Source organism: Sceloporus occidentalis, unplaced genomic scaffold, assembly GCF_023333645.1.
Source record: "Sceloporus occidentalis isolate IW3139 unplaced genomic scaffold, rSceOcc1.0.p SCAF_76, whole genome shotgun sequence".
Taxonomy (NCBI): Eukaryota; Metazoa; Chordata; class Lepidosauria; order Squamata; family Phrynosomatidae; genus Sceloporus; species Sceloporus occidentalis.
The window spans coordinates 3506291-3648289 of NW_028317056.1; the positions used below are offsets into that span (position 1 = coordinate 3506291).

Consider the following 141999-nt stretch of genomic DNA (forward strand, 5'->3'; position numbering starts at 1 on the left):
TTTAACATGTTCCCCATTGAAAAAGTATATCAATTATTTTATATAAACGGTCTTGTCTATGTAATGAATAAGCCATTACACAAAGCATGAAGACAAGGGCCTAAAAGATCTAAGGATTGGGTTTTAAGGGAATATGATTAAATAACTAGGCTCCATAAAATGGCTGAAATATGTAAAAGGCGGAAATTATGATTTTTTTCCAGCTACAGCTACATTTTGGAAAATGTAATGACATGTCACAAAAAACTCTTGACCTTTATTGGGCTTAAAGAGACAGCACTTACTGTCCCTGGCATCACTTCTAAAGAAGGAGTACCTTGCAATGCTTTCTTCAAAATAAAAATAACACCCGAGGTAAAAACTGCAGCCCTACAGATGCCCTCTTCCTCCATGGTCCGACAATTCTTGCTACCGAATGGCTTCTTGAAGCAGCCAATCAGTGCTGGAGCTGACCGGATTTGAAAATGACATGCAGGAAGATGTGTTTGGGGAAAAATGAATAATTGCAACCCAAATTAGATTCTGCAAAATTCCCCCATGCGATGGGAGCACCATGAAAAGGGAGCAATTTAAGCGCTAATTCTGCCGTAACATGTTTGCCGCACAGCACATTTGAGGATGAATCAAACCGTACATTTATTCTTTTAAAACCAAGGAGTATTTTAGCTTAACAGCAATCATTCCAGTAGGTTTAGAAAAAGTCCACAAGATAGTCTTAGATGCTCATAAAACAAGTATCTACAGGAAAAGCAAGCACTTTTTTGTGTAAAATTACAGGAAACGGCAACATCTAAACATATAGTTTCATAACAAAAAAGCAAGTTCTACAAAAGCCCTTTGGACAAAAATGGCAGAATCCTTTACGCCAAGTGAACTGCTCTTGCAACAAGCTGGCTAGTGATCAGCTGGCTGACAACATCTTTTAAAAACCTTGTGACTTTTGAAGTATTCCAAAGTCGTTTCTCTAATTATACAGCAAAACTCAAGTGACAGATGTTTTGTGCATCTGAAGTGCAGCAATTGTGCAGATGTTTCACATGTGTAGCGAAAGATGTGAGTGTTATTTATTGTAAGGGAACAACAATCAACCACGGATAGCCGCAGAACAACAAATCAACCCCAGGGCAAAGATGTTATGATGACAATACCTTTGAACTGACAAGAAACTGTAAACAGCAAATAAGAGAGAAAGGGGAAAAAATGGCTTAGCTTTTAATCGTCTACATTTATTTAAAAAAGGACCATAGTCGTGCAAAAATATATACATACAACATGAGAAATGTGTTTTAGAACTGCATTAATCTGATATATATATCACAGGTAAAATGTAACGTATACACATTGAGTTGAATTCTAATTTCTGTTTTATGAGCTAAAAACATTCAGGCATTGAATGCAATGTATATGTATCCTGGGCTATGTCTAAACACTTTTAGGTAAGCTATGGACTAGTATAAAAGAAGAGAAAAACATTTTGTGAGGCAAGGCTAAAATTGCAAATGTACTATATTTAAACAAAATCAATGAGTAAATGTTTTGTTTTTAGGAGTTTTTTACTTATTTGGCAGAAACAAACAGTGGTGATTCTACTCTTTAGGGGAAGTAAGCCCGTCCTCAGCTAAGCGATCTTTTACTAACATATGGCATGTCATATTTACAGTGAGAGGTTATACGTGGTTAGAAAGAACATTGACGTTCAAAAAGGTGGGACTTGCTTTCCACAGGTAACTGTAACCTGATACACAACAGGGTTGCCACCCATCCCGGTTGGTCTGGGACAATCCCGGCATAAAAAGGGTAAGTCCGGGAAGCACAAGCCTGGTGGCAGTTTTCAAATAGCGGTAGTAACACACTAGCTTACACTGTGCCTGTTGCATAGAAGACGGGCTGGAGCTTTGCGCAGGGTGAGATGTGTCTTAGTGTCAATGTCTGTTGGTGTGAGTGTTTGGGTGTATTTGTGAGTGTCAGAGTCTGTGTTTCTCCTTTTCTCAATTCTGTTTTTCTCTCTTTCCTTCTTTCTCATTTTCACCCCTCCCATCCTCCTTTTTCTCTTATTTCCCTTCTCTCCTTTCCTCTTCCTCATTTATTTCTTGTCTCTCTTCCATGTTCTTTTCTCATGTTCCTCTCCTTTTCTATCTGTCTTTATCTCTTTGCTTCTATTGTCTCACTCCTTCTTCTCAAACATCTTTCATTTGTTTCTTTTCTCTCTGATGATCAAAAAAATAAATTATAAAACCACACCCCTGACCACGCCCCCGGGAGCAAGCCTTCAAGGTTGTCAAGGAAATGGCTCAGCAAAAGGTGGCAACCCTATATACAGGGGGGTAATTAATGCTACCTGAGCAGGGAAGGGCCACTGCATATGTGTGTTGCTCATAAATGAATAGTATTTACCATTTTTAGCACTTCTACAAAAAATTCAATTACATATCTATGACTTAGCAATTAACTAATTAACACGCTTACCCCGTTTCACTTCAAATACTTTTTTTGGGGATCCCATGACATAAACTAAGCTGTGTATCTGCATGCGTAACGCATTTGATTTGCAAAAATGATTTCTTTTGGTAAAAAATGGACTATAACATAAAGGTGCCTGGGGTGTCATTTTATGCTTGACTTCACCAGTATTTTATTGCCCGTGCCTGTCGTTTCCTATTGATTTTTTTTTGATAGTTCTTGTCCAGCACCGCTTAGTCGTGTACACATTATCAGCAACACTTTCTCTTGAAGAGTCACCGTATCAATCTATTTATCGCAATCAGGAGTAAGATTAAAGCACATTTAGGAAAAGCAAATCATTGATTCATGCCTTCATAGGCCACGCAAGGCAGAACCGCTATTTCATGAATTATTTTAACCTTAAGCCTTAGAGATCTAATGGGGTATTAGTGGAATTAACTATCCTGTCGACATGATAAGCACAGAAAGCAAAGATAAATCAAGGAGGACCGAAAAGGGAGCTGTCAGCTACACACATATATATATATATATATATATATATATATATATAATGTTTATATATACAAAAGCAAAATAGTACTAGGGCTTTTATCAAGAGAACCTTCAACACATAATGTTAGGACTATTTACAGTCTTTAGCCACACCATAAGAAGTAAGTGCGGCCGACGGCTGGATATGCTGGCTGCATGCTACTTTGTATGCTCATGTAGTACAGTACGTAACCGGGCCTATCCAGCTGTGTCAAATTGGGTTAGGTGTGTGGCGCTGTTGACCATTGGCTCACCGGGTATCTGCCAGGTGGCCAGTCTGGGGCTGCTAGTTGCCACTTAGTTTAGACCCTAGTTTACAAGGACATACAGGGCTGGGTCACCTGGTGGCAGGTAGTGACTTCTTCAAAGGCTAAAAAGTTGGACAAAGTGGTTGTAGCTTCAAACCATCAGTGCATATGAAGAAGGTACCACTAGAAACAGGAGTACATTAACTATAATGAGGTTACACTATTCTTTCATTATTCTATTCAATCTTCCTGCCATTAAATCCAACATAGATGCTTTATTCCAAGTCCAGTCATTAGTGGAAGAACAGATTGGTGCAAATCTTATTAAAAAAAGTAATTCCTGAGTTTTCCCATCTTCTTCTTTTTCAAACAAAATTTGAACTTTCAGTGTGTGCTTGTAAATTCATACCCAGTTCCTCTGAGAACCGTGGTATTTGTAAGCAGTGTGGGACTTGTTTTATTGTTGAGTAATGAATTTGTTTGCTGTTATGTGAAATGGAGAGTTTTTGACCTCTGCCAGACACATATGAATGAAATGATTGAAACAACATGTACACGATGTGGGAATCCATGAGGCTTTTCTACAGAGTATGAATGTAATCATGCAGAAAACCAGACTCTCCTTTTCTTCTTTTATTTTTTTTTTCTTTCAATATCCTGGATAATTTTAGCTACTTCCTAACATACTGTAAAAATAGAACGAATGGGTGGTCTGCATTAGCGTGGAAAAAGCATCTGCTTCACAAATGCAAATCTTTTTTTTTTTTTCAGGATCACAACACAAGCTGAACACCCCTGGCAAAAAAAACCATATACTGAGCAGAACTCCGTAAATATGTGAATTTATTTATTTATTTTTTTAATTGTGCCATGTGTTGCTTTTTTCTGTCTACATTTAAAGCTTTGACACAGTGTTAAATTTGCTGCAAACACCATGGAAATTATCATACAAATATTCTAGAGAAATATTAAGATGGTCCAAATCTTAAATTGCAGGAAAACTAACTTCTTGTCTAAAAAAAAACCAAAAATTGACCAAAATGATGATGAGGATTATCATTGTTAATACATACTATTATTATCCTTTATTTATATTTCGCCAACAATTTCCGTGGAACTTCGTACAGTCCGTACATTCAAAGGGTCTGAAAAAAGTAGAACTGACAGACTAAGACAAACCGATACATTAGGTAAAGAAGGCCCGGCTCAGAGGCTTACAATCTATTTAGAACTCTACATTTTAATAGTCAAGATTTAATTTTCAAAAATAAAAAAAGTACCTGAATACTTCCCATTAAAGGAAGAAGTAACGATTAAGTACAGAATATCTGCTAAAATGAATAGTTTTGATTGAATGTTTATAAATTTGCTAAAACCAATTTGCTGAAACTTCCTGAAACTGTTGTTCAATAGTCATTGACATTTACATTGACCTTTCAAATTCCACATTTCTATCAGGAATGATGGAATTTCTTGTTGTAAATATAGTCTTGGGACGTAAAAATATAAATTACAAGTATAAAACGGTCAGTGGAATGCAATCCTATGCGTCACATACATATTTTTGTTTATTGAATGATGAAACTAGGGATAGTTTAGCTGCATTTAGTCTAATGTTAGTCTTAACTGTGCCATCAACTATTATGTATTCAAATGAATCTAATTGTAAGCTCTTGCGAGCCGGTCCCTCTTTCCCTAACGTATCAAGTTGTCTTAGTTTGTCAGTTCTAGCTTTGTCCCTCTGAATGTATGGACTGTAAAAAGTGCTTGCGGAAACTGTTGGCCCTATGTAAATAAAAGATAATAATAATAATTAAACAGCCAATGTTGTCTTGTTTGATATTATATATATCCTGCGGTGATGTCACCGCTCAATCACTTGCTGTCTAAACAGCCGCCTTGTCATTACAAGACCCATCCGATTTGATCTTGGCTGCTAGTGAATCATTTCTCACGAACATTAAATTGACATTAGTGGAACAGAGTCCCGTACGGTGGCAGGTAGCTCCACAGACCCAACGGACAGTTGTCCCTGGACTAATGCTTCCGAGCATGTGATTGTTGCCCTCTGTCTAAAAGTTTGACAAGGTCACATTTGTAGAAAGGCAGAGACTGGTAATAGGCTGTGAGAATGACGTGACTGGATGACCCTGCCATACACGCTGACTGTAATTGACAAGTCGCAAAACTTACGATGCTTACAGAACCACCCAGAGCTCAGTGCTCACTACGTACTTTTATTATTTAACAAAACAAAACGAGAAGTCCGAGAGGCTGAGTATGAAACGTCACATAGAATGCCCTAATGCACAGCGTTAATAGTAATTCCCTATGATCAATCATTTGTCAACAGAAAATGTGTCACATAATTACATGGTAAAGCATACTTTCTTTATCCGTCCTGTAAAATGCTAGATGAGATTTCTAACGAGCCTAAATAAAACACTCCTTTGGCATAGTGGTCCAAAAAATACATTTATAAGGTTTATATATATATATATATATATATATATAATGTTTATATATTTATATATACATAGAGGTATATATATACATATATATATATATATATATATATATATATATATATATATATATATATATATATATATATATATGACCATTCATTGGGGTTACTTAGCTGTTTTTTTGTAAAACAAGGAAGACAAGAAAATTTCTAGTTGTAACATTTTTCTCATGATCAATTAGCCTTTTAAACTTAAATTTGATTCAACGAACACAAAGTGCCATTGGAACACAGCAGTGATGGGAGTGATAAAGGCCCTCTGTACACTTATAAAGATATTCCATTAAAATACAATAGTCAATTACAACATTAACAAAGTCTGTGCTGTATTTCTGATCTGTGTGTATATATATATATATATATATATATATTTATACAGTATATATATATATATATATATATATATATGTGTGTATGTTACTTGCACAAAAGCTTAGTGATGAAGCAATGGTATCATGGGAGCAACATTTATATTCTTTCTTGTTATTGAGGAATATGGTTGTGGATAATAAAAGAAATACCTCACGTGGGTACAACTTATATCTCATATATCTCTTACGCTCATTTAAAAGAAATACACCATGTCTACTGCAGTATAGAAACACTTCAAGGATAGCTAAAAAGCCACATTAGTGCCCTAATGCCACATTGGGGTAGACAGTACGATGCGAGGCATCATGAGTATTAACGTGATGGGTCCATGTCTGGAATTAAAAATCCTTCCAAAGAGCTTTTTCTCAGAGATGTTTTCTTAAGTTGGCGTCTATCCTGATCTAATAAGCCTCAATATCAGCTCTGAAAACTGAAAAAAAAAATAATGCTAAAGAAGTCAATACTCGATTTCCTCCTTTCACTCGTTTATTTCCTTGTAAGATTTCTTTTCTTTGTCCTGGTTTAATGAAGCAGGCAGCAAAGCCGAACAATCCAATAAGTGATTCCGCTCTAATGCAATGAATACCAATACTTGACCAGCCTGAGCCAAGGGCAGCAATTAGTTTTCAGCGAAGAGTTTGTGTAACACTTCAAAAGTCTTAATCCCTGCTACCGTACTGAGGTCCATTCTGTGCCGGAGCCTATTGAGTCTCTTTAATGAGAGCAAAGAGAGCCTTTCAGTGTTTTTTTTTTGGAGGGGGGGGGGTAGATTCACATGCTTTTAATAGCATAGTCTATATGGTATTGTGCGGCTATAGAAAAGGTCCCTGCTAAGATACTAGTGTAGCTTCCATTCACAAGCTGTTTGGAAGCTGGACCCAGGGATTTTACATATGAATGGCTATGTGTCTGAATGTGGTCACTCAGCTGATAAATAGGATCACTATCTGTATTTCCAGAGTTTTATGGGTACTTGGGAAACCGAGGCAAGAATAATTTGGTCGGATGTCTTTGCCTAGAGACAAAACAGAAAGAGTAACACAGTCCATTACTCAGGGAAGCCAACAAGTGTGACAACACATTGAGACCAACATCCCACACCCGAAGGGTCACCGACCAAAGGGCACCGAGATCCTAAAAAGCCTTTTGTAAAACAGCATGTTTTCACAGTGAACCCCCCAAAAAAGTCTGACCATGTGGGAAAAAAAGGGCTTCTGCGATAGTTTCTTGAGAAAATCATCTCACCTCATTTTCGCTCAACAAACCCACCTGTAACAGGGAATTAATAGCACGGTTGTTACGTTTCCTCTTTCCATATGGGAGCAGCGACACAGATCAGGCCATCGCACATGGGGTCGCGGGACTCCAGTGTGGAGCTGGCTGTATAAACTAACGAGGTCTCCCCAAACTACAGTTCACATACTAATTGTGAAATGTGATCTAAGCCACAGGGCTCCAAATCAAACCAATAAAATACAGAATTTCCCCAACTTTGATTACTTTAATCCAGCAATTACGCTAATTACTTCCCCAACATAAAATCTGACAGCAGAAAAGAACCATTCGCCCCTTCTAATCTACCCATTTTACCCGATGGGAGGTATCTTCATCCTACTAACTACTACTTCATAAAACGAACCTTTCACTGATACCCTCAAAGTGTTAACACGCGAAGCGGACAGTAGGTGTTGCGTTTATTAGTCCGATTGATTTTGTGTCATGCGCGCCCTTTATCTCGCAGTAAACCATCTACTTCTTGTCCAAAAAAGACACGCTCTGCATCTATGAAACATCTACCCTCATCTACCCGGCCTTAACACCACTTTTAACTCATTGCCCTATTTGATTGTAATATTTTTTATATTTAGACAAAAAAAGGGAACTTTTTCCGTCTCATTCACTTCAAAATAGCTGTTTCACGCAGTACTTTTTAACCATTAATTAGCAGTGAAGGGAATTCAATAACAACAGCATTTGTGAGAGCCTTTCCCAGACAGATGATTGGCTAATGGGAACTACGACATAAAGTTCCTAATCAGATCCTAATCTTTAGAAGTTAATGACCTGTCTCCCCTTTCATTACACAAACAGCCTCATTAATACAGATGCCCTCCTACTGTTCGTGTTTCATGAGCCAAAGAAACCATAAGCAGGGGCAGATCATTTGTTTAACCTTTTTTGTAAGGTGTCATTTTTGTTCATCTGACTCTAGCTACATTTTTATAAAACCTATATATCTCACAAAAAATATTTAGATAATTAATTAAGAATTGAATCATTTGGCAGCAAACTTTCCTAACATGGAGGGCAGTAAAACTCTTAATGGTGAAGCTGTCACAAAAATATGACATCAGGGTAGTGAGGTCATATACCCAGTTTTAATTTCATTTTGATGTAGAAACATCTGTTCTGTGACTGTCGAGCAGTGTCTGTGTAATATTATTGTAAATTCTCTGCCAGTTCAATCCCAATTAAGCATAAATTACATTAAAACTTATATTCATATTTAAATGAAGCAAATATTTAACAAAGACCCCTTTTTTAATAATTGAGTTTATTATTCCCCTTGTGCTTGAAATGTTGCGCTCTACTCATTCAGCATACATAATGACCGTGCTCTCTGATATAAATAATTATTACAATAATAAAAAGCTAATAATGTTTTCCCAGAAATCTGAGCTTTACATGTCCACTGACGAAGGTGGTAAGATTACAGAGAATGTATCCTCTTGTTGGGTGCATTTCCAACAAGTAATTATGTACATACATAAAAAAAAAGGCTAAGGCAAGTCTCTATCTATAGGAAGGAATTAAGCATTAAGTTGGGTTCTCGATTCAGTTCCATGACATTGTGTTATTGGCAAGGCAAAAAGATCTAAACATGTAAAAGAACCCTTCAATATGGCCCAGTCCATCCTCCACCTCGCCTCTCAGAATTAGTATCAGTCCCAACCAAAGTTCTGACCGGTCATTTGGTAAAACTTCATGTTGTACGGCCTATAGAATTCTTGAAGACGCTTCAACGCGTTCTTATCGATGTTGGGATGTGGTCGGCCCTTGGATTTGCCCAGGCACCTTGGCCTGCTGCTTCCTTCGGGCTTCTTTAGGCAAGGGAATCCCTTGGTCTCGTTGAAGTGGAAATGTTTATCTGTGACGACCCTCCTGAGTCCCAGGAAAACCTGAACGCGGCTCATCTCTCCTGCTGGGTCACTGACCAGTCTCTCTCCGCTAACAAATAGGAATTTTGAAAGTGGGAAGTATTGGAGCCAATTGTCCAGGTGCTTTGCATAAATCCCAATGCGGATGGCACTCCAGGACGTGTCAATCATTCCCGTGCTGAAATTTTTGAAGGCCAGTGCTTGGAAGCTGGGAAGAGATGGCGTTTTAGACAACGTCTGTGTGTAGTCAGAGATAGCCCTGGTCACTGGGTTTCTAACGACTACTATGAGCTTGGTGTCCCTGGACATGTTATAGATCCTTTTTGGAACCTCCGAAGTAACAAAGTAGCTTGGTGTCTTCTCCATGGTTATCTGCCCCTCGGAAGTCCTAGGCATTAAGTTCCTGAAGAGAAAAAAGAAGAAACGTAAATGGATGCATTTTAAATATAGTTTTACCCCATAATATCCACCCACCATACGTGTATTTTTTCCATGATTTTTTCATGCCTTTGAACCCTGTTTTCATCTCAAGACCGTGCGAAGGATCAGGTCATGTTCTTTAATACTCTGCTGTCACTTGTTCTGTACCGTTACATTCTAAACATATTGCAATCAGCTTACGTTATAATGTTACCCATGGGTGCGCTTAACCACATAAACCTACATCAGTTCATTTTGCTAATATTCGGTTACAAACGGGCTGAATACAAAGAATGTTTCGTTTGGCCCGAAACAGAGGAGACCAATAGCTGCTCTTTGTTTAAAGGTTAAAACGGGAAGCTATATTTTTCACTCTTCGCGACTCCGGGGATTAGAGAGAGAAAGGGGTCGTAATATTTGCTGAAATTAGAACCAACTTTTTTCCAAGACAAGAAGCGCATTGGATGAACTCATAATCGGCGGCGACTCGCTCCGAAACTGCCCTCCGTATCATGTTTATTATAAGCTAATAAAAAATGTCCCCTGTGATGTGATGAGGAAGGAGGATTATTGAGCGATTACCTGCAGTGCTTACCAACCTCTTGTGCCCTGAGAGTTTGTGGGGAAATGCAGTGTTTTTGGGGGGTTTTTGTTGCATTTCTACTCCTTTATCTTTTGGAAACTTAAAAAAAACTTTACCTGTTGGCCAAATGGCTGTAATGCATGCAACCAATAAGAGGGAGGTTCTTTCAGCTGTTTGTCTCTGGTTTTAGTGGGAATGAATACCCTATCAGTTGTCTTCAGCATAAAGCACAGAACCTTTATATATATGTATTGTCACATGGTTATGGCTGACATATTTCCAGGTCGTTTTTTTTTGCATACGAGGAGCATGTCCTATAATTTTGGGGTTCCTGATGTTAATGCAAGGAGGAGAGTGGCCCTGGCAGTCTAAGTGAGGAGAGGGGGAGATCTGTGTTTTTTGGGCAGGCATGGACTGGCTGTGTGTATCCAACAGGTGGCCATACATACTTCATGTAGTAGCCCCTGGCCTTAAAGTGCCGGGGCCAATTCTAATCCCCCGTCTAACCCTATCTGTAGGAACAGATCTTCAGTGGTCCTCAAGTATAGAGACTATACTGGAATATGATGTCATCACCCCACATGCCTTAACAATACATAGAGTCTCGGGGAACAAAAGGGAAGGAATCTGAGCTCAGAGTACCTCCGTTACAGACCCCATCACTGATTCTATTCCTACCTCGCAGAACAGCTACTTCTACTGCCTCGTAACCTTTCCGAGACCAATTTTCATTAACGTCTGCCATGCTTTTCACTAAATTGCATTGCTTAATTATTGATAACGCCCATTTGTATCCGATTTGCACTGGGCACCGAACGCCGAGCATGCATTAGGCTCCACTTTTCTGTGTATTCTCGTAACTTTAATTAAAAATACAGCTAATACCGGGTGACCTTATGGGAATCCTATCTTTGGAATTCTAAACAGAGCCTCGAGGTATTTAAAGCCAATTCAAAGAGCGGTATACGATCTGCAGTAAAGCCAGCAGACATTCAGCCTTATATCACAATTTGTAATGTCTTGTAGACCCTTCAGGTAAACAGACGGGTCAACTGACAAGTAGAGGGAACAACTTGGAAATGTCCATAGTTTGGCAGTGTGTGGGACACATCAATAAGAGAATTGGAAAGGACCCCTGTTAGCCGCAGTTGATGCTCAGATGTTTCATCTAAAGATGGAACATTATAAAAGCTCACATCTCTGTTACGTGACAGCAAAGTCACTTTTAACCTCATTGATACATTAATATGAAATGATTGCTACAGGATGTTCAAGACTCGGGCGCAGAACGTTTTAAGGATCTAACAGGATTGTCGTGATCGACAAGACTTTATGTACTAAACTGCATTGGAGTGAAATTCAAGGCAATTCCGACAAACATTATCAGAAATTAGAAATGAATTCTCCCACAGATCTTTTCATCAGACCCAGGTGATGGTGGTGGCACCTGTTGACAGCGGTGACAAGGCCAGCTCATTGTCATACCTGGGAATTTTTCTAAATAAGCCGCCCCGGCGACACTTGAAATATTAACCCTTTAACAGCCCATCGGGAAGATGCGAACGTAGTGACTCGCCAAATGTGTGTGACCCAAATGGCTCATGGAAACTCGTCACTGTTTAAAGATACACTTCATTGAGTCACCTGCGTTCAAGCAGGGATATCAACCTTAACATACTGGGAGCAAAATGTGTACTAAGGAGTCCGCTCCAGACTGTTTGGTCCTGAGATTTGGCCTCTTCACCCTGAGACCCTGACATTGGAGAACAAATCTGGCATTTCCCAGGTATTATCATTGGACTTCTAGCTCTTCGCTACGCTACAGAGTTTGGTCTCTGCTTATTCCGGAGATTCTTCTAGCCAGCAGCTAAGAAGCATAGCACGATGCCAGCTTTGGCTGCTTGTGGCACTTGGAGTCAAATTTAAAGTTAACTACTCTTAACGAGTTGAGTGCTCACTAAATCCTAAACCAGATACAACACAGAAAAAAAACAGCTGAGTTTACAAAAAAATGTAATTTTATATGTGTAAAAAATTATATTTGGTCAATTGATGCCCAGCCATGAACAGGAAACCAAATTGACGAACATGCAGCTATTAAAACATTGTTAAAAGCTGATTTATGTCTATGTAGCTTTTTTTTTTTGTTGTTTGCAAAAATATAAACTATTAATTATTAAAAATATATCCAATATTGAAAATGCACCTGAATAGATTTTCCAAGACTACATTTTTATCCCATTACACGCAGAAATTGATTTCTCATCACAAAGTCTCATTACTGCTTGAACGCTGGTCTCTGTTCTAATGATTCTTAATGGGCTGATGGCAGCAGAAGCTTTTCTGAATGTAACAATTACTCTACTTTCTACAAGAATAACGGGGGAAAAGATATAAAAAAAAAGGAATCGGAAACCGCCTAAAATAATTCCTCAAAACTAAATAGTATTGGGAAAAAAACGGCTTTTTTAATATATGGGTTTTTTTTGCCAGGCTCCCCAAAATATATATACCTATATGATCTTTAAAACCGGTAATGCGGTTTGATGGGAAAAGGGTTTTATTACCAGCTTACAAGCTAAGACTAAAAGCAATAACGTTTTAACTGATCCAATAACACCAGCGAGCTTCTGCTGCAGGAAGCATTTGGCTGGCCCTGTATAATGTATAGTTAAATCAGGGTCATTTCTCCATTATACAGGGTCAGCTCAGCCCTTCTTGCTGGTGTTGGCCCTTCATAATGTACAGTGAATCAAGGAGTTAAATCTTTCTTGTAGGCTCTGCTGCCAACTCTCCTTTTAGTGAATAAACCCCAGTGTTTTGTCCGATGTAAGGGAGTTCTGCTTTACTGGGAGGGTGGTATATAAGTGGAACAGCCTCCCAGTACAAGAGGTAGAGGTTCATACCTTGAAATTTAAACATGCATGGGATAGACATACAGCTGAATCTAAGACGAGACCAACGACTGATTAAGGTTTGAGTCTTTACAGCAGGAGAAACGGGCAGACTAGACAGGGGCCGAATGGGGCCGAATTCTGTGTTTCTATATTTCTATGTCCGTCGTCTTTAGATCTATTTTTATTGTACCAGTAAAGGTCATTCTGTATAAGCAGCCTTCCAGGAGAAGCTCTGAACTCTCTGTAGGCTGATTGTAGAACCCTTTATTGTTAGATTAGGCGGTAGCTATACATTTATAATGTTTAATACATGTGGGTAACGAGTATGTTTCTTTGCAGCGCATGTGCCTTTGTTTGTTATTAACGACGCATTCTTCTGCACGTAGGATTGACGACCTTCCATGTTGGCAATGTACCCTTTCTTCCACAAAGCCGATGTTTGCGTCTCTGCATGATACATCCAACAGTCGCCCACCGCGCACAAACAAGTGCTAATAACAAAATTAACCTCAGATGGGTTATCCAGGCTTTTGTAGCCACAAAGTCAATTATCTGCACAGAGCCACCCTGATGCCAGCCATAAGGGCTACTCCTGATGGAGCCCGTACTGCCTGCCAGATTCGACGTCTCACCCTGAGAGGTAGGAAGGGGCATCTGTTACATATCTTCTGCCCCCTGTTCGAACAAATGCACCATGTGCCAATGTCTTAACCGGAAAGTACGGCCAAGATCTTTGGAGACTGGCTACAGGAAATCTCCGTCTAAACTTTTAATGGCTTTAATGGGTTTTTTTTAGGGCACTTAAAAACACAGCAGGGGGGCTTCAGAGGTCCTTCTGTAAACGGTACCCCTTTCTCTGTCCGTTTGTGCATTTATTTGGTGTGTATGTGCGGAGGCCGCCAGCCAACTTTCGAGTCTGCCTCCCCGCTCTCACTCCAGCGAGGTTGAAATTTAATTGCCTTTAAGCTCGAGATGCATATGCTAATATCCTCGCTTAATGAGGAAATGATCCGTCTGGGATCAAAATTGTTCCCGCTGACTTCAAGGCAGTTTCACTTAGCATCAGGAGGGGGGCGGGGGCTGGTTTACATAATTTCCATAACATTTGCCCTTTGCCCCAACTGCCTAATTACGGCACTGATGGAGAGGACTGCGCCAGGTAGACTGGAAGCGTTTCAAGTGGCTTTTCTCCCAGGCAAAGACGGATGTTCTATTCTTCACCAAAGGACCATAAAGCTCGTTCTAATCACAGAACATTGTCCTGCGAGAAGACGCTAAGCGGAATTACGCGCCTCTAGCAGGACATATTCTAATAAATGAGCAGCGAGACATATAGTTAATCCACGCTAATGCTTCGCGTTGCCTTTAAAGTTCTAACGCTGCTCAAGGCAGGGTTCCTGGCCACGCATGTGCGAAGCATCTGGGCATTATTACTGCATCCCGGTCTTTAGAAGATGGCTGGGATATTTTTTTTAACCAAGTTCCGGTGCATATTTCACTTATTAACGTATTACTAGTTTTGCTTTGTGGAAACAAAAACAAAAAAAAAAAGTCCAATGATGTAGAAACCTAATTCTCAATATTTTAAGGTGAAGAGTGTAGGAAGATGTTTGGATCAGGTATGGGAACAGAAGTTCTTAAATGTTTCTGATGCGCATAATTTCATGACAGAAGAACGCATGGGAACACCAGGAATCATATGGGCATCTGGGGGTCTTCACCTCTTCACTATAGTGATCGGCAAGCCTAAAGTAGGGTGGGACCTGACCATAGCGGGGGGTCCACCATGGTAAATAGGTGAGCTTGGAGATATGTGACGAGTATACCTGCAAACTTTCCAAATGAGCCGAGGCTAAGACTCTTGAAACATAAACCCTTTAATAGCCCATCACGAAGATTCTACGTAGTGACTCCCCAAATGGTAACCTTGGCTTTTCATTAATTATAGATACACTTAACTGAATCACCTGCATTCAAGCAGGGATATCAACCGTAACACACTGGGAGAAAAAAGTACCAACTAGGAGTCTTATATATGATCAGAGATCAGAGGAGAGGACCCTGAAAATCTGCCCCTTCATGCTGCGATTGGGGCAGATCCTGGTATGGTAACAATATGCAGACTTTACGGGGGAGCAGTCAGCCAGAGTTTTTTCCGTTGTTAGATGGCTTCGTTGACCGGCAGAGTTGGCGCATACTGTCTGTGTGTCGCTGGGGCTGGTGGCCGGGATGGGGCAGAAAGTATTTTTCAAATATGAAAAGGATGTGGCCACAAGTTCTGCATCGTATATGGCTTCATTATTTTTTTTGTTCTTTTACGTTCATAATCTGGATCGTGTAAATTCATTCATCTTGGAGAATAACACCATTCTAAGCATGCCCCCTTTCTTGCGATTATTTGATTCTTTGCACTAAATAACAAACTCAAATGACTTTGCTCAATGTCTGAGAAGTTGTAAAGACGGACGCATTCTCCATCATCCACATGGCCCACGTTTATAGCCTCTCCTGGGACCGAGACAGGCTAATAAATAGCTAAAATAAAATTAGCCGAGGTTGTGAGCCTGCGGCCAGGACTCCCCCACCCCAATCTAAAATCAATTATTCCCACTAGATGCAGGAATGAAATTATCGCATTAAACGGATATCTACTTAAAACGTCATTCCTTGTCGCAGTATTCCAAGCACGCGCGGTACGTCTCTCTGGTACGACCCAGGGTCAGAATTCCTTAAAACTTTTAGTTCATTCTGTTATTTTGTGTTAATTTTGGAATATTTAATGGGGAGGAGGGGTCTCTTTAATTTAATCCGAAATCATTAATAATAACTATAAATTTAGAAATTGCCCTCAAATAATATATAGAGTTACACAATGCACTCGTTATAAAATACAACATTTAAAACTAGAACATTTAGGACAGATATACTGCATGATCAACTATTTATGCGGTCACAGAGCAAAGGATAGGTTCGGATTTTTATTTATTTTTTAAACAAAAATAGATTACCATCGGCCGCAGCGTAATAAAAACCTTAACATGGTATTGCCCCCATCTGATTTATCCGATACCCTACAAACTTTAGATGCAGTCACATTAGGCAAAAACTGAATTTTTTTTTGCGTGCCTTATAAACATAATTTTGGAACATTTTTGGAATTTGCAATTTATTAATATTATTTATTGATTTATATAGCGCCGTCATGTTCCCCAGCGATGTACACTTGGAAAACAGGACATAACAATGTGGATTTACAGGGACAAAAGGTAAGGAGGACCCTGCTCAAAGGATCTTAAGGTCTAGGATGTATATTACTTATTAAGATTTATATAGCGCCATCATAGTCCATAGCGCATTGTATGACAAGCTTTAAAAACTCAGAGCATTTTAAATGTGGATACTATTTCCAACACCTGATTTATTAGTGTTAAGACAAGCAAAATGAGTTAATAAGATCCAGGTACCCCCCCAGACCTAAATGGGAATTGGGTTTGGCAGATGTAATCCAGATTATTAGATCCCCCCCCCCCCAAGTAACGCTGGAGCCTTTCTTTACATGCAGATTTACGCTGGTCCTCCGCAGGTCTCTTGGCTTGGGTAATATGTAATCAAACATGCTGACAGCAGCAATAATTCCTGTCTCTTCCTCAATCGGCAGATGCTATGAAAGCACTGACATAAACCCCCGGAGAGATGAATAATTTTACCACATTTATATATATGTGATCCCAACAGACATGGCTTCCAGAGGGTGGAAAATGAAGCATTGGCGAGGCATCGTCAGTAATACAGGACATGCATTTGGGATGAAAAATCTTTATGGGGAGGAAAAAGGATTTAAATCCCAGCAAGGGTGTTTCGTGCCGACTTGTAGAACCTCTCAACTTTTGAACCAGACGTTCATAGCAATTTTCATTTAATCCCAATAATAAAACTAATGATTTTTATATGTTTGGGAATTACAGACGGTTTAGTCGACGTTCCCTTTCAATCAGAATCTGAATGACTCGATGGCATAAAACAAACAAAAAAAAGGATTTCTGTGTATGGGAAGCATTAATGAGATGAAAAGATACTTTGTTTTCTGTCGAGTCGGAATGTTTCTTTCCAGTTTTGCAGAGCTTACAGTTTGCTCTTTAGAGGAAGGTTGAGGTTTAATGTCTGTTCCGCTCCTTAATCTCGCTTTAAAGTGGCTATATCTGCTAAAAGCCTTCAGTAGCACGGAATCCCTTTTGAGGTTTGCATTCCGACTCTCTTTATGAGAAATGGAACCCTTTTATTCCTCCTGATGGGCAACTGATGTTACAATAATTACAGAACTGTTATGATAAACTGATGCTGCTCCTTATGGAAGTCACATTAGAACAAAGACGTGTCCAGTAGGACCTTATCTTTGCAGGTCAAGCGTCAGGTCGCAGGACCCAATCCTGGACCGGCCATCTCTCACACCGGGCAAACGTCGTATCGTTAAAGTCCCAAGACAAGCACCTTTACTAATTAGTGTAGGGAACTTAATACTCACACCTTTCACAATATCTCAAGATTGTAAGCTTGCAAGCCGAGCCTCTCCACCTAATGTCTTAGTCCGTCGGTTCTAGTCTCGTCATACCCCTCGAGTGTATGTATTGTATGAAGCGCTGCATAAATTGTTAGCGTTATATAAATAAAAGATAATAATAATAACAGTGATAATAAAAATAATAATATTATTACTGTTATTATTTTTATCACTGTTATTATTATTACTACTAACAATGAAAATAATAATAATAATGTGGTGCTATTGAAGAACCCTGCAAACCCCTTATAAAGTATCATAAGTGCCACCTTCAGGGAGGACTATGTTTAGAGGACCGCCTATCATTTTATAAAAGGGCAGACATATATTATACCCTCTATAGTAAGTTGTATCTTGGTACACTGTACAGTATTGGGCAGAAAAGGAAATTCATTAAAAATTAAAATAAAGGAATCTAAATATGTATAATTTGGAGGAGAGAGAGAGGAGATGTGATAGAAACATGTAAAAGTACAGGAGGGAAGTTTATTCCAAAGGAGGAGGAAAGTTAGAACAAGAGACCAGAATCTAAAACTAGAGGATCAGAGGCTGAGAAGGAACAGAAGGAATTTTTACTTTGCTGAGAAGGTTGTACATAAGTGGAACAGCCTCCCAGCATAAGCGTTATGGGTTAATACAGCGAGGGATTTTAAACTTGCATGGAAAACATGCTCTGTACTCTCTGTATAGGGAGGGTTGAATGCAGTACAGAGAGTCAGATCTTTAGACTGTAATTATTGTTCAAACAAACATTCTTTTGTGGGTTCCTACAAATTTGTTTAAAGTCCAATTATCAAAGCCGAAGCTGCAGCAGAAGTAATCACTTGGAGGCACGGAGGTGGTGCAGATATCCCAGGAATGAAGACAAAGGGCCAAAGTATTGTGTCTAGTGCAAAAATTGTCAAAATACGTTAAAGTGCCTGTATTTATTTCTCCCCAGGCCAGACACATGTTAAAATCCCTTTGAACTATTTATAGGCATAAAAAAAGGTTTTGTATCCTCAAAAGCACAATAGCGTTATCATAATTATATAGGGTGCGTACAGTACGTCTAATATCACATTTGTAGATGGCGTATTCGTACGTGGAACGTAAACAACAAAATACGATCTAATTGGTTTTAAAAAACAACGAGGCTTAAAAAATCAAACGGATTCCATTTATTTTCTGAATCCCTGTAAGCGATTTGGATGAAAATGTGTTAATTACGAGCTAAAAACTCCCAGCCACCATGCGCATTAACGTCATGGAGTGTACCTTCCTCCAGTCTTACACATTTATAAACGCATTCATTTTCTGTTTAGGGTGCCGGCTTTCCACCCTAACATTCCAGGGGTCCGAGGCAAGAGACGGGGAGAGGGGCAAGTGGCCGAAGTGGACAGGTGGCGCTCAGCTTCAGAGCGTCTTGAGAACCAGGAGACCTCCGCTGATCAGTGGATCTTCCCAACTGGCTCATGATCCCCACTGCCCACACAAGCAGGACAATACCCTGAAATCGGGACTGTTGGGAGGTATTGGCTGGTTGCTTAAAGCATTATGGGAGTTACTGTTCCACGACATCTGGACTGCTGCCTGTTGGATATCTCTTATAGAATAACACACAATGGGAATGACGTCAAGGCATGCGCTCCATACAGGAATCTCCATCTCAATATCTCAGGAACTTCCTTTTCATCAGCAGATTCACATTCCGGACCAAACTGAAGCCGCCTACGCCAAGACATCTTACACAACCGACAGCAGATACCTGCCTCCCCGCCAGACATGCCTATTGATCGTAAGCTTCCCGGGGCAAACATACCCTTTAACCTTCTGATATGGGCTTCTGGATTCTCTTACACGCCATGTTGCTTTACTAGATTCCAAACCGTAACGTATATTCCCCATGCTGTCTCCGCGTCAAAAAACCTGAACACGGAATGAAAGAAATCCAATGAATTGTGTTTGTTGGTATGTGAACAGTGAACATAACCCTCGGATTCCTGCAAGAGTTCCCAACATGCCAGATGTTGCCTTAAAAGAAGATCAGATAACTTAACCGTTAGCCTAGATGAGAAAGAACTCTGCCTTTCAAGCTCTAATGAAACCCTAGAGCCGGACCTAAGGAAAGAGAGAGGGTCTGTTGTTGGTCTGTAAAAAAAGGACCATGAAACCGATAAAGTTTCCCAGTGAATTCCTGGTCAGGGGAAGCCGCAGGTTTATACAGAACAGTGAAATAAAGTGCCCTCCGGGGGAAAAACAATGTAACAAAAACCCAAGCTGTTTGAACCCCCGCAGTTTACACGTTTCAAGTGCAGCCTAAAAATGTGAGCCGAGCGCACAATAGCCCACTGATACCCTAGAGGGGCTTTGAAATGCTTGTTTGAGGGTGGGGGGGGAACGCATTTGTTGCAGGTGATCTTTGAACTCTCGATGTGTAACTTTCTACAACTGGCTTCTGGAGAACGCATGATTATCCAACCCAGAATCCAGATCTTTGCTCTTACCCCCCTCCCATGCATTTCCCCCACTCCCAGATCCTTGGCTTGGAGCTGCAGCTTCTACTAAAGTAAAAGGTTAATGTATGCATATGAAAGTACTCACAGAGTACATTACAGGGGCACTCCAGCCATCATGTGCACTTTAATGACAGATAAGAAGTCCCTTTAAATGTACAAGCAGTCAGTCTGTGGCAAGAATCATTGGACCACGGAGGAGATGTTCTGCTGCAGATCTGGAACTGCAGCTTCTACCTAGCATAACGTTTATTTTTTTGTTTTACTCGAAACATATGGCCAGACTAGATAGGATGAATGGTTCCTATCTCCTGTCTAATTCTGTTTCTAATTCTTCTTTGGTGAGGCTGTCAGGGACTACAATTGTCCCTTTAATATGCATTCTCTTTTTATGGGGGTTGTATGAGACGAGACTATCCTTTTGCCTTGGGATGCGAGCTAGAAGATTTGCCAGGGACCACAAATGAATTACATCTGCCTGAAAAGAACGGACGCAATTCTCTGTCCTGCCCAAGGGAAAGCATTGCGCTCTTTGGAGTTCAGTAGCAGATTCCGGGGCAGGTGGGAAGCGGGGTCTTCGCTGCCTCGATTTACCAACCTGTTGCTCAGAAACTCAATTCTGCAGAAAATGTTACTCCTGCTCGTGAGACAGCTTGGCTTTTATGGCAGCCGGTTAATAATACAAGTATTTTCTCTTGCAATATATTTGTACTTATCCTGCAATAACTGCCTTCCTGTATTACAAATGTCACCTGAGGGTACGTTCTGTTAGTAACACGTAGGATGTAAAGGTTTGTATAATGAGAGATATACCCGGTGGCTGAAAAATAAGACTTTTCTCTCAATTCTCACATTTCTTCCTCTTCATACAGTGAAAATATCAGGGGGGTACCGGGGATGAGGGGTGCTGTCAACCTGAAATGCATCTCCGATGTGTGGAGGGGGTCTGGTGCCGGCTGGGGGAGCAATGGAAGCCTCTGTGATCCACGGGGGATGCGCAGAAGAGGTCCATGCCCTTAATATGCCAGAAGATGAGACCTAAGTAGTTTGTTTTCCACTTCCGCTGGTGTTAACGGCCTCTGCGGTCGAAACGCTGGGACCCTCATGCCTTGCGTGCTGTAAACATTCCCATGTCCTGGCTTCGGACATCATGGAAAGAAACAAATAGGAAATGCACAAGATGTCTTCAATTAGACAAATTATCCCTGATTGCCTTCATGCCACACAGTATAAAAAGTAAAGTAAAAAGAAAACATGAACTGCCTGCGAGGCTTTCCTCGGCTAGTTATCAGCGTGTTAAACTCGTTACCTTAACTACGGGTAAATATTGATAGAGCAATATGATCATACCTGGCAACTCTCCTGGGTTTCGCCGGAGTTTCCGGGTGAAGCACCGCTTCTCCGGGTCTCCGAGTCACTACAGGGAAACTCCGGGGCGCGGAAGCAGCATTGGGGCACGCCCCACTCCTCGCCCACTTCCCACTGATGGCATCGGGCCGCCCACTGACACCATGGGGTCCGCCCACCAACATCAGCAGGACCGCCTACCCACATCCCGCAACGGGGGGGGGTCGCTCCAGGCATGAATATAGTGCCCGGCTTTTATGGCATAAAAGTGTGTTCCATAAAAATACCCACATTTACCCACAGCCTCCTGAACCCCTCCCTCTCAGGGACCCCAAAACCAACCAGATTCTGCCAAAGAAGCAAATTTATCAAATAAACCAATACGCTTTGCAGTTGTACATTTAAGAAATTTAGCATGGAACAGATAAATCTTTTTGATTTATGTTTATATATTTTTTACATGGATTCAGTTACTTCCTGGTGTGCCTTTCACATCCCTCTGTTCAGGAAGTTTTCTTGCGAAAAGGTGCGAATGAAAATTAGTTCCCCTTTCCTGGAAACAGAGCAGTCTAGAATATCTTAAATTATGTATTTTTTTAGATTAAACATTTTTCAATTACTTAGATTGCATTATTATGTATTATGCAATGGTATTTTATTTAATATTATTATTTTAATAATTATTATTATTGAATAAGATTCAGCCACTACCGCTGTTGGGCTTTAGTATCGTTTGAAATCCACCATTCCAGTGCATTTGTTTGCAAAAGCATGAAGTCGACCAATAAGATATGAATTCAACTTCATATGTCAAGGAGAAACGTGAACTTTAAAGGTGAGCCTTGTTAAAACGTTTCGCCTTGTAGCTCTCGCCATCTGCTTTGATACGGTTACATTGTCAGATACATTCGCCATAACCAACCCTCCATGTAACAAATGTTTCCCCTCTTACAGGCAACTTAATTTGTTCAGCCTCATAAGGAAGAAAAAAAATGTCATCTTCATAGGGTGTTACAGGTCCGCTCCAGCCCTGTTTTCATCTTAAATTGATATTGGATTTGTCCATTTTATTTAACTCCTCCCCCACCTACCTTTACTAAAGCAGGAAGCATACTCCTGTACAGGTCTTGCACACGCTCAGTACACTCATTTTCTATGCTATACACACGTGATGGGTTGTTTCCGCTGATTTATATAAAAATCACACTAAAGTGAGATTGTTGTGGATGGTATTTTTAGAGGGACTTAGTGTGGCTTTGGGAATTTTCTGTTGTTATGAGCCCGATCCGGTCAATTTCCAAGCCATTCCAACAGGAGCATGATAATTCCAGAGCAATCAAGAGTGGTAAGACTGGTAAGTGTACTCTATAACCTGAAATGATACTAGATAAGCGGAACAGCCTCCCAGCAGAAGTGGTAGATACTAATACAGTGAGGGGATTTAAACATGTATGGGATAGACATATACGGCTCCTGAATCTAAGATGAGACCAACGACCACTCTAGCAGCCAGCTGTTACAGTTTACATATTTCGGAACCTGGACTATTAATGCAGCTCATTATTTTTTCAGAATACTTCGTCCAGGAGAGCGAAAGAAATAACGTGAATCTTTGTGGCCGCCTGCTTAATTATCCGAACAAGAATGGATACGGCCAACGTCAAAGGCACACGGCTGACACTACCCAATGTACAAAGAGGCCAGCGCGGACGGGAAGCAGTGACATCTGACAGATACGGTGCGGGGCTGTCCCGGTGCTTCCAATGCCCATATGGTATCATTTAAACCGATCTAAGGAAACCGGATGCGTATCCTCTGCCCGTTCATACAAACCCAGGGCAAGCAAGACACCCCCCGGGGCATGGAGATCTCCGATAGCCCAGCCGGTAGCTAATTTCATGGCCAAGATCGTGACTGATAACAAAGCTAAGGGAAGCTCTACCACAGTGACACAGAATATCTTAATAGACAACACTATGAACACGAACATGGACAGCCACGAGTACAATACACTAGATTGTCAGCTTGCAGGCAGAGCCATCTTTACCTTACGCACTGGGTAGTGTTTTTTAATTTAAGTATTTTATATGCAATCTTTTTGGAGAGCTCTTTAAAAATCGTACCTTCCAGACAACACGTGGGCATCCCCTTAAGACTGGAAGAAGGTTACATTTTGGAAATTTAAGTCGTTTTGGCTCGTTTGACCAATATATGTATATATATATATATAAAAATGTTTGGATGTTTTTCTAGATATGAAATGCATGCGGGGTTAAATAGTAAAATAGATAAGGAAATTCGATCCAGGGTGAGTTTAGGTTGTAAGCCCTCACTGCCAGTAATGTTGTTTGGCAACTCGGCAATTGGGATATGTTGATGCTTTCTCAACAAATCATTTTTGATGAGTCAAAAAAAAGAATAATTTTACCGTGTATTGTGTCAGCAAAGGGTTAAACCCATCTACAAACCCCACAGGGAGCTCCGACGTTGCGTTTAGCATTGTTTAAGTCGATATGGGGAAGTGCATTGACGGGAGCGCCGGTTACTCGAAGGAATTATTGGCAGGTGAAGCCAATGGATGGCAGGAGAGAAACGTGAGCCCCGTCTTATAACTAATTAGTCAAACCTTGTTCACGCGCTTTGACCGCATTCTTTATTATCCTGCGGAGTCGCTTCCCAAACTCGCATCCGTCTATAGTATCCCTTGGCGGTGTTTTGTTTTCTAACGTTTAATGACTTCAGAAAACTTAAACAATAATGATTGCTGACGGCTGCCATCTTTTTTTCTGTAGGAGAGGACTACTCAAATGCAATACATTCAACCAATCAAAGAAGTACTCGTAACCGATCATCACTCACTTGAACTGGAGTAGGAACACTCGGCTAATTAACAGAGAAGGTCTGACTTGGACTCTTTTGTGTTTTCAATGATTTTAATGGCTAGGCTTAGGAGACGCCCCAACCCGAGCTTCAGTGCTGGGGTCCCTGCCTTAAAACCCCCCATTATAATAGCAGCTCCCCTGAGCATGCTCAGACTTTGCCCCTGAATCTCAGGGTTTTTGCCCCAGTCTCAGGGTGAAGGGGCAGATTCTCCTAGTCTCACAGTCTGACTCCTTCCTTTTCTCCCCGCTGTGATCATTTATGAGACTCCCAGTTGGTGCTTTTGTTCCCAGTATGTTATGGTTGATATCCCTGCTTGAATGCAGGTGACCCGATTAAGTGTATCTTTAAATAATGACAAGTCAAGGTCTCCATGACGACCGGTATTAGGGTCACGTGATTAACACAGCTGATGAGTCGCTACATAGAATCTGCACGTCGGGAACTTAAAGGGCTAATTATTTAGAGTCTCAGGGTCGCCTCATTTAGAAGGCTCCCGGATATAGATGATGGTCGCAGGCACCCCATCAAGATGAGTTTTATTTTTAACGAATATTTAGCATTGCTACAGGCAGTTTATAAGGAACTAAGTAAAAACACTTTGGAATATAACCTTTAAATGAAATTGTTCAAATATTATGTGACTTTAAATATACGTAACGTCTGTATTTTGTTTTTGAATATATTTTTAAATATAATTTTTCCATTATGGGGAAACCTTCCAGCTCTAAAAAAAAAAAAAGAATCCCACAAAAGCTGATCGAGTATTCCCTGTCGCTACAATTCAGCCGTCATCCTCGACCGTGCGGATAAATCACAGGATTCCGCGTAATCTGCCTTCTTACGTCACTCAACTTGTTAAAAACAGGGGAAAAAAAGAAGTTTTCATAAATATGAACGGTTTGGTTTCCCGCAGATCCTCCTCTTCTGGTTGCTACATGTTCGTAACTCTCGGGCGATTTCTCTAGAGTTACAGATTAGATTTCAAACGCGGTGACACCCGGGGGTCCTGGGGGTATACGGAGTATCTGGAACTGCCAATATCATTGACCCCCCTCCCCATGTCTGAGATATGAAGATTGAGACAGACAGGAGGAATGAGAGCGCACGCTGTATCAGAGAGGCCTAATTCCCTTTATAGACAGTTTGACACTAAGAACATTATCGGAACCGGCTTCTGGGGCGTGAAGACGCCGGCACCGTTACAAAGAGCCGCTAATCTTCTCAGGATTAGGCAGGGGAGCCTCTCAAAAGCATTAGAAGTGTTTAGAGAGTATCTCACGTATAATAAATACTGTAGATCGCCGTCTAAGAGCGCTGCGGCAACGAGCAACGCGGCGTTTTGTGAACCTGTATCTGGAATTTTATGCAACCATTATTATTAATATTATTATTTATTGTTTTATAACGCCATCCTATTCCGCAGCGCTGTACAAAAGGATTTCCTACAACCTTACTTTGTCCCCAATGCAAAAATGCTGGCATCAAAAAATAAATACATTTAAAAATTAATAAAAAATACATTTTAAAAAAAACTCCAGTTTTTGTGACACTGATCATCAACCCCGAGACTGGAGAACAAGTCCTGGTCTTGGAACGAGAAGAGGCTTCTGAGTAACGTGCAGCTGAGACCTGCAGGGGTTCGACATATTTAGAGACGAACAGGTTATCGCAGACGGCACCCTGCGAGGGTCATGACACCGAGTATTTAGTATCCTACGAGTATCACGTTGCAGAGGCCATGACCCTCTTGTTAGCGCTATTAGTAAGTTTTACCCAAAATAACAACAGCCTGGAGCGTAGGAAACGAGTTAGCAAGATTCCAAACAACTTGGGGTGAAGGATATCATACGGAAACTTATAAGAAGCGACCCCGGACACCCAACTCATCGGCAGAATCATCAACTAATGAATTAAACACCTAAAATAAGAATAATAACCCAGACGGAACCCAACATTTGCGATTCACAAAGTTCCCATTGTTTAAAGCTGCAGTTCCAGCTACTCTTCTGATTTTTACACTTTTAGGACCATATGTAGCATTAAGATCATAATTCATCATTGACACGGACGGTGGCGCTGATAGGATGTTAACATGGAAATTAAAGAAAGTGTTTCTTTAAAGTTGCTTTTATATATATATATATATTTAAAGCTTCATTGGAATATAGAAAATGACAAATCTGCTACTTAGCTGCACCTGAAGCCGTTCATTTATAGGAAAAAGGGCGGTTTGGTAATTTTCTAATAGCATTAGCTTCTAAGGAATGACGACGATGGTAATTTGGAGACATGGGTGGTAGATAAACTGAACAGTCTCCCAGCAGAAGTGGTAGAGGGTAATACAGTGAGGGTATTAAACATGCATGGGATAGGCATACGGCTCCTGAATCTAAGACGAGACCAACGACTGATTAAGGTCTGAGTCGTTACAGCAGGAGAAACAGCTGACTAGACGGGGGCCGAATGGGGCCGATCTGCCGGCAGATTATATGTTTCTTTTTCCCCGACTGCTCCGGTAACAGCCTTGCAATGTGAAAGAGGAAACTGTCTGGATACGAACGATAGCCAGGGGTGATCCAGCCCATGTAATCATACATTAGATGCGTGTTTTATGCTACCATAAAGCTGTGTATTGTTATCACATTTTTGGCAAAGGAGAGCTAGGAAATACGGACAGTATGTGCCCCAGACACAGATCAAAAGCAACGCTCTTTCCATTAAATGCCCAAATAAAATTGCTCACAGAGGATAAAAACCTCCTCTTACAGCTCTTACTAAACACTCGCATTTCTATCTGAATTTTCTCCAAAAAGAAAAGAAGTTGGGTTTTTTTTAAGCCTGTTGGCAGCAAGTTCAAACAATATTAATTATTACAGTACTATGGGAAACATTTGATTTCCCAAACATGTTAAAACCGAGATGTCTTTTCAATACAGGACAGCTGGGAAGTGGAAAAGTAGAAACAGACTGCCTAGTGAATATCTGTGGGGGTGGTAGATAAGTGGAACAATGTCCCAGCAGAGGTGGCAGAAGCTAATACAATGAGAGAACTTAACGTTACATAGGACGCAAATTCTGGAATTCTATGAATGAGGACAAGTGCAAACATATGACATACATACATCACCTACCAAGTACACGTATGGAGGGAATTTAATGATCCCTGGTAACATGTAACATGCAGACCTCTCTGGGAGTCCTTCTCTTTCCAGCCTTAACAATTTAGAGTATTTTATGGGCCCTTCCATCTTATTTCCCACGCTCCTTGACCCCAACGTTCTAAATTTATTAAATGAATTCTCAGTTATATAGAGGATTATATAATGATGTCATCGCCAGATGTCATTATCTATTCTCTACAAATATTTACAAAAAGTAAATGCAAGAACTTAACTTTCCCAAACTAGAGGTCAGATTACTTTATATATTTTATATATATATATATTTTATATATATATATATATATATATATATATATATATATATATATATAAATAAATATATATATATATATATATATATATATATATATATATATATATATATAAAAATGTGTTTAGAGACTATAATGTATTTTTTTAGATAAAAATAAAATCTTGGTATAGACTTCTTGTTCCAAAAATCCACTGAACATTCTAGTGGGGGGAAAAAATATTTCCTCTAAGAATCTCGAAACTTTGGACCATTCAAAAACCCATCAGGTCCTATATATAAAAAAACAAACATGCAATACAGAACCCTGATAAACAGTTTATTCAGAAAACATCAAAACAGGTTATTTACATTAAAAGAAATGATTTTATTTATGTATTTATTTATTTATTAGAAAATCCACTAAAAAAAAGTTTCAGACCCAAAGACAATGTTACAACTTGCCCTCTGGCTACTAACAGTTGCTTTGGCAAGTTTCCTTGGAATCCCAGAGCTTATGGTATTGAAAGTGTTAAAAAAAATTTAGGCTGCTAACGGGACATCCGTTATCTATAAATGACTTAAAATCTGCTTCGATTAACTCAATAACAGAAGAGCGAGCGTTTCCGAGGTCACACGAGGTACTCGGTTACCTTCTAGGTCGTGTTTGCTGTTATTATTATTTAATTATCTATTATTATTATTCATTTATTATGTGCTAACGTATTCCATAGCGTAAATATGGGAGTTAACTGATTAAACAACACAGACCCATTTACAGATACAGCAGGGGTTGAGGACCCTGTCCGTGAGCTGCCATCTAGCCTTATGGCACTTTCATACAAAGGTGGGGTCCTCGTGAGCTTACAATCTAAAATCTGAACAGTAGAAAATTCTAATATCATGTGGAGTTTAGTATTGTGTGTTTATTAATCCTGGATATGAGAGAATCCCAGAACAAAACCGTTACAGCTATCTGCCCAGGCTGGTCTAACCATCTAATATCAGGGTTCAGGCTGAGTGTCTAGAAGTCATCCTGAAGCTACCCATCACCTACTTGATGGACCTGACGCTACTTCTGCTGCTCCATGAAACCCTCTGGCGTTAATGGAATTTTCTCCATAGGTTTCAGCCAGAGGCACATCCAGATAATGTTTTCCTTTTACTGAAAGGGTGGTGGACAAATGGAACAGCCTCTCGGCAGAAGTGGTAGAGGTTAACACAGTGAAGGAATTTAAACATGCATGGGAAAGGAAAATGACTCCTGGATGTAAGATGAGACCAAAGAATGATTTACAGCCTAAAAAAAATGGGTCGGATCTGCTGTCAAATTCTATGTTCTCATATTAATATTCTTACCTGTACCATTCCAGTCCCTTGTCATAGCATCTGTCAAAAAAGTGGGGTTCGGCCCCCAGCGCCCTGACATCTGGGTGAATTCTAAGGAACTCCAGCAATGCCCTGGTTCCACCCTTCTTCACACCTACAATTATAGCCTGGGGGAACTTCTTACTCCCAGCACCGGTGTGAATGGAGACAGCACCGGGGCTTTGAGTGTGTCTGTGCACGGCTTTGGTGGGATGAGATGGTCCAGTCAATCTCCCCGCAGAGCCATTGGATATAGAGTTCCGTGCCTCCTCGGCACCTGCGGAGTTTGTGTGTGCAGGGTACTCCTGTGCGGAACCGAAGCTCCAGGAGTCCTTCGGAGCGGAGCCGGAGTGCAAAGAGCGCTGAAGATAAGAGTTGGACTCTATGAAGTCCTTAAGAACCGTGTCAGGCTGCAACTTCTCCACAGAAACAGCGCTAGAGTGTACTGGGTCTCCGAGAACAGACCTAGAGCGCAAGAGTCCCCCCAAAGCAGAACCGGAGTGCAACGGGTCTTGGGCACCACTGGCCAAGGCCCCCATGGAAGAAGACGACGCATGGGCTGCCGCCAGCCCTGCCCGCGGAGAGGGGTTACCCGGCTGAGACTCACAGCAGGACCCGGTCAGGCAGTAGAAAAAGTAGGTGAAAAGGAAGATCATAGTCAGGAAGAGCGAGACTTTGGGCTGAACCCTCAGTGTTCCCAAGTGGCCGAATCCAATGCGAGGCTTTATGAATCCACATCCCATGAGTGGGGCTGAGGACCAGGGCTCAAGGGGGCAGACATTTCACGGTGTTCTGCCCACAGCTTCTTCTACACCTTGTGCCTTGTCACGGAAGAAGACTCGAAATCCCTAATCCTGGGCAGGACGCAGCCTGCTTCCCCCTCACGAAGCGCGTACTCTTCTTGAAAGCCCCACAAGGCACACTGCGAACACATCGGCATCATTTCTTGAACTCCGATGTCAGTCGAATCCGAGCTGTCAGCAAGTTGTCTCGGTTAAGCAGCGGACTCTGCTGCGGGAGATCCGACCCAGGCTTTCAGAAGGTCCTCCACGCGTGAAGATGCCTGTCCTTCTCTCCATACGGGCGACCAACTTGCAATCCGTTTTATTTCCACGCTAGGAATCAAGCGTGGACTGTGCTGGGCTAGGAGGAGTGTGAGGGGACGGACTGTGTGTCTCAGACTTGTCAATCCCTCCCTCAAGATGCTGGAGAAAGCTCCAAAAAAAAAAAAAAAACCCTCCTCCTCCGCCTCCGAAATACTGTCGCCCGTCATACATACAGCGGTCTATAACTAATTAACTGCTTCGCTGTACAATAATTATTATGATTAATGAGTTACAGAAATACAAAAAATCAGATACAATAAGCCGCATTTCCTTATAAAAAAAAACATGGTAACCCTTTAACAAGCTAACAATCCACACCTGGCGCTCGAAGGGTTAAAAATAACTGCATCTTAGAGGGAAAGGCAATTTGGAAAGGGTAGATTTAAAAAAAAAAAAATAATAATTTACTAATGAGCAACTCTGTAGGAGGTTTTAATATAAGAATACTGTTTTTGTTTTTTTAATTCTTTTCCTTGTTTTTACCTTTTTTTTGCCAATTTTGCAATCCCTCGAAATACGAAAGGTTTCAAAATATAAAATTTCCAGCGATGCTCTCTATTAAAATAATAGTTACAGAAATGACTGGGGTTTTTTTTTTTTTTACATTTTATTTTATTTATTTTGTGTTTTTTAGACTGGTGTTAAGCCAAAGAGTATTACGGAGAAGACGTTTGGAATGTGGAACAAAAACACTTTTTTTCCCAAATAAAAATATAAGGAAATAATTCCATGGAGAGTATCAGGTTTTCACTACTGCAGAAAAGAATGAATATTTATAATACGGCAAAACGGTGCCAATTGTAAATTTTATCATTTACAGTTGGCCGCTGGCTTTAAACGCTGCAAAAAAGACAAATCTAAACCTTCTAACATATATATATATATATATATATATATATATATATACACACACATACCGGTGTATATATATATATATATATATAATATAATATATATATATTCTTTTTCATTATTTCTAACAAATAAATTAATAAATAGATAAATTATTTCCAGCCAGAAAATTCCCTTTATTTAACCAATAATAAATAAAATAAGACCCAGGATTTATTCAGTACAATATTAGATAAAGAAGCAATTACAAGATCAACACATTACGCAGATAAAGTATTGTAGCGAGCATTTGTTCAGCCCTGCATTCACATAATTATCTTGTGCTCCGAGTAATTCAATTACCACAAGCAAAAAATGGAGATTAAAATACTTGGATTTCCACTAATTAATCTCACTAATACATTCCGGCTAATGGGTCGCCTTCTTGTAGAAAGGATGGTATTCGGCTGCAGTCAGGGATTAATATGGAGCGTACCCCGGCGATCAAAGAGTTAAAACGGGAGGCTTGAATGTTAGAATTCTCAAAAGTTGCTAAAAACATCGTAGTGCTTAAAAATGGTGATTCAAGAAGCAAAATCACCATTAAAGGTTGAGTGCCTTAAAAAGTGAAAATGGTTTTATTTGTGGGGGTTTTTTTTAGAATGATCTTTTGTGAGTGAATTCCACAATCCCTTTTTTTTTTTTAATAGGCATTTCCAAGAGCTTCCCGGAAGGGCTTTCCCGGTGGTTTCCTTCAACCGAAGGATGGCTGCTAGCCTGCTACCATTTGGCATTGGGGGCCTTAATGCCTAGTGGTCCCCTGGCCCCTGCATACATATATCCACTTACTCTGTGCGGACCTTCTGCCCTGCTACTACTACTACAGGGTTTGTAATGTCATGTTTCTCTAAGCATGCCAGCCCAACTTGGACCGATTCTGCTTCCCTCTTTCCAAATCCAAATCAGAACTATAGATAGAACCAGAACCATCTGTAACTTTAAATCCAGCAGGAGGCAACAAATGTATTTTATTCAGGGGCAAACAAGTGCCCCTGATGAATCCAAAACCCTGGGGTGGCCCGTCCTGGGGCACAGAACTGTATTTTTGCCCTATGGCACCAAAGGATCACCATGGCTGGTAAGAATCAGATCACAATCAACAAACTTACTGTAAGACGTTGGAAGCTTTTTGTTGAGATACCGCCTTGAGATAGTTTTACTTGATTAGTTTGTTTATCGGAGAGAAATGATTGATTTATCAGCCGTGGCAATTGTTTTCATAAAGTGTGGATTCGGGTAAGCTGTCATCGTACAACCAAAGCCCCGTGCCCAGTTGTGGAACCCACCAAGATTATGGTTGGCACACATAGGCCTTACAACCAAACGCTGTGACGAGTCCTATCCACGGAACTGCTCTGGAACCATGAAGAACATAAAGTATATCGCATAGGAAGAAAACTGTTCTAGCATCATCTTCTCCCCATACGTGACTTCAAAAGCAAAGACAATGATCCCTCAAAGCGATTGTTCTTTGAGTGAACCCTAATACAGCTCAGCCCGGCCGAGTCCGACGAGGTCCGTCAACAACTGCAACAGTCCTACCCACGGTCAATGGCAACCCCACCGACAGTGGACCCAGTTTGATTCTTGGTTTCTACTTGGTTGAGATGCAAGGTTTTTGCGTCTCCATCAAAGCTTTTGTGATCTCGTGTTGGATGAAATCAACATAACTGGGAACTCAACAATCCCAGAGACCTCGGACTCGGGTTCAGTTGGGCCAAATCCAGCCGATTTAACTCAAAAGTGGGAATTAGGAGTTTAGTATTTAGACCTCCACAACCCACCGGCCACAGCTGAGAACGTGTGATGGAGATTGTAGCGTGAAAGCGGCTGCCATTTGTGTCTTGTGTTACGCTTCCGTTACCCACCCACCGAAAAGAGACAATACCTGATAATGACTTAGAAACATGTCGCCATCTCCTCCTGTTCCCAAGGAGCATTTTCCCTTTCTAGCAGCAAGGTATTCATCCAGGGCTTGGTGGGGCAGCCAAAGGTCATGGCTTGATGGCGTCCGTGTCAGTTCTTCTCTTTTTGGAGTAAATTTGTAGGATCTGCACCTGTTGGGGCCGAAGCTGTGAGAAGAATGTGGACTTCGCAACATTTATAGATCTGTTCCCTTCGCAGAGCAGACCGTGCACCCAACTGCTCCGGTGACTGTGGGGTTTGTGTCTCCGGCAGTACATCATAAATTATCATCTTACGGAAATAACTAAATATTATACTTTCTTCGCAAACTTTCAATGCCACTTAGAGATTGTCTTCTTTATAATTATTAAATTGTTAAAGACTAGAGTCTTCAAATCTCAAACCTTTAGGATTTTACCAATAATAGTATTTTTTTAAAGAAAAAAGCGTAAAAGCGAATGTGGTCCAACCACCCAACAACCAATGGAGTGCCGCCACTGACCTTTTCAAATATTTAATAATTATTTTTTTTGTACATAAAACACAGACTTTCATCCCAAAAAAAGCCTAAACATGATTTAAAATAAGGTCCTAAGAGTTAGAATCTTAATATACCGCTGAAAAGACAAACATGCTTTTGTTGTCGCTGCTCTCGTCACCCTCAGCCAGCCATTGCCTGTAGTATATAAATGACAGGAGGGCCACAGGTAGCCCGCAGATATATTAAAAGAGTCTGATTTCTGATTTTTTTTCTGCGCGCCGCATCGTTTTCTGCTGCGTCTGCATGAAATGTATCAGCGCTTTACATTTATCACGTCTCCCGCAGGTCGTTAGCGCCACAGTATTATACGACCTTGGCCGATTCTAATAACTGGGGCGAACAAATCAAAAGTACAAGATAACCGGAAAGGCGTGCATTAACCCTTCCTATGATTTCCAACCGTAATTAGAGGGGCTTATTGAAACACTATATGAGGCTTTAGACAACACTCCTGTCGTGGCTGGGTCCTTACTATGCTCCTTCTACAGTAGAATAATCTGGGAAGTTTCCACATATGTTTATAACTGGTGCAGGACTCAGGAGAGAAAAAAAAGGAGTGTTAGATATGTGATCTAAATCCAGCTTCCATACTGAGATCCATCACGTCAGGTGAGCTGAAGCCGATCCCTCGCTGTTGAATGGCATTTATATCGTAATATGTTTCACATTTTACCTCCGAGCAGCATTAACCCTTTCCTGTCTGTTAATTACAGGATGACAGCTGCAGGGCCATCAAAAAAGGAACAAAACACTGACATTTTAGAAGTCAATTTCCACCATGAAAGAAATAAGGGAAACCTTTCATGAACCTGAACTCGGTTGGGTTGCAGCTGCCCAAACAGACGATCAGGCGGAATAATTGACAGGTAGAGGCATCCATTAGGAAGCGCTGAGATACGAGAAAGACGGAGGGGGGGGGGGGTGAAAGAATAGAGAGATTCGGCTAAACGTACGGGGAAGGAAATGGAAAAAATAATTACCGTAAAACTGGCAAAAAAAAAAAAAATGAATGTAAAAAAGTATTTTATATTAAAATGTTTTTTCAGATCTATTTGTTTTTTGCATGTAGTTCAATTAACGGGATTTTTAGGTCAACTGCATAGCAGAAAAAAGTGATGCCCCCCAAAAAACAAATGTCACAAAGTGGACCTTCTACCGGGGAACTCTTTAGTGAAATGAATTACAGGTCGTTAAGTACTTGGACCAGAGGTCTGTCCGCGATGGCCGCTGATGGAGCTGTCACAACAGGTGCGATGTCCGTTCGGTAATCTGAGAGAATTAAAAAAAATCTGACGATTTGTGTCCATTTCTCCCCGGAATGAACAGAACGCTCGTTACTCACCAGGGCTTACTTTCCTTCAACGTGCAGCAGGGGCAGGCGACAGTCGCGGAGGACAGAACGTGTTCTCGGCAGAGCAGCTGCTTTGAGGGGTCTCTTAGTGATGTATTGAGTTGGCCGAGATGAAGCCGATAAGGGACAAGTCTAACACAGGGTGGGATGTCAGCTCTCGTCGGCCGAGCGGCCATCGGTGGGATTCCATTTCTGGAAGTCGAGATCTTTTCCTGGTGTCAGTTTCCTTCCAGCAGGGGTGGGCACCATCATCGCTCATGGCGGACATTGACTGGGGTCTGACAATGACGTTCTATGGACCTTCACGAACTTTGCCGCGAACGCCAGGGTCCCCGATGGACACTTTCGCCTTCCAGGGGGGGGTTTCTGCCGGATCGTTATATCAAATAACCCTTTTCTCCAAAATCAAGACGCTTCTGACATTAAAAAGTTCAAAACCTCTCGACCCCAAACGCTGTAAGAATTAAAAGGAGCCAAAAACGATAATTTCAATTATTTTTCACACAACGCTGAAAAAGAACAAATTTGGTAAAGATGATACGTTAACAGAGTGCAAGCTTTCCAGACCATCTCTTCTTCAAGGGTATTCTACCAATATACCTGAAGAAGAGACCTAGATGGTCTGGAAAGCTTGCACTCTATTATACTTCCCCGCGCTGTTTTCTTGTATAAGTGTTTGCCCCTGCGCGGTCTGTGTGCTTCATTATTCCGCCCCAGTTTAGTATTCTAGCGGTTTCCAGACATCGCATTTACATTCCACTCAAGAATCTGAAAACTATTTCTCATCTCACGGAAGAGATCGGGAGTTCTGGATGAAAAATATGCATTATTGGCCTGCGTTATAGGTATCATAACGATAAAATACTCATCTTTGTGCCCAATTCCGGCCGCTTTTAGGAAACTGGAAACTCTATCTGATAAAGATTGTTGAAGATTAGATGGCTTGGCTGGGGCAGAATTTAAGATGTAGAAATTCCTGCTGAAAGTGAACCTTGGTACCCCAAGAAATCTAAAGAGACCCCCCATGTGTCCCACACAGCGCCGCCAAAAAAAGACAGCACTTATTAAAGAAGCTGCAGCTCCAGCACTGTAGCCCACCATCCCCACCAATATCTGATTTTCGCTCCAGTTGTTGCTGCTAAGAGCAATCAGTGGCAGCAAAAGGAGCGCTATCTGCGCATGCATGAGAGGGTCTCTTTAGCCCCCCCCCCCTGGAAATCTCACGTAAACCAGCACTGAACCTGTCAGGGAGTATAACGCGCATGCACCGTGGTTAGCTGGATCCATATTTAACAGCAATCATCACAAAGGTCAAAAGAATAAGAATGACCGATATTTCAAGAGGTTCTTCAGAGGCAGCGGTGGAAAGTCATCAAGGGCACTTAATAATATCACTTAACTCTTGCAAGACCAGACAGACTCACACAGGTGTCGCTGAAATCCCGTTCATATTCTTAAAGAGACACTGTCATGAAAAAGGTATTGTGTGTTTAAAAATGTTTTCTTATTTTTTATAAATCCTTCTTTTCTTCTGGCTTAATTGTGTGACATCATCGCCACTTCCAGCTCTCCTACAAACAATTTTATATTATAATAATCTTTAGGGACTTGCATACAAAGCTGTAAGAGTCGGGTTGAATAGGTTTCCTATACTGTGAAACAGGTCACACTTTTACTCTACGGAGAGGGTGGTAGATAAGTGGAACAGCCTTCCAGCAGGAGTGGTAGAGGTCAATACAGTGAGGGGATTTAAACAAGCATGGGATAGACATACGGCTCCTGAATCTAAGACGAGACCAACGACTGATTAAGGTTTCTGTCTGTACAGATGGGCCGAATGGGGCCGATCTGGCGGAACATTCTATGTTTCTATATGACTAATGACTGGGAAAAAGGTATTTTTGCGGCTATGTCCCTTTAAATGATTGTGAAGCCGGTGTCTCTAGGTGCTGCTCAGAGACCACATGCTGAGGGTTAGCGGGACTCATCTGCCGCGCATGTAATAAACGAGCGATTCTCATTAGCGCAGGGCTCGGGGAAGCTGCACATTCGTCGTCTGTTGGCACCCGTCTTAAAGGCGCATGATTTGCTGTTGCAATAAGAGTCGGCCATTTACCTCCATTAAGGCCGGGCAGAGTAAACTTTTGGTGACCTCCATACATCATGCGCACCGAGGGGAGGACGCGGGTTACAGGGGGCAGCTGCTTCCTAGAAATCTTAGGACACATCGGAGAGGTACAAGTGACTATATGGGGACATAAACCAGAAGACGGGCCCTACAAAGTATCTCGGTTAAAGGGGCCACCTCATTTAAACCATTCAAAAATACTAGAAATTGGGGAAATATTTACTTAATTTTTTTTCCTATCAAAACTGAACCGCATTCTTATTTTTAATATTATATTTTTTTAATGTTTTTTTATGGCCCACATTTTTTATGAAAAACAAACTTTTTTAAAACAAAATGAAAAACTTTTTTTTTTTTTACCAAAAACATCGAGTCTCAGGGGATAGATTTTTAAGGTCGCACAGTCTGGAGTTGACTCCTTTCTGTCAGACCAAGTTTCATCCAGAGACTTTGGGTAAAATGCAGCTTCTCTGAGCCTCCGGGTTACAGGAGCGGCCTCATGGCACGCCCCCGCTCCCCGCCCACTTCCCCTCCATCAATCACATGTGCCCCTCAACATCAGCGGGACCGCCCACTGAGCTCAGCAGGACCGCCCCCAAAATAATCAGCAGGACCTCCCACCCGCATTCTGCAAAGGGGGGGCTCCTGGTAGCGGGAGTCAGAAGGTCCCCAGCTATGCTTCCTATTCCCCCCCCCCCGCTGTGATCATATATAATTGGTGCTTTTGCTCCCAGTATGTTATGGCTGATATCCCTGCTTGAATGCAGGTGGCTCAATTCACTTTAGCTTTAAATAATGACAAGTTAAGGTCTTCAAGGACCGTCTATTAGTTACACATTTGGTGAGTGACTGCAAACTTTGACAAAGAGCCTCCACTGTGGGCTATTAAAGAGTTAATACATGGGTCTCATAATGCTATAGGAACAAACTGTCCCAAAGCATACTTTTGGGAGGTGATATTATGCAGTTGTAGTTTTGGCGGCGACTCCGGGCCCCGCGGCCACCTTCTGCCGGATGTCACATTATTTGTACGCCTGCCTTGTAAGACCTCGCAGATCTGCTTGATTTCCTTTGAAATAATTACGATGGCCAGCGGGCACCGGGCGACGAGTCCCTTGTTCATCCTTTTGAATCTCTCTAAGATAATTCGGTCCCCTGGGTGCCCTGACAGCTGCTCTCCTATCCCCTGACCTTCTGCTCCTCTTTCAGCCTGTCCTGATCCCCCTGATTAATACTCAGCGCCAGACACCTGTCTCTTCCAAAAGTTCGAGGTGAGAGAAAATTTGCACCTGACCGGGGGGGGATTTACTCCCAAGGACTCTCCCTCCGTCTGGTATTCCTGTGCGCTTCTTATTCTACGTTTGGCCCTCGTGAACCCCTGAAAAATACTTAAAGGGACACTATGGAAAAAATATTACCGCCTTAAAGGGACGCGATCACCAAAATATTACCGCCTTAATGGGGCACTATCACCAAAATATTACCGCCTTAAAGGGACACGATCATCAAAATATTACCGCCTTAAAGGGACCCTATGGAAAAAATATTACCGCCTTAAAGGGACACGATCACCAAAATATTACCACCTTAAAGGGTCCCTATGGAAAAAATATTACCGCCTTAAAGGGACACGATCACCAAAATATTACCACCTTAAAGGGACACGATCATCAAAATATTACTGCCTTAAAGGGACCCTATGGAAAAAATATTACCACCTTAAAGGGACACGATCATCAAAATATTACCGCCTTAAAGGGATACGATCATCAAAATATTACCGCCTTAAAGGGACAGAATCACCAAAATATTACCATCTTAAAGGGACACGATCATCAAAATATTACCACCTTAAAGGGATACGATCATCAAAATATTACCGCCTTAAAGGGATACGATCATCAAAATATTACCGCCTTAAAGGGACAGAATCACCAAAATATTACCATCTTAAAGGGATACGATCATCAAAATATTACCGCCTTAAAGGGACACGATCATCAAAATATTACCGCCTTAAAGGGTCACGATCATCAAAAAGCTAGTATCATATTCCGGTTTAAACTCAATCCAGACTGATATCTTTTAGGCCAATCTAACCGTGAGCTTTCCTTTCCTCCGCTTGTTTCCCGCGGCTCTTCACATCCAGTCCTCTGAAATGTTATCTGGATATCTGCACCTCGGCCCCGTACGCTGTGTGAGTCCTTCTAGCGATGTAAGGACTGTGACGAGGCCGCTGGACGCACCGGGATCATAAAGCGGGTCTGGGGTGGCGGGTAATTTAGCATTGGAGTCGGTGGATTTAATAACGTCTGCCGAGGTCGGTCTCTGTTGAGTCTGATTTCGTTTTATCGCTTCGCAGAGAAATGATATAAAGTCTTTATTAAAACTGACCCACGTTATAGGGCAATAACCTGGGGTGTTTTACGCCAATGATCTGAGCCCGCATTTCATTGGATGACATTTTATACCTATTGGGATCTCCCGATAAGTGACATAGCTGCCAAAGCTCCTGAATTTTCTGGGACAGTCCTAACAACCAGGCACAAGTCCCGCATGTGGGTTTATGTCCTATTATATGTAGTTGCAGGTCCTGTTTTATCGGACGGCCAGGCAGTTTAGCATTCCCAGTGCTCGGATGTTCCAGTGTGGGGACTTATGAAAGTTGGTTTCTATGATAAGATTACAAGCTCTTCAGGGCAGACAAGCAAGTGTGTGTAACCGTTCCCCATTCTGCTGTCAGCTCTATAACATTTTTAGAGAGGAACTCCCGCCAAACGGTTTTATTAATAATATCAAATTAAAAATGTATCATACGTACTGCAGTAAACATCAGAATGGCTTAATCTCAATCACCAAGTCGGACTCTCTGACTGTATTCAGCGCTGGGGGGTTCTTACTGTATACAGCGCTGGGGGGTTCTTACTGTATATAGCGCTGGGGGTTATATTACTGTATACGGCGCTGGGGGTTATATTACTGTATACAGCGCTGGGGTTATATTACTGTATACGGCGCTGGGGGTTATATTACTGTATACAGCGCTGGGGGTTATATTACTGTATACAGTGCTGGGGGGTTATATTACTGTATATAGCGCTGGGGTTATATTACTGTATACGGCGCTGGGGGTTATATTACTGTATACAGCGCTGGGGGTTATATTACTGTATATAGCGCTGGGGGTTATATTACTGTATACGGCGCTGGGGGTTATATTACTGTATACAGCGCTGGGGGTTATTACTGTATACAGCGCTGGGGGTTATATTACTGTATACACCGCTGGGGGTTATATTACTGTATACAGCGCTGGGGGTTAAATATAAAATGTATTTTTTTCTGCGGGACTCCCCCTTTTATGTTTTTATCACCGATAAAGTGAGTGTAACCTGCACTAATTTATAGGTCAGGGATCAACACCAATCCTGGGCAGCGGGCCATGAGCTTTAAGGACAGCGCTGGCCATCGGCACATTTCCAGGACAGGGCCGGTGCTGTATCGAGCCGTTCAATTACCTTCTTGCGTGTTAGCCTTGGGTGACATATTGATAAGGTATTAGCCGAGCTCTCGCCCTTGTACTGAATTATTGACCATTTCCAATCAATTTTAGCAATTAGGCCGGCGAGGAAAAGAATGCGATCAATTTAAATGAAGAAAAAGGCTGCCGGAATGTACCTCGCGGTCTCAAGATGTCCGTTGTGTCACTACCAGCCATTCTAAGGATGCCTGTGAGGTCCAGACCTTTTCTGATGTCTTTTTAATACAATATTAGTAGAAGCTGCCTTCATTTATACTATACTGTTCCTTTCATATAACTGTCTGTGGCTACCAATCACAGATCACCTACGATGCTGCTTTAAGGACTTTTAGGTGATAAAACCGTTATATACCATTAATAACGGCAATAAATTATTCATGAGCATCCGTGGGAGCTTTCTATGGGTTTGACATGGAGTCTCCTGGTGAAGCGCGGCTCACCTGAGTCTCCGGGTCAGTTTCCTCTTTATCCAGACAGGGGAGTGGCATTTGACCATGCCCACTCACCCTCCTACTCCCTATCTACTCAAGGCTGTCTGGAGCTAGCCCCGCCTCTATGTTCTGCTAGCCCCACCCCATGCACGGCTAGTCCTACCCCCCATGAAGTGACAGCGCCAGGTAGCCTACCCTGGGAAGTTCCTAGGTATGTTTATGAGCCTCCAAAAGCCATAATCAAGTTGATAAAGACCTCATCGTGAGGCTAAGCACCTGAGTTCCTGTAGGGAGTGTGTGCAGATTCCTGATTCTGGTGACTTGATCATATTACTTACAGACATTATCGACGAAGCCGGGACAATCCCAGGGAATCATTCAGAGACGCGGGAGCCACAGACATGGACGGAAAAGAAAAGACGAGCAGCGCCTTGCACACCACTCCAGAATTTAAAGGGTTAACAAACGAAAAAAAAATTAAATCAAATTATATCGTTTTAAGCAACTTCTGCATTTCATATCTAGAAGATGGACAGTTATTATATCCCGCTCCCCGCTGCGATACGCAGAAGGTCCATTCGAGATTAAAAGACTACGAGATCCCGCTTTAAATTGACCCGCTGATACCGCGTTCTAGATTTTATCCTTGCTGGGGTAATAACGGGTGGGTTCTCTTTATATTAACTCTGTATATTATCTGCCCCACCGGTCCCTGCTGTCCTCTGCTGCCGTATGCAGGATACTAACGGACCGACGGGTTATTAGAAAACAAATCTTTTATTCCGGCCTCTATCAGCGGAAGGAGATGAAGGTCCCCCCCTCTGTAATATTTAAGACACATGATCTGTAATCAGCCCACGCCGTTTAGATGATGGATTATGTTGATTGACAGCTAAAGAAAGCCGTTAAATAGATTTTTTGAGTGATATTAATAATAATATACAGTGTGGTTTTATGCTTTAAAGTCCATTTAAATATAAATTCCCACAGATTATCCCCGATCCTAATTCTCGTTGATGATGTTTCTTTCCTCTTTAATTAAAGGGACAGATTAATGTCTCCGACGCCCCCCGAAAATGACAGATGCATTTTAAGGTACTGTGTGAGTAGCCCTCATGATCTGAGCCGGCATTCCATTGGATGACATCTCATACCAATTGGGATCTCCCGATAAGTGACATAGCTGCCGAAAATCCTGAATTCACTGGGACAGTCCTAACCACGTGTGGGTTTATGTCCTATTGGCTGCAAGTGCCCTCCTCCTCTGTGGGCCGACTACTCTTTGAAGCAGCCAATCGGTGGCCAGGAAAGCACATATAGAACCGTCGGCTGCACTAACATCACGAAGCGGCTGCTGGCCTTAAAGTGCCAGGGCCATAGTCATCCCCAGTCCGGCCCTGGGGCCTTATCATGGCGGCATGGCTGATATTTCAGGTCTGTGCCAATAAGTCTGACGCCAGCTCAGCCCAAAATGAGCTCAGCCCTACGGTGACTGTGACATATCAGCCCGAAGCTCACCTGTAGCTTCCATGTAACTGTCACCGTCGGCCGGCGGCGCAAACATCCCGCGTTTTAACCCCCGACCGACTGCGCAAGCGAAACAAAAATCGTTTATTGCCATATCACGACGAAAGCAAGAAAAACCAGCGCGTGACGCCCGTTTAGTGTAATAGAATTAAAATAACGAGATCATTCTGCTATCTGGACGCAGAAGCCCCTCGTGTTCCGAGGAAGGGAGGGTGGATTATTTTGCGTCTTTCGCCCCAGGAAAACATCGTCTGGGCTCGATGAGGTAAAGGTCATCGGTTAAAAGTTCAGATCGAGAAGAAAACAAGCGTTTGGATGAAAAGCCGGATTCTGACCACCAGCGGAGAGAGCTGGATCTACACGGACCGGCCCCCTTTAATGTCCTGCGCTGAGGGTTTTAATCTAGAATCCTAGATCCGGGGTTAAAAATAAATAAATAAGGAAATTGCTTTTTTTTTTTTTTTTTGGCCTCCTGCGTGTTGTAAATTAACCCCAAATATTCCAAAGGGCGTAGAGAAAAAAATCGAAAAAAGTTAACTTTGCTTCTAGAAATGGACTTCCAGAAGTATCATTATAAACCCTAAAAGTTACATTATATTAAATAATATATTATCTGCCGGATAGGCCCCATTCGGCCCCCGTCTAGTCTGCCCGTTTCTCCTGCTGTAAAGACTCAAACCTTAATCAGTCGTTGGTCTCGTCTTAGATTCAGGAGCCGTATGTCTATCCCATGCATGTTTAATACCCTCCCTGTATTACCCTCTACCACTTCTGCTGGGAGGCTGTTCTGTGTATCCACCACCCTCTCAGTAAAGTAAAACTAACGTACTGATGCAGATACTGTCAGCGTTAGATAACTAGTTGGTTTTGGCAGCGATTGTCAGTAGCGGGCGAGTCTTTTGAACGTTGCTCTAACTAATCCTAATGAACACAGACAAGAAACAAAAACCCCAAGCTCTCCAGACTCGATCGCTTCAGGAAATCAGTAACAGTTTAAACTAATCCCAAATTATGCTGCCTCAACCTGTCAGCAATTATATTTTCAGATGAACGCCCCCCCCCCCCGGACCCCCGCGTCTGGCAGGATTTACGGCTCACGATCTCGCAGCCTGTCAGTATGTGACAGAGCAGGAGTGACGCCACATGTCACAGCGCCGGGCTGTTTAACCCTCTTTTGGGGCTTAACGGCAAGAAAATATTCATAGAAACCTAGAATCTGCCGGCAGATCGGCCCCCGTCTAGTCTGCCCGTTTCTCCTGCTGTAACGACTCAAATCTTAATCAGTCGTTGGTCTCGTCTTAGATTCAGGAGCCGTATGTCTATCCCATGCATGTTTAATACCCTCACTGTATTACCCTCTACCACTTCTGCTGGGAGGCTGTCCCACTTATCTACTACCCTCTCAGTAAAGTAAAACTTCCTTCCATTCACTCTAAGCTTCTGACCCTCTAGTTTTAGACTATGGCCTCTTTTTCTAACATTTATTATAGCTCTATCCCTTTAAATATTTAACCATCAGACAGTAGAATGAATCAGAACTCGTGAAGGTCAATACAGGAAAGATTTAGCCGAGACTTTCTGATCTCTGCCGTGAAGAAGCCCAAAACTGACACTCCGGCCCCTGCGGACAGCCTGGCATATCAATCAGCGATTTAGAGGAACGTTAAAACCTTGGCCGAAGTACGGTCCATAATCTGCAAAGATATATAGATAGAAAAACAGGACTTCTACGGCCCGGGACTGGGGACGCTGCTATAGATTTGTAACGATACAAGAGCGCCCCCTAGTGCTGCTTTAGAGCAGATCAAGCGAGAAAAGAAAGCGCCTCAGGAACAAGGGGGTTATACGAGGCTGCAGAATGACCACAGGGTCTCAGGGGCAGATTCTGGGGGTCACACAGTCTGGAGCCGACTCCTTCCAACCCCCCCCCCCCCGTGGCCATATACAAGACAAGAGTGCGTATCCCTGCTTGAATGCAGGTGACTCGATTAAATGTATCTTTAAATGTTACCATGAGCACCACGACCAGCGAGCCACTACATAGAATCTCCACTATGGGCCCATTTCAAGTCACTGCCAAATCCCAGGATGCACTGTACTTTTATCGTGGGAATTGACCTCGGATCTTTGTGACCTTCTCCCACTAACCGATGTCACGGAGCCAATGCATTCACCGAGGTAGGAGGACACATAAGATTCTGATGTTACTTCTTCAGGTGTAACCTGAGAGGTCTTGAAAGCTTTTGGGGCTCTATGAAGGTGAGATGTCCCCTCGACGGCCATTAGAACCGGAGTGCGCTGTAATCATTCTTTTATTTTTACAAATCCATATTTTTCTTGAAAGTTTATATCACTGACCTCTCCGCTGTCGTTTGCATTGCAGGGTATAAAGTCGTCACGAGATGAGGAAGCGGTTTTGATGCAGAAAGTGTCGAGGAATCGATGTAGTAAATTAGAAAGAAACCAACTTCTCTCCTATCAAAGTATTTTTGACACTTCGGTCCACTTACAAAGTGTAAAGGGTTAAAAAGCTGGGAGCCCCAGAGTCTGCTCATTATTTTAAATGCCCAAATATGGACACTTATAATGGTGGGCGTGGTTGGGGGCGGGGTCATCCCAAGACCTTTTGATCTATTAATAGCTACTTATGTATCAGAGTAAGGCATGCAGCTGAAGAATAAAGTTTCCTGCTGTTTCTATACACATTTTCGGGGCTTTTAGGGCTGTAGAACCCCTTGATACCCTTCTCCAGTCTTACAAAATAAAAGTATGCCCCCCCCCAAAAAAAAAACCCCAAACATCTGAATTGTGTTAAAAGAAATGTGACACATTTTAAGCCAAATTTATGATTTATTAAAAATTACAAATTATATTTTGTGCTTACAGAATCACGAATCACACATTGTGGGTTACGAACGATTAACCCATACATTCCCAGACACTTCTGAAAGCGGCAGAACAGGAGGATCTTATTATTTTGTTAAGAATCTGTATTTTGGACAGATCTTGGCAGTCACACTTCCCATCTCTAGATGAACTACAACTCCCACAATCCTTAGCCAGTGGGGATCATGGAAGTTGTAGTTCCAAAAAAAAAAAAACCACGCACTAAAGTATGAAATACAGGGGTACTTTCCGTCTGTTAAAGGGACAGATTAATGTCCCCGACACCCCCACTAGTGAAGAATGCACCTCCTGCATGCCATTTAACTGGGGGGGTGGGGAAAGGGGGCAAATGGCTTTGAGGGGTTCTGTAGATTATTATATACTTCCCAGCATATGTCCCTTCAGCGCTCCCGTATCGTGTGATCTCTTAAAACATTAAAAAGGGACACCCATCATGCGAAGCACTTGTGAGGTAGAGCTGAAATCTGCTGTGTAACCAGGTGATTCGCTTCACAGGGTATTATCTCGGGGGGGCGTTACAGAGACCCTCGCTGCCCGCTCCTGCGGAGTGCGAAGTGTTAATAAGCATGGCGGATTCAGCCTCGGCCGCTCTGGGTACGACGGACTTCTATGCTTTGTAGGGTAATAAGAAAAGCCATCGCTCGTTGGCTGAAGAAACGGCCAAATCGACAACCCAAGAAGAATTATGATCACAACAGCATGTACAAAGAATGGAATCACCTGAGTTCAAGCAGGTCTATAGCCAACATTCATCCATTTAAATTAAAATAAAATAAACTGTGGTCCCGGCGGCCTCGGGTGTGAGATCGCTGCAGCCCCCCGGAGCAGAGGCCGACAGTTCTGACCCTCGAGACCCCAGCGGACCGTGAAACGTAACCATTGAAATTACAAGCGTGCAGCAGCAGAAAGCCCCGGACCCCATCGCTGCCCGACGCGTGATCCTCATCGCCCCAGACGTCCAGAAAAGGCTTTATCTCGGGGCAATTCATCCGGCGTCAGACTACGCAGCGGTCCAAGCGATCTTTACATTCTCCCGGTCTTTACTGTCGCTTCGCGCTCCCGTCGACTTTGTCTGAGCCGGCAGAAGGAGAAAAGATTGCGTTATTATTTCAGACACACCTTTTCTGTGTCATGTGACAATTAAGCGTCCCCGGCAAAATTATTTCTCGGGAGGGTTTTGGGGCATTTAATAGTATTACGGATATTGTTTCAAACGCTACATTTAGTAACAAAAGTGTTACAGTCAGCAGCGCAGGCGGAACAGGGACCTTTGAGTGGCTGCCGACGCTCTTGCCTGGAATTCTACAGTCCAAGACCAAAGTGAACTAAATGAAGGTGCTGACTTAGGATATCCCTGAACCTGCGCGACCCTAGGAGGAAGGGACAAAGGCTGATGGCAGGTGTTTAACCTTTAGCTACTCTAAAGATACGCGCAGAATGAGGTTTTATTGGCTCATTGAACCCAATAATCTCCAAGAGCTAAATAGTTGGAGAGTTCTGTAGTCTTAAGGTCAAGAACATGAACCTTCTCAGAAGGCATCCAAAAGATCTACCCCCCCCCCCTCATACCGGGGCGACAGGATCTGCACCAGCTTGATGGCTCTTGGATCCATTAAGAAGTGGAATGGCACCCATACACCCATGGGTTGAAAGCCATACTTGACCCATACATTGTGTTCCCAGGCGTGCAGATGCCCCTTCACAGCGCACCCGAATGTGTCACATAGGTGTTCCCGCTTGTGCCAGACAGAGGCAAGTTACCTTTGGGAACGAATTTCAGCGAGCTGCTGAATATTCAGAAGCGGGATTGCCCCTTCTTCGGCCCGTCGTTTAGGAATTCATGGCCCAGTCCATTCCCACACTTCCCGCAGGAGACCTAGGGGAGGAAGCAGCACCGAGGTGATCATACATCTAGAACCGGACCTCGATCGAGGCGTGCTTTCCAGGAGACGACAACGTATATAAAAAGCAAGTTCAATCTTTAGTGGGATGACCCCTAACATTTAGACACCCGGGCAGACTACAAGATAATCCAATCTACTGGACATCGAATGCAGAAGACATCATAACCCATACGTACGCCATTGGCTTTTAAGCCGATAAGGCTTTTAAGTTGATACAGTGGGGTAGGTTTGACCTCTCCCGGGACCCGTAGGAGAAAGTGGAGGTATCTCACCTTCAGGGCGTTCGGGCGCTCCACGTATTTTGACAAGCTGTCTTCGTGGACGGGTTCTGAGAAAGCCGGCCACGGAGAAGAATGCTCAAATTTGGTTCGGCTGGAGAAGAGCTCATAGCCGCACTTGGAGCACACATATATTCCTGGAACAGAGAAAGCTTCAATCAACTTCATAGCCACGTTAATCACGTCTTAATGCCAGCAAGGCCACCACTAGCCACCGGCCAGGATCAAGACGCCCAGCTCGGTGGCAGATCTCACAGTATAAAGCTCCGTGTGCAACAAATCAGGGAGTCCTTAATCATAAATACCCATAAAAACACAAATTCAACACAAAAATCCAGAGCCTCGTTGGCTATTTTTCAGCATATAGTCTAGAAAATGCCACCCAGCAGCACAACACTCAACACTACTATCCGCCCCTCCCCCCAGCACTTACTGTCTTAACTGTACCCCCATTTTGATAGCAGGTGGGTGTCTGGGGTCCCCTGTAGGAGATTATGGAACCCCCAATTGATGAGGCAGGAGGAGGAACCTCAGGGGTCACTGATGGTGAAGTGGAGAAGACTGAGGACCTGGTGCCGCCTAAGACCAGAATCCCTTTTTCTTATAATTCTGTAACCCCCAATTCTCTGTAGAACCCCGAGAAAGCGGCGGGGGCTTCCTACGCGAACAAGATCATCGATAATATGGAAGGAAGAAGCGACGATCTCAGGACCTGCGCAGGTTTGGCCAAAAATTATGCAATTGGAATGTTATCGGGAAAAAGTAACCAGGGCTAAAGTGTGTTAATGCGTTACTACGGGTGATATAACCTGAACACGTTCCTTTCATTCTATAACTTTATAATTCTAAAAGGTTGTGTTTGAAATCATATTAGTGGACCCGCATCTTGTTAGTATTCATTTATTAACGTAATGACATCATAACCCGCAGAGCTGTATAATGTATTCCTGTCTGATGTAAGAGCGAACTTCCTGCTCCTAACCGGCTGTTACAAAACAAGCAGCCGCCGGCGGGCGTTACACAACCCTATAAACACGTTACGTAACGGCTTTACAAACTCCGAGAACATCACTGGCACAAACACTTCGCACGTTAACGATAAAAGTGCAGGATTGGGGGACACACCGAGTACAAGCACTGTTCCTGGAAAGCAAGGCAGTTGGCAGGTATGAGCGGCAGCTCTTGCCAAACTCTGGTTGTGAGCTGTTTTGGGAGCACTGATTCCCTGCCACCCCGGGCCAGGGGCCAAAATACTGACAAATATAGCAATTCTGGTGGAAAATGATTAAAAATGTGAAGCCATCACCATGGCAATGGGTCTGACGCTCATGCTGACAGCCCCACGCTCAGAACTTTGATTTCTTTGGCCCGTGGATATATCTCGGTTACCCTCATCACACAAACAAACTCATCCACGCACTAAAGGAACATTTGTGGCACTGATTGCAACACCCATCATGCTCAGACTTCCCATTTGCATGATGGGAGTTGTAGTGTATAACCCTTTCAGTGTCTCCAGCTCACACAGACCATCACACTCTCGGTATTACCGTTCTGGAAGTGATCCTTATAGACCTCCCCGCCAAAGAACGAGCAGAAAGACATGGCGCTGCGACACTGGCTACAACTGACCCTCGCCGGCCACCACTCCGCACCGACTGACCCAGCAGGAGACTTCAGCGAGTTCTAAATATTACGCAGTAAAGCCTGGGGACAACTGGCAGGAGGGGCAAGGAGCTCCAAACACCAAGAGACACAAATACATGTCCATGTCATCTGTCTCCAAATACAGAGAACATTCTGGCGGAGCGTTTGCCGTAAAACCCAACTATTTTTTGTTCCATTGCACGCCATGCAATTGCCAAAAAGCCTTTGTCAAATATTTCAGACTCTTAGCATTTAGAAATTCTAACTCAAATGTTTAGATCTCTAGTGAGTGGTGTGGAATTACAGAATTGCGTCATATGATCCCCGCCCTATTTCTCACGTCCTGTCATAGCAGCCATGTTGGAAGGGGAAAAGAATGTGGAAAAGTAGTTATTAGTTCATATTCGATGCTTTGATATTAATTAAGCCCCTATTGTCAGGTAATTTCAGCTGCTGCATTTAGTTTTATTTATGTGCATTATTATATAACACATTGCATCACCTTCCCTAGGGTTTTTTTACAAAGATATCTGCGCCTCTGAGCCTTCCCGTTAGTTATCACTTAATATAGCGCCTCAATATCTCTCAATCAAATAACGCGTTGCCAGGAATTCCCATTTATATTCATGGCTCGATGGGCCAATCTTGCTTGTATTCTTGCATCACACGCTGAGAATTATGAACAAATAGGTAATTCCACCACAAAGTTTGAAAACCGTCTTATCACCATAGCAACAAGTGGACCGGTCTAATGGACAGAAACATTATACCGGTTGTTATAGTAATAAGATAACTTTTCAAAGTCACCATAAGAGCCGATGAAATGTTCCCCCAAGATGGCGGGAATCATTTTTTAATGACCTATCCCCCATTGAGTTGGCCAATAAATCAGCCACAAGGTGACAAAATATTGTGTTTTGTATATATCAAGATAGATAGGCAACCAATAAAAATAATTAACAAATATAATATCTCATTCTCCTCCACATTTGACAGTTTAATTTATAAAGCCGTTTCCTGCTGTTTCTATACACATTATCGGGGCTTTTAGGGCTGTAGAACCCTGCGATCCCCTCATACCCAGCAAACATTCTGACCTCCTAGAAAAGAGGGGCATCTGGGGGGGTAGAGGGGCATCAGTGGAGAAAAGAGGGAAACAGGGACTTGCACTCTTAAAGTAGGACACTTGGGAGGTATGCTATTGTGTTATTCCAGTCCCCATCAGTGTGTGGTCCGGGGTTATACACATTTTAAGCTATAGATTTTAAGCTATGACTCCATACTTTTATTGCTTTATTCTTCTCCCATCAGCCTTCACCAAAGCCAGAGATCCTGAAAATTCCAATGTAACCCCTGGGCGGGGGGGGGGGGGGGTGTCTGGCGTTATCTCTGGGTCTTTACCTTAAACCTAAAGGCTTAGTTGATGAGTTTGGTCGCCATCTCACGGCTCGGACTGTTTCTGTAAATGCCGCTGTGCATTAAGATCAGAGACCCCGACGACTCCAGCCTCTCAATCCCTTTCAGTCTGTAAATCCGGATTAATCGTTCCAATTTCTAACGTAAGATCCTAAAAAACCTCCTCGGTCTCTCCTCTTACTTATTTTTCACACTTCTTCAACTTACCTTAGTGCGTGTAAATAAAGATGTCTGTGTAACTGTGTTACTGTATGGATGTGTATGTCAGCATATGTGTGTGTAAGTATGTTAGTGCATATAGGTATGTTACTGTATTTTTGTGTAGGTATGTTATTGCATGTGTGTGTGTAAGTATGTTAGTGTGTGTAGGTATGTTTTTGCATGTGTGTGTATGTTAGTATGTTCAGATAAGTATGTTAGTGTGTGTAGGTATGCTACTGTATGTGTGTAAGTATGTTAGTGTGTGTAGGTATGTTACTGTATGGCTGTGTATGTTAGTATGTTCAGATAAGTATGTTAGTGTGTAGGTTTATTACTGTAGGTGTAAGTATGATAGTGTGTGTGCATATCAGTACGTGTGTGTAGGTATATCACCGTATGTGCTGCTATGTGTGTGCAAGTATGTTACTGTGTGTGTTAGTAGGTGTGTGTTTGCATAAATATGTCAGCATGTGTGAAAATATGTTACAGTATGCGTTACTATGTTTGTGTGTGTGTTAGTATGTTAGTGTGTTTAAATACGTTACTGTATGTGTTTATTGGTATGTTGTACTGTATGCGTTAGTATGTGAGTGTGTATATTAGTATGTGTGTATGTTAGTATGTTTATGCGTATAGGTGTGTTACTGTGTGTAGGTATGTTACAGTATGCATTATTATGTTAGTGTGTGTAAATATGTTACTGTACATGTTTGTTAGTATGTTACTGTGTGTGTCTGTGTATAGGAGGAATGTGGGGGCCCCGGCATTTTTACTCGCGCCACTGCATTGGCCCCACCTCTAACCCCCCCCCCCAACCACTCCTCTGTACTGCCCTCCAAATAAAGTGTCCCAATTCAGAGGCCTGAGGACCCTCCTGTGCATTTGTGGGACCGGACACATTAACTTCTTGTTCTCATGATCTGTATGATTATTCCTCCCCATTAAACTAGGCTGAGGTTAAGAGAGAACGGTCCAGAACAGGAAACTGTAATCGTGCCACGTTAAGACGCAGATCTCAGCTTAAATTGGGGCTAACGTTAAAAATAAAAACCCGCAAACCAATTATACTGATTAACAAACAAAAAGCACGTAGTTTTAGTAAATTAATTCCCTTAATAATAATGAATATTATTAGTATTATTAATATTATTGAACGAATGCTAAAAGCTGCGACTGCGACATTTTCCTTTTAAACTAAAGGGAAACTGACATTTGGAATTCTGACACACAGAGCCGCAAACCCATTCTCTCTCTCTCTCTCTCGTCCCTTAACCAAAAATAATGTTTGTATTTTTTAATGTAGAGTATAAAATACACATTTCTGATACATACCATAATGGCCACTTTAATCATAAAACAAACCTCAACCCATTGTACAGCGCCGCAGAATATGATGGTGCTATATCAATCCATAAATAATAATATTAATAACCTTGTACATTTGTAAAATAAATAAAGATTGGACTACGCGCCTCCTTTACAGGGTTAATAAAATCCGGCTACTCAGCGTCCTCCGGCTCTAGGTTTACGTGGAATGCAGGCATGTCCTTACAGAACATTAAAAATTCAAGACTAGATCATCTTGGCTCAGACCCTGAATCCGCTGACCCGCAGAAGCGTCTTCGGCATCCGGAAAGGAAAGATAAACCGTCTGAAACCAGATCACCAAATCTTAGAAGCTGGAAGTCAAAAGAGCGGAGTTGGACAAAAGGACACGGCTTCTCAGGGGCCGGCGGCTGGTGCCAGAGCGGACGCTTCGGACTGGTGGCCGCCGTCAGGAAACGATTCTAATTCTTGGGTCTGAAATGTAACTTATGGCTTTTATCGTCTTAATCGGAAAATGGAGACCTTCTCATCGGATGCCAAAATATTACGGGGCTTGTTATATGCAAAAACATCATGATCTCAGTAATGTGCCCGGACCACGTACTAAAATGATGCATTATATACCTAGTGTCCCTGTTCATGTTGGCTAGTCCCTCTTTGGACCCCGAATCCCTGTTCTTTTTTTGTCCCCTGTTGTCCTTCTTTCCTAACCTTATGCCCCACTTTCCCCCTATTATGTCCCCTCTTTCCTCCCCTGATGCCCCTCTTTCCTCCTCTGATGCCCCTCTTTTCTAGGAACTCAGAATGTTTGCTGGGTATGAGGGGATCGCAGGGTTCTACAGCCCTAAAAGCCCCGATAATGTGTATAGAAACAGCAGGAAATTAATTAAAATGTGAAAATAAAAAGTGTTCTTCACCTAAATGTCCTCTGCCAAGGAACTAAGGAAGGAGCTGTGGAGAGTGCAGCCTCGGAAGGTGAAGAATGGAGATCTGGTCTTCACTGTGGCCCTTCCATTGTTTTTTTTTACCATTTTGTACACAACGAGCGTGCGCGTTTAATTCACTCTGCTGTCTGACATTGAGATTTATCAGCGATGTGGTCAGCTGAGCTAATAATAAGCGCATGTCAAGGATGAGAGATAACGTTGTCAGGACAAGCTGAAGACCAAGCTGAAGACCAAGCTGAAGACCAAGCTGAAGACCAAGCGGGTATAATTACTAAACTGTGGCAAGACGTTTTAATGCATCAATTTACCGACATCACTCGGCAATCTGTAGATCCGGCCCTAACGAGCGTCTCCTGCGAGAAGTCCTCGTCCTGTCTTAATGTCTAGATAAACCAGTAGGACACCGTTCTAGAAACCACCCCATGTTACTCTTCATGGCCTCCTGAGATCTTCCAGAAGGACCTCGGTGGGGTTGTACCTTCACGATACATCCGGAAGACGGGGAAGTAAATGTTCTTCTCACCTGCTAATTTACAGTATGGCAAATATCCCTCGTAGTACCCTCTAAGCTACTGACACCCATGATGGCTGCCCCTGTAGAAAGCCCCCCCAATGAAGCAGCTCTGGACACTGAACCCCAAGTTACGAGTTACAACCAGGACCTAAGACGTCTTCGCTAAGTCCAAGTTTACAGGAATAATAATACGTATCCATATTTAATAAACAAAGAAGAACACTTTACAAGCAATGGAATCGCTTGGTTATCTTGGTAACATTGTATCTCAGGTGGGACCTCTAACCCCTTGAGGTGGCCATCGGGCTTATGCCCTTTGGCCATAAGTCTCATGTTTTATGTTTATATCTCTGCGGGTTTAGATTAGAGATCTGGGAATTTGTTCTCATAAAATAAGATTGTGCAGGGCGATGCGGTATTAATGAAAATGTAATGAAAAATGATAAAGGGGGTCTCCACGGAGCTGCAAAGAGGGGGTTTGAGGGGGTTTGCGATGCAAGTTTTAGGTGGGAGGGTTCAGAACTGCAGAGCATGGAGGTTTCCGTACAGTTCTGCATTAACACAGAGATTACGGAGCGCAGATCGCAGCTCAGGTTTGTACCGTCCTCTCGGGTGCTTGTGTCTCTCGGTCGAAAGGCTTGCTGTGCGTGTAATTTAGTGGCCGGGGGAGCTGGGTGTAGGTTCGGGGAGGCAGTGGGCATGCAGCAGCTGCTGTCAGACGGGGGCCGCTCCAGTCTGATCCCTGCGCTTGCTGCATTCGGCTCAGCCTGTCTGGCTGCTACAGAGAAAATCTGCAGGAACCCAGGAGCCGGCTGCCGGCTGCCAGCCTGGAAAGCACTCACCCCGACTGCAAGGGTCCCAGGGCATCCCGACCGCTTTCTAACCTGGTAAGTACCTTTTTTTTTTTTTTTTTTTTAGGATGCTCATTATAATTTCCACTGGTAATCCTAAAATCTGCGGCGAGAGGGGCCACGCATCCTAAGGACTTGCTAGAGGAAGCTGCGACCTGTCTTAAGGGCACTTACTGTAGTGTAGGGGGCATGGGGGTCATCCTACAAAACATGAAGATCAAACCCCAACCTTTGGCTTCGCAGCAACGCATAGAGCTATAGGATCCGGACAAGTCCTCCAGAACCGAAGGTAAAAGAGGGTACAGGGAGAAAGCCTCTGTGTTAAAGTAGCTTGAGGACCCACCTGGGCATGCAAATGGTTAAATTTCAGGTAGCCCGCTTAGTACGTGACCTCCATGCGGACCTCACGGGGCATTTATTTCAACGTGAGATCGACGGATGTGGTGGGAGGACACCCGAGTCCTGTTTAAACGGAGCCGATCAATCGCTAATTCATTATAATGAAAGAAATTCCGTGCCGCTGATTGCTGTTCGATACACGGGTTAACCCTTTGCATGCTGGGGGGGGGTGGCGGCGGCATTTCAAGGGCACTGCACATTCCTACCTAAAAACACGTAGCCAGAGCGTTGTCATTTTCACTAAAACTGTTAGCCTAGAGAGCTTGCAATTAATTGGAATGTCTGTTACAAAGATATCATTGGCAGTAACCCATTCAGTGCCAGCGGTAAGTAACGATCTGTAGCGTTACTCGCAGAAAGAAGGGTTTAATAAATATTGTGATTAAGTTATTATGGTATAGATTTGTGGTAGTTCTAGATCTGGGCTGCACGGCTCTACAGCGATACAAAGTATTACCAGACTCTGCTTAAAGGTGACCCTACAGTCCATTTTTCTTGTATAATACCCATAAAAAATATTTATTGCTAACTGCCAGGCAGAAAGAGAAGCGCTAGGAAGGATTTTTAGGATAAGACAATTACAGGGAATATTTTCTGTTGAATAATTACAAATTACCAAAGCTATCTACGAAAGCTTCTTTCTTGTGAAAGATTAATTAACACTCATCAGGTCTCATCTTTGTTTCTAGGAAACATAGAATTTGCCGGCAGATAAAACACATTCGTTGTATTAACCTCTACCACTTCTGCTGGGAGGCAGTTCCACTTATCCGCCACCCTTTCAGTAAAGTGAAACTTCCGTACATTCCATCTAAGCCTCTGGTCCACTTTAAGTATTTAAATGTCTCTTTTCCATCTCCTTTTCACTTCTCTCTCCCAAGCCGTACGTACTGAGATCCCTAAGTCCTTCCTGGTCACTCTCTCCAATTTAGTAGCTCTTCTCTGATGTCTCCCCAATAGGTCAATGTCCTTCTTCTGGAGATGGGGTCTCTTGTTCTTGAAGATGTAACAGACTGAATCAGAGCCGTGATATCGCCAACAGAAGCGGTTCGGAGTTCATAGTAAGAGAATTAGTGCCTTTGTGTATTGAAGCATCCGGAATTCTGTAGATGTTAAAGAAAATGCTCCCGATAAAGAGAAGTCCCCAAGCCTCAGTTTTACGGTCAGGTCAGGTGACCCTCGTGTTATACGATATCCTGTTCCAGCAAATATTAGACTTAAAATAAGGGATCGGACCACCTGAATGCAACACTACTCAAAAATAGACTCGGGGAACATTCCGTGATTAAAACCTATTAAAAGAATAACAAAAATGATTGTGCGTTACCTGTATCCATGTTTCTGATTGGCCATCTTGAATGTCAAATTGTTCCGTGGTTATTGTCCATCGTATAGACCAGTTATAAGATATTATTATTTGATTGAACATCTCTATATGTTTGTTCTTTAAGGAAGAAGGACATGTTGAAAGATGTCTTATACATCCAAGGTCGATCTGGTCGAGGCCAGGACTCTTGCACCCATCCATTCTATGTCAGGTTCCCCAGCAGAGGACAATGTGCCACCGGTCACGCAGGGGATAACTATCCAGCTAACCAAGGTTCAAAGTGAGGACAATTGGGAGGACATGGACGAAGGTGAACTGATCTTCAATCTGGATCAGGATAATGATGATGGAACCTTAGAATGTTCACCTGAGAAGGCTACATGTGCTTTATATGCCAATTCAGCCAGTGGCCGTGGGACTGCGGTCAATGAGCTTGCATTAGCTGCTTACGAGTGTGTGGGGGATGTGCTGTTGTCTAACGAGACCCAAAGAACCAATTCCCCTCTGTTGCCAAGTTCACCTACATCCAAACCTCTCGTGAATTTAGTGAAATCTGTGTCAACTGAAATTGATTCCAAGAACCCTTCACCCCAAAAAGCTCATCCACTGGTTAGTCTAGTCAAGTCCATCTCTACGGAAATCACCCGCCTGGAACCAGAGGTCACTCAGTCCAAGTCAGACTCCAAGCTCAACGTCCATCTCTGGAGGCAGATAACTCAAACGAAAAACAAAAATGGAGACTCCAGGACTGCTCCATCGTCCCCGAGCATGTCCCCGTCCGAGAACAAAGGAATGTTTTTTAATGTTCAGGAAGTAGAAGCCAGGTTTGAAGACACCAAGAGAAGGTTATCAGAAGCCATGCAAGAACCTTTGAGCATGCTCAGTAAGATTATTGGGGAGGACACGAGTACTACTCCAAAGTATAGGACTATGTCACCAGTATTCTGTACTCAAGACTCCCAGGGCAACCAGTTAAGGGACCAAGTACTCTTCGACGGAAAGAACACTTTGTCAATTTATGAAAGAGTGGAAGAGGAGGATAAGCAAATCTACATGGATCCTCTAAATAAATATTCCAAGTACAAAATTTGCTCCTATGGGGATGTTATTCAAGTAGTAGAGTTGGCAACCAATGACATCATAGAAGAAGACACAGATACGCCGCTTCCTCGTTGCCAAAATCCCCCGCCTCACAACGACGTGCCATGCAGCGCTCTGGTGTGTGTAGCCATCTTGGCTTACAACTTTTTCATTTGGCCTCTTCCTGCGTACATTTCGGGGCTTTTAATGGGCCTGGTCAGTGGATTCATCCTGGGATTTTTTATGATTTTATTCATGGTGCCCCAACCCAACTATTCTGGCAGAGATAGACGCGTCCTACAGGAGAATTTACAACCTCCTTTAATGGAACTAAAATCCCAAGAGCCCGATGTGCTGAGGGTAAGGAAAACCGACGTAACTATATACTCAGTAATTAAAAAAAAAAGGAATGGATTGATCCAGGAAGATGTGGATAGATCAAGTGGTCTACCTAGTGATCATGACAGAGGAACATCTGCTCAGTCATATAATCTTATGTTATTGAGCCTTCTGGTCAAAGTTCTAGTGAAGGATATTAAAAAGAACGCTTTGAGGAAGAGGAATTTGGTTTTAATAAAAAAAAAAAATTTTTTTTTAAAATTCTTCCGGCAAAAATATTTAGCAGGATCAAAGAATTCTGCAATAATGTGCGATATAGCTTATTTCTTATTTATAGGTAAATGACATTGTATCTGAACACTTAGTACATAAGCCTGGTGGTACGTAGTAGGGTAATTGTCCATAGGGCCAGACAAAGACCCTATGCCTACCATTGCACCCTCATCTCTCATCTTGGGCACCCCCTTTCCATAATTTCCCTCACTGCAGGGGTTGGGTCTTCCTCGATGGTTTAGTGGTGTTACGGGGTCTATTTAGCATACTTGGAGTATGCTGCCCAGAGCAGTGCCTTTTCTGGGGTGGGAGTGGCTTTGAGAAGGGGGCAGGGTGAGCCACACATAGGGACATGGCTAGCCACTGGCAGCAGGGGAAGTGGGTAGGGATTAAGTAGAACTGGGCCAAGGAGTGGGCGTGGTCAAATGACATTCCCCTTCCCAGAGAAAGAAGACACTGACCTGGAGACTCCGGGAATCAGGGCTTCATCTGGAGACTCCGGGTTAAACCCAGAGAGTTTGGAATTATGTTATTCCCCAAAGAGGCGAGTGGAAGGAAAACAGAACATCTCAACTCCCTGATATCACTATGCATTATAAGGGGGGTAACACCAGTGAGCTTATCCTGCAAGAAGATCTTAGCTGGCCCTGTATAATGTATAGAAAAACTAGTGAAGAGAGTTTTGAGAAAGCACCCACATTCCGTATGCATTATGCAGGGCCATCTCAACCATGAGGAAAAGCTCATTGGGGTTTATCCTTCAACAGAAGGGTCTTGGTATGAATGGGGATATCTTTATGGTCTCTGCTTGAAGGGGCAGATTTTTAGGGTAAATGGACAGATTTTGGGGGTAAATTAACATATTCTGGTTATTATGGAGAAAAGGAAAATCCTCAAGGTGAGAACATCATGGGGTTTGCTCCATCATATTCCAGATTTCTAAACGATTTTTGTACCTTCCATTTATTTTATTTCTCTTGCCTGTAATGTTAAGTGGAACCGCCTCCCAGCAGAAGTGGTAAAGGGTAATACGGGGGTGGGGAATTTAAACATACATGGGATAAATGTATCCTTATCCTGGTATGTTGATGACAAGACCAAGAACTCAATGAGGTTTTTACAGCACGTAAAATGGGCAGAATGGTTCTTATTGTATGTTTCATAGTTTTAATCTCCGCTTGAATATAGGTCACTCAGTTAATTATATCTGATAACTCCGGACAGCTTAGGGTTCCAATGAGAATCAGCATTAGAACCATATGGTTCCATGTTAGTCTTCTAATATAGGACATACTCCCTGTCTGCTCTATACACTTACCTTATTCCACAGCGCTCTACAATGGGTATATATATATATATATACCCATATATATATATATATATATATATATATATATATATATATATATATATATACATTAATGAGGCTCTGTCCTCCTATAATCTAGTTCCAAAAAGTGGGCAATTAATGTATATAAAATGTTTTAACCTCCAGGGCTGGATGAATGAAATGTTTTCCTACGACCCTGAAACCTACCACCCAGCACTCACTCACTCCGTGTTTGTCACGTTGGAGGGACCCACCATAAAGAGGTCCTACCCGAAAAGCAATCTTTCTCGCAGATCGACGTTCGGAGAGGAGATTCCCGAGGTGGTCTTTCTCAGTCATGGGGTCAATAACTTGACTAATGCGCAGGTAAAACTGTGTAAATAAACTAAACCAAGAGACGTACGTTGGGCAACATAAGTTGGGTTTGGTCAACAGTAGTCTTTACTGGTCGTCTCTGTCAGAGACGTCTTGCTTAGACATCTCATAGGTGACCCGTAGTGAGTATGCATGACCTGTGCTCTCTGTCCTGCCATAAAACCTTCAGTATGTTTTTGTCAATGATTTAACAAATATTTGCGATATTTTCCCCAATTATTGTTATACATCCAGAAAAATGAATCCAAGCTAAATAACAGAACAGATTAAGCTGAAGATGTCCATGTTTGCGTCTTCCAGTTTGTAGAAGAAGCCTTTCATATCCTCACAGATGCACGCACTTATACTTGACAATGTTAAACTATTTCAAGCAACTTGTCCTTGATAAGAGGTTTCTCTCCATTTCTGCTTACATATAGCTTTGGGTCAGGACATCATTTCCCAGTGATGTCCAAAATAACCCATATTCCATTAATATGGATATGATTATTTTGATTTTGGTTAGTTTATTCACTAACAACCTCTTATTATAAAACATAATGTTTCACCCAATCTGCAGCTCTTAATATCATTTCCAACAATTTCTTTGCGGTAGTAAATGGAGACTTTACATTTACGGTCGTGACCATCTCTGCAGGTATTTCTCTATCCGTATGGACTGGCTAAAAAGAGATTATGGAATAAGAAATATCCAATCTGCATCCAGCTCTGTGACGCACAACAGTCGACTTCCACCGATTTAGAATTGGGGGATACAGATAATTTGGAGGAAGAACATCCGAGGCATGACCATGATAACCCTCAGACAATATTCGGGGATTCCAAGGGTTCCATCTTGTTCCTCTTTGGAAGAACAGGAAGAGAGAAGGAAGAATGGTACCAATATCTGGTGAGAGCTTCCCGGGGCTTCACGAATGGGAAGCAAAGATGCGAGAGCAAAACAGGTAACTGCTCATGTGTTGTGTGCATGCGCGTCCGTTTTTTGCATCTACGAAGAATGAATAAATCAGGCCACCAATGTCCAACTTTATTATACACAAGTATGTGGTCGAGGGATTTTTTGGGCTTATTTTGAGCAAAATGATTGGGCTTCTTGGCTTCTACAACAGCTGTAGAGATGATCAGTCTGACTTTATGACTTTTTTCAACCATGTAATTCTTGTTGTTTTTGATAGTTTGCCATTATTATTATTATTATTATTATCATCAGGGGTCTTTGTCTTTGTCTAGGCTTACTCCTAACCCCCATGAGCAGCCCGTGCAGCAGCAGGGGAGGATCTGGGAACAGCACTGGGGAGACCACTGAGGACATCTCCTGCCTGTCCAGACCCAAGGAGTCAGCAGGGACCATCAAACAGAAAATCCACCTGGATTACACGGCCTACATGTCCCACTTTATCCCACCCGATCAACCCAGCCCCCTGCTGAGCCCTTGCCAGAGCGCTGCTAGCAGCCCCACTCCCGTGAGAAAGGTCATTATAATAATGTAACGTAATCATCACATTTTATTTTACATTTAGAACTTTCCAGATTTAAATAGAAATTATCTAAATCGATTATTAGTAGACTTGTGCATTCGTCTTCGGGGGAACATGGAAACGAACACGAAGAGTGCGTTTTCGTGTTCGTTCCGAAGACACGCCGAAGAGAAGACAGCGGCGGTAAAACGTAGGCGAAGACAAAGAATCACTCCACGAAGATCTTCGTGATCGTCTTCGTCTACCATTCCCCCCCCCCCCCCTTCTAACTTACCTTGTCTTCGCGGCATCGCAGCAGTTCCCAGAAGTGGAAATCCGCAGGTTCGCCATCACGGGTTATAGGGCAGTGCGAATGAGCTTATTGGTCGCCTACAGGGACCTCCTCTGGCATCAATCAATTGGTTGATGCCAGAGGAAGACCCTGCAGGTGACCAATAGGCTCATCCCACTGGTCTCCCTCCCTGTTCAATTAGTTAAATGTAATTTAACTAATTGAACAGGGAGGGAGACCAGTGGGATGTGCCGGGTAAGTTGCAGCATTGGGGTTTTAACCCCGTATTAACCCCTTAACCGGGGAAACGAAGAAAAACCAAACACGAAGAATGTCCAGGAATATTCGTCCGAAGAGAAGACGGGAACGAAGACGAACACGAAGAGCCCCCTGGTGCCCAAGTCTAATTATTAGAACAGTGGAAGCGAGAGCTCAAGAAGTTCCTAGTTCTATTAGGCACACATCTCAAAAATTCAGGGGTAACCATGAATTCTCGATTTTTCTAGAAGCCTCTCGGGAATCGTCCTACTCCCTGTAACGCCCATGTGTGCTGGATAAACGCGCTCATCGGACGCATTTTTTGGGATTTCTTGAGGGAGAAGTACTGGGAAGATATGGTGGTCAACAAGATTCAAAAGAAACTGAGTAAAATCAAGGTAGGGTTTGAAGGGTTATTTGATCAATGTTATTTTGAGTGTTTAGAAGAACGATGGGAATTTTAGTCCACACGTTGGTCAACCGTGTCATACCAAAGTATTGCGTGTAGACGCCAAGTCATGAATCTTCTTACCTGGAACACCTGTCTACTTTACATACTCTATTATCCCATAAAACAGTGAGATGAATAGACAATAATAAAGATAACCTGCGCATGTCTCCCCAGCTGCCTCACTTTATGAATGAGTTGACCCTTATGGCCTTGGAGATGGGGACATCTCTGCCAGAAATACTTTCTGCCTCGACCCCCACCATGAATGAGAGAGGTAAGAGATGCCTTCCTGTTTGTGTGACAGTATCGTCGGGGCAGTTGACTAAGCATTGGCTCAGGCACTTATTTACTAAACACCTGCTTTAGTAAATAAGTGCCTTAGTGTTGGTTGCACACATCATTTTTAAAGCTTATAGGAAGGAGTATTTAATTTTGATAAAAATAACCTCTTAAGTGCGAAGAGCTTGGAGAACCCTCAAGGATCATGTTGGATCTTTCCAAATTAGCGTCTCATCGGCATGGCGACCCCGCTGTGGACGGATCTCGCAGAGTCTTTTTGTGTTGTAATTAAATGATTCTGTTCTAGACAGAAGATATGCCCTCACTTCCAAAATCACACCACACAAATTTAGAACTGTTTAATATGCCCCGTCTGATGGCAGAACCCAAGTGCAGACAGAAATTTCAGCCGTAGTTATGCGCCAAGGATTGGCAGTGAGTTATAAGGCCTAATTTACAAAAAAACAGCTTGTTATTTAAGATTGGTGCACGGTCCTAGGCTGGACTGGGCCACTTGGTGGCTGCTGGCCTTAAAGTGCCGCTGCCGCCAAATCCTTCCTAGTCTGACTCTGATCATAGGCAATGGCGTGATGTTTGGGTTCTGCCCCCCCGCTCGTAAACCACGTTAATATGGTGGTACTATGGGGGCATTTGTTAAGTCCTTTGTCTATAGGTATCGAGTAGATAGTTGGCTCCTCTCGGGGAATAAGGCAGCACAGGCTTTTGTTTACCACGATGCACATTTAAAAGACCGAGACAGCGGCTCCGTGCTTCACGTTGTCATTTCTCCAGACTGGGCACACAAATGATCACATTAAATACTCATTAACTCTGCTCATGCAGAACAGTGAGAAGCGTTCAGACCGAGAGAGCACACAAATGATTACCGCATCTTCAAATCATCCATCTTATATTTTCTTCCCTTCGTTCTCCAGCCTTTCTTCCTAACCTCTATCCTCAGCCTTTTTTTTAAACCCATGTCTATACCCCGCGCTAAAATATTTCCCCCCAACAAATCTGGCTCAGGAAAGAAGAACAAAACATCTGTCCGTCGGAATCTCTGTAGTGTGGCCACCGTGTGCCTTTGCCCAAGAAGCCAGCGAAGTGTGATGTCATAGCATGATGTCATGGTCCAAATCATCAGAGCTCTGTGAGTGAGAGGAGCTACAGAGAGGGCACCACTCCACCACTGGGCGATGTCGCCCTCCAGAAGTCACTCTGTTGGTTTCTCCACCAGTCTAGCTGTTTCGTTCGTGGCTCCCTCGTGAGCGCGGCCTCCAGCTGGCGAGGGACATAAGCCTGTGTGTGGGATTAACAGCAGCAATTAGAAATCACAGCCCCAAAATAAATTGTTTTGCAGCGTACGGCTGTAAATTGCATGCAAAGGCTTTAATCGGGGGATTATCAGCCAACGCGTTCAAAATCTTTTAACTCTTTGCTCTCACCGGAGCAACGCTTTACACGGAGCTAACAAAAATAAATAAATTAATATTATTTTAATGCATTTTCTTAAAAAAAAAAAAAAATTATTCACCGGTTCTGTGTTTCTTAAAGATTTTTAATATGTTTTATAAGATTTTATATGTTATTCTTTGCGGTCTTTCTCCAGGTCTATGGATCAATCTAGACGTTCACTACAGCGGCTCCTTCCAAGTGACATTAGAGACCAAAATGAATTTATCCAAACTGGGGAAAGAGACAGCAATGGACGAAGATGGTCAAGCAGAAGACGGGATTGAAGGGTAATGACTGGCCGTAGCGGCTTTGTATGTCCCTGCTTACCTTCGGTGCTTATAAATCCAAAGATCTAAAGGCTAAACACGTTCTGAATGGGAAATAGAAAGTCTCTTAGTGTTGTTGCGGCAGGCGGTGCATTAATTATAGGTATTAATATGTTAAACATAGTTGTTTGTGAGCACCCGGCAAGAACGAGAAACTCGATACAAGAAATATATCCCTATGTGATCTCAGCTGGGTCCATCCCACCAGACCATCGATGAGAGGAACGTGGTGGGCTTCACCCGTTCCTCACCAGCCTCCTCCTTTCATTTGGCGGAAGCATAGATCAAATGAGTTACTAAAACCGGTTGCTAGAAAGGCATATTAAACGCTACATTGTTCCATCTTTCTTTTTTTTTATTTTCTGGAATTAATTAGATGCTGCCTCGAGGCTTAATGAGACCTTCTGCTTCAGCTCGTTTCTAATTAGGGCATGCAAGAAGCACAGATGTGCCGGAGACTAATGTGCTCTTCTCACTTACAGTGCTGTACATTATAAAACATTTTAATAATAATACTAATATTAATACTAATAATAATAATAAACTATTGCGGGTGATCTCCAGTTCGGTTATTATTATTATTATTATTATTATATTTTAAATCCTACTATCTTTGGATGATTTTGGCTTCCACATACAGAAAAACATTTTTTTTTTCTGTAATTAATTCAGACTTATTGGCAGAAGGTGAGAAACAGCCGTGACGTAAGTGTAAAATGACGTAAATTGGCTGCTATCGGCTGTTTGTCAAGCGGAATAACAATGCCAGAAATGGGGAAAGTGTCTGATTCTGTGGAAACTGATAATTCTAAGAACAGCTGAAAAAGTGATACTCATTTAGGTGATGGAGGCCGCGATAGGGAGGCCTGGCACGGTGGCGTCATAGGTCCTCTGTATCGTAAATTTACCCCAATGCACCCTTTGGGACCCGGGTAGCCCCTTTCAACTAACACCCAATAAAAAGTCATTTTTCCATAAAGTCCCCAAAAATTATTGTTCTGGAACTGGTGAAATGTTTAATTGTCAGAAAACCTATTTTTTTCTATCTATAGACCTCTTAATCCAAGAGCCCGGATATTCACGGACAGCGACGAGGAGTCTTCCAGTGCCGGGTCTTCTGAAGATGAAGAGATCTCTGTTGCTGAGGCGCCAGGAGCTGTGGGAGAGAGATTAAACCCGACTAACGCTGAAGGGTACAGCATTTTACTTTTTCATATGTATATAAATTTTTTATTATTATTATTATTTTTTTTTTCTTATTGATCAGAAATTATTTTCTGCTTGATCACAAACCCTAGTACTTGATACAGTAATAACCCCCAGCGCTGTATACAGTAATGTCGGTCGGTGACAAAAACCTCGCATTTTGTTCCAATAAACTCCCTTTATCTGCAAACCTGGAGCCGCCGTTGCTGTCAGTCATGTGATATTTTGGGTGACTTTCCTGCAGCTTTACAGGTGGAAACAGCACCAGTCGCAAAATTCTACGCTTTGTGGATAAAATTACGAAATCCAGGTACTTCCAGAAAGCAACCGAAAACGAATACATCAAGAGGAAGATTGAGGAGGTGTCAAACACCCCACTACTGCTTACCGTGGAGATCCAGGAACTGGAGGGGTCTCTGGCTGTGAATATCCCCCCACCACCCACCGACAGAATATGGTAAAATCACTCAGGATCCTAAGTTCCTTTTACGTTCTTCGTGGCGAGACCAACATACCTCCTTACGGGTGTGGGATCCGGTCTAGAACGCCATAGAATGCTAATCAATTGTCTAGAACGCCATAGAATGCTAATCAATTATCTAGAACGCCATAGAATGCTAATCAATTGTCTAGAATGTTATAAAATACTAATCAATTGGACTAGGAACCCTAGCATGCAAAGTCTACAGGATCCTTCCGACCATTCAGCCCCCTTATAAAAAAGTTAATATGAAAGATGGGGGTATAAATTGGAAATTATTAAATCTTAGAATTTTTGAAATAATTTTTTTTATTGTTTTTAAGTCTTTTTTTATTCTCCTCCTTGGAAAAGTGTCTTTTTTTTTTTTGCTGTTTTTTTTACTCATCCAGGTACAGCTTCCAAACTCCTCCACGGGTGGAGATGAAGGTCCGTCCGAAGCTCGGCGACAGGGAGGTGACATTCATTCACGTGACAGAATGGATCGAGAAGAAACTGCAGGACGAGTTTCAGGTTCTTCCCCCCCTTTTTAGTGTCGCACATTTACGGCCACTTTATGATTTAACGTTGAATTTATCATTTTGCTGGATTCAGGCTTACTGTGTTTTGTTGGGGGGTTTTTTTTCCTACAGAAAATTTTGGTGATGCCAAACATGGACGACTTGTACTTTCCGATCATGCACTCCGCTGTGGAGAGCTCCAGACAGCACCAGGTGGAACCGGAAAAACCACCCATTGTGTGAGCAATGGGAGAAAACGTTCTATACATGGATACTTTCTAGATACTCTAGAACCGCCAGGAATTATTCGATTTGTAGCACATGACTTGGAAGCACCTTGGAATATAACGCAGATGGATTTCGAAGAGCATGACTTTTCAAGAGGCAATTTATGGGCAGAATGAGCAGAACAATCCCAACACATTCTTCTCTGCGATATACCGGGGTCAGATTAGTCCTAAATTCCTAACACTTTGTTAACCAACCTTTTTCATTAAATGTGTTGCAATTTATCGGTGTAATGTTGTAGAACCCTCAAAATCATTTCTCCGTTGCCCCCCCCCCTGAATGTTGACAATGTAAAGCAATAAATAATCACCCAGGTCCGGCTAATCCATAGCATCGCTCCCCACATCCAATAAATGAAAGAGTTATCATTTAATTTAACATTATTACCGTATTATTGTTTTTTACTTTGTCGAGTTTATGTAGAATCATAATGGAAACAGAATAAAGTGTCAAACATGGTCTGAATGTTACTTGCAGATATGGAGACACGTTCTATGTGCTTTGAAACTGGATTTCCTCAGGATAGATCTGGGGTTTTCGGGATTTTTATGGATTTCCAGCTGACCTCATTTCAGTACCCCCCCCATATTGAATGTCCATAGATAACAAGGCAAGGTTGGAGCAATTCCAGACAAACTCCTACATTCAGACCAGTTGCCACAGGAGCCGATGGAATCTTCTCACCAGTAATTATGATGACTACTGGAGTATTCATTTAACTCTTATATTATCAGGTCACTTTAAATAAGTATTTTATCGCATATAATATACTTCATTTCTAAAACAAAAAAAAAGGTATCCTTCTTTCCTAATGTTTGAACTTTTCCCCTCATTGAGTTATATTGGTCAAACAGAGACTGGCCCATTCTTGGGTTTATAGTTACACCAAACAGTGGCTTTAGGTGAGATGAAATGGGTTGTAAGTCACTAAAGGTCACCCGCAAACAGATCATTCACAAGAAAAACATGAAATGACTTAATACGATGAGGTTGTTTTATTAGGAGGACAGTGAAAGAAATTCCGTGACGTTTATAATTCTTCAGCCGGCTCCTGTTTTTCTTTGATCAGATGTTTCTTCTGGGGACCCTGTAAAAACAAAAAAGAGTTAGACCTAAGTTTTTATACTTCTAAGCGCTTGGTTTCTAGAGCGAGCACCGATACCGCGTAGAAGAAATGAATGGCGTAGAGTTATTGACGTGTCTGTTGATCTGGAATTCTACCAGGTTCTGATGGAATGGAATGACATGTTTAGCTTTCCTTCATTGAAGCCATAGGTGGGTACGTATAGGCATTGTCCTAGGAACGTATACGGCACTAAGGAACGTATAGCACAGAAGAGACCGGCAGTAAGGAAGGCCTGGATGGACATTACACATACCATAAAGGCTCTTTTCTCCTGGTGGGTCTGGAAGCATCCGTGGCCAAACTTGGACGTGGTGTCAATAAACTTCAGCTCAACAGGGTCCAGGGCTTTGCGGCTGGTGTGAACCAACAGGGACTGGTGGGAAATAAACAGAACAGGAGAAATGTGGAGCAAGAACAAGCTGCTAATCACTAGAACCTTTCTAGGCTCACTTTTTGGTTCGCAGAAGATGTTTTCGCCCCACTCTATAGTTATTTGGGGTTTTTTAAGCTGCCGTTGTTTAATAAAGATTTTTTTTAAATCAACTTATTATTTTTTCTCACAAGTGGAATCGTTTTCTTTTGCTTTGTTCTTATTTGGTTGTTTCTACAAGGAAATACTGTTTTTTTTGGGGGGGGGTGACATGGGGACAGCCTCACCTTTCTCAGGGTCAGGACTCTCTTTTTTGTTCCCACGACACAACCCTTCACCATCACAAAGTCGTTGTTGACCGGCCCATAATGGGGGAATCCTCCCTGTACACAATATAAAGAAAAAAATGAGGAAAAGGAAATAAAACAAAACATGGGAGCGACTGGTTAACATTTCATCTGGCCACAGACTAAAAAAAATGTAGTTAAAAAGAAATCATAAATCAAAAGTCTCATTAAAAGGGTTTTTTGACATTTATATGCAATTGATATCATATTTTGGTTGTTACTGTGATACTAAAGTTTATTTGCAGACTAGGAGTCACTACAGGGGGTACTTGTGTGGATTTTTCTTGGTACCTCCTAATTGTGCTGACCGCTTTAAAGGTGCTATTCGCTTAGAAAGGGGTGAGCCTGGGGTTAATGGCGCATCCCCCCCCCCCCCCCCGATCAAATACTTACAAATACATAAACACCCCCCCTCCTCCTCTGCCTCCCTCTACTCATCTGCCCTGCACCACTAACCCTAGGCTCACCCCTGTCACTCTAACACACACACACTGACACCAAACGCTAACACACACACTCATGCTAACACCATAAACCATACACTATATAAGCAGCCATACACACGCTAATACTATGCACTGACATCCACACACACTCTAACTCCTTACACTAACATCCACACACACTAACACCATACACTGACATACACTCGGTTGCCAGAACGCCCATGGCAGCCCGATGCAGATATACGAATCATGCTCTATACCTGGGGTCCCGTTGGTAGGAAAAGCCCACCATTCAAAATACAAAACACAAACATAAAGATCTCAAACGTGACAAATTCTCTTGAAGACTAAAATGGACAAACTGCGGAGGGAAGCAATTATCAGCACGCCATGCGTGAGGCGTCACCGACTAATTATGTAATTATTTTTCTCATTATTTATTGATTTATGTAGAGTCATCATATTCTGCAGCAGTTGATATTCTAATCTCCTTACCAGTGGTGTAATGGATTTGTCTGTGATGTCGTACTGCGTTGCTGCGTTATTCTTGACAATTTTGCCTTCCTGCATATGTATTCCTCGTCCGACGCGATAAATCTGTGTGACGAAGAAATCATTCAATTAGTAATTAAAGCAGAGATCGGCCAAAAGGACAACTGGGGGATCTCAGTAGTTCCGCAGGTTGCTTCTATGATAAAGCCACGATATCTGTATCTCATTCAACATTTAGTACAGCCGTAAGTCACCATTACTGTCAGGGCGGGTCAACAGACAATACAAAGTAATAAGGGGCATTCCCCCCCCCCAAGTACCTTCTTGTTGATTTCCGTACGATGGTGATAGCCCTTCTGGCCAGCCCGGGCCATGCTATAGGAGACTCTTGCCGGGTGCCATGCTCCAATACAGGCCACTTTTCGTAGACCCTTGTGTGTTTTGCGTGGCAGTTTTTTGGTGTGCCAGCGGGAGGTGACACCTTACACACAAAAAAATGTAAAAAGATGAGAACTGCCCATATCGCTTAAAGCATGAGTCTCAAAGATGTTGCTGTTGGTTAATGCCGGCTGCCATGTACCAGAGGTCGATGGAGGTAGTCACCTTGGTCATCCTTGGGCAATGTTGGTCATCGTTGGACATTGTTGGCCATGTAGCTGCCTGCCTTTGTGCACACAGGGCACGGTGGTAGTGCACACTCACAAGAGTTCCAGCTAAAGGGAACCCAGTCCTGTCTCTCTTATTGTGGGCCTTCAGAGCCATCGCTCCGTTCCCCTACAGTACTCCACTATCTTTGCACCCTGTCACCTCTGGCAATGCTATCACTGCATTTGCTTAGGGGTGCTCCTAGAGCTCTGTAATATACGTTGACCGTTCCTAGGTCCTGCTGTTCCTCACCCAGTCCCCATCATCCCCCCTACCAACCTATTCCCTGTCCAAAACATGTATAATACATCGAGAACGAATAACGCTCAGCATTTACCTTTCACTCCTTTGCCTTTGGTGACTCCAATGACATCAATCATCTCATCCTGGCTAAAAACAGAGTGTACGGAGATCTGCTTCTCCAGCTTCTCGTGGGCCCAGTCCACTTTCTCAGCCACGGTGCCACCATTCAGCTGGATTTCCATAACGTGGGCTTTCTTTTGCCGCAAGGGAAGGAGCTTCATCTACCCAGGGCAGACACAGTCAAACAGAATAAGAATGAATGCATTGAGGAGGTGTTTCTTGCGTCCAGCCTTGATCTGTGAGCCATACTCACCTGAGTGTGGACAATAACCCGGATAACCTTGCAGTACTTTTTCATTGCCTCAAAGTCTTTCTCCAGCTGTTTCTTGCCTTCGGCGTCCTGCCATTTCTTGCAGTATTTGGTAAAAGACTTCTTCTTGCTCTTGTACCTATGGGAACAAGTAGACAGAGGGTCAAAGTTTATGTTGTGACGTCACTCTAACCCATAACTCTCATTGGTTCCTCCTCACCAGTTTCTGTAGAAGCGTCTCTTGCATTCATCGCTGATGTGTTCTGCAAAGATGGTCTTCAGACTCCGTAAGCCCCGTGGTGTTTCCACGTAGCCCACTATTCCCACCACAACCAACGGCGGCGTCTCGATAATCGTCACCGCTTCCACCTCCTCTCGCTTGGAAATCTCTGAGTGTTAATGGAACACGGTTATGGAACACTTGAGTAAAGGAGAGAATAATAATAATAACCCTACTATTTGCCGTGATGGCTTCATTTATGGATAGAGGTCACTTACTGAGTCCCGGCCTGTGGATTTCCCTAAGTATGTGGGTCATACCAGCCTTGTATCCCAGGAAGGCTGCTAGGTGGACAGGCTTGCTTGGGTCGTCCTTGGGCCATGTCTTGACTTTGCCCCGGTGGCGGTGGCTACGCTTGTGCTTCAGGAAGCCAAGGTGTCCATGCCGGGGGGCTGAGAACTTGCGATGAGACTATGAAAGACGACAAGAGAAGAATAAATACAAAAGCAGCCTGACCCATGACAGCCCCAGGTGACTGATGATCAAGGAAATATATATATATAGTAGTCGTGTAGTCCAGGAGACCTCTGTGGTGTTAACGTGCTTACGTGACACTTTGTCTTCCTCCACCAATGATGGTCCACTAAATAAGCGTCATAAGAGTCTAAAAATATCTTAAAACTGCATAACTAGCTTTTTAGACACTTTTAATGTTTTGTTAATTCATGTAAAGTAACTTTAGACTCCAAAAAAAAATCCTGTAAATAGACAAAAAAAGAGAACGTTGGCATTTTCTGGATGACTTAGTTAACTACAAAGCCAGAAACAAAGAGCTTCAGTAACAGCGTTGCCTAGAAGTGGATGATACATTTAGGTTTCGTTCCCTATCTACATTTTGGGGAAACGTGACGTCTTGCTTCCCCCCCCCTAAAATCTAGAAGTGCCCAGGGCTGCAGTCATCACACGTGGTTCCTGTTAAACATCTTGCTAGATGAGTTAGGAACGCGCTCTGGAACGGCAGCGAGAGATTCACCGCGACTGTAAAGTGATCCTGGTGCTTCTGTGAGATCACTCACCTCTAAATATCACTCTCTTACACATTTACTCTAACGCCACGACGCAGCGGACTTGGACTGAGCCGGCCCTCGGCCCCCCAGACACGCGCTGCTTCTATCTGCCGTTACGTTTTATAATTCAGATTAAATATTATGCATTTATTTCCATTAATGGAGAATAAGGACACATAAAAACATAGAACCTGCTGGCAGATCGGCCCCATTCGGCCCCCGTCTAGTCTCACTGTTTCTCCTGCTGTAAAGACTCGAACCGTCGTTGGGCTCGTATTAGATTCAGGAGCCGTATGTCTATCCAATGCATGTTTAAATCCCCCTCACTGTATTACCCTCTACCACTTCTGCTGGGAGGCTGTTCCACTTATCTACCACCCTCTCAGTAAAATAACATTCCTTACATAAATACACAGATACAGATTAAGGCTCTCACTTATTACTTTCTTTTACTTTTTCCCTCCACATGTAGAAAACCACAAACAATATATTTAACCCCTAACAAAAAAAAACAACAATACATTTATTCTCCATCACCCCCCTCCACCCCCCCAAAAAAGATCTGAATCCCTTTTCGAGTTAATTACAGAAAGATAAGTTAAAAAAAGAACCATCCACCATCTGGGGGGGTAATTGTTTGTGATCTCTTTTCTCAAGGGTTAACCGATGCTTTCTTGTACAAAACTAATGAAAATGAGCAAAAATCGAAAAGTTTAGAAAAGCATACAGACCATATCACTCGCCCCGCCGCTGGCTGCCGTCGGAAAGAGGGCTTCGCCGAGTGTTGATCGACTCTGATACTTAACAATTTGCCAACACAAATTTAGATTCTGGCTTGGCGTCCTTTTGATATTCATTTCAAACCCAGGGGAAGACGGAACGGGTGATATTAATAATCAGGCCGTCCTATGGGGGAAGGTCACATGTCGTTGTTTTGATTTATTACCTGGGTGATCTTAAACCTATGAAGGTGGCAACGCGATGATACCATGGACACCGGAGCAGCCATAGTCCAGGATTAGGTGCCGCTGCGTGTCAAGGGAGAATCCTCGGGGAGGGATGGATGGTGGCAGATCCTTACGGTCACCCGGTGATTTACACCGTCGAGTCACAATGTGTTTTATTTACAATGCCGCAGTTGAGATACCAAAATAAAGGAAGCTCGATTGAAGACACCTTTCTGATTTCTTAAGGAAAGTTTTCCAAGGGTAGCCAAGGAACCTTTTGGTTACCTGAAAGCTGGCTTGTTGAAGGCGGGCAAATATTTATAGTCTCTGGATCTGCGGATTTCATTAGTGCCTCAGATGAGGAATGAGGGGACAGACACTCCATAAGTAGCCGTATCATAGAGCAATGACTGGATTTATCCTAGGGGGTCGTGTACGGCGGCAGGTTGCCAGGATCTCCTTTGATCTCCGGGCTGGAGGGACCAATTCTCTACCAAGTTATGCCAATTTTCTCCTCATCCAACGCTTTTCCCACCCCTACCATTAGCTGCATCGCTTCCCTGTCCTTCCTCCATATGAAAACACACATACAAAAGCAACAGGGGCTTCAATAACCTCAATAAAGTGCTATTCACTAATGCGTGATGACGTACCCGGAAGCGTTTACATCTATTTAAATGGACAGCCGGCGTTATACGAGATTATATATGATTTTCTCCGTCGTTTGATTTGTTTTTTCTCCTGAGGAAGCCGACGACCCATCGGCGAAACGCGTTGAGAGACAATAAATTGGAGAGATTTTATTACCATGCACTGGATGATCTATTTCAACACGCTTTTGCACAATACTCTTTGAGTTGTGCTACATCTCAATTGTAAGTGTATATTGATCTTTTAAGATCAATTTATTGAGGATACTGCACCATCCTGGTTTATGTTTGCTTTTACAGAATACAGATTTTAGAAGCCTGAAATTTGATGAGCCTGCTTTATCCAGTCCTTTTGTGAGTGGAACTTACAGTATATACAATCCTTTATTTTCTGACAATGTCACACTATTGGTTTTGTTTTTGTTTTCTTCCCCCATGTATATGCGCTCCATTATCCCTTGTCTGTTTCAAAACTATTGCGCTGTTTTATATTTTAAACCAGTTGTAGTTTTTGCGCCAAAATATAATGTTTTCAGGACGCTGCATATCAGCCGTTTGTATGAGTTCAAACTCTGTTATCTGATCCCCGATCTACTAAACACCGCGACTCCTTATCATACTGCCTGTGGGGAACCCATAGAATGGGTTAGTCTTAATCACCCAGCCGGACACTCTGACTAATGAAAGTCTAAGAGGAACGGACTTCATTAGCATTGCCTTAAAGCATCAGCTCAGTGTGGTGTTTGAGACGGGAAAGTCACCCAAAATATCACATGACTGCCAGCAACGGCACCTCCAGGTCTGCAGAGAAAGGGAGTTTATTGGAACAAAATTAGATAAAAACAGGTTTTTGCCAAATTGTAAATTAACTCCTTCTTAAAAATGGCAGCATAAATAATGGTCTCCTTGGTAAAATAGTAACACTTGCGCAGGAAGCCCTGATGCGCCCCATTTATTAAAATAATGCCCTTTCCAGCCCTACATGGTATCCCCATACCGCCCCCTGCTGGCTAGATTACGCGCCACTTCTGTGAGGTTTTATTTGTAACCGAGGCTTGGAACGCAAGTCTCGCTCTCATTGGCTGTTCTCATTATTTGACTGTATATTAGCTGCCCGGGCAAAGCCTGTCTACAACTCCTTCTTGTTTGTTAATAATCCTGTTGATGAGGGTATTAGCTTGCGGGTGTTAGCTATATCGCTCACCGCCTGTGAGAAAAAAAAAAAAAAAGAGCTCGGCTGTGCTGTGTGCAGGTTTGAGCCCTCCCAGCCGCCGTCGCGCGTCCTGTGTCCGCCATATTTGCAAGTGCAGGGCCGGGGTGACCTGAGAGATGCCGTCCGACCATGATAAGGACGTGTACCCGGAGCCCTCCAACCGCACTCCGGTCCCGGACCGGCAGAGCGGCCTCCCCAACCCCTCGATCATCCTAGGGAAGGTCTTCTACTATGCGGTGGATTTACCGGTTACCTCCTTCCGCGGTGAGTGGCGTTGCCCTAAGGGTCAAGGATAGGGGAGCCTAGGGGCAATCTGACAGGCTATGGGGCAGGATATAAGGGCATTATTCTCATTTTGTCTTTTGTTCTCCGGTGTGTGCCCCCCAACCTGTCATCTTGCCCCCTTTACCCTTCAGTATGTGCCCCCCCAACCTGTCATCTTGCCCCTTTATCCCCCCCATAACCTGTTACTTTAGTCCGTACCCCAACCTGTCGCCCTGTCTGTAAATACCACTAGCATGTAACCCTGTACCCTTCAATAAATGCCCCATATGACAAAAGGTCATTTGTTAGTACTTTTATGGACACATCGGCAGCTGGGTGATAAAAGGGCGAGAGAAGACGTTATACGGAAGAATCTGGAGATCTTTGTATTTAAGCATATTGACGAAAAAGTACCAAACCTGGGAAAAACTGCATTGATGATGTAATGTGACGGCTTTAATCCGCCAGATTGGGTTGAGCGCCAGCAAGCGAAGAATAAGTATTATTACTACCATAGAAACTTCCGCCGCGTGCCGGACCTATCGGAATGCGAAGTCGGGGACTACTTGTGTTACTTTGAAGCCGAAATGCAGTGGAAGAGGGATCAGTGAGTATCTTTATTAATGCAGTATGAAAAAACATGGTCGGGGTGTGGGGGGCGAAATACCCAAACTTTGGCAAACTTGCATTTCCGGCTGCCTCTTATTGTATAAACGCTGTATTTTTTTATTTTTTTTTAGCAAAGTTGATCAAGAAATAGTGAAGATCATACAGGAGAGGCTGAGAGCGTGCCAGCAGAGGGAAGGTCAGAGCTACATCCAGAACTGTGCCAAGGAGCTGGCCCAATTTGCAGAGGTGGCAAAGGGTTACCAGTCTAGATGTAAGTTGTCTATTTTGGCGGGCAGAATAACTAGAAAAGGAGGATATCTAGGAATAATTACCTTTTTAAGTCCAAACCGCATTCAGCAGTGATAGCAGCGTAGACCTTAAAGGAGTCTCTTGCTCTGATGTTCCTGAAGTTTGGCGAGATCCGTATTGAGATGCCCAGGAGAATATAACCGGATAGATGCCTCTCGGAGCATGACAATTTCTTTGCTTCCTATTTAGATGGTGATCTCGGAGCGTACGGTAATGCTAGAAAATGTCTCATGAAACAGAAACACAGAATGATCGCAGAAAGGAAAGCTGCAGCAGCAGCAGAAGAAGCAGCAGCCTCATAAACGGAACAAAAGCGACGGAGGCGGTCAGCCAGCCCGTGTGTGTTTTCACTTGTGTCGTAATCCTGGAAACTGTAAAACCTAATAAATATTATACGTTGGGTATGAGTGTTATTGGCGCTGGGAATGGTGGCTTTTAGGTCTATTACCAAACATTTGCGGGTGTAAAGCTGAACCCGTTCACCCAACCGAGTGGCTTCCCAGGAACAGCAACGACTGGAAGCCGCATCTTAACTACAGCCGTAGGTGCTTAACAAATGCTCGTTGCAGTCAAGAGGTGGGATTTTTTCTGAATTTAGAGTCCAGGAAATCAGACATAGAATGACTTCTGCCAACTATGTTTGGCAGCGTGAGGACGATTAAAGGGCCGGGTCAGTGTTGTGGAAGGCAAGTAGTATTTGAGGCAACATCCTCAAGAGCAGAGGTTGAGGAATGCTGTGTTTGAGATGGGAGAGGAAGGTTGTCTCTGGTTGGGTGAAGATGTTTGGAGGAAAGGGAAGAGGCAAAGAGAACGGTACGAAGCGGAGATGGGAAGTATAAGTTGAGTGAACGCATGCTAGAAAAAGTAAGGTCCAGGGTGTGAATAGGGAAGCCCTGCAAGAGTTGGTGAAAAGTTGCCTGGGCAAAGGGGAGAAGTAATGAGGGAGCAACAAAAATACAGGGTGCTGGTGACTTCATAAAAGGACAATAGAGATGGTGATTGTGGACGTGGTACTTTGGTGGCAGTTGGTGGAGTATGGAAGGGAAGCCACCACGTTCCTCTACCACCCTTTCAAAGGCCTTGTTGCCCTCCCTGGATAAGATAGTTTAATGCCAAGAACCTGGTTCTTGGAGGGAAAGACACCTCAGTCTCCAAACTCAGTTCAGGTATACGATGGCACGGAGAAACGCCATCGCAAGCCAACACCTTCGTGGTCAGATTTTTTTATGCCACCGGTTATCGGACCCACAATTGCCAAGCCTGTACCGGAGCTGGCCCTTTGTTACATCTGGCAGATGAAATGGGCCAAGTACGTTTCCTACATGCAGACGAGCTGAGGACAAAAGCGTATTGGGGATTCTGTAGAAATCCAGGATGCATGCAGGAGAAAACAAAAGGCTAGAGAAGAAGTACTGGAATCCAGAGCCCAGCCATCCAAAAGCTGCACAATAACCCATCTGCTGCTAGAACCAGACTGCAGATTGGGGCAGCATAAGCGCGCTCTAGAAGTATACCCAGATAGAGCCATTTAACATAATCCGTAAAGTAGCAGTACTCAGGTGGCATCGCATGCTTTCTGCTTTTCCAGATCGACTCAATATAGAAACTTTTTACCCATCAGATGTTTCCTGGCCCATAACCTACACTTATAGACATGCCCACAATCTTTTGTAATCACATTAAATTAATTTACGCTTGTCTTGACAATTCTGCTCCCAGCTTTGCTACCCGTGCGCCTCGACATCCTTGAAACCATCCGCGCTTCAGATGCTGTAACGGTTTAAACAAGTGCCAAGAACCGGCCCCTGACAGCTAGAATGCCGACACGTTTCACACGGAACGAACCCATGCTGCGAAGCCAAGTTCCTAAGACCCGGCATGAAGGCTCAATGGATTCTAAAACTTCCGGAAACTCGATATATGCATGGAGTGTGCCAAACAAAACCAGAAAGCGCCCTTTTGAATAAAAAGTAACGGAGACAATATACTTTTGTCAAAACAACGATGTCATTTTATTTATTTTTTTGCAGAGAGGTCTAGGAGGTTGGTGCAGTGGTAGCCGCGGCTGCCGCAGCCTGGGTCCTCTGCACGGACACTCTGGTGTGAGTCTTCGCAAGATGATCAGTGTACTCCTGGGGATGAACAGACGAGGTGTGTTAATGCCGGCACAGAGTGATGAGAGTCACTGCGCTAGACACCTTTATTAGGGTATAGTTACCTGGTATGGGGACTTTGTGAATACAGTCTCCTTCCATAGGTCAGGTGTCAGGTAGCTGTAGGTCTTTGAGATGGCATCAAAGGTAGCCTTAGCTGCGAAGGAACAATATAAACACCATTGAGTTTTTCCCTTGCCGTGTGGAAAGTGGCAGCTTTGATTTGCCAGCAGAGTCCATTGTAGAGCCTCAGAAAAGGAACAACGTGACCATGTTACAGGATCACCTTGCCGTGCATTAAGGGCGCATTTCCTTTCTCTCTCGTGTAACGACAGTAACACTATGTGCCGAGTGTAACTGAGCAGAGCTGAGAGATTAACGTTAAATCTAATCTTACAAGTTATGCTTTCAGAAAGCCTTGAGCCAGTTAAACACTCCAGTGCTTGTATTTCATTAACACCCAGCATGTAATTGCGCATGGAAGGGCAGATCACTCACCAAAGTTACCCAGGGTGGCAGTGCAGCCCCTGGCTGATGTATAGCAGTCATCAATACCAGCCATCATCAGCAGTTTCTTGGGGACGGGAGCGGACACAATGCCTGTACCTCTGGGGGCTGGGATGAGACGCACCAACACAGAGCCGCAGCGGCCAGTCACCTAGAAAGGGCAGAAGGTATTAAGCGACTCCACTTTACAGTCCAGAGCATCAAAAGATTGACAATTGGGTGCAGTAACTACAAGAAACCCATGAGAACCATCAAACAACCAGCCATTAAGGCAGGGCTTGACAAATTTGTTGTGAATCTAGGCACCAGCTAAAAAAGTTAGGAGCCAGGATTTTTTCTTAAACAGTTGGTCAGGCGTGATCTGATCATCACCAGCCCACTTACTAAACTCACAGCGTTTGACCTGAAAGCACCCTGGACTTTCGGGTCAGTGTTTTTTGTTGTTTTTTTTATTTTATTTTATTTTTTTTTTTTTCAATGCTGATGTTCCATTGGAGCACAGCATTGACTGATATTTAGTCCCCACAAGCTTGCGGGGACAAATGTTAACCCCTGCAATGCCACGAATGTGTCATACACAATTGTGGCATTGAAGGGGTTAACGCTGCACTGTCGCTCTCATGGAGCGATCAGGCAGCAGGGGGATGTTGTGTCAGGTCCCCACACTTGTGTGAGGACCCAATCAACACTCAACCCCCTTTCCTGAAGCTGCCTGTGGCAGCTGAAAACACGATTTCAGGTTTTCCTGCAATCGCGGTTTCAGCCTACAGGATCACTCCGTGAGAGTGACCTCAGGCTCGGAGTGGCTGGGCTGTCTGCCCAGACTCCTAGGCAGACAGCAGCAGCAGCGCCCCCCACGATCACAGGCTGACAAACACCTAGGCGCCAGGACAAAATTCAGTCGCCATGGCGACCTGGCGCCTGGGATTTGTCGAGCCCTGCATTTAGGCATGTCACTTGAAACATTTGCGGTAACCACACTAGGTACCTTCCTCTGTGACATCTCAGAAGATCTACCCGCTGACATGACCCAGGTAGTCACTGTTCTCATCTACACACCTTGCAGGGTACAGTGTGAGGTTTGCCGATCTTGTTACCCCAGTAGCCTCTGCGAACCGGTACAATAGACAGTTTGGCCAGGATGATGGCTCCACGGATGGCGGTGGCAACTTCCTTGGAGCACTTCACACCTAGACCCACATGGCCGTTGTAGTCACCAATGGCCACAAAAGCCTAGAATGAATAAAATACATATTAAGAATCTGCCTTAATGATCCCAGTTAGTGTTCATCATTCATAACACGCTGCATCGAGGAAGCCGTACCTTGAACCTCGTTCGCTGACCGGCACGGGTCTGCTTCTGCACAGGCATGATCTTGAGGACCTCGTCCTTCAGAGATGAGCCCAGGAAGAAGTCGATGATTTCAGACTCCTGCAGAAGGAAAACGAGCAGAATTAAACAAAAAAAATCTTTAAACTAGGAACCAGTCAGTTCACGACCGGCTTAAGGGCCAAAGCAGAAAGATGTAATAAAGCCTCTTTACCTTGATTGGAAGAGAGAAAAGGTAGATCTCCTCCAGGGATTTGATCTTCATATCCTTCACCAGACGACCAAGCTTGGTCACTGGAACCCACTGGAAGACAGAAGGTACGTTACAGACGACCTGCATGAACGCTCAAAAGCGAAGCTGCACTTAACCGCTTGCACCCTTAACCTATATAAATAAATCTGACAGTGACCTCGTTTGACCTCTAGTTTTAATACATGTTTCGGGTTTACTCAGAACTTTTCAAGAGCCCAAAGCACACGTACGGCGAATACTCACTTCCTTGTCGTCAGCCTTTCCACCACGGGCTCCGCGGCCTCTACCGCGTCCCCTGCCTCTTCCGCGACCACGGCCTCGGCCACCACTGCCAAAGCCCCCGCGGAAGCCTCCTCTGTTTGCACCGGCGTCGTCCGCCATTTGCTGTAATAAAAGACAAAAAAAGAATGAGAAATAAGGCTCCGGAGCGATCAGGTACAAAATACAGAGCGGAATATACCAATTAAAATACTTAAAGGGGTTTAAAGTACAGGAGGGAAGTTTATCTCAAAGGAGAAGAAATGTTAGAACAAGAGAGGATGAGAGGGAATGGAAGGAAGGTTTTCTTCCCTTGAGTGGGTGGTAGGTAAGTGGAACAGACATCCAGTAGAAGTGGTAGAGGTTAATACAGTGAGGACATTTAAACATGCATTAGATCGGCATATGGATCGTGATCTAGAAGGGGCAGACTGGGTCTGATCTGCCATAGCATTCGAGGTTTCTATTAACAGAAAAAATATACTACAAGCGAAGGACAGACTGACAGGCAAAAAGCATCAGACACGTCGGACAGACTGACAGACATTTAAACCCCTTTAGTTACAGAGACAGTATCCCGAGAGCCAGCCATTGTTTTAAATGGCAGGATGCACTCCATTCAGGCCCCTTTACAAGAAAACGAGGAGCATCAAGGGCCACAAGTCTAAAGGAGCAGATATAATACATAGTACAACAGCCATCTACCCCCATCTGCACCAGTGAGAGAAGCAGATATATTATTGGGGCGGTAATGTCAATTTAATAGGATATTGTTGGCAATTACATCACGTGACATCTACATCCCGCAATAGGCATTCGTAAGCCAGGCCTCATCTTTAGAACCGCTTAAAACCCCGCAGTTTTAGCCAGAATCCCTCCAATACCCGTCCCCTGATATCGCTAAACATCCCAGCTTCGCATCACAATCACGAAAGTGCCATGAAGCTGCGAGAGCCGACGGATGACAGCGGATTATCGTGCAACCCCCATCCCAAAGCATCCCCGCTGCCGCCATCACTTACGTGATTTCGATAGTTCAGAAGGCCGAAACGAGGCGGAAGCGGACTGATATAGCCGAGGAAGTGTCGCGAGATTTGTAGTGAGCATGCGCGCTTCTGCGTGTGGAGGTAGTCGAATTGGGGCGGAGTCTTGCGTTGGGTTCCTGGGCTGTTGTCTATAAATAACCGTGCGCTGAGACTTGATTTTCTTTTCCACGCTGACTCGAGCTGTGGCAGGAGGGGTGAGTGTGGGGTGCGAAAATGAATTACTGCCTTTATTTTATAGTTAACTGGGTTATTTTATTGCTGCGTTATGAAGAGTTAATAGTGCTCACTCTTGGCGCTCTTAATTCCAGTACGTATAGGCCGTAAGGCCACAGACCGGCCTTCATAACCTTGGGCTGTGTTATTCTTAACCATTCTCCTGGAAAAAATAAAATAAACATTTGTTGAAGTTCATGTGTAGTCTCTTCTCTATATGACAGTTTCCTGTGTGTTTTGTGAGGGATATAAAATGTAATTTAGTGTCCTTGGCCTAGCAACCAGTGGGGTTCCAGTTGGTTGCTATGGAGATAACACTTCAACAAGCATTGAGCCACAGTTGCTTTTAATACATAAACTCTAATGCCCCTGGATATGTTTAACTAAATAAGGCTTTAGTGTCGACATTAACCAAAAAGTGTAAAATAGGTTGGAGGAATCTTTTTTTTTTTTTTTTTTTTTTTTTTTTTTTTTTTTCTTTCTATAGTCAGACAAAAGCTATGGGTGGGGATGGGCTGTTTGTCATATGTGGCACAGACTGAAAATTGCCTCTGGTGTTGTCCGTCACTGTTGGTGAGATACCTGTGCCTACATAGTCCTGGAGCATTATGCTCATTGCCCGCTCCTAATGTGGTGTGATGAGACCCGTGTTCCGACAGCCGAGATTACTGGCCAGCAGGCTCTGTCGTTTCTAGTAATATCTTGGAGTTTATTGACATTAGAGCTAAGAATGTCCCATTGATCACCTTTAAGATGGAGAATTCTGCGGTTTCCTAACTGTTAATCTGTATTTCCAGGTCTAGTATGGCATGGAGAGTCGCTTCGGAGGGATGATGGATTCACAGAAAGTGGTGGATACGCACCGATCAGCCGTAACATTATGAACACTGATAATCGTGTTATCATGGCGCCTGCTGGTGGGTGGGATAGACTGGGCAGCAAGTAAACATTTTGTCCTCAAAGTTGATGTGTTAGAAGTGGGAGAAATGGGCAAGCAGAAGGAGCTGAGCGACTTTGACAAGGGCCAAATTGTTATGGCTAGACAACTGGGTCAGAGCATCTCCAAAACGGCAGCTCTTGTGGGGTGTTCCCGCTCTGCGGTGGTCAGTACCTATCAAAAGTGGTCCAAGGAAGGGAAAGCGGAAAATGAACGGGGTCAGGGGGCTGCCAAGGCTGGCTCTGATAGTTAGTTCAAATAGAAAGGTGTCATAACACAGTGTTATGTATGGGGCTGCGCATGCGCAGACCACTCGGTGTTCATGCTGACCCCTGTCTACTTCCGAAAGTGCCTATAATGGGCTTAAGAATAAGAACTGGACCATGGAAAATGGGACAGCTGGCCTGATGAGTTACATTTTCCTTTACATCGTGTGGATGGCAGGGAGCATGTGTGTTGCTTACCTGGACAGCACATAGCACCGGGGTGCATCCATGGAGGCCGCACTTCACAACTTACCTGACTTAAAGGACCGGCTGCTAACGTCTTGGCGCTGGTTACCATGTCACACCTTCAGAGGTCTAGTGGAGTCCATGCCTCTATGGGTCCCTCTAAGGGGACCTATGTGATGTTAGGCTGGTGGTTGTAATGTTATGGCCAATTGGTGTATGTAACTTTATATAATTATTGGTGTAAAACAATCTAAAACACTAGCGTGGGGGTGGTCCTAAGAGGGTGACATGGGATAGCCCACCCAGTCTCTGCGAGTGGTGGCCAGTCTCTGCGAGTGGTGGCAGCTATGGTGTCTCGTAATATTATATTTGGGCTATGTAGGTATTACAAGGTAGATTCTACCCGTCAAAGCATTCTGTTATTTATTGTATATAGCTCTGTCATATTCTGCACTGCTGTACAATGGGTAAATAGGACATTAGAATGTAACATTTCAGTTTCCATATAGACTTATATCTGCGGCGGTGTCTCCAGGCGGCTGTCTGGAAGGTGTAACTGGTTTGTACATACATTCCGGGATCTGCATAGTTGGGTGTCTCTAAATGTCTTAACTGTATGTTTTTTGTGTAATTCGAAATGTCAATAAAGTTTATCTGAAAGTGGAGTGTCTAATTTGTTTATACAATTTTTATAGATGGTAAAATTAGATGTTTTAAATACCAGCTTGGGTTTTTCTGCGGTTAAGATGGTAACCAAAAAAAACCAGAGCCCCGTTAGATCGAAATCATTTACGAAGTCGCGCTGAACTTCAGAGAACCCTTTTCGTACTATTTAGATCTGCATATTGGAGGCTATGAAGAAAGGAGTTACTAAACAAGAGCTAATTAGTACCGCGTAAAGAAGACCGAGGTACGCAGGTTGTAGGTCGTTTAATGTGAAGTAATGCGATGTACTTTAGCATTTCGGTTCCTTTTGATAAATCTGTTATATAATTATTGGCTATTAACGCTCTGCATGCATTGTTTGTAGGGGGCCTTAATATGTAAAATGATTCTCATGCACACATGATCCTATAAACCATTAGCACATACAAGTCCAGCACTCCATTTACAGAACTTACATCTGGCTCTCTGTAAAACTATATATCCCAAGATCCTTAGCCACCTTTTCTAGGAGAGCTAAGGATAATGGGAAATGTAGTCCTGCAGCTGGAGGGCCACATGTTCATTTTCCCTTATTCTAGAACATTGCTGGGTAAATTTACATATCTATAGGTTCTTGACTTACACGGGATGAGATCGTTAACAATTGGGGAATCGTAAAAAATATACCTCCGCAAGCCTTGGACGTTTAACTCCCAGATCTACAGCCAGTAGCGACGTAGATCATTATTTGTTTTATATAGTGCCGTCATATTCCGTAGCGCTGTACAATGGGTAGACAGGACATAACAAGCCGTATATGATTTAACAATCTGACTTCCAGAAATAATAGGCGAGGAAGGTCCTGCTCATAGGAGCTTACAATCAGGGGTGTCCAACCTGCAGCCCTCCAGCTGGGCTGGCTGAGGAGTATGGGAGATGTAGTCCTGCAGGGTCCACAGGTTGGACGCTCCTGATCTAGATGTTGTTTTGCCGGTATGCGGTGGGGGATTAGCTGCTGATCAGCTGCAAGGGTATAGAACAGGCGCTGATTGGTCACTGGACGCAGCGGCACATGATCTCTGTCCGGTGAATGGTGTGTGTATCTAGAAGCGGCAGCAGATCGCTGGGGAGCTGGGATGATGGTGAGTACCCACGGGCTCTACAACCTCTGTTTCTTTACATTTAGACACATCTTGGACACTTTAAAGTTCTACATTGTAACAGAGAAGCTGATTCAGTGTCCAATCACTGAGGAAACCCCTCTCTGGCAGAATGAGGGTTAACTAAAGTGCCAGTTACAACCAGCGAGCATTCGCACTGTTCTATCATCATTCCAAGTTATATATAAGGGGGTTTGGTTCTTCTACCAGCCGGCAGCTGTTGGTATGCGTCGGTTCTAAACTAGTTTCGGGATGTTTAATGCTCATCATGATCTGTGATCCACAGGGCAGCACCGCTTTCAAACTTCTATGGTGGGTTTGGGTTTATGTAATGTCAGCTCAAGCTTGTATTGTTACTGAAAACTAAGCAGATCATCGGAAACTACCGGACGCTACTAAGAGTAGACATAGTCTCTTTTAAAAAGTAAATGCTATTTGTTCTTTGGGGGGGGGTAATTAGTGACAAAATCATACGTAGAAGATCACCCAGCTCTGGAGGTTCCATCTGTAGTTTCTGCTGCTGGATTCTCAAACATGGTTGTTTGCTGCGGGACTCCGTTTACACCGGCGGCACCGACCCTCAAGGACCTGGTGGACTAGCGGACCGGTGGGGAGCTTCTTTGCCGCTCTGTATGTTACTGATCTCGTGTTGAGACCACCAAGGAAACTATAAGATATCTGGCATCATATAAACATACCCCTCCGCTCTTCAATTGCAGAAGGCCCCTAAATAATTAAAATACAGCCCCCCAACTGCCCCAGGGTAACAGTCTTTGGCTATCATTATTTGGATCTTGAGCAAGATTCCATAAGGCTCCATTCAAAAGTGTAGGACATTTAAATATTAATCCAAAAAACATCCTATCTGCTCCAATCCAGATCCATGAACCGAGGTACGTGGCAGGAAAATACACAGACCTCCTCCCCACGCGTTTCACACACGTATTCATAGCCATTCACCATCACCGGGGGGGGGGGGTGTTCTAGGTGCTTTGCCTCCACCTTCACACCCCATTGTTAACTCGGTTTTGTTCCCAGGGAGGAGGATATGACCTTGATATCTTTACGGAAAGACCTGACCATGATTTGCTGTGCTCCATCTGCCGAGGAGTTATGAAATGTCCCGTAATGATTTCCTGCGGCCATATCTTCTGCCGCAAATGCATATTGCAATGGCTGAAGAGGTAAGTGGCATGTAGGGGGGGGGTAAGTAAAAAGAAGATAAACCCCCGGACACAAACGTTACTACCTTCAACGATTTGTAGAGGACATCGCTGTCCTACGTTGGTTTCCTGACCTAACCAGTCTATGAGAATTGTAGTTTCCACTGTTTTGTCCCCATTTATTGGGTCAAAGTGTTAGAGTGACATTGGATCAAGCTCTCCCCATCTAATTAACCTGTTCTGTCCACTTTTGCACATGCGCAATGTCGATTCTGCAGAAGAAACGGTACAGACTAGACATGAAATCCAGCAAGAGGGACAGTCCTGATGAAATAGAGACAGTTGGCAGTTGTGACCATTTTAGTCCTTCAGGTCCAGGAATAGATCCACATTTTTCATGTTGAAAAAGCCCTTTCCATGTACCCCGTGGTTTTAGGTAACTAATTATCATTATTTCTACAGGCAGCAAACATGTCCATGCTGCAGGACGGAGGTGAAAGGCAAACTCTATGTCCTGATGCACAAGCTGAAGAGGAAAATCAGCCGCCTTCAAGTTAAGGTAAAGGTTCTGCTCCGTGACCTTGGACCGCTCAGCACCACACAGGGCCGACCCGACACATTATGCCGCCTGGGTCCACGGATGTAACACTCGGTACTAGGGACCTACCTCGTTATTTATCCTTACTTAGGAAGCGTGCTGTCAACTTTCTAGGGGTGGGCATCACTCCTGTGTTCCAATTGCCCTTTATCACTCCCATCACTCCTGTGTTCCAATTGCCCTTTATCACACCCATCACTCCTGTGTTCCAATGGCCCTTTATCACTCCCATCACTCCTGTGTTCCAATTGCCCTTTATCACACCCATCACTCCTGTGTTCCAGTGGCCCTTTATCACTACCATCACTCCTGTGTTCCGGTGGCCCTTTATCACTCCCATCACTCCTGTGTTCCAATGGCACGTTGTGTTCGCTGATCCAAGTTTAAAAGGCTAATTGATGGTTGGAAAACCCTTTTGCAATTATATTACAGCCAGAAATGTCTGTGTATATATATGTGTGTATATGTATGTATACACACAATGATGAGTCCAATAAAACGTATTGTGTTAATACTTCCATTGACCACATACAGGTTTAAATACCCTATCGTATATAACGCATGGCCCTATGTGTGTGTGTTTTGGTTCCCTAGTGCCCTAATGAGCAGAATGGCTGTCCTGCACTCTTCCCGTTACTGCGGAGTGAAGAACACACCGAGTCCTGCGCGTATGGGTTGGTCGGCTGTCCCAACGAGGGCTGCCAACTCAAAGTCTTAAGGAAGGACATTTGCGAGCACAGTCAGAATTGCGACTACTGGAGCGAGATGTGTCATATGGGGTGCGGGACTTTACTGAACCCCGAAAATAGAGACGCACACAACTGCTACATGGAACTCAAAGAGAATTACGTCACGCAGCTCAATAAGTTAAAGCAGAAAGCCCGGCGCATGGAGAGCCTCTCCTCCCAGATGAACCGGCAGATCCAGCTGCTCAGCGAGAGCCTGGGGGACAGGCAACCAGAGATGCCCTCGGCGGGGGCAGAGTGATCGCTTGGGTCAGGCTGATCTCAACGTGACACCCTAACGGACGCCCACCGGCTCCAAATATATTACATTTTTATTTATAACTTGCGTGGTGTAAAATTTCTCCAATTTGTATGATTTATATAATAAGACTGGTGTAACAGATGAACTGTGCGGTGATGTCGTGTTTATAATTAATAAATATTTATTAATCCGGAAAAAAAAATAACCCTGGGCATTTTTTTAATTGCCCTGGACTTTTCCTTTTATTTGCCTGGCCTATTAATATAGTGTTTCGGAAAAAAAATAAAAAAAAATCATAACAAATAATGGGATTTAATGTAATTTGCAGCGTTTTGTGTAAAATTGTGTAAAAAAAAAAAAAGAAATACTTCCTCTTGATTCTTCACACATTTCCTGCGGTTTCTATACACATTATCAGGGCTTTTAGGGCTATAGAACCCTGCGATCCCCTCATACCCAGCAAACATTCTGACCTCCTGGAAAAGAGGGGCATCAGGGGAGGAGAGAGGGGCAATCAGATAAGGAAACAGAGGCACAGGGGGAGGATTTGAGTGATTGTTCCTTCTGAATGCGTCAGTCACTTCAAAAATGAGATTTGTGAGCGAAATTGCCACAATCTGCCACAAAATGTGGTGCAACCCATGAAAAAATATTTTTTGGTGCCAAACGGCAATTTTAACGGCTACATCCAAAGTGTTGTTATGGGATAAAAGCTGTTGGTTATGTTAATACATAGGGTTATGCCACAAGCGCCATTTAAAGCATTGTGCCTATCATGTCTTTATGATCCCCGTATACCTCACCCCATATATTTCATGAAAATTACAACTATAATGTAAGTGAAAAATCTCCACGCCTTGGAGGCGGTGGGGAAAAAAAATAGTGTTACTTTCTTTAAAGTACGTTAATTAAAATCTTCACAATACCTCTCAATAAAAATAATTTATAGAAAGATGCGTATCTTTTATAGTCACCCTACTAAAGGGACAGTGAATAAAAGCACTTGGGTGTACAAAGATGGCGACGAAAGTGCGAAGGACAAAATGCTGGGTGTAGCAAGATGGCGGCTATCAGTAATCCGGTCGAACGACGTCACACTGCAGCGCCGGAAGTGCAGTGCTGCTGGAGGAAACACATGGATTGTCGGTATCTGCATGTGTAAAGTCTTAATGGCATAGGAAACTCGACTGTTTAAAGAAACATGGCCTACTCCGGGTTGCAGTTCAAGACTAAGTAAGAAATTAACTCTTTATTGTCAGAAATCGCTAGTCTTTTTCAAAAGTCCAAATGAAACTCAACACTGTTAACCCTTACAATCCAAGAACGACATATCCAGCGCAATGCAAAGCACCCATTGAGGTGTGAGTGGTACTGATACAACGTTTCAATTCTGGTCTTATAACCATAGCAACCAATGGAATGGTGCAATCATTGGAAACACTCAATTGGTTGTTGTTATGGTTACATGGCTGCTTTTTAAATGTTCTATAAATTACCCCCCAATACCCCTGCACCTCCAGGCACTTGCTCTCACAGTGTTTATACGTCACGTAACTTACTAGCAAAGTTTGAGGATGTGCACAGTGCTTCAGAATGTGACGGTGCTTAAAAGAAACACTAAAAAATAATTATAAAAATGAATATTATGTTATTTGTGGCGTTCCATATCGATTCTAGTTTTTTATGTCGGACACTTAGTAGCGGTCTAACGTTTCCTTCTTTTCTTCTACTCTAACGCCTTTAAAATTCTTTCCAGTTACGCCGTCACCAGAAAAATTGAAGCTTTTTACAAAGGAGGAAAAGTCCAGGTGATTACGCTCATCTTTAAGGATTTGGGATACAGGAATTTTACTGTCTGCAAAGATTTTCACTTTGATTGTCGGTGGGGGACCTCTAGTTATCGGCAGACACATTTGTGCGTTTGTTAGCAGGTGATCTCATTAGTTTGACAGGGACATAGTCTTCTATTATTATTATTATTAATAATAATAATAATAATATTATTATTATTAATAATTATATTCTATTTTATTTATATAGCGCCCCTGATTTCCGCAGCGCCTCTTACAGCCCATACATTCAAAGGGTCTGACAAAATTAGAACTTGATGGACTACGACGCACCGATACATTAGGTGGAGAGGCTCGGCTCGCAAGCTTACGATCTAGACGGGAATGGGTTGTAGAAAAAGTTCCATAGATGGATATGGAGGTTGTGTTAGTGGCAGATAGGTTCTAGCCGAATTGATTGTAGGAAGAAGAAGCAGAAGAAGAGCGTAGAGTACAGAAGATAAGCCCAGCGGCTGCATTTTGGATGGAGAGAGTCGGGACAAAGGAATGCCAACCAGAAGGGTGTTGCAGTAGTCGAGGCGGGAAATAATACGTGAATAAACCGTAGTTTTTGTGACTTCTTGGGCGAGGAAAGGGTGGATAGAGTGTACCTATAGTAATTTAGGGGAGTGTTCGGCTACACCTGTCAAATTTCCCAGGATACTGAGCTAGCACTTCTATATAAGATGTTGTACTCATTATAAAATAATAATGTGAATTTTATTCCCTGATGTATTAATTCTAAATATTTTTCCCTTATTAGATAAATAAAGATGGGACATATCTGTTCTGTACCTGTGGAAATAAACTCAACATACTGGACATTGCAACGGGAACTGTCGCTTATTCCATTGAGCAGGTAAAACATTCATGGATGGAAATGTCGTTTTTGTTTTTAGAATCCAGAACTGCAGACAATGGTCTAGAATTGTGCCGTGTTTTTGTTTTTAAATATATTTTTGTTTTTTTGTTAGGAGGACCAAGAAGATATATCCTCATTTGCACTCAGCCCAGACGATCAGGTAAACATACAGAATATATATATATATATATATTAACTTATTTCTTTATTAAGCGAGGGCAGGTACATCCATGTGTAGCCAGCCGCATTTGTCTGATATGGCTCATCACCTGCTTCCTCCGTAGGTCCTGGTAACCGGAAGCCGGGCTCTTCTGCTGAAGCAATGGGAATGGAAAGAAGGCGTCTGTTCCCGAACCTGGAAAGCCATCCATACTGCCCCGGTTGCCAGCATGACCTTCGATTCCACCTCCACACTTCTGGCCACAGGTAGTTACAGACTTTCCTTCATGCCGTCCAAGTTTTCATAAACGATAATCTACTCTTTCCATGTTTGTATTGAAATTGATGGCCTTTGATAAATGGTCCTGCTGTCGTTAATGTTTTTCTTTAATTTGTCTTCTATTGATCTTTCCCACAATATATTGGATTTGGATAATACTAATTCTATGCAAACTGCGTCTGTGATTGCAGGAGGCTGCGACAGCACCATAAAGATCTGGGATGTTATCAAGCAGTATTGTACCCACAACCTAAAGGGATCCTCCGGAGTCGTACAGTAAGACACTTCATTCCCCCCACGCATGCATGGATTAAAATACACGGGTTTATTGAGTTTTGGAGATTCTTTTGCGCTGTATTTATTACATTCTTCATACAGCGATCGCCCGTGTTCTCTTCCGCAGCCTGGTACAGTTTCACCCGGACATGTCCCGCCTGCAGCTCTTCTCATCCTCCATGGATTACACGATACGGATGTGGGATTTAAAATCCAGCCGATGCCTGTGTGTGCTGGAAACCCACTACAGCGCCGTGACCTCGCTCTGCTTCTCACCTGATGGCGATACAATGATAAGGTCGGTGGTTAAAATGCAGGTTTTAATCTGCCCTGTCGTTAACCCTTTTTTTAAGAACACCCTCCTAATCAGCATCTCTGGCCATTCATGAGTTAATCTCGGCTGTTTGGCACACTGACTGCCTAAAGGTTCGATTTCAGGGATCTGTCATGTACAAAACATAGAATTTGTTGGCAGATAAGAGCCATTCGACCCGTCTAGTCTGCCCCTTTTTTTTTCCTGATGTAAAGACTCAACCTTAATCAGTCAAGATAGCTTTTTGCTTATCCCATGCGTGTTTAAATTCCCTCACTGTATTAGCCTCTACCACTTCTGATGGGAGGCTGTTCCATTTATCTACCGCCCTCTGGGTAAAGTAAAACTTCCTTACATTACATCTGACAGCCCTTTATATTCTAGCAATAGCTCATGAATGGACATCTTCAGTGCTGACATTTTTTTTTCCGTTCTCCAAATGAACAGTTCAGGCAGAGATAAGATCTGTACCGTATGGGACTTGAAGACCAGAAGCTCTAAGAGGACAGTGCCAGTGTATGAGGTGACTATAGAGAGATCAGCAGCGCCCCTATACGTACCTTTATACGGCGGGACGAGTATTACTTTAATACTTTCTCTTTATCGGACAGAGTGTTGAGTTTGTCCTCCTTCTCCCCGACTCCCCTGAAACTACTGGCCAAGAAAAAGAGGCAAAACCTCTTCACTTCCTGACGGCTGGCAGCAAAGGTAAGGGAATTCAGGAAAAATGCCGGAAAATATAAGTCACAACGTGATCTTAAGATCGTTTCAGTATTTTTTGCTGCTGTCCATTGATCTCTGGGAGAAACCTTTTGTGCGGGTGTTTTCCTTACTTTGTCCGGGCAGGTATGTTGCGGGTGTGGGATGCGGCATCGGCGAGGTGCGTGCGCAGCCAGACCGCGCCACACGCGACGGCAAAAATCTCAGAGGATGAGACCAGCGAGCACAGCCTCACCTACTGCCTGCTTCTCCCGAACCAGCAGGAGGTTCTCACAGTGACGGCGGAACACAACATCGCCATCTATGATCTCCAGAATCTCCATCTGGAAAAGCAGGTAGGTCTCGTAATCCACCGACCCTTGGAACACAACAAGCCGCAAGCGGGCCAGTGTTCCCGACCTCGTCCTGAATGACAAATCCCATCATTCTCAGTGAGCTCTGGGTAAGGGCTGATCATGTCTCAAGCTTTGTCAGGTTTCTTCGGTCATTTCACAGATCTCACTTTGTCCTCCTCCTCTCTTGTCTTCCAGTTTGCGGGCTACAATGATGAGGTTCTGGATGTGAAGTTCCTGGGTCCATCCGACTCCCATATTGTGGTTGCCACCAACAGCCCCCAACTGAAAGTGTTTGAGCTGGCCACGTCAGACTGCCAGATACTCTACGGACATACAGGTGAGCTTGTGTGGATCCAAGGCTCCTGCATATACTGTCTAGGAGTATGACGCTGACACAGATAACGGGGTTCCTTTCCCATGCAGCGTACTGCGTGAGAAGACTCAAGGTGGTGGGTTCTGAGTCTCTTAAGGTGCGGTTCCACTAGGACAAATATTATTATGCCTGGTCCGTTAGGCAAATAAACTTTAGTGGAAATAAATTTCCTCTAAAGGAGTAATCACGTAAAATGTTAAAATTTTAAGAAGCTTTGTGCCGCGTGACGAATGAGTGTTCCTGGCAAATTTATAGTTGATTAAAGAATTGGTTCTGGGAAGGGTTTGGACATTCAGCAGTACGAGGAAAGGTTTCTAATGCTGCATGAGATACAGAATTGTTAAAAAAAAAGATGTAATTGAGCCGTAGGGCTCGCCTCTCGCACTAGAACCTCGAGTACACACAGGGTCTGATGGGGTCCGGATCAGCCTGTCCGATCATAGCCGCAACCGGTAATATCGCTGCCAAAATGGATGCAGCATTTGGAGGAGAATGTTTGTAATCACGCGTCTTAATGATTTTCTCCTTTTAGAGACTGTTCTTGCCCTGGACGTGTTTAAGAAAGGCCTCCTCTTTGCCAGCTGCGCTAAGGTATGAGCCGACTTTCCGTCTTCCGACTTAGTCTGGCATCTTTAAGAGCGGAACTGGTCCCGGGGGGATGGGAACCCTGCAGACCCCGTTGGTTTTGTCCTTTTCCACGCATTGGCTGAGTAGACTATAACATTCTGCCTTCTTTCTCTGCCACAGGATAACACCGTCAGAATTTGGCAAATGAATAAGGTCTCTGGGAAGGTGGCGTGCGTGGCACAGGGCATTGGCCACACGAATGGCGTGGGAGCAATCTCATGTTCAAGGTAAAGCTCGTCTGGAGAACCCTTTATTGGTTTTTTTATCGTTATCCGGAGGGGACCCTTCCTCCGATATCTTTGTGTTTCTTCTGGATCGTCAGGTTTGTGGGGAAAGAAGTATTTGCTGTGGGAGCGGGTGGTCTTTTCGATAGTCTTCTTCTCTGACCTCCTGTCCCATCTTTCTGCAGAATGAAGGAATCCTTTCTCGTAAGCGGCAGTCAGGACTTCACCATGAAGTTATGGAAACTCCCAGAATCCATCTCTTCCAAGAACACGGATGGCAAGCTCCCTGAGCTTGAAACTTTGCATGCGTGTGTCACGGAAAAGGCCCACGACAAGGTGAGGAGACCCGAAGAACGCGGTTATCGCAAAGGGCGAACCCATTTTCTGTCTCTCTGAAGGGGAAATTGTCTATGTGTTCCCTGTGCAGGACATTAACAGCGTTGCGGTGTCACCCAACGACAAGCTCATCGCCTCGGGGTCTCAGGATCGGACGGCCAAGCTTTGGGCAGCCGCTGACTGTTCGCTGCTGGGTGCCTTCCGAGGACACAAGAGAGGCATCTGGTGTGTGCAGTTTTCCCCCGTGGACCAGGTTTTAGCAACAACGTCAGCAGATGGGTCGCTTAAACTTTGGGGTCTGCAAGATTTCAGCTGCCTGAAGGTGATTGAAACCAATTCATCAAAAGAGGACATGTTTCACGTAGTTCTCGCTTTATTTAGCAGATAAACCCTCTTGTGTGCTTCTGCCTCCTGTTGGGGAGCTTGCTGTCCCTGGCGGTTGGAGATAGAAAACATTATACTTTATAAGCGTGGCACATCTCCGTGATTTCTGTACATCTATGTGAAGATTATTAATACGCCACGTTCCTCTCTCGCAGACGTTCGAGGGTCACGATGCCTCGGTGCTGAAGGTGATATTCGTCAGCAGAGGCACGCAGATGCTTTCGAGGTACCTATCCAGCCGCTCCCTCCTGTTCTCTATTCCGCTTTTTATACAGGATAGATTCATTTATTTTTTTCCTGCAGCGGGTCGGATGGTCTTCTGAAGCTTTGGACCATTAAAACCAACGAGTGCGTTAAAACCTTGGATTCCCACGAGGATAAGGTGTGGGGTCTGCACAGCAACAGACAGGATGATGCCGTAGTGACCGCGTCCGCAGACTCCACCATCGTCCTGTGGAAGGTGCGAACTATTTCACTACTTAGTAAAGTATCGCGGAAGGGGCTTATTCAGTATCATGTGCCACGGTTTACTTAGAGACTCCCGTTTGCTTTTGATTTTATAGGACGTCACAGAGACTGAATTGGCCGAAGTCCAGGCAAAGCAGGAGGAGGAGATCCTTAAGTGAGTTACTGATTGTTAAATGGTGACACTTTAATGAGGCTCGTTAAAGCTTTTAGCACAGAATGTATAGCAGGAACGGCTGTTTAGAACCTACAGCCACCGGCTTCCATGTTTTTTTCTGGTTTTCATTTTTTTCCAGCTGTTTTGTGTAAAGCGGAGGGAATTCCATTTGGTGCCACCAGGTGGCGACCCTGAGCTCTGCAGGGAATGATAAAGGGCCATTGGAACACAGGAGTGATAAAGGGCCATTGGAACACAGGGGTGATGGGAGTGATAAAGGGCCGTTGGAACACAGGAGTGATGGGAGTGATAAAGGGCCATTGGAACACAGGAGTGATGGGAGTGATAAAGGGCCATTGGAACACAGGAATGATGGAAGTGATAAAGGGCCATTGGAACACAGGAGTGATAAAGGGCCATTGGAACACAGGGGTGATGGGAGTGATAAAGGGCCGTTGGAACACAGGAGTGATGGGAGTGATAAAGGGCCATTGGAACACAGGAGTGATGGGAGTGATAAAGGGCCATTGGAACACAGGAGTGATGGGAGTGATAAAGGGCTTCTGTACACCTCTGAAGAGATTCCATTAAAAATCAGCCGTTTCCAGCTACAATAGCCATTTACAACATTAACCCCGTCTGCGCTGGATTTTTGATCCATTTAATGTAATTTTAATGGACGAAATTAGCTTTTCTTTAAAAAGCAAGGACATTTCTGAGTGACCCCAAACCATTACACAGTAGTGTAGGCTGTAGACCAATTTTACATCATATCATTTGAGTCCGGTAATATTTGTAAAAATAAATAAAATAGAGCTTTATGCTCCTTAAAATGCCCATCTTCTAACACATTTTGTATTTATTAATCGTAGGCAGCAAGAGTTGTCCAACCTTCTACACGAGAAGAGATTCCTGAAGGCGCTGGGTCTGGCCATCTCCTTAGACCAGCCCCACACGGTGCTAACAGTCATTAAAGGTGAGTGTTTAGTAGAGGAGCCCCGCTTTACCCCCCCCCGTTATCGTCTGGTTTTGTGGATTTCCAGCTTTTGGGGACCGTTCTTCATCCCAAGGCCGATGAGCGATGTGATCAAATACGTTTAGGAATCTGCCGTTATAGTAGTTGCCATACTGTTTGATTTCCTCTGGGAAGAAATATTTAACGGCGGTGGTCTTTTTCCATCTCAGCTGTCCTACGAGAGCCTCAGGGAAGAGACGATCTAGAGACAAACATTCTAAGACTGCGTCAGGATCAGAAAGGTACGTGGCCGCCGTCAGAGAACAGAACCAGTTTAACTCTTTAGGATGCTTGTACCTGTGTTTAAATACCAGGCCAAGTTTTATGGCAGTAACAATGTATTTCAACGGTGCTGTTCCACTTAAAGTGCTGTTTAAAAACATTCCCATTGGATGTCTAAACCGCCTCTACGAATAGTTAAGATGTTTTTTGCCAGGACTCACTTAATTATCACGTGATGCAATACCAGTCACTGATTCGTTGCTGCCATAAAAACTACATATATATATATAATATTTTTTTATTTATTTATTGCAATGATTACTTCTTGCTCGTGTTACTTGTGTTCTGAATGTCTCCCCCCATGTTCTCTTGTTCTTCTCCCGCCATCGCTGCAGAGGCCGTACTCCGCTACTGCAGTGTGTGGAACACAAACTCCCGCAACTGCCCCGAGGCTCAGTCCTTGCTGAACGTTCTTTTAACCCACGAGTCTCCCGAAACCCTGCTGCAATACAACGGGATCCGTGGCAGCGTGGAGGCTCTCATACCCTACACCGGTGAGTTCTGGGGCAGAGTTTCTCAGGATGAGCTACGTGGATCCTGTGGGGGATGCTTCGGTTCTTGTTTGAGGATCTAAGGCTATTTAAGTAGAAAGCACAATAAAGCAGACATCTTTGAAATGTTTCGTTCAGTGATTCATCACCTAAATGTAATTTAAGGAGAGAGCTAAAGCTTACGAGGCTAGCTGTACTGACCATATCGTTCTTGTTCTCAGAGCGACACATGCAGAGAATGGGGAAGTTGCTCCAAGCCTCCATGTTTGTGGACTTCATGTGGCAGCATATGAGGCTGACGGACATACCGCAGCAAGAGGAAAAGATGTCCGTGTCGCTTCACGCGGCGGCCAATCACACCGGGAATAAACCAGCGGACGTGGCGGTATAAGGACCTCATCCCAGATGTCGGCCACGATGTAAGCAGGCGTTTCATTGGCTGACGGGAAGACCTCCTGTGTTACCTGACGTGCTAATGGACATTGGACGTTTTACTGGACTTTTTGTAAACATTTCTTATTTTTTTGCTCTCTCTCCCGTTTATTTAACCAATTCTGACACCAACTCGGCAGCCGTTGCTCAGCAATAAAGAAATTCCAACTAACGTTTTGCTGTGAATCGTGGCAATAAAATGTCGGCGTGAATCGGGTTTTATCATAGGCTTTTCTTTACGTTTTCTTTCTAGTTTTAATGATAAGATTTGGAGTCATTAAGTAAAAACCCACAAATAGGGCCCACCACCCCGCCTCGTGATGCTGCCCTACACTCGCAATGGGCCACCAGGCCGATGGCCAATCAGGTGGCCCGTGACAGGTCAGGGAGCTTTCCCGGGCCCCTGTTACTGGTTGTACCCCCTCCCCCACAATGACTTAGGGTAACACGTTTTGCAAACTATTCAAGGCACATAATATATAAACTGGGATTCAATTTGTCGTAATTAGACACGCGCAATAAACATTCACTTTATATGAAAATATTTATTTAACAATAAAAAAGTAGGAAGTACTTGGATGTAGGCAACCGTTCACTTAGTGAATACACAGGACATTGGTAAAATAAATAAAGTACATAAGCATGAAATGGTTTTTTTTTTCCGAATAGATTTTTTTTTACTAATTACTAATTAATTAGCGCTGGAGATGTAGGGTTCTGCCTGAGCTTGCAGGGCGGTCTTTGTCACAGTCGTGCACTTGTGCAAAATCTCATGTGGTTTGGGCCGTTTGGGGACCTGAGGTCGCTGTGGTTGAGGGTAAGAGGTGGGCGTAGGAGACGCGTTGGTTGAAATCCTATCGTACGTGTGCTGTGCCGGATTCTTGGATCGGGAGTCTTCATCTCTCTTTGGCTTGGGCATCTGCATTGCTGCCTGAGGGTGTTGAGGTTGGGGGGAAGGCATAGGCTTCCGGGAAGCGTTGGATGTAATCACATCGCAACTTTTTTGTGGCTTGGATATCGCCTCGGGTTCCTTATAGTTTTTCCTCTGCTTTGGGATAGGCGTCCAGTCTGGGTTACCGGTCACTGGTGAAGCCAATTCACGCTGCATGTTTGTCGACAAACCGTACAGAGACCGCGACTTCCTTCTGTCCAGTTTCTGGATGTTCGTTCTGTTGTTGTCGTTGGTGGAGTTCACGTGATGGTCATCCTGAGACCTCCAGCCTCCCGCTAATGCGTTCAAGGCCAACGAACTGGTGGCTTTGGAAAGGTTAAGGGTGGACGTAAATTTGCCCTGAGTGATCATGCTTTGAAGTTGCTGGTAAGTGTTGTAAGGTTTTAGATACATTGAAGGAACGTATCCGGTTCTTCCATTATACCTGAAGACAAATCGAAGAGAGGTTATGGTTGGACCCACTGATTTGTTTAGTGTTTCTCAGTAACATTCACCATGGAAGGCCATGCCATGGCTGAAGTAGTCACCAGAGTATTATGGCTACTGGAGACATTTCGTAGAAGGCACATGGTTAGAGCTTTCCATGGAAATAGTATCAGTCCCCAAGTTCCATTCTATGTCACTATGTTTGTCCGAGTTATGGATATCACCGGCTGGACACAAGGGGTCTTATGCTGAGGAGAGACCATCATTGGTAACCTAAATGTTAGAAGAAAGCTTATGTGATCGTAAATATTATTCCTGACAAAGACATAAGAAAGCAGGGAATGTCTAGTCTGTGATATATGCACGAGTTCACGCCAACACGCCTACTCTATGTTGTTCTATATATATGTGCAAAGGGTCAAGTCTAGGCCATTCTTAATTATGCAGCTTAAAGAGGTGTAACTTGCTTGAAAAGTAACCAATCATAATAATGCATGCTATTAGAAGTAGATAAGATGCTATATAAACCATGTAATTCAAACATGTAATCAGACAACGCTTCGACTTTTGTGTGTTGTGTGCCTTGTCTCGATTATGCGCATGATCTAATTAAAGGAAACTCTTTCTGAGGAGAATTCGACCATTATTTCAACCAACACTCTACATAGCAGTAATACATTTAGGAATGGTTTGTAAATCCACTCTTCATGTTGTGGAATTAAGTTGCTGATACACGTTGTTTAATTAGAACCCTCATTGAGGACTCGCAGCTCTTCTTACCTGACCAGCCACCAGCCGTTGATGGATTTCTCCATGACTTCCACAATGACTCCAATGCTGATGGTCAGCTCATCAGAGCTCATGGCTTCATATCCTTTCGATGCGTAGTAAACGACTCCTGTGGGTACAGAAGTAAGTTGTTTTTTTTTAAATAATGTTCTTTTTTTGATTTGTAAAATCTTTTTAGTAATTTAGTCCAACAATAAAAAGGGGGAAAACCTAATTTTTAAGTCTTACAGCGCACTGCACCATTTTATGAATATATAATAAATACACGATGAATGAAGAACACAGTCATGTATGTTCTAGATTTCTTCTAGATAAAAAAAATATATACTTTTATTGCTTAATTCTGATAATTCTGTCCTTTAGGAAACTATGGTACAAATAATTACTATTCTGGATGTTTCCTATATTTACCATCATAGTCAGAATCTGCTCCTGAATTTGAATCCTCGTTGCTTTCAAGGTCTTTGAGATAAGGAGCGGGAAACCAAGCAACCCTCTTCTCCTCATTCTCCACCAACCACCAGCCTAAAAGAATAAGATATATTTAGGAGTGCGAAAGGAACGTTAAAAAAGCGCAAGCGCCAATTCCAGCTGGATATAGAATAGATATTCTAGAACGTCAGAGATATAACGTTACCTGAGCTTTCCTTGATCAACACACCCAGAAGCTCGTTGCGTTTCACCTTGAAGGGCCTGTTCTTGGTGTCTTTGGTCTCATAGTCTTCTATACACACATACTGCTGGGAGATGATGGGTCCCTTGGCCGGGGGTTCCGGCAGCGGTTTCGGGGGTTCTTTGTTCTGCTCCCTTGCATCTGACGGCATGATCACCAAGCTGCAATCAGGAAAATAACATTAATGAGCATTAAAATCCTATACGAGTCCTGAGCAGATGGGTCATTGGTGTAACCGGGTCTTGCTAACAGTCATGACCGCTCGCTTTTCGAACCCTCGTTGATCGTTCAGGGTTGGCCAGACCACAAGGTCAAACTAAGCAGCTTCTAAGGTTCCAAGCTAACACGGGACACTTTCTTGGGTGGGGAAAAAGAATGACACGTAGAGCATGACCCCAAGAACCAAGTGTGTGTCCTACACAAAGCCCGACCCAAGTGTTTTCCCATAAAAAGTATCAAGAATGGAATACGAAAGGAAACGGACCTGTTTTCTGGAAAGGTTGGATTAAGGTCATAATTGCTCGGGGCGAAGAACTTGAAGACTTCTTCGGACTGAGAGATTTTCCCGTCGGTTTTCAGAAGGTCCGTGGAGTAGACCTCAAGAAGCCGGAGCCTTTCGATGAAACGGTTCGTGTTTCTGTTCCGTCGAAAGATTGGAACGTCTGCGGACGAAGGCGATCATTAGCGTGACTAACAAGGGTGGAATTTCTCGGGGCGATGTCCCCAAAAGCAATTATAAGGATGTCACAACAGGTTCTACTCTAATTGACAACGTGAATGGGTGGAGCTACAGGGAAAGCCCGAGATACAATGTATCACCGGAGTGTCCAGATCTTTCTAGGATGCCTTGGGAATTAAAAATAAGGAAGTTAAGATAAGAATTGCGCAAATCTTAATTATAAACCATCGGGCAAAATATTTCAGTCCTTCCAGCTAAAGGCAGATGACTGGAGAGTTTTTTTTTTGTTTTTTTTTAAATTTTTTTTTTTTTTTTACATAAACATGGCTGTTGGATTGAAATATTTTTTTATCATAATTATTAAAAAAATAAATATATATATATATATAATAATTCTTAATCATTTTTTTTATATTAACATGATTTAAAATAATAATTGTAAAAAATTTTTTTACAAATATTATAAAAAATGATTTACAAATATTGACATTATAATCATATAATAATAATGATAATAATAATAAATATATATATATATATTTAATAGATTTTAAGAATTAAAAAAGATTTGTCGGCAGTGTTTCTGACGGCCGACTCTGGGTGGAGGATTTAGGTTAAACTACCTTTCAGTTTAGGGAGGACACACTCGGACTTTTTGAAGAATCCGGACTCCAGAGGGAATTTCTTCTTCAGCTGTCGCTGTAAAATGAATGGAAATGAAATTGAAATTACTTGTTTCGCTCCTCCTCAACGAGTGGTTATACAACGTTTAGACGACGTACCCCAAGAGCTAAGAATAACACTGTATACATTTATATGGGCCATGTCATGTGATAGAAGGAAGTTTTACTTTACTGAGGGGTGGTAGATAAGGGGAACAGCCTCCCAGCAGAGGTGGTAGAGGGTAATACAGTGAGAGTATTAAACATGCATGGCATAGGCATGTGGCTCCTGAATTGAAGGATCGACTGATTAAGGTTTGAGTCATGTTTCTACATCATTATGACAAAAATACGGCAGGATTATTAACCCTTTCATAGCCCATTATGAAGATTCTATGTAGTGACTCCCCAAATGGCTCTAATACAGGTCGTCATGGAAACCTTGGCGTGTCGTTATTTAAAGATACACTTAATTGAGTCACCTGCATTCAAGCAGGGATATCAACCAAAACATACTGCGTGCAAAAGCACCAATCGGGTCTAGTTAACGGACAGTAAGGTCGTTCTTTGCCAGACTTACGTTTAACTTCTTGAAGTCTTCAAACATTCGGTAAATCAGAATATCGTTACGATCCGACCACAAGACCGTAAACATATTATGCTGCGAAAAGAACAAAGATTTACTATCAAATCCATCGAATCGGGTAGTGATGTCATATGTTTTTAAATTAGTTATGATAGCAAAAGAGAATATTTTTACTTTAAATTACACCGGTTCGTGATCACTAAAGCACATTTTCTGTTTACTATTCACACCTTAAAATACAGGCTGTTTGGAATGCCTTTTTCCTACAAATTGCCTACAGATTTTGATGTGAGAGCCTTGGTTGTAGCTGGGATACACATTCAGATGAACCGCTGATCAATGTCAGGCTTTTTATTAAATAATTTCCTTATTTTTTCAGGGAATGCTTAATTGTCACGTGAAACAAAATCAGCACGTCAGCAGCATCTTAAGCAAACAAACCTTAGCAGATCTGTCATTTTATTTTTGCCTCTGAATGTTCAAATAATCAGATTTAAAAAAACACTAACGCTTTTAAGTTTTTAAAGAAACAGCCAATCAGTACCTGCTTATAAGTCACATGACAATTAAGCGTTCCCGGAGAAATTATGAAAAACGTAAAAAAATTATCTCTGGAAAGGCGATGGACTTAAAAATAAGCAGGAATCACGTTTCAGCGAGGACAGGGGTCATGCACGGCGGCATCAACTGTCCGAGGCATGCGCACGTGTAATCCCAGGCACACAAAAGTTCATATATTCCCAGCTCGAGGTGATGGGAGTTACAATACCTTGAATTTCCCATGTTGAAGGACTCCAACAGCTTTAACCTCCAGAGGATAACGACCGCTTCCACTCCTACCCCTCTGGGGCATCTTGAGACCGTGGAGATAATATGTTTTTACGAGCTAAGATCCTGACGGCTTCTATTTATAAGGAACGAGGATCAGGGTTGCGAAATAATCCTCCAATCACGTTCATCAAATCACAGCGATCACTACGGGCCGTACCCGTCCTCCACTCCTCGTTCGGAGAACAAGGAAGCGCCGTCCTCCCCTACAGTCACTCGGAGGTTTTTCCCCGTATGATCCAATCTCTCTATCATCCATAATATTTATTTTTCACATTTCTCTCCTGATCCAAATCTCGTCATTTTAACCTCTCTCTATAAATAGTTTTTATTGGGGTTTTATTATTATTATTATTATTATTATTATTTTTATAATTATTTTTATTTTTATTTTTTTTAATTTTTTTTTTTTATTATTGCCAATATTTTTTTTCTTCAAAAAAACCCCTAATCTCTCGAATAGGCACAGAAAGTAACTTTATAATATATATATATTATAACATATATAATACATACATGGAACACGCACGGAATATTTGGAGAGTTAGGAATCGATGGAATGATCCTGACGACTGCACGGATAGTTTAGTTGCTATGGTGATAAGACCACATTTCCAACTTTGCATTAGGAGTACATTTTTGGACTAAACCCCCTACATATTTTTTGCAAAAAGCGCCCCCCGCCCCCCCATGTACCTGATAAATGAGCTGACCCGGGGAATCTTGAAATATTAACCCTTTAATAGCCAATTGTAAAGATTCAATGTACTGACTCGCCAAATGTGTGACCCAAACGGCTTTAATACCGGCCCTCGTGGTAACCCTGACTCGTCTCCCTGCAGTGACCCCGAGACCCGGTCTTTACCCCCCCCCCCCCCCGCAATATGATTTTTGGGTTAAAACATGCGTATTCGTGTAAGTAATGGGTTAAATAAACACTTACTTTTTGACCTATTGTGCTTGGAGATTTGGTTAAATAAATATCGACATTATTTTCGTTGTGTTGCAAGCGAGATAATTGCATCATTCTTTAAAATCTATTTAAGGATCTAAAATTCACGCGACTAATTTTGGACTTTACCCAACCCAAACATTTTTGAATGTATATATACCCGCATTCCGATTTGGAATCTGACGAAGGGCAAATACACAAAAAAAAACCAAACAAATAAAATAAAAGATAAAATATAGAGATTTGATCTTTAATTGGACCGGTAACTTTTTTAATTTTGGTTTGTGCTGCCAACGTTTGGAACGGTTGAAGAGGGGAAATTTGGTTTAAGAGGGGTGGTTAGAGGGGTGGTAATCTTTGGGGTATTTGTGTAACTGAAGGGGGCATTTAGAAGAAGAATAATGGGGTTTATTTACCCGTTTAATTTATAAAGCCGTTTCCTGCTGTTTCTATACACATTATCGGGGGCTTTTAGGGCTGTAGAACCCTGCGATACCCTCATACTCGGGAAACATTCCGAGCTCCTGGGAAAGAGGGGCATCGGGGGAGAAACGAGGGGCATCAAGGAAAAAGGTATGCAGGTAGGGCATACTCGAATGGTATGATCCAGATTAGGTGGAGAAAAGGTCAATTTAATTGGGCTGACTGGCCTCCAGTGAAACCCCCCCAAAAAATGGCTGCTCAACAATGTTCTAGACCTATGAGAAACACAAACATTCTATCGTACAGACTTTCTAAAAAAAATCCTGACGTGGTAAAGATATTCTGAGTGGAGTCACCTGTACTCAAGCAGGGATTTCAGCTGTGATACAATTGGAATGCTTACATATGATTCATTTCAGGGGAAAGGAAATCTTCTGTTAAATACAAAGACAATTCCAATAGATGGTTAATGAGGCGGGGATTTTTCGTGCTTTGATTATTCACATGTTGTAATTGTCTCCACTAATTGTTGCTGTAAATAGTAATATATTAATAATGTTCTATACGTAACGTTCTTTTGATCTAAGAACGTGCCTGTAGACAATGTAGAGTTAAAGGGACGCTAATACTGGATATCCTGCGTGGTATATGCTACCGGCACTGGAATGGTTAAACATTCATTCATACTATTAAAAAAGCAGTTTTAAGTACTATAATTTTTCCAGCTCATGGTGATTGGCTGATATTTCAAACGGGATCTGCCCCCTTTTCCCAAATCTAAATCATATATAACCTCAAAAATAAGCAAATATATATAAATATATCTATATATATATATTTTTTTTTATTTTTTTTAGAAACCTGCCGTTACGTTATCTCTCCCCTATTGTTAAATTGCTGATTGCTGCTGATTGGATCACTCAGCTATTGTAAGCATGGAGGAGGAAAAGGGAGAGAACGTTATGAGATGAGACTCCCAGTTCGTGCTTTTGCTCCCGTTATGCTATGGTTGATATCCCTGCTTGAATGCAGGCGACTTAATTAAGTGTATCTTGAAATAATGACGAGTCAAGGTTTCCACGAGGACAAGTACTTGGTCATTTTGGCCAACACATCTGATGAGTTGCTACATTTGCTAATTCTACCTATTGGGCATTAAAAGGTTAATATTTAAAGCGTCCCAAGGTCGGCCCGTGTGGAAAGTTCCCAGTTCTGGCCATGGCTCGGTGTTTCTCTCTTGTTGGGTATTTTACACCAGGAAGTGATCCCAAACGACGATTCCCTTATTCTGCGTTTTTGGAAAGCCTGCTCCTCCCTGGATGCTTCGCGGAGGAGTCAGACAAGCATAATCCTAATCACCTGCTTGTCCTTGACATACCTGTTTCAATCCATACGGTATTTCCTTATATACATTGACCCAGTAACTTCAGAGAACCGAGCACTCCTAGAGATCCGGCTTGTAGGAGATCAATTTCAATTTGCTTTGCACGTCCTCTACGTGAAAGAACCAACGACCCCAGGCATAGATTTCCATCTGGGCCCAATGAGCAAGGAGGACCACGTCTGGACTCACCTTGGGAAGAATTTGCATACGAGGACATACGAGAAAAACTCAACCAAACTTAGTAGCCTGCCCCCCATGCTGCGTTCCATGTCTGGAGCGCCTCCAAGTTTTTGTATCCAATTACTCCCCTTACAGAGATCTCTAGGGGCTTCACCCCGAGATGTGGACCTCCTTGCTCGATGGTGCCATATAGGATCCACAGCAGCCCACCGATGCAAATTAATTGGATGCCTTTAAGCTTTATACCACTTTTTTTGTACAGTCTTTCATTTAGCATGAATAATATGTCAAAAAGCAGCAAAATATAGGGTTTTTTAAAATTTTATTTAGGATTTCTTCCACAAATTAGGTGCCACCGACAAAAATATCCCCAATTATTGTCCGGCAACAAACCCTGAGTAGAATAATATCCCAGGTGCATAGCTTTATAATTTTATAAAGGAGCAAAATCATATAAGGGAGCAAAATAGTTTGGGTTGGGGTCAAAGAAGGGGTTATTTTTAATTTATATTTCTAGTGGGAGGGATATTTTTTTAAATTTTATTTTGTAATTATTTTCATTGTTATTTAATGCCATGCAGTCCCGAATGTGTGCTGGCGGCAAAATATGACATCATTTATCATCGATCAAAATATGACATCATATCCAACTCCGTAGATATCTGAAATACAATAGGAAGCAGGGGTGAGTGTGCAGCAATCTTACTCAATAACTAAAGTGCAGCCCAAGTGAACTAATATATCACTTCAATAAAATAATTCTTCTGGCGTTGATATAAAAGAAAATATTACATTTGGTTCGTAAGATTGGTTTCTAGAAACTGGAAGAAAAAAAACCCATCCAAAATAAAAAAAATAAAAAAATACAAAGCAAGAAACTGACTACAAAAGAGAAAAAAGGCTGCAAAAAAGGCATAAAAGCCAAGAAAAAGTATGTACGTTTTTTGAGAACTTCAATTATTTTGACCATCATTGCAACCTTAATAGCGTTAAATGGTTACATAATCAGTTTTTTAGGTTTTCTCGTGGAAAAAAAATGAGTGTATGGATTCCACCTTTTCATAAATCTGGCCTTAGAGCGGCATTCCTGGTGATGGTGGTGCATCTGCTGTGGATTTCTTGTCTTGAAGGCCTTGTGGGAATCGTTGGTTGCGCGATCGTGAAGACACAATCTGGTGAAGGAATAGACAAGATGGGACATCTGGGTGAAGGATCCTCATCAAAGCCAGAATCCTTCCTTATCTGATGCCCTAAGGTGATGTTTATCCTTCTACTTGTCTCATCCGTTCTCCAGCTCCAAGACTCTTCCAATGTGTTGGCGAGACCATCCAATGATCGAGATTTTCTCCTGGCCAGATGTTGAGGTCCGTTCTCTTCCTCGCTGGACCATATTATTCCCTTGGGATTGGACCTCAACTCTCTGCTGAGATTTTTAGTGCTCTCCAACTTGGAGAGGGTGGGAGTGGAGCCAAACATGTCCTCTCTGAATTTGACCTGTAATTTCTGGTGAGGATTATTGTACGGTTTGAGGAACATAGCTGGGACATATCCAAATTTGCCATTATAACTGGTAAAGAGAGGAAGAAAAACCAAACCATTAAAAAAACAAATTAAATATCTGTAAGATAATCAAAAACTACACATATTGCCTGAAAATTAACAACATATGAAATTCCATAGTGCCATATTTGCACCCACTAATATATAGCTTAATGCAATTCCGAGCTTTGTTTCAAATGTATCAGGGTAAATTCTTCATTAAGAATGGTAAGTGCCCCTTGTGGTCTTTTGTGGAATTGCAAGCTGAACCAAGAAATGCTACTGGTCCATGAAACAGAGGAGATAAGGGCATAGGTTCCCTTTTATTTGTACAGAAAATGATACTTACTAAATAAGCCACCAACCAATTTCAGATTGTTCAAGGACTTCCACGACAGCGCCAAGAGGTAGAGAAAGTTCATCGGTGTTTTGGGCTTCAAAAGCCTTCACCGCGAAGTAGGCCATCCCTGGACAACATACAACTGGAATTAGCTCAAAGAAAGAAACATCCAAGTACTTCGTCGATTTAAAATGTCCGTTGATTTACCACCTGGATGGCGCACATCCTTAATAACTCACCATTAGTGAAAGGCTTTGTGGTTGAGCGTTCTTTGTGTGCATCTCCTGGCTTTCTGAGATAGGGGGCAGGAAACCACGCAAGGTATTGTTCTTCATTCTCCACAAGCCACCAACCTGAAGGGGAATGAGAAGGTTTTACAAACACAGAACCCGGCTCTGACTCACCCAGTCCTAAAACATTTGGTCGGCCATAGTTGTTCTATGGTGGCTCACGTCAATGTGGACTAAATGTCTTAGCGCACCAATCTTGTGCTACACTAGAGTGACCGGTTGTCCTCACTTTCGGGGAACATTGCCTTGACTGAGGCTCTTATTCCATTCAACACTAGTAAGAGTATTTACCAAAGTCAACATCGTTATAAGGATTATATCTTTTTTTTTTGTTAAACATTCTTGAACACTCCTTAAACATTTATTGCCATCCCAAGAATGTGTCATTTCCGCCCCAAAAAATAAATAGAATATAGACATTATAGACATTATACACTTGAAAGCGAAGAGATTCTGAAGAGACGGGACATTGAATCCACCGTGCCTGTGCCGGGCTCTTATTCTTAGAGTCGAGGGGAGAGATACAAAGACAGACAAGGCCTACTTTAGCTGCGTGTCTCAGAATTCCGAATGAGAGATTTGGTCCACCTACCACTCGTGTCCTTAATCCAAACATCAACACACTCATCCTTCTTGACTTTGAATGGTCTGTTTTTTGTGTCTTTGGTTTCGAAGCTGTCCACGCAGACATATTTCTGGGCTAGAACTGGTTGAGTGATCGGCTGACCGTGTGGCTGAGGACCACCTGTTACTTCCTTACGCTTACGATTCGTGTCATTCTCTGACGGCATTATCACAAGGCTGGTGAGACACATGAGAAAACTCCTTTAGAATTCTCACATCATGAATATTTATCTTACGTTGAAAGGTGTAGAAGCCCACATGTTGGCTCTAGATGTCACAAATATAATCTTGACAAGAGGTGGCCACCCTACCTGTTTTCAGGGAATGAAGGGCTGAGATCTTCCTTCTTTGGACTAAAAAACTGGAGGAGTTCTTCGCACTGAGATATCTTGGAGTCTGTCTGTAGCAATTCCCGGCAGTAAATCTCGAGGAGACGGAGTCTCTCCATGAAACGATTGGTGGTTTTGCTCCAAAACAGAAGAGGAACATCTTTGTAGACAATAGAAAAACGTTTCAGGTTCAGGTTAGGAATGAGCACTCGGAATTGAGTAAAGCTAGGAGCGAGCACTCTGCATTGAGTAAAGCTAGGAGCGAGCACTCGGCATTGAGTGAAGCTAGGAGTTCTCAGCGCTGTTCAATGTGACAGGTTCACTTTAAGAGATCTCGAACTGCCCTAGATCGGGTCGGCTTGTGTACTTGCCCCCTCTGTGTCCTCAACACTTTTTATTTTACTTTGGACAGGGTGGGGTAGACCTTAATAAATCTAATTACCAAATGAAAGTCACCTTCTTGAAAGAGACGCTAAAAATAATAAAAAATAAAGTTTCATCATGTCAACAAAAAATTGCCAAATATTTACGAACTCGTACTTTCGTTCTTTATTTTTTTTTTTTTGTCGCCGACTTTATGGGATCGTAAAATTTTAAACAAAAAACGCTTTCACTAAATAGAACAAAAGACTTCCTGATGAAGATAAACGTGCCACATTCAAAACACGAAAGGGTTTGTTAAGCAAATAGAATTCCGGGTTGGTTCTTTTTTTTGTATTGTTTAGTTTAGGTGGTTTCTGAACGGTAACAGGTAACATCTCACACCAAATTATAAGAGGCTGGCGGAGGTCATGGATGGTCAAAAACTGCACATTTTGATTTGTTGGGATGAGGGTAGGTGGTCCTTCTGACGTCGGTGGGAGGTCTGCTGAGGTTGGCGGGCAGTCCGCTGATGTCAGTTTGTGGGCCCACTGACGTTGAGTGCGGGGCCACATGGTGGAAAACTGGTGAGGAGGGAGGGGAAGTGGGGCAGGAGTGGGTCGTGTCACAACGCCGCTCCCTGTCATCGGTCAGGGATGACCCGGCGACCAAGAGAAGTGGCCTTCAACCGGACTCTCCGGGCAAAACTCAAAGGGTTCCCAGGTATGCCCATTTGGCCCATTTAGTCTGACCATTCCCAGGTGTACATATGCCTATTATTATTTATGGTTTTCTATAGCACTATCATATTCCACAGCGCTGTACAATGGGCCTATCCCGTGCATTCTCAATTATTGCTCTCGGCCACTAAAAGAAAGTCTGCAACCACGTTGGCTGCCATGTTCATTTTCAGGAATCCATTACCGATAGTTACAAAACGTAACCGCTAATTATAAGGCCTTCGCCTCGACTTATCCAATCTGCCACGATTCATACGGCTGGTCCGCTGCCAATTCATTTGTAGTTGCGATAATTAGGGCTTGTCTAATGATTGGCCCTACAATGTACCGGTATTTCCAGGTGACTGCAGGAGAACGTCATTAACTAATAATAACAGGAATATCCATGGCGCAATAACGTAAACTCAGCTATGATACAAAAATACTGGGAGAGATTCACCTTCATCAAAATGTTTCAAAATTATTATTACTGTATACAGCGCTGGGGGTTATATTACTGTATACAGCGCTGGGGGTTATATTACTGTATACAGCGCTGGGGGTTATATTACTGTATACAGTGCTGGGGGGTATATTACTGTATACAGCGCTGGGGGTTATATTACTGTATACAGCGCTGGGGGGTTATATTACTGTATACAGCGCTGGGGGTTATATTACTGTATACAGCGCTGGGGGGTTATATTACTGTATACAGCGCTGGGGGTTATATTACTGTATACAGCGCTGGGGGTTATATTACTGTATACAGCGCTGGGGGTTATATTACTGTATACAGCGCTGGTGTTATTACTGTATACAGCGCTGGAGATATAATATTCATTTATGAATCGACAGAGGTTCATATTGTGATACTTGGCTGCAAAAATATGTTCCATTTATTTCTTGGGTAAGCCTTCAGGACTGATCAGTGATTTATTGGACCCAGCCTTAGATATGTTGAGGATCTTTCAAGCTTTTTACTCCCCAGCTCTGATGAGATACATTTTGGAACCACTAATTATGGTAATTATTAAAGCCAGTCTTTAATTAAATAGAATATTAAACGAGATCTTATTACAAAGAGACTTCACACTTTACAGATGGGAAGAACGTTACGTTACCCGCATTCCGGAGACTCGCTCAACAGCAGCGGAACCACAAACCATTCATTCATTTACACCAATCTGAACCTGCGCTGAATTCACTCACCTCTCAACGCGGGTATGATCTGCTCAGATTTATTGACGAGTCCCGACTCCAAAGGAAATTTCCTTTTAAGTTCTTTCTAAACAGCGAAGAAATGAGGTTTAACGCTAGAAGCTATTGAATATTTTCCCCACCATTTTGAATATCAATATACTTCAGGTGGGTTTATATAGAATTTGACAGAACATTTCTGGAATATTAAAAAAAAAATTTTTTTTAAATCTGTATGTAGGAATTTATTTGATTACATGGATCGTGTTTTTTTTTATATTTTTTTTAATATTTTTATGTTATATTAATTGTTACAATTTTCTCACCCGACTGGAGTCAGTTATCGATATACCGGTATATCTATATAATTTTAATTAAGGTAACTATTTTTTTTTCAGGCCGTTGAAAGGCTCCCCGTAGAGTTGCGGTACTTACGGCGAGGTCCTTGAAGTCTTCGTATGTCCGATATATGATAACGTTATTGCGATCCGACCAGAATATGGAGAACATGTATATCTGCAAAGCACAAACAGAAAGATCTCAGAAATATTGTGCCTGTGACATCATAGCCTTTCTCCCACGGGGGGGGGGGACCATGCCATGGCCCATGGCGTTGGTTGCTATGGTGATACTCCCCCAATGGGAGTCTAGTGCCAGGGAAAAGACCACTGAGCAGCATCAGGGACCCCCCCCAACATTTCACGTGTCCAAACATGCCCCCTTCTGCCTGCAAAAATAGGGCAATTGGACCGCTTCCCAGGACGGTGGGACAGTACCCCAAAATTGGGACTGTCCTGTGGAAACCGGGACTGTTGGGTGGTGTAAATCATTGGAATGTCACTGTTCTCCCTGCTCCAATAAACATACCTCGGAAGAACCGTTTTCCCTTATTTTATGATTGGACCGCACAAACATGCGCAGAAAATACAAGCCAGAAGTATGCCAAAGATTCGCGGATCATCAATTAGCTCAGAGTGCGCCTGTTACTAAACTGGATTGACTTCATTACATTATATAACCGGGAATGAAACCGGTCACCGGTCTGCATGAGAATTACGTCCGCAGGGCGAAATAACGAAAAAAATACTTTTGAAAAAATAATTTACCTTTTTTGGGACCCTTAAATGTCCCAGACGGCCTCGCCAAGAAGGAGCGCATGTTAAAGTACATTATAACTCAATAAATAAAAATAAGTGGAGAAGCTGCAGCGCCCTGTCTTCTCCGCGGCCAACGATTCTCATCTCTGATTGGTTGCTTGAGTTGGTAAATGCCCATGTGGCAATTCTGCAGAATCCCACCATGCATGTGCAAGGGGGGGACCCCTCAGCTATGCTTTAAAGTGGATATGATGGCTGGAGTGACCCTTTTAAATGGTTTTAGGGGATGATACCGGGGGTAGAAGTCTTTTGTCACCGGACTGTCTCTTGAAGACAGGAACAAGTATACATACCGTCCGTATTTCAGGGTATACAGAGGGTAGACGAAGAGGGTTGCATATATATATATATATATATATATATTTAAATATATATATCCCAGTCCCTCGCTTTTGGTGACAGAGGAGTAACCAACATCTCTTTCACCAAAAGGGTTAAACATAGCTACCCAAAGCATCCCTGGCTAAATGGAGAATGTGTTACCTTCTGCCTTCCATGCTGCACCAAGCCGACGGCTGTCGCTTCTACCGGGTACCTGAGCCGGTCCATGTCCTCTCTCTCACAGGTGAAGCTGTACCTGCGCTGCTGCTTTCTTCCTTCTGTGTTTGCAGACCAAGGAGTCTTATAGCAAGCGGGAGGGCAGGGCAGGCAGGAAGGCGTCATTATTATTATCTACAACCAACCAACCCCCCCCCCCCCGTCCATCTATTTTTACCGGCCGCTTAACCCATTAAATCATTTGTGTCTAAATTATAGGAACTTTACTAACAATTCCACACATTTTTTTATAACTTATACTAAAATGCTATTTTTTTTTTTAAGATTTTGGTGAATTTTATCAAATCAGACCCAACTTTGTTATAACCGGTCGCCCTGAAATTCCACATATTCCCATCTTACTCAACTTTTTTTTTATTTATTTCATTTTAATTTATGTCAATTTAATTAATTTCAGGTTTTTTTTGTTTTCATTTTGTTTTAATTACGAAATAATAATACTTTTTCCCCCAGAGAACTGGAGACCCTAGCGACCGGTCGCCAGGTGCTGCGGAGGTGTGAAACGCATTGTGTGAAAAGAATTTTTACTAAAAACTCTAGAATTTAAATTAATTACTGAATTCTTCAGATTCCTTTTTTTACACGCTCACTTGGCTTGTGGTATTGTGACGCAGGATGAAAAAGTTTATTTAACTAGAGTTTAGCCTTAAAAATTCACAGAAAAACGCGGACAAGCTCTTCCGGATGTTACAAAATGTTTTATTTTTTTATTGAAAAAAAATAATATATATTTTCTATTTATACAAAGCTCACAGTTTAATTCTTTGGAATCCACGATCATTCTTTTAAACATTCTTTCTCACAAAAACAAGTACATTTCAAAGACACCCACGTGTCAGCTTTCTAGGAGTTGTTGAACTACAACTCCCACAATCCTCTGTCTGATCTGAGGATCAGAGCCAAGTCTAGGCATCTGGCACATGGGGGCAAACGCTGGCCATGGGCTCCCCGACGGCTCCCCCAGGCGGCTGCTGGCCTTAAAGGGCCAGGGCTGCCTTAACATCGCCTCTCCAACTCCCTATAACATTGTTTCAAAACCACTAACCTGCTAATTCACCCCAAATCACATTTGTTTTCATTAACTATGTCTAAGATCAACAGTTTAATCATACATGATAATTCATTTTTTTTATGATGAGGTCCCTTTAAACAAACAAGTTTTACTACAAATCACCACAATTGACAAAATTCTTCATAGTGATCATCGCCAAACGGCAAGACAATCCGATACTCTTATAATCTACTCCACAGAACCTTTCAGCAACATAACTAATAAGAACTTAATTATAGAGCCGTACAATAATATCCCAATAATATAAACTAATGTTCAAAAGTTTGGGGTCACTTAGAAAGCAAAGTTTGTCCATTAAAATAACATGAAATTATCAGAAACCAGCGCAGACGGGGTTAATGTTGTAAATGACTATTGTAGCTGGAAACGGCTGATTTTTTATGGAATCTCTTCATAGGCGTACAGAGGCCCTTTATCACTCCCATCACTCCTGTGTTCCAGTGGCCCTTTATCACTCCTGTGTTCCAATGGCACTTTATCACTCCCATCACTCCTGTGTTACAATGGCCCTTTATCACTCCCATCACTCCTGTGTTCCAATGACCCTTTATCACTCCCATCACTCCTGTGTTCCAATGGCACGTTGTATTCGCTGATCCAAGTTTAAGTTTAAAAGGCTAATTGATGGTCAGAAAACCCTTTTGCAAATTATGTTACAGCCAGAAATGTCCTTGTTTTCCATGAAAACAGCTCAGTGACCCCAAACTTTTGAACGATGGTGTATTTCAGGTAGAAAAAATTCTATTACAGGTATAGCATTACCGCTAGGTATAATCATGTCTATATACGACATTACTCAAATAATCTTGTAAATAAACAAGTATAAAAAACCCCAAATCTGCCGACTTGAGGAGAATGAAGCTACATTCATGTAATCGAAGTTAACGACGTTTCGTTTTAAAGATGCTGTTCCACCAGAAAACGTTAATCGAACTCTATAACATGCTAAGGAAATGGACCTTAGTGGGTCTTTCATTTTAATATGTCATAAAAACACAGAAGAAGCCTTTTTTCGTTTCCATGGCAACAACCTATTAAAGCCTGTATTTACATATCACACTCCCAGAAAAATTATGAATAATGAACCATTTTACATGATTAAATAATTATTACTTTGAACGGATTGGGCATTTAACATTCGTAGGATTGAGGCTTCCGATGCTACATTTAGTTATAAAAAGGTTAAAATTCAGCACGATAGGTGGAACAGCAACTTTAACGTGACTTTATTTCTCCTGTTCTTCTGGAAGCATCTGTTGGTCTCCAAAAGTTCCCTCTAGGCTAAGCCTGGCTAGCGATTGCCCTACAGCTCTCCTTGTGACCGTACTACATTTCTGAAGGATCTCATCTGGCTTTGGCCTTGCTGGGACCTTGGGAATGTCGGACGTGGTCTCCACGCTGGAAATAGATTGTTTGGAGCTGCTGAACGAAGAGCTGTCGTCGGACACAGAGTTTGAATTCATGTTGCACTCCATCAAACTGTCCACGTCGGAATCTATATAAGATCGAGCTTCGGACCCCAGTGACTGGGATCTCTCCCTTTCCTCAGGGTTGCTTCTGTCTTCTCTTTGGTTTAGTAGTAGGTTTGAAACTGAGATATTTCTCTCCCTCCTGAGAATGTTCTGGAATCTCTCATAGTGGTTCGCGTATGGCTTCAGGAAGGCAGACGGAATATATCCTTTCCTTCTGTTGTATCTAAAGCAAAGAAAAATGCAAAAATAAGACAGACAAGGAAGTAAGAACGACGTTCACTGCTTGTGATTGCCTGCATTTCTCTAAAAAGCAGAAAAAATGAAAGCTTTCCCCAAAATTTGCACCCAAAAACCTTTAATAAATTGTATAGTACTTTCAACCCCCATGCTACAAGATGTGTATAAGTTAGAGTACTCAAATATTATGGCATCTTTTAAAACAAGAAATAAAACTATATAGGCGGCCATTTTGAATCGCAAACCGACCTCTCGCAAGGAAGTATTTCTCCATATATAAAACAAAGGAGCAGCTTTCAAGAAGAGGGGGGGTGTCACAGAAAATTGAAAAAATAAATGAAGGGTGATTTTTAAAATAGGGAATGGCAAAGTAGGTCTGGTAACCGGGTCTCTGCAATGGGCAACCACGGAGAACATTAAAGTTTGTGACGAGGAATACAAATTCCACACCAGCCACTCTCAGGTTTAGGAGATGAAGGGATGAGGCCGTACCTGATCAACCACCAGCCGCTGTCGGATTTTTTCAGAACTTCCACCACTGTGCCGATGCTCACCGAAATTTCATCACGGTTCTGGGCTTCATAAGCTTTTACCACCACAGAAAATGTACCTGGGAAAAAAATGACAGATTCTAGCCGCCGCGGGGCATCCTCCCCCCAAAAAAACCAAAGAGATTACAGATGTGAATGATAGACCCCCCCCCCACAAACTCCCACCCGTCTCTGTCTCATATACCGGATGGTTTTAAAGGAAATCCATAGAAAATATGCTTTCAGTTTGCTCATTTGCATGTTTGGGTTTGTCATGTCTAATGTTCTAAAAATAGATGCAATAGTTATATCAAAAAAATGTTATTCTGTCGTGCTTGAGTTCAAAAGTTCAAAAAGAGCTCCAACATCAAATTTAAGATGTTTTATTTGTTTTGAGCAAATTCTGCTTCTTGTATCTCAAAATGAAGCGCCAGCTGGAAGTTAGTCACTTTTCCCCTTCTTCTAAGATTAGTCAGTGACCAAGTTCTAATGAGCTGCATCATAACTTTCATGTGGGAACCTGAATGCATTGAAGAGCCCCTCTGCGCCAAAAGTTACAGAGATCTACAGAAAGATTATTATTCTTATTCTTCAGTATTGAGAAAAGCCAGGTTTTGTTAAACATTGAAAACACTTATTTTTCTGTTTCATTGAGAAAATTATTTTACCGACAAATCGTAAATATACCTTCTTCTTGGCTTTCCTCGTCTCCACTGTTCTCATCAGCATCTCTGTCGACCTTCAAGTAAGGGGCCGGGAACCAGGCTAGTTGCCTGTCCTCATTCTCAACCAGCCACCAACCTGTTGTGGATTCGTCATTCAGATTATGTACAAAAACAACATCCTATCGTCTTATCACAATCAGCACATAACTATCAGTCAATTATGGGAATGTGACATTGTGTTATTGTATTTCCCTTGCCATCTTCTACACAACCCAGAAGAGACGTTCCAAATCTCGACTTGGAACACCAAGGTTCCTTAAGTCATTTGTTGATTAATACAGAACATACAATACATAATAACCAAATCTGGCATTTGACGAAGCTTCACCAGAGGATGAATAAACCATAGTATGCATTTAGGATCCACAGATTTAAAACAGCGAAGTCTACGCATAGGACACCTTATGTCAATTGTGACCAGAACTTAAATGAAGTTCCATAGCATACCTGTGCTTTCTCGTAATAACACATCCAAGATCTGGTTTCTCTTGACTCGGAATGGTCTGTTCTTCAAGTCAATGCTTTCAAAGTCCTCAATACAGAGAAAGCTAGAAGCCACCAGAGGTCCTGAGATTTCTGGGATATGGCCGCCAGCGACTGTCTTCTCCTCTTTCTTCTCAGAAGGCATAATTACAATGCTGAGGAACACAGCAGAAATAAATCAAACAACGATTCCGAGTGGAACATTTTTAGACACATTTCTTAAACGTAGTCAAAGCCACCATCCATCCACCAAGGTGGCCTGACTTCAATGACAGGGAAGCCAGTGAAGGGGTATAAAAGAGGCTCCCAATTTTGGCAGTCATTTGATGGAAAATCCTCTCCATGTCATATATTCCATCACAAACCTCAACTACAATCTACAGCAGTTCTCAGATTGTGGTACATGGACCACCGATGGACCTTTCAAAGTTTGCCACCAAATTAGAAACGTTTGTAAACTTCTATCAGATTTTTACCTGTTATCTGGGAATGACGGTTTAAGGTCATTATCCTTCAGCGTGAAAAAATGAACCACTAGATCGCACTGAGATATCTTGGCGTCAAGGTTCAGCAGTGTTTGGGAATAAGTCTCAAGCCTTTCCAACGTCTCCAAGAACTTTTTTGACTCTTTTTTCTTTGCGAAGGGGCGGGGAGCACCTGAATTAAGAATAAGAGAGAGAAAAAAAAGAAACTTTAGGTGATTGAGAAATAGATAACTGTCCTACGTGCCATCGTTGCCACCTGCTGGCCACCTCTAGAATTGCCCCTTTTATAAATAGATTGATATTGAGAAAATAATACAAAAGCCAGGAATTTAAATCATATTATTAATTACTTTTAAACATTCCGTATATCACAACAGACTTGTCTTCTAAATTTGCTACCAAAATAGCAAGATGTGAAGGAATATGCTTTGTACTAGTCCTGACAAATTAAGACGTTTATAACTAAATATTATTATTTATAACCTTTATTTATATTTATTTTTTTGCGCGACACTTTATATATTTATTTCTTTATTTATATAGCGCCAACAATTTACGCAGCTCTTATAACATTATTTTTTGTTACTTTGAGGTGGAAAAAAAGTGTATTTTATCATGTCATTTTCCCTCGTTCCTTTTTCTTCAATTGTGATAAACTATATCCTCTAACTACGTGTGATTGGTTGAATGGCGGTGTTGCCATTGCAGCAGAAGTGATGCTAGACATCAATGTGCGCTTTCAAAATAACAAATTTGCTATAAATAAAAAAAAAAGCATTTTCTATCATTGAATAATGGTTTGCCTAACATTAAAGAGAAGAAAGAGAAGAGAGGAGAGAGAGGAGAGAAAAGAGAGAAAGAAAAGAGAGAGAGCACACTTTCTTACCTTTTAATTTGGGTATAATTCTATCTGATTTATTTAACACTCCAGACTCAAGAGGAAATTGTTGTTTAAGTTCCTTCTAGAACATAGAAACACAACGTCACGTCAGTAACAAATGAGTTCTGTTTAATTTTGATAGCTGTGTTCATATCTTTGGGGGGGGGCACTGTGTCCAAGCTGCTCAATGTCCTTATTGACCCCCATTGTATGGATCCATCAAATATAGTATATCCACCAATTTTCCAAATACAATTTTTTGGAGGTTTTTAAGGGGCTCTCAAAACACTTTATAATTTATAAACCACCGTCTGCAGGGGATAGAAAGGACGCTCTACTTTACTTGCACTGGGTTCTCGGTGTTCTAATACAGAATCCCTTCCAAAAAAATGGAATTATTTGTTTTTGGGTTTTTTTAAACTTACCTGGAAGTTTTTGAATTCTTCAAAAGTCCTGTAGATGAGAACTTTGTTGTGGTCCGACCAGAGCACTGAAAACATATACGTCTGTGAAAGAGCAAACAAAATAAAAATAAAATATTAATAAAATATTTTGAGTATATAATACGCCGATTTTCTACAAAGGGCAAAATCCTTTGTAACTTTCCTAAGAAGTCAAGACCAAAAAAAGTTTAAATGCATGTGAAAATAGAATTTGCTGGCAGATCGGCCCATTCGGCCCCCCGTCTAGTCTCCCGTTTCTCCTGCTGTAAAAACTCAAACCTTAAGCAGTCGTTGGTCTGGTCTTAGATTCAGGAGCCGTATGTCTGTCCCATGCATGTTTAATACCCTCACTGTATTACCCTCTACCACTTCTGCTGGGAGGCTGTTCCATTCATCTACCACCCATTCAGTGCATGCAAACACAAATTGATATAAGAAATTCAGAGCGTTCAGAAACATTTTTTGTGTACATTTTTAAGCAAAGATACACAATCCATACATACAATGAATAATGCTTCTCTAGTAACAGAATAGGAGTTAATATTTTTGTTTATTTATTTATTTTACCATGGGGCCCTATAATTGGGGGCGCATATAATGAAAAAAGCAATGATTTTAATTTTCCCTTAAGTTACCATATTTGCTCGATTATAAGATGAAAAAAAGAAAAAGCCGGAATATAAGACTCCCCTATAGGGGGGGTAAAAAAAAAAAAAGTTTTACCAGTAAATATTAATTCACGTGTAAAATATTTTTTCATATTTAATAAAAACTATGATTGAGAAAAGTGATATTTTTTGTTTTTATTTCCTTTTATTTGCCAACCTGCCCCCCAGATATGCCTTATACCCCCTTATATGCCATTCTCCCTCCCTGATATTCCTTTTAACCCCCTATATGCCACTCTGCCTCCCTGATATTCCTTTTAACCCCCTATATGCCACTCTGCCTCCCTGATATTCCTTTTAACCCCCTATATGCCACTCTGCCTCCCTGATATTCCTTTTAACCCCCTATATGCCACTCTGCCTCCCTGGTATTCCTTTTAACCTGCTATATGCCACTCTGCTGCCCTGATATTCTTTTTAACCTCTTATATGCCACTCCTACCCTCCCCCGACTTACCAGTGCATCCCTAAACTTCTCCCCGTGCTTCAGGTGTGTAGTGGGGGCAGCCGGTGAAGGTCTGCGCGATGCTGCCGGAGGGTCATGTGATGCCGGCACTCAGTCATAGAAGCCCCAGAGGAAGTGCCGGCAGCAGTGGAGGTTGTCTACGCGCATCGTCCCGGAGAGGAGGATCCAGGTCCCCTGCAGCACTGCGGGGGATCTGGATCTTAGCCTTGTAGTCAGAACTCTATTTGAGGTATGATTATAAGACAACCTCGAATATAAGACGATGGTAATTTTTCCGAGCATTTGCTCTGAAAAAAACCTTGTCTTACAATCGACCAAATATGGTAATTTTCTATATTTACAGAAGATATAAGGAATGCAACTAAATGTTGCATAGAAACATAGAATTTGATGGCAGATTAGAATCATTCCGCCCATCTAGTCTGTCCGTTTTTCCTGATGTAAGTAGGTCTTAACTCGTCTTTGATCTTGCCTTAGATGTAACGTAACAAAGTTTTACTTTAATTGAGAGAGTGGTAGATAAGTGGAACAGCCGCCCAGAGGAGGAAGTAGAGGCTAATAAAGCGAGAGGATTTAAACATGCATGGGATACGCATATGGCTCCTGAATCTCAGAGGAGATCAACGACTGATTAAGGATTCAGACGGTCAGAATGGTTCTTATCTGCCATCAAGTTCTATGTTTTGCCAAACAGAGGGAACATGTATAATCTATACAGCCCGGCTTCTCACCTTGTGCTTCCCATGCTGCATTACCCCGATGGCTTCCACCTGTACAGGATGCCTGTGGCTGCCTTGTCTCATGGTTACTGTGGGATGCTCAGCATTCACTCCGCACACGATGGGTACTCTAACTGTCTGAGCAGCTAAATACCGTTCTGCCTGAGGGTGTGGCTTCTAGCCCAGCAGCCAATCAGCATCCACCATGCACTTCCATTCACCTGTGTACACATGATTCATTTCTTGGAACAGAAGATTTATTTCTTTTGCTTCTTGAGGCTTTTTATGTTTTCCAGATAATGTCTTTCAATATAAATCATGCACAAAAAAAGCATGAATTCTAATAGTTTTTTAAATAAATAAAGAATCTATATTAAATATTTTATTATAAAACTCTCTTTTTCAGGGTTTTACCCTGGATGCGATGCCGACGGTTTGTTGCCGGGACCAGGGAGGGGGCGACTGGGCAATTGCATCTTCCAGCGTATGTGTGTGTCTGGGTATATGAATGTAAGTGTGTGTCTGGGTATATGAATGTAAGTGTGTGTCTGGGTATATGAGTGTATGTGTGTGTCTGGGTATATGAGTATAAGTGTGTGTCTGGGTATGTTAGCGTATGTGTGTGTCTGGGTATGTTAGCGTATGTGTGTGTCTGGGTATATAAGTGTATGTGTGTGTTTGGGTATGTTAGCATGCGTGTGTGTGGGTACATTAGCACGCGTGTGTCTTGGTATATTAGTCTGTGTGTTTGGGTATGTTGGTATGAGTGTCTGAGCATATATATGTTAGCATGATTTTCTGGGTGTATGTGTGTCTCAATGTGAGTGTCTCAGTGTGTGTGTTAGCATGAGTATCTGTGTGTGAGTGTCATCATTCTGACATCGCACAATAGAGCCCCTGCGCGGGAGGTTGAAAAAACTGCTAAAAGGGAGAAATAAGACGCTGTGGAGGGGTGGAAATTTGGAGTCTGTGGAGGGGGGCAACGTAGGAGGCAGAAGTGAGTGTATGGGTAAACGATAATGTATATGTATGGGAATGGGAGAGGGTGTGTATGTGTACGTGTATGGGTGTGTATGTGTATGGGAGAGGGTGTGTATGTGTACGTGTATGGGTGTGTGTGTGTACGTGTATGGATGTGTATGTGTATGGGAGAGGGTGTGTATGTGTACGTGTATGGGTGTGTATGTGTACGTGTATGGGTGTGCATGTGTACGTGTATGGGTGTGTATGTGTATGGGAGAGGGTGTGTATGTGTACGTGTATGGGTGTGTATGTGTATGGGAGAGGGTGTGTATGTGTACGTGTATGGGTGTGTATGTGTATGGGAGAGGGTGTGTATGTGTACGTGTATGGGTTTGCATGTGTATGGGAGAGGGTGTGTATGTGTACGTGTATGGGGGTGTATGTGTATGGGAGAGGGTGTGTATGTGTACGTGTATGGGTGTGTGTGTGTGTACATCACATGAGTATCAGCAGCTAATTTTTTTTACAAAACAGGACTTTTTTTTACAGATAATCTTTGAGCCAAATGAAAATTTAAATATTGTGGAAAAAAAATGTATTCACTTAATTTTAAATATATTGCTCAAGGTCTGAAACAGAAGACACGCCTTCCCCAATGAGCCACCCACTTTACCAATAGGAAATCTCGCCCGTTCATTGAACCATCAATATCATGGACTGTTTCACTGACGATAATGTATTGTTAAACTATAGTGAATAGCCACAATATTTCCCAATCTGTTATCGCCGATAAGTCATTAGCACAAAGATTACATCATTTCAATAAGAAAGCAGATGTACCTCAGACTCTATCGATCCCCGTCGTACAGCTGAATGGAGGAAATAGAACATTTTGTTCTGATTCACCTTCTAGTATGATCTGATCAAGTGTTTGCTGCCTCCATTATGTCTTTCACACAGAGATTTACTGTAGGTGCCCTTTAAGCGTTGGCACCTTCTGGCCCGGGGGACAGGCAAAGGCAAGCAGTCCTGTGCCTTACCCCCAGTAACTACATACACACTAGGAGAACTACTTACATACACACATTCCCACTAACACATACTTACATACATGCTCATGCTAAACACAGAGACTTACACACTCATGCCACCACACATGTACACATACCACTCATGCTAGCACACATTCATGCTAACACTTACACATTCATGCTAGCACACACTTGTGCTAACACATAGTCCCTCAACCACATACAACATTTACACAGTCATGCAAACACACACACACACTAATGCTAACACACACTTACACAGGCAAACTCACGCTAACACACTGACACACCAACACACTGTCCAATGGGCCTGCCTGTCAATGCTTTTGTGTCACATGATGTCACGCAAGGCTTGGCCGATGTGGGTGTTGTGATTTCATACCACATTTGGGGTATGCGTCAGCATATGGTGTTAGAGTGTGTGTGTGTCAATACATGGTGTTAGAGTGTGTGTATGTTAATGTGGGTAGAGCCATGATGTTACGTTGTATTCTCTCAGTGGAATGTCCCACGTTCACCAAATCCATGCACACTGCACCATTTAGACATTTTTGCAGGACAGCTGACAGTTCTGTCAATTCAGGACTCTTGGCAGCTATGATTTAGGAATACATTTTTATATTTCCATGTAGGAGAGCTTCAAATCCGAGGTTGGACCTACACAGGATGCCAGCAGGACAATGAACACAGTGTTCCGCGCCAAAAGTAATGAATATTTTGGTTTGGAGAGCTTTGGTCTGTCGTATCATCACCTTTAATGAGATGATCAGCTGCCATTGCAGATTTTTAATAATACACGTCAATGATTCAGCATAATACAAAGAATCTTTAATGATCTTTTTTTTTATTATTATTAAATATTAACTTATCCACCCAGACAAATGTTGCAAAATGTTGACATTCCTGGGAGGCGAATGAGTCGAAACCGAAAAAAAGGGGAATATAGATAACCTTTGAGTCGATGCGATTCCCAGGTATATCGTGTCATTGATAACAAATTAAAGGGACCAGAGACGGAGTAACTTCGGAAACAAACTCAGAAGATGCTCTGGGGGCAGAAATCTAACCTGTTGCTTTGGAGCCGTAGCTCTGTGACATGTCATGTGCCCATAAAATATACATTAAAAAGATAAAGATTTATAAGAAGTCTTTATTCTTAGTTTATTGTATATATGGTAGCTGTATGGTCCCTTTAAATGGTTGTGGTCCCCAAGTTGAAAATGTATGGCGATATTCTGCAGAATTCCCCATAAGCATTGGCCCCATAAGCATTTGCCCCTTTCCCTTATCCCCAGAGGGTTGCTGTGCACGCTCCATGCACATGATATATATATGGCGGGGGTCTATACATGTGAAAAGAGAGCCCTCATTGACTTCAATTGGAGGGCTTTCCTTCCACCGATCTGAAGAATGCATATTAAAATACAGAGGGTTGTGGTCACAGAGTACATTAATCTGCGTTCTTCTATGGTGGGGCTGTCAGGGACATTAAACTGCCCCTTAAAATTGATCAACCCGAAATCTGTTGATCTCCCGCAGCATTTAATAGAAGGTTTTCTCTCTCTATTAGACGTCACTAGCCTTTCAAACGGTGACTCTTCATCCGTCACAAGACACATTCGTCAGTGAGTACAAAACTATTTATTGCCCTTTTCCGGCCGGTAGACGCAGATCTTCGTAGCCACTTCTACGTTATCATGGATTGCAACACCGTTTATTAATTTATAACGTAGCTTCAGAATAAATGCCCCATACCCCGGAAAGCAGCATCTGGCACGGGCACATTTATTTACACCTTAACCATCATATGCGCTTCAATGCTTTAAAAGTCCCTTTCAATTCGATGGAGTTCATTTTGCAAATGCATGGGGGGGTTCTGCGGTATCCCCCTATATGCAACTGCCCCCCCCCCAGCCCTTAGATATGTTCAGTGCCGAACACATCTCCCTGCACAATGGGGCAATGAAAGCTGCGGGTGGGGGTCTTTTTAGGCCGCCGTGTGCGTTGGTGGAAAGAACCCCCCCCCATTGATTTAAATGCAAATGCTTCAAGTTGGCAATCAGTGCCAAGAAACTATGAACCACAAAAGAAGAAGCAGGGCAGCTGCAGCTCTGTAGCTGCACCTTCTACCTAAGGTAGGTGGCTTTATTTTTTTAACGTGCCACCTACCAGAATACAACACTCTATTTAACCCGTTATAGGGAGATCAAACTAAAAAGAGGTGAAGGCACATTTCTCTTTTAACCGAAGTGCGCCATATTGTAAGAAGTAAAAAGCAAAGACAAAGAAGTATAAATTCCCACGTCCAGACCCAACCCTGCAAATACATGCCTTCAGTACACGCGAAAATACAAAGGGCCGCCGGGGTATAACGTGTAACCGTCAGCCTCAGGTCGTTCTGTTACCATTGGCCCGGCCTCACACATCGCAACGCGACAATCAGTTTCCTACTTGAGACATTTTCAAATAGTTCACTAATATCTAGATAAGCTTTATCTAAAGTCACCAGGTCCAAAACGGCAACAATATTTATTCACATTATCGGCGCGCTTCGTCTGGCATGTGCCCAGTGGGCCGCTGGCGGACAGAGCCTTATCTGCATGGGCAGCGGCTGGATGTATGCCCGTCCGCATGCTACGTGAGCATAAGAACATAGCCTATGGCTGCGCATATTTAGCTGTTGGCTGCGCTTACACTATAAGTATTGAGACGGCTGCCCATTACACCAACAGGGACTTTGATGACATCACATTCTTATTACAGAGACATTAATATCAAGCTGGTCCCCCCTTTGCAGCTATAATGGCTTCCACTGTTATGGGAAGATTTTGGGGGAGTTTCTGTGGAAATTTTTTCCCGTTCATCCAGTAGAGCGTCTGTGAGGTCAGGCGCTGATGTTGGACGAGACACCCGGCTCACAATCTCCATTGAAGTTCATCCCAAAGGTGTTGGATGGGGTTGAGGTCGGGGCTCTGTGCGGCCGGTCAAGTCCTTCCAACTCATCCAACCATGTCTTTATGGACCTGGCTTTTTGCACTGGGGCCACAGTCATGCTGGTATAGAAAAGGGTCTTCCCCTAACTGTTCCAACAAACTTGGAACCAGAGCATGGTCCAAAATATCTTGGGATGTCCTCTTCACCTGTTGGCCCAAGAAGTTGTGATCTGCCTTGGCGCTAACCCAAGGAAGCGCCACCTTTTGGGGAAGCTCATCCCTGGGCACCTACGAACTATGGAGGCTCTGCCGACTCGGCACAATCCTCCGTAGAATTAATGATCTATCCTTTTAACCGGAACATACTTCAGTGGCGCTAAAAAAAACCCCTGATTGCTCAAGAATCTGCTGGTACTATATAATATATACGTGATGAAAATAAACAACCAATTTCAAAAGAAACCAACAATCCCGAAGTTTCAATTTGGTGCAATAAAAAGAATTCATGATATTGTAACTACGTATCGTATAACCTAATCTTTATTGCCATTGTTTCATGGCGGTCACAATCATGCATTTAAACGTTTCCCCGTAGATAGAGCATTTATTTGGAGTTTATTTCCTGAAACGCTGACATTGTAGTACGAGTTCAAAGATCCTTTTTAGCTACAATGTTGACTTTCAATATTCCTTTGTCTGAACGTACTTTGCCTATCTAAACAAGCTTTTGTTGTCCACCATGAAGGGATTGCCCCAGATAGACGCCGTAGAACATGGCAGCTGACTTCTCCAAGCGTATTCCTTTGTGGAAATAACTTCAGATTCCTACATTTTATGGTTCTATACACGAAATAAACTCATCTAATAGGATTTACGTATTAAAATTAGGAATATATATACTTAGAAACCCGCTTTATGTAGATAGCACGGGAGCAGCTATCTTAATTGCCTGTTCTTGGGATCAGCATACTTATTCCTCCTCCCTTCCTTTGCTCTCCTTTAAGTAACTTTCCTACCCTGCCCAAAGTTGCTGTTTTTTTACATACAGCATTAAGTATGTAAGTAATACATAATGTTTTAGGTCCTTTAAATATTTTTTTTTACTTACCTGGAGCTTTAACGTGTCTACTCGCCTACTCGTGGTCCTCTGGCTTCTTCCCAACACTACAATTAGGACATCCAACATAACGCGTGCCATCATCACATAAACAGGGGGCCACATCGCAGAAAAGGACCCAAATTGTGACTTTATTATTTGCAATCAGGGGCTACTGATGATGCGTTGAAGGTTGGAGAATCTTGTACTTTTTTACTGTTTTCCATAAAGCTTGGTATCAAGCAACAGTATTTTTATCGCAGAGTTTATTTTAATTATTATTTTATATTTATTTATATTATTTTAAATATTTTTGTTTTAAAAACTGGTATTGATCATTTTATGTAACTCCTTAAACGTTTCTATTTAAACGAACGAAGCAGTTTACATAGAGTTAAATATCAAAAACTTTCAGGCATTTAAAAAAAAAAGTTTGCTTAATAAAAAATAAAAGTTACTGATTTCTAATTGTTGTAATTGCGACGTATTTGTTCTACTAGATAGAAATACGAATCATTCTGGCACAAAACAAACTTTATCTAAGCATCTGATTGAAAAGATATTGTATGTGAAAGTTTATTCGAGGCGACGTAACTCCGGTATTACCGGGATTAGGAAAGACTTAGATGTCATCAACATATTGCAACAAATTTGTAACTTCTGAGTCAAACTTACCCAAGAAAACTTTCTATTCTGCTTGTGATGTTAAATTGCAGTTGCTTGAGTCATCTTTCCTTTATTATATAAAAATATTGATTGGATATATAATATTACTAATATTCTTACTTGGGCTATAATATCGCATGTCTTACATGTACTGATCAACTTAGGTAAAATGTTAACAAAGCACTGCAACATCTCAGGCTAATATAAATAAAAAAGCCAATATTCATTTAAAAGAATTTAAACACAATAAATAATCAGATTTTTCTGCTGTAGAGGCAACAATACATTTAAGCCTAACGGTGCCTTCTGCTTGTGTCCCATGGAAGGATGGAGATGATGGTGGGGAGGAATATGATGATGATGGTACATACATGCACACACACATACATACAGACACACAATCTAACACCTTACTCTTACACGTGTACACACAGGCACTCTAACACCATACACTTACACATCCATCCATGCATACATATATACATGCACACACACACACCCTCTCTAAATAGTATACGCTTACACATATATTTTGTAGATATTAAGATATTTTATTTATTATTATTATTATTATCTTTCATTTATATAGCGACAACAATTTACGCAGCGCTTCATACAAGACCAGAATTGACGGACTAAGACAAACCGATACATTAGGTGGAGAGGCTCGGCTCGCAAGCTTACAATCATGAGGGATCGTGGTGAGGACAAACTCTAGGAACAGAGAAAGGTGAGAGGTAGTGCGAGGTTGTATCAGTGACAGGGAAGTTCTAGCAGCTTAATATTTATTAACAAAGATTTATGGTAATCTGTAGGTTTCTCATTTGCTTATCCCACAGCAAATGCTCCCTTCCTTGCCGCTGTTACTGACCTTATCAGCCACTTGCTGAGAAATGAAAGCAATTTTGGGTCTCGGAGGTCACCAGCCTGCAAAGTTTGAACAGGAATAAACTTTCTTAAAACTTAAATACATCTGGAACGGACGTACAAATTCCCTTTCTAGCCGCATTCGCATGTCAGATAGAAAGAAGCCATGATGGAACTAAACAATGACATCATTATTGATGTCATGGCTTCCAAAAAGCAGCTTGCTGCAAGGCATGTTACTTAAATACTGACACGTCCCCAAAACTATTATTCTGTTTGTTCACGAGGCATGCCAAAAGATATTTGCATATTTTGACCAAGAAATGTTTTTGGAATGTGCAATACAGCCCAGAAAAACATTTTGAACATTAAAGGGTTATTAGGACTTTTTTGAAATTATTTTTTTAAATGTTTTGCACCTTTTTACCTCTAAGGAATAATTTTCAATGATTTGCAGACTGTCCAGCAAAGCATTTTGCATATTTTGAGCTCTAATCTTCTTAGGAGATCTACAACTTTTTTGGCATGTTTATTCTCTGCTGTAAAAGTGATTTCTGTGTTTTAAAGAACTTTTTTTTTTTTTCATTTATTAAATAAAAAATGACACTGGTTAATGCCATACTTATATCAAAATATTAATAAAATATATTATTATAATATTATAATAATTTAAATATTTGAAAATAATATAATTTATTCTAATTAGTAAAATTAATATTATCATTATTCCGACCATACCAGTGCTCTCTCAGTGGTCATGGGCCACAGTGATACTAAGACCTATGTGGTCTTGTTTATTCATCAAGTACACTTAAAAATTGCATGGTTTTGTCCCTATTCTGAACAAAAAAAAAATATTTGCGCCGGGAGCCTCCACATGTGCCATGTCCACAATAATAGCACCATGAAATCTTAATTTTTTTTTTTATTCCCAGTCCTGGTTCCAATGGCATATTGTGTTCGCTAATCTAAATTTAAGTTTAAAAGGCAAAACCCCTTTTAGCAATTAAATTAAAGCTAGATATTTCTTTGAAAACAGCTAAGTGACCTCAAACTTTTGAATTGTGTACAGTACATATATAATATATATATATATTAATATAATAATATTAATATTATATATATATATATAAATATTATATATGTATACATTATTTTGTTCCAATCACTGACCCTTACATAAAATTTAATATCTATATTAATTCAGGAGCTTAATAATTAAATCCGGAGAACATAATCACCAGCTTTCTGCTCGGGTGTTCATTGGAATTGTTCTGAAATCTGCACCTAAACATGTTACTAAAAAGTGCACTATAACTCAACATGGCTCCATCCAGTTCATAAATTAGAGGGGGTAACAGTGAGGTCTGCCCCGAAAATAGCTGAAACTCCTATAAGAGAATAGACGTTTATTAAAAGTTACGCTCATGAACACCTGAACCCTTCAGCTCTGACTTTTGGGAAAGATTTTAGGAAAAACCCCACTTTTATCTCAGGTGTGATGGTCTCACACTATCCATTACTGTCTAACAAGTGTCCATTCATGGCTTTCCAGCCTCAGGTTCTAGATCGCTCTTTCTTGGAGACCTCCAGGCGATGTTAACACAATGGCATCCTTGTGAACTTTTTTATTGTGAGCTTGTTTCATACTTTTGAAGATACCTTCCAGAATTGCACAATACGGCCCTGGCGCTTATTTATTTTTTTTGTATTTCCTTGTCAACAACAATGTGATAGATGTTTGACGAAGGGAGGCTGAAGATGCTGTCCTTTGTGATCTAAAGTCTGTCTTATTTCCTTGTATCATTGAATGTGCGATCAACACATTCGCCACCTTGGTGATAAGAAACGAATATGGTTTGGTAATTGCCTTGAGACTCTGGAGGCTCGCAGGACGCTACCCTGGTTGGAATTGCTCTTGGAACGGATGAACGGATGAACAAAATGAACCACCACCTACTCCGGTAATCACTTCATCATCCAGATAACTAACAAAAGGACGAGGCGAATCGTTACAAACAGCAAACAGTTTGGGGAGATCCCTCTGTACAAATATTCACTATTAGTCAACTAGTATAAATACCCAAAAACGTACAAAATAAACGATTGTGCCGAATGGAGTTGCTTATAGAATTTAGACTTTAGACCGTGAATTAAGAATCCGAATGTGTAAATTGGTCAAGGGTTGGACTAAACCAGGACCAGAAAAAAATCTAGAACCGGAACTGTGAGATAATTAAACTTTTGGAGACGTTATTGTGGCTCACGTAATAAATGCCACCATATAATCAGCAGTCTCTAGCACTTCTTCAGATGAGGTCCCGGCGTCATCTCATTTTCTACTGAGGACCAGGGATGACCTCCGCTGCGATTTGAAGATTTTGGGAAGCATCCCCATGCTCGAAATGTCCAAGAGTACTCTCGTAGGAGAACATTTCACGTAGCTCTAGATACTTCCAGAGGACTTTTTGGTGTTTTCATTGTATTTATGGCTACCAGGGGTGTCCAGAGCAAGATGGTAGGCAGCAACTCTCTAACCGTATCTTCTCCAACCTATCAAAGAAGACTCAAAAGTCTTCATTGATCCTGACAACGTCCAGTTGTTTTGGGATGTTATATTACAGGGCCGCCAGCTTGGGTTTGACCGCCAGGGTGAATTGTTCCAGAGGGCTTTTACTTGGTCCCTCTGGTGCCATATGCATCTGCCTCTTTCCATCACCCCCAGGTCCTTGGCTTGTAGGACATGTGTTTGGCCAAACATATCACCTACAGCCTGCCCGCACCTGATGTTTCGCATTCCGCAACCAAGCAATATCGAGCTTCTAGACGAGCAAACTTTCGGATGTAGACCTAGAGCACATTCAGTTAGTCACGCACCATTAATCAATATGACTTAAACAGGGAAACAACTTCGGGAAAAAAAAACAAGAAAAGCCACATAATTTGTTCTCAAACAATAAGACTCAAACACGTATTTACACGAGTAAGTAAAAATGTATCAGCTTCCGGGCTGTCTCCCTCGAAAGAGAATACCGACGTGACTTCACCTAGCGTGAAATTTCTGAGTTAAGAAAATAAAGAGAGAGTCTGGGACAATGGTTTAAAAGTGGTTTTGTTACCATAGCAACCAATGAACATGTTTTTTTAGATACGGTTATGGTTATAGATATGGTTATTCCTCCTCATTAAGTTACCTCTTCCCTATCATTAAGTCGGTTGGGTCAGGCAGCCTTTGTAAGGATGTCTGAGGAGAAGGGAGAGAACTTCAGGAGATGGATAAGATGTATATGATAGCTAAGGGGTCCCTTTAATGTGTATGATAACTGAGGGGTCCCTTTAATGTATATGATAGCTAAGGGGTCCCTTTAATGTGTATGATAACTGAGGGGTCCCTTTAATGTATATGGTAGCTGAGGGGTCCCTTTAATGTATATGATAGCTAAGGGGTCCCTTTAATGTGTATGATAACTGAGGGGTCCCTTTAATGTATATGGTAGCTGAGGGGTCCCTTTAATGTATATGATAGCTGAGGGGCCCCTTAAAATGTACACAAGGTCCTTGTTGGAACCACATCGGGGGTTTCCTTAACCTTTTAAAGGGTTACTCAGAGTACTTTAATAAGGGTTCTTATTTGGAGACGCTGCCGGTGACATTAAACTGTCCCTTTAAGCTAAAAAGCCTGACAATTATTATGGCTGTAACAAGCTTTGTTGTTTTATTTTTTTTGGTGAAACTTATATTTTTCGGGTATAACTTCCTCTTTAAATTAAAATATCTGCTTAGGGCTACAAGGAAGTGCTTCATCTGTAAAACGGGTGTAAATTGACTGAACTATTTTTAGAACTTATGACCAATTCTTCAATGAAACCTCGGCGGATCAAAGTCCAGCCGCAAATTGCACTTTGGGAACCAGTTATTGCGTTTTTTCCTCCCCTATGACAAGACGGGCCACGTTTTTACCCGTCAACTTATATTATCTAATAATATATATTAATATATAATAATATATAATAATAATAATATATAATAAGATATAAAAATAATTAAATAAAAATATATAATACCGGTAATAATATAATAATAATGTAGACTGCGATTCCTAAATATTGACACCGGCTTTCATTTTTGAAATCTGATTTATTCCTTAATTTTTCAGCATCAATATTTGACCCCCCCCCCATTAGAGAACCATTTCATAGCCGTTTCACTTCAAGGAACTGCGTGAAGCTCCACGGAGAGGGATTGTTTTATGCCATTGACATAATTTTTTTTATCATTATTTTTCATTTCCTTGTGCAGACGAAAAAATGCAACACAAACCAAATGAATAAACTGAAACCTCCCATAGGTAATGCGTGTATTAATGTATGTAACTGGGTGCGTGAGTAATAAGTATGTTAGTGTGCCTAAGCGTGTTACTGTCGGCGGGCATACACCGGCTCCATCTACCTGCAGGATGTGGCCAGGACTACCCGCTGGCATCACAGGTAGTCACGCTGGCGTCAGTGGGTGTTCCTGACGATGTCGTGTTGTCAGGACCCCCTCTCGCAATGTGGAGAAGCGGGACTTCTCTCGGAGTCTCAGGGCAGTTGCCAGGTGTGCATGTCGGTATGTGTATGTATTTATTTACATGTATGTTACTGTGTAAGGGTATGTTTGTTAGGGCGTGTATAAGTATGTGAATGTGTGTGTAGGAGTAGCTTGAGGGCCCCAACTGTAGGTATCACATGGGGCGGGGGCAACGGTATATTTTTTAAAGCCACTGACCCCCCCAAAAAAATTAACCCTTTAAAAGCCTATTGTGAAGATTCTATACATATGTATATACATACTATATGATCACAGCCGTGCAGAATAGGAAGGAGTCAGTTCCAGACTGTGTGACCCTAAGAATCTGCCCCTTCACCCTGAGATTGGGGCAAAAACCCTGGGATTCCCAGGTGTGTGTATGTGTGGGTCCGTGTATATATATATATATATACACATACATACCGTATATATATATATATATATATATATATATACACATACATATATATACATATAATATATTGTACGTTATATTGAATACAAATGTCTCCAAATATTTAGAACATATATATATATAAATAAATACATATATATTTATTTCTATAATATTTTGCGGCTTATTCTTCAATTTTATTATGTAATATTTGCAGAAATAATAAAATCATGTAATTGTTACAGATTTTAGTCATCAGCCCCCTGTGGCCGCGGCCCTGGCCCGGTAGATGCGCCGCGGTACTCCCGGCACTGTCGGCTTCCTGGCAGGGAAAGCCACTCCCAGAATGCACTGCTCCCAAGATGGCGGCGCCCAGTAACCGGCAAGCCCCGCATCCTTTCAGCGGCTTTCCTATCCAGATACCTGGGGTGAAGACCGAAGGCAGCGGCCATGCGGGGGGAGAAGAGGGGCTCCCCAAAAAGCCCTGTAGGGCCTGCGTGGACTTCAAGAGCTGGATGAGGCAGCAGAGGAAGGAGAGCACGGCGGCCCAGGTCAAATAATAACCCCGTCCCCTGTCTGTCACCGAGGGTGGGGGTAGAGGCAGTGCTTTCTCGTCTCCTGGGCGGGGGGGGGCAGTTTGCCCTGTGCCCGTCTTCTGGGGGGGCAGTTTGCCCTGTGCCCGTCTCCTGGGGGGGCAGTTTGCCCTGTGCCCGTCTCCTGGGGGGGCAGTTTGCCCTGTGCCCGTCTCCTGGGGGGGGGGCAGTTTGCCCTGTGCCCGTCTCCTGGGGGGGGGCAGTTTGCCCTGTGCCCGTCTCCTGGTGGGGGCAGTTTGCCCTGTGCCCGTCTCCTGGGGGCACATCCCGTGGGTATGCGGGGTGGGCAGTTTGTGCTTTTTCTGTCACTTTGGGGACACCGTGTATCTTGTGCCTTTCGCCTGTAGGGGGCAGTGTTTCCTTTCACCCACTGCGTGACCTGCACCTGGTACTGATACCTTTCATTGGATTTAATATATTATCTTCCCGCATCGCTTCTTACAGTCCCTACATTCAAAAGGGTCTGACAAAACTAGATCTGACGGACTAAGACAAACCGGTACATTATGTAAAGAAGGCCCGGCTACACTCTATGGAGACCTCTTCTTTAGGCAGCGTCAATGGTTCCATCTAAAGAGGAGACCTCTGTAGCCTTGGAAGTTTGTGTGACTCATTTAGAGCCTTCTACGAGTATGATCTTCCAGCACGATTGATGGTTCTTTTTCCTTTCTTTAAGGAAGCTGACATTGAAGATAAGGAAAGACCCCCTGATTGCCCCTTAGACCGGGAGGAGCTTGGTAGAAACACCTGGTCGTTTTTACACACGATGGCAGCTTATTACCCAGATCACCCCACTACCAACCAGCAGCAGGAGATGAGAAGCTTCATCAGCCTCTTCTCCAAGTTTTATCCCTGCGATGAGTGTGCGGAGGACCTGAGAGAGAGGTACGCATCCTGAGATGCTTCTGCTTTATTACAGAATGGGAAAAAAAGGATGACTTTGGTAATAAATGCAGTGGTTCATTAAATTAAAGGGCAAAACAAAATTGCTTGGTTGCAATGTCAGGTGTTAAAGAAACGCCATTTCCACCCAGGAGTGTAATAAGCTTTTAAAGACGTGTAGTAGACTTGTTCATTAAAATCCGTACGAATGTCCGAGTATGAGGAGAGACCCCAACGAAACAAACGAAAATGAGGGCTTTTTTATTTGGTTTTCGTTGCTTTCACACTCTCATTCACTCTAACACTCTCTCATTCACTCTCACACACTTTCTGTCAATGCCTATCTACCTTCTCCGCCTGCCGCTTCTCCTTTTCCGCATCTTTTATTCTTCTCTTGATACTTCTTGTTCTTCTGTATTCTTTTTTTCGTCTAGCTTGTGGTATACCCTAATTCCGGAAGGGTTGGTGTGTCGCGGCTATGATCTTATAGCAGAAATTTCGCTATGGTGCAAGAAGCAACCCTTCTATATTTGTAGTAGCTTCTGGTGCGTTCCAGAGTTTGGAGAGTAACCAATTCGTACTTCTCGTATCGCTCTTTGAAGACAAGCTCGATGTTTTTGCACTGTGTCTGTGATAACATTGCTTGTTGTGAGGTCGTGGAGCGAATTATGATTTCACAAAGTAGATGGGTTTGTTGGTTTAGTTGAATAAACTTGTCAGCCAAGGTTGCCGAGGCCAGCTCTGCCAAGCTGGCTTTAATGGAGAGATTTATATTGTCATTAAAGCCAACTTGGCATGGCTAAGCTCAACTCCTATGTACTGTTGAGTTCCATCAGAAAGCACGGCTAGTCGCCTATTTCTAAACAGTCGAACATTGAGGCTGGAGTTGAGAGAACGCATCTCGGGTCCCCAGCTCTTTAGTGCAACCTCAAGCAACTCAATAGTAGCCTTGATCTTTTATTGAATTAAATGGGTTCTTGTTTGGTCTGGTTAGTTGAGTTACCTCCACAAGTAGACCGACGACTTGGGCAGTAAGACAGAGGAATGTCAGCATGTCGTACTCCTGCTTTGCTTGATAATAAATATCAGAATATTGGATCAATTTATGATGATGTAATAGTGACCAGGCGGGAGTCATGTTCAAATTCTACAGAAGGGTTCTATAAATTATATAAAAACAGTTCTGTCACCGTTCCCCCCCCCCCCCCTTACAATTGATCAAAACCTGTATGGCCGTCATTACTGAAGGGTAATGAGCATTTTAATTTTGCTGTGCGTTTGATTTTCTTTTACAGGTTAAAGACCACGCAGCCTGACACAAGCAGCAGACACAGGTTGTCCCAGTGGATGTGTATGTTACACAACGACGTGAATAAAAAGCTGGGAAAGTTGGAGTTTGACTGTTCCAAAGTGGACGAGCGATGGCGTGACGGCTGGAAGGATGGATCCTGTGACTGATCAGCTTTGTGCCTTGCAAGTGACGATGGGTGGCTTTTACCTAAACGTTGAGATTAAAATCTTGTCTTTAAGTGTTTACTTTAATGTGATTTGATGGTCAGGTGGCTAATGTCAGATTGGATCTTTAAGGGGTTTCTCCTATTATGCCTTATTTTGAAGGCTCCTTGATGCACTGATACTACGATTGACCGTTTATGTCTTTACATGTTACTATGTAACAAACGAGGAGCCGCTATGAACCTCCATTGTGAACACGTTCAACATCAACCCCGGGCAGTCAAAGAATATCACATTTTCTGTTACATGTAATTAAAACATTACTGAGTACTTTTGGTTATTGAGGCATAGATTGTGGTTGATCCTGATGCCCCAGGGTGTTGGAAGCTTTCAGGGCATATAACAGGTCGTGGGCCTATGACAATGACCTGGTGCATACATCACTACATGTGACCTCTCTGCAGAAAAGACCACCTCTAGCCAGAGAGGTATTTTCTAGCCTCGATTGTCATGTCAGCGGGGGGGGGGGGCAAATTAAAACAAATCAGTTTAATATAATTTGCTTGGTTCATTTTATCTTCTGTAATTTGGCACCTGATCTGTAATGCGATAACATTTTGTGATCATTGTTTGTTTTTTTTTTTCTATAAAATTTTAAAACCCAATAATAATAATATTAAATAAGAGATTTATTTCTGCATTGAAGAATATAGTTTGAATTCATGAGACCTTTTTCTCTGGTTTTTACATATTCTGTTTGAATATTAAATTTATTGCTGTATAAAAACCGCTGTCACTGTGTTGGTTCTTGATAAAGACATCAAAATCAATTGGCAGGATTTTTATACATTTTTTTTTTTTTTTTTTACACGTGTATATTTTAATATAATTGGCTCTGGAGACGGTGTATTTCCCCATTGACGCACCTAGGTATACAATGCCCCCAGACCCATGGAAAAATATTTAGGTGGATCAAAAGTGAAGTGGGTGGAGCTATAATGTTTCCACACCCTGCCCCCCCCTCGCTGTGCCATATTTAAAAGCCAGCAAGAAAAAAAAAGCAAGAACTGGGACGCATATAATGTCTGTATTTAGCGACCAAGAGCCGGCCCCCCTTCTCAAATCATTAAAGAGGTATCTGACTTGGAAACGCTACATGACCTGGGGGGGGGGGTGTGTGTCTATACTTCATATAGGAGCTTATATATGCACATATACGTATAGGAGCTCATCCCATACATAGAATATGTATATGCAGATAGGAAGCCTTCAGCCCACATGGTCTACCTTCGCAAGCACCTGTGTTAAAGCAGAGTTAAGTGATCAAAGCGAAGCCGCCGACGTGTTTCCTGCCGCCTCGTTGCTCAGTCTCGGTAGAAGAGCAGATTTTCCTCAGCAGCGACCTCTTTGTCTCCGTTCAGCGAGGCCGTGATCTGGAACGTGGAGACGCCCGCTTCCCAGCATGTAAAATTAGCTCTTTTTTTTGTCCTCGCTCTGTCAGAGCATCATCATCACACAACTGCATCGTGATTTGCTGCTGGTAACCGGCCCTCCTTGTTACCCGAGGACCAAAGGATTCCGTCCTCATTACGATCATTCTTTCTCTATCGCAGGCATTAGCTCTGTCTCAATGTGTCTTCCAACCTTACAATCCAAGAATGATTTTAACCCCGTACTATCTATTCACGTACTTTCATATTATATTTAGAGCATTCACAATTTTTCTATATTTTAGGACTGCTTTTTTTTGCATTTTTAACCCTCATTCATGACCCTCAGTTATGAATTAGGAATAACGGAGATCATCCACGGCATTCTACAGCATTCTTCGCAGAAACAGAGCTTGCAATCTAGCGCAGGATTGTGAGAACTGTAAGAGTTAAACGGTCACAACAATACTTCATTTCTAATGAACGACAGAGAAAGATAAGGAAAAAATACATTCTTGTGACCTTGACCGACTAAAGAAAAAAATGAAATGATCGTCATCAGATCCTAGAAGATCTGTCAATTGTTTTTTTTCCTCTTTTTATGTTTCTATGGCAACAGCCTATCATGGTTGGCTTTGCGTCACATGGCAATTCAAAATTCCCTGAAAAATTATGTTATGAATAACCCTACATGGTTAAACAATTATTTTGGGGAAGGGTTTGGATGACGTTTCCAATGGCATATTTATAAAAGTATTCCGTTTTCTAGAGTAGGTGGAACAGTGTCTTTTAAATTAATCATTAAGGGGAAAAATGATTAGCAACCCAGAAGCATAAAACGCTAGAGAATGCGTCATTTGCGTACTTGACATTTTTATTTTTTTTGAGCAGCTTCTTCCAGTGGCGTATTTACCTTCGGCGCTGCCCTAAGCCTAACCCAGGATGCGCCGCTGTTCTTACTTCTGGCCGTTGGGATATGATGTCATATCCCGTCGACCTACTTTTAAAGGAAGCGTGGTAGGTCCACTTGGCCCAGCCATCCATAGTGTTAATGGGCCAGATGGGTGATCAGTAACATCCATTGACTAGTGGCCATACCAGGGAAGCCCAGAGACTCCAGACGAGGAGCCGTTGGGGGTCACTGGGGGGGATCTCCGGGTGGCGGGAGTTGTGGCACACCTCACACACTGTCCACTTCCCCTTCCCAAAATGGCATGTGTCCAGTGAGGTCAGCAGACCACCCACCCATGTCAGAGGGACCCACTACCCGCATCCCGCAAGAGTCCCTGTTATGCATCAAAGAGGCTGCCTCCACCATGGTCCTGCCACCCTAGGCCAGATACGTCACTGGCTTTTACATGTTTGTCTTCTGAGACGATATCAAACATGGGTGTAGGTTTAGAGGACTCTAAGTGGTCTCCCAAAAAGTGTAGTCCACATGCATAGGAAACTAAGAAAACTAAGAAAATGTTGTCTTCTATCACAAAAAAAACCTTTTTAGAATAAAAGAGCAGTGGTTTGGTTACAATTTTCATTTCTGTCCACAAGATGGTAGCGCTCATTAGTCTTAAAACTTCCTTCAGCTGCTCTATTTTATATATATATCATCTATCTGATGTACGTACTGATTATTTCACTTATATTTACCAATTAACCAATTTGTCCAGAGCAAAGACATTTTACATGCCCTGTGGGGGGGAAAAAACAGGAAGGAAACTAATTAAATCTGTATTTAAAAGGTAAGAGGCACCGAATCTTTTTTTTAGTCAACTCGGGGGAAGGAATTTCCATACGCCCCTCTGAGCACAAGCTGAACAGGAAGCTACTGTAAGAAGATAGGAAAGTAAACTCAAAACTATACATTATTCGTTCATACAAAAATAATTGCAATTACAGCTGTCTAGTTTCATGGAAACCACTTCCACTTAGGGGCGCTCATGTTGATTGATTTGACAGATTTTGGACATCCCTATATTGTTAACACTGGCACCCTCATCACTTCTTTTTAGTTTCTTGGAAAACCAGCTGTGTCTTAAAGAGGCTCTGCCGGTTTGACTGGTGGGATGGAGATCCCCCACTAGATTCAGGTACTGCTGGTGTCTGCAGAAACTCCAGCCCTATTTTTTTTATATTAAATGCATTTTGGAGTCCATGTCGTGTATTTTGCTGCATGCAGATTGGTGCAGGCATTATTTAGTTATTTGAGGCCTTTTGTGTCATTTAGCTCCTCCCCCACCTGCCTTTACTAAAGCAGGAAGCATACTGCAGTACGCTTCTTGCACGTGCTCAGTAGAACGCCCACTCAACTGTAGTAGAAGAAGCCAATCACACGTATGTTATTTGAATTACGATGTTGTGATAGCATATGTGTGATTGGCCACTTCAGTGATAGTGCTATTGTTAATGTGTTTGACATATTAACCCTTCCTGGTAACATTTTTATATTAAAATAAAGCTCATATATCTTTAATTACGCTACCTTTGTTAACTTCGGAAGATACAGAAGAGTTTGGCCACTTAGGAAAGTCTTCCGGCTGGAGACATGAGTCATCTGATGAAGATAAACTCCTTTCCTGGTTAATCCTGTTACGCATCGAGCGCTGACCACGGGACAATGTATCACGAGCTCGCAGTCCTCCTTCTGACACAAAGCAGGTGCTCAGCGCCGAGGCGTCACGGCCATCTATGAATGGCTTCTGAAATAGAGTTCCCCAGAGCGCTTGTAACTCGGAATTAATATCCTTCAAAATACTTAACCTTCATTACTATCGAGAATCTGTGGAGACCTCATAAAATGAATGCTGTCGGAAATCACGATACACCCGTGAATACGATGTTGGTGCGTTACAATGTGTTTACGTGTATGTTTTGTTTTTTTCCTGATTATGTGTATTTTTTATATTTGTTGGTCAATTCACAGAATATTCCCTTAGTTTCATATTGATAGAGCACGTGGTTATTTTTTAATTTCTATGAATTTTTCTCAAATTCGTGCAAATGTTGGAAAATAAGGACAGCAACGAAACAAACATAAAGAACTTAGAATTTTCATTTGCATTTTGTTGCCTCTTCTTTCTTCGTCCGCTTCACCCCAGTATGAAGTTAAGCAGGCATCTCGGAGCGCTTCCTCAGCACACACTCTCTCTCTTGGAACAGGGGAGAGGCTGTCCTCATGGAGCAAGCAATGGCTCTGCCCTTCTTCATAAGTCCTCCAAGAGACCAGAATATTGCAGACAGAGGTTCCGCGCCTCTCTTTCTCCGAGAATCCATCTGCTTTTCTCTGGCTTCTAAGGGGAAGGGGTGTGCGCAGAGGCTCTGCCATTTTGCAGAATGGCTCTTGGAGGCATCGTTAATGGAGCTGATACAGAGGAGAAGCAGATAATGAAAGTGGAAGTGATTCTTTGTTTCAGGTATGATTTGACAGCGACCGGCTGCATATCTGGGAGGCGTCAGTAACATTTCCAGGAGACACCCAATCTTTCATAAGAAGCCCGGCTTCAGAGAACATACATTTCATGGCCTATGCCAAACATGGGGTTTTTTAAAAGGTCAGAACGTGGTGAGGGATGGCAACGTCATGGTTTACCCAAAACATTAACAACATCTGGACTTCCCATGTTCGAGAGATTCAGCAACACTGGACCATGCTTGATTCTGCAGATGTTTCCGTTCTTCTATTTGAATGCCCGGGATAAGGACTCCATAGGACTCCCTTGACTTATACCTTATAGCAAAGGTTCCTGAAAGGATCCCCATCAGGGTCAGATGAAGAGAATAGCCTCTGGATGGCCCACAAGGGGCCTACAGACCCATAATGTGATAATAACCCCCCACATCCCTACCTTGTTACCAATGCATGTAACATGAGGAGGGGGGCATCTGTACTTGGTTAACATTGGGTCC

At 42.5% G+C, this 141999-nt stretch overlaps 10 protein-coding genes, 2 non-coding genes and 1 pseudogene across 12 annotated transcripts; 6 read left to right on the forward strand and 7 right to left on the reverse strand.

The window, feature by feature from the left end:
- Positions 1–3462: 3462 nt before the first annotated feature.
- LOC149285791 (heparan sulfate glucosamine 3-O-sulfotransferase 6-like) lies at positions 3463–30004 on the reverse strand. Its single transcript, XM_089494852.1, has 3 exons — positions 29253–30004; positions 9089–9702; positions 3463–3605 (listed from the first exon to the last, which is right to left on the reverse strand). Exons 1-3 carry the CDS (start codon positions 30002–30004, stop codon positions 3463–3465), a joined length of 1509 nt encoding a protein of 502 aa, XP_089350978.1.
- A 16625-nt stretch (positions 30005–46629) lies between these two features.
- Positions 46630–49376, reverse strand: LOC149285792 (methionine-R-sulfoxide reductase B1-like; annotated as a pseudogene).
- A 7167-nt stretch (positions 49377–56543) lies between these two features.
- On the forward strand, positions 56544–66741 carry LOC149285793 (testis-expressed protein 2-like). Its single transcript, XM_089494853.1, has 11 exons — positions 56544–57839; positions 59587–59787; positions 60434–60740; positions 61027–61268; positions 62052–62201; positions 62429–62528; positions 64143–64275; positions 65367–65507; positions 65765–65977; positions 66391–66511; positions 66631–66741. Exons 1-11 carry the CDS (start codon positions 56544–56546, stop codon positions 66739–66741), a joined length of 3015 nt encoding a protein of 1004 aa, XP_089350979.1.
- Positions 66742–67797: 1056 nt separating this feature from the next.
- On the reverse strand, positions 67798–72865 carry LOC149285794 (large ribosomal subunit protein uL3-like). The gene is made up of 10 exons (XM_089494993.1): positions 72844–72865; positions 71324–71516; positions 71046–71214; positions 70829–70964; positions 70550–70736; positions 69888–70048; positions 69571–69672; positions 68570–68665; positions 68166–68285; positions 67798–67873 (listed from the first exon to the last, which is right to left on the reverse strand). Exons 1-10 carry the CDS (start codon positions 72844–72846, stop codon positions 67817–67819), a joined length of 1224 nt encoding a protein of 407 aa, XP_089351119.1. The 5' UTR covers positions 72847–72865; the 3' UTR covers positions 67798–67816.
- Positions 72866–75038: 2173 nt separating this feature from the next.
- LOC149285795 (NADH dehydrogenase [ubiquinone] 1 beta subcomplex subunit 10-like) lies at positions 75039–76406 on the forward strand. The gene is made up of 4 exons (XM_089494854.1): positions 75039–75186; positions 75655–75793; positions 75927–76066; positions 76294–76406. Exons 1-4 carry the CDS (start codon positions 75039–75041, stop codon positions 76404–76406), a joined length of 540 nt encoding a protein of 179 aa, XP_089350980.1.
- Positions 76407–78103: 1697 nt separating this feature from the next.
- On the reverse strand, positions 78104–80728 carry LOC149285796 (small ribosomal subunit protein uS5). The gene is made up of 7 exons (XM_089494974.1): positions 80591–80728; positions 80309–80398; positions 80089–80196; positions 79824–79997; positions 78756–78915; positions 78323–78414; positions 78104–78236 (listed from the first exon to the last, which is right to left on the reverse strand). The coding sequence occupies exons 1-7, from the start codon at positions 80726–80728 to the stop codon at positions 78141–78143; spliced, it is 858 nt and encodes a 285-aa protein (XP_089351100.1). The 3' UTR covers positions 78104–78140.
- LOC149285797 (small nucleolar RNA SNORA64/SNORA10 family) lies at positions 78495–78634 on the reverse strand. Its single transcript, XR_016277758.1, has one exon. It is a non-coding gene; the product is annotated as a small nucleolar RNA SNORA64/SNORA10 family (small nucleolar RNA).
- A 1669-nt stretch (positions 80729–82397) lies between the features above and the next one.
- On the forward strand, positions 82398–82525 carry LOC149285798 (small nucleolar RNA ACA64). Its single transcript, XR_016277757.1, has one exon. It is a non-coding gene; the product is annotated as a small nucleolar RNA ACA64 (small nucleolar RNA).
- Positions 82526–86186: 3661 nt separating this feature from the next.
- On the forward strand, positions 86187–87806 carry RNF151 (ring finger protein 151). The gene is made up of 3 exons (XM_089494855.1): positions 86187–86242; positions 86684–86780; positions 87414–87806. The coding sequence occupies exons 1-3, from the start codon at positions 86187–86189 to the stop codon at positions 87804–87806; spliced, it is 546 nt and encodes a 181-aa protein (XP_089350981.1).
- A 1201-nt stretch (positions 87807–89007) lies between these two features.
- On the forward strand, positions 89008–97325 carry LOC149285800 (transducin beta-like protein 3). Its single transcript, XM_089494856.1, has 22 exons — positions 89008–89039; positions 89563–89614; positions 90399–90494; positions 90610–90657; positions 90782–90923; positions 91128–91212; positions 91340–91510; positions 91973–92048; positions 92137–92233; positions 92372–92580; positions 92776–92917; positions 93486–93544; positions 93701–93807; positions 93990–94140; positions 94232–94462; positions 94680–94750; positions 94828–94984; positions 95088–95146; positions 96019–96122; positions 96332–96403; positions 96779–96937; positions 97156–97325. The coding sequence occupies exons 1-22, from the start codon at positions 89008–89010 to the stop codon at positions 97323–97325; spliced, it is 2490 nt and encodes an 829-aa protein (XP_089350982.1).
- A 732-nt stretch (positions 97326–98057) lies between these two features.
- LOC149285801 (NADPH oxidase organizer 1-like) lies at positions 98058–102202 on the reverse strand. The gene is made up of 7 exons (XM_089494859.1): positions 102128–102202; positions 101509–101584; positions 100691–100868; positions 100171–100367; positions 99945–100058; positions 99525–99642; positions 98058–98742 (listed from the first exon to the last, which is right to left on the reverse strand). The coding sequence occupies exons 1-7, from the start codon at positions 102200–102202 to the stop codon at positions 98058–98060; spliced, it is 1443 nt and encodes a 480-aa protein (XP_089350985.1).
- Positions 102203–106973: 4771 nt separating this feature from the next.
- LOC149285802 (NADPH oxidase organizer 1-like) lies at positions 106974–119400 on the reverse strand. Its single transcript, XM_089494860.1, has 8 exons — positions 119326–119400; positions 118907–118982; positions 109005–109182; positions 108662–108870; positions 108019–108132; positions 107789–107906; positions 107395–107467; positions 106974–107072 (listed from the first exon to the last, which is right to left on the reverse strand). The coding sequence occupies exons 1-8, from the start codon at positions 119398–119400 to the stop codon at positions 106974–106976; spliced, it is 942 nt and encodes a 313-aa protein (XP_089350986.1).
- Positions 119401–134098: 14698 nt separating this feature from the next.
- Positions 134099–136669, forward strand: LOC149285803 (FAD-linked sulfhydryl oxidase ALR-like). The gene is made up of 3 exons (XM_089494861.1): positions 134099–134287; positions 135006–135214; positions 136507–136669. The coding sequence occupies exons 1-3, from the start codon at positions 134099–134101 to the stop codon at positions 136667–136669; spliced, it is 561 nt and encodes a 186-aa protein (XP_089350987.1).
- The last annotated feature ends 5330 nt before the right edge of the window (positions 136670–141999 follow it).

What these genes read in the sequence shown, in the direction of transcription:
- LOC149285800 (XM_089494856.1), top strand. Translation starts at nt 89,008, where the DNA reads ATGGCCTACTCCGGGTTGCAGTTCAAGACTAA. An exon ending in GATGGCGATACAATGATAAG is followed by an intron (nt 91,511 to 91,972) that starts GTCGGTGGTTAA and finishes CCAAATGAACAG; the next exon opens with TTCAGGCAGAGATAAGATCT. An exon ending in CCACCATCGTCCTGTGGAAG is followed by an intron (nt 94,985 to 95,087) that starts GTGCGAACTATT and finishes TTGATTTTATAG; the next exon opens with GACGTCACAGAGACTGAATT.
- LOC149285793 (XM_089494853.1), top strand. Translation starts at nt 56,544, where the DNA reads ATGTCTTATACATCCAAGGTCGATCTGGTCGAGGCCAGGACTCTTGCA. An exon ending in AGAAACTGAGTAAAATCAAG is followed by an intron (nt 62,202 to 62,428) that starts GTAGGGTTTGAA and finishes ATGTCTCCCCAG; the next exon opens with CTGCCTCACTTTATGAATGA. An exon ending in AACTGCAGGACGAGTTTCAG is followed by an intron (nt 66,512 to 66,630) that starts GTTCTTCCCCCC and finishes TTTTTCCTACAG; the next exon opens with AAAATTTTGGTGATGCCAAA.
- LOC149285795 (XM_089494854.1), top strand. Translation starts at nt 75,039, where the DNA reads ATGCCGTCCGACCATGATAAGGACGTGTACCCGGAGCCCTCCAACCGC. An exon ending in ATGCAGTGGAAGAGGGATCA is followed by an intron (nt 75,794 to 75,926) that starts GTGAGTATCTTT and finishes ATTTTTTTTTAG; the next exon opens with CAAAGTTGATCAAGAAATAG. An exon ending in AAAGGGTTACCAGTCTAGAT is followed by an intron (nt 76,067 to 76,293) that starts GTAAGTTGTCTA and finishes CTTCCTATTTAG; the next exon opens with ATGGTGATCTCGGAGCGTAC.
- LOC149285796 (XM_089494974.1), bottom strand. Translation starts at nt 80,728, where the DNA reads ATGGCGGACGACGCCGGTGCAAACAGAGGAGGCTTCCGCGGGGGCTTT. An exon ending in GTCAGCGAACGAGGTTCAAG is followed by an intron (nt 79,998 to 80,088) that starts GTACGGCTTCCT and finishes TATTCATTCTAG; the next exon opens with GCTTTTGTGGCCATTGGTGA. An exon ending in TCACAAAGTCCCCATACCAG is followed by an intron (nt 78,237 to 78,322) that starts GTAACTATACCC and finishes GTTCATCCCCAG; the next exon opens with GAGTACACTGATCATCTTGC.
- LOC149285801 (XM_089494859.1), bottom strand. Translation starts at nt 102,202, where the DNA reads ATGTTTACGGTCTTGTGGTCGGATCGTAACGATATTCTGATTTACCGA. An exon ending in AGCAGATTCTGACTATGATG is followed by an intron (nt 99,643 to 99,944) that starts GTAAATATAGGA and finishes CTGTACCCACAG; the next exon opens with GAGTCGTTTACTACGCATCG. An exon ending in AACGGCTGGTGGCTGGTCAG is followed by an intron (nt 98,743 to 99,524) that starts GTAAGAAGAGCT and finishes ATTTGTCTTCAG; the next exon opens with GTATAATGGAAGAACCGGAT.
- LOC149285802 (XM_089494860.1), bottom strand. Translation starts at nt 119,400, where the DNA reads ATGTTTTCAGTGCTCTGGTCGGACCACAACAAAGTTCTCATCTACAGG. An exon ending in AAGAATTCAAAAACTTCCAG is followed by an intron (nt 118,983 to 119,325) that starts GTAAGTTTAAAA and finishes TCTATGTTCTAG; the next exon opens with AAGGAACTTAAACAACAATT. An exon ending in ATTGGTTGGTGGCTTATTTA is followed by an intron (nt 107,468 to 107,788) that starts GTAAGTATCATT and finishes TCTCTTTACCAG; the next exon opens with TTATAATGGCAAATTTGGAT.
- LOC149285794 (XM_089494993.1), bottom strand. An exon ending in AATCCACAGGCCGGGACTCA is followed by an intron (nt 71,215 to 71,323) that starts GTAAGTGACCTC and finishes ATTAACACTCAG; the next exon opens with AGATTTCCAAGCGAGAGGAG. An exon ending in ACAAATCCATTACACCACTG is followed by an intron (nt 68,666 to 69,570) that starts GTAAGGAGATTA and finishes TATTGTGTACAG; the next exon opens with GGAGGATTCCCCCATTATGG.
- RNF151 (XM_089494855.1), top strand. Translation starts at nt 86,187, where the DNA reads ATGATTTCCTGCGGCCATATCTTCTGCCGCAAATGCATATTGCAATGG. An exon ending in ATATTGCAATGGCTGAAGAG is followed by an intron (nt 86,243 to 86,683) that starts GTAAGTGGCATG and finishes TTATTTCTACAG; the next exon opens with GCAGCAAACATGTCCATGCT. An exon ending in TCAGCCGCCTTCAAGTTAAG is followed by an intron (nt 86,781 to 87,413) that starts GTAAAGGTTCTG and finishes TTGGTTCCCTAG; the next exon opens with TGCCCTAATGAGCAGAATGG.
- LOC149285791 (XM_089494852.1), bottom strand. Translation starts at nt 30,004, where the DNA reads ATGGGATGTGGATTCATAAAGCCTCGCATTGGATTCGGCCACTTGGGA. An exon ending in AAGGGACTGGAATGGTACAG is followed by an intron (nt 9,703 to 29,252) that starts GTAAGAATATTA and finishes TTTTCTCTTCAG; the next exon opens with GAACTTAATGCCTAGGACTT. An exon ending in CGGTCAGAACTTTGGTTGGG is followed by an intron (nt 3,606 to 9,088) that starts ACTGATACTAAT and finishes TTTTGTTTGAAA; the next exon opens with AAGAAGAAGATGGGAAAACT.
- LOC149285803 (XM_089494861.1), top strand. Translation starts at nt 134,099, where the DNA reads ATGGCGGCGCCCAGTAACCGGCAAGCCCCGCATCCTTTCAGCGGCTTT. An exon ending in AGGAGAGCACGGCGGCCCAG is followed by an intron (nt 134,288 to 135,005) that starts GTCAAATAATAA and finishes CCTTTCTTTAAG; the next exon opens with GAAGCTGACATTGAAGATAA. An exon ending in GCGGAGGACCTGAGAGAGAG is followed by an intron (nt 135,215 to 136,506) that starts GTACGCATCCTG and finishes TTTCTTTTACAG; the next exon opens with GTTAAAGACCACGCAGCCTG.